We start from the raw sequence: 144,179 nt of genomic DNA, 5'->3' as shown, positions 1-144,179 counted from the left end.
TTTTTAAAGGTATATTCATCAAGTCACCACAGTTTCATTATTACTGCTAAGAGTATTTTCGAGTTATTGTCCGATATACTGGAAAATCCACTCTATTTTATGTGAATTATATCCCAAAACTCGGAAACGTAAAATCTAAAATTTATAAAATTCGAATGGGAAATTACCTCAATAGACATAGTTTCATGAAAATTGGTGAGAGCATTTTTTTAGTTAATGGGCGATATGTTGACGACGGGCAGACGGACGGATAACGGTATACCATAATACGTCCTGTAAACGGGGGTATTAAAACCTTAAAGAACATTTTTTAGAAATACTATACAAATTGAAATAACATTAGTTTGGTATAGATGAATTCTTATATGTAGTTACACTTTGAAGATAAGACCACTGGTTTTTGAGTTTTTACAGTAAAGCATCTATACTATTAAACGAGAAGACCTCATTTTGTGTGTCGCTTCTCTTCCTTCCACAATAAATTAATCATCATGCCTCTGTGTTCTTTAGGTAACATGCATAGTCGCATTTGTCATCCATTCTGACTTTTAGTCATAATAAGACTTCCGATTTTAAACATGCATATGAACAACCAATCGTATGATAGATTACAAAAAATGAAAAATAAATAAGCCAATCAGAGCGTTCTCGATATCATGTTTTTTAGATCGCAAGAACCACAACTATTATACCTCCTTAGAGACAATTATGTTTTCGCGTTTAGGGAAAACGGTAGTATTACATTTTCCCAGCATTAGGTTTGCCTTTTGTGTACCCAAGACAGGTGAAGGAAGTCAACTTAGGAGCCCTGTGATTGGGTGTAAGGGTAGAATATATTTTTTTGTTTTATCTATGAATAACTGCAGTGTGTTAATTTACAATATAAAAAAAAATCAAAACCTATTGAAATATTTTCTAGAGAATTATTCGAAAAGGCTTCCAAAATTTCATAAATTTGGTGCAAAATGACGGTGGGCATGGATAACATAAACAAGCTCCGTTGGAAATTGGTCATGATACTATTTGGCTTCAATTTTTAGAATACAGTAATAAAGTACTAACACCACACATAACTGTTTTATCCAGGTTTTTATTGTAAAAACTGGTAAATTTAGAAAATGTTAGTATTGTCGCCTATGGCAGAATAAATAGTACCATTTTCCCTTTATCCACCTATAAACTACGATTATACTACTATAATATACAGTAGACTTAAATTTCGGGATGTCGGGATATGAATTTCGTTAAAATACGCACCTCGGGATTTTATGTTTTTAAGCCCGGGATTTCGGGATCAGGGCCCCTCAGACCACCCCTCAAATGAGCCTTAGTCATCTATACGAGATTCAAATCCTACCATTGGCATGTTAATAGGGCTCTCAAAAGGAAAAGCAGTGATGGATTGTCCTAGAAGCACATTTTATTAGAATAATAATGGTCTATAAGCAGTTTCACTTATTTCATGTTTGAAGCGATGCAAATTTTTAATTTCATTAACTTTTACCAAAAAATGCATTGTAGCAAAGGGGAAGTATAATTGTGGTATAAGGCCAGAAACAGACAGGAAAAACATAACGGACTTTGGAAAAAGGGAGAGGGCTTTTGGTACCTTATATGAAATTCTCCAGTCATAATATCTTTTACAAAAAAATCACCCTACAACAGTTGACAAGCTGTATATGCCCGCGATTTCGCGGGTGTGTTCTAGTATACATAATTGTAGATCATGTTAATTCTAAGTATGTTTTGCATGTTCTTCGTGATTTTGTCGTAAGTGTAGGTTCTTAATACCTTATGGAATACTGATAGTTTCAAAGGAAAATGTAGATACTAGTATATAGATGATGTTTATTTATTTTTTATTTCATTTTATTCTATGCATGATGCCGTTACAAAGCTGCTGTTTTACCATAGCATAGTAAAATGGTCTAAACTTCAAGGAAAGTATTGTCCGTGTACTAAATGGAAAGTCATATGGAAATCTCTAGGAACGATCATCTTGGAAACGATTAGCAGTTCATTAATTGTAATGGATATTACGTGTTGAAGACCGTACTTTGAACTATAATTGTTTTTCTTTTACAAATTGTGACTTGGATGGAGAGTTGTCTCATTGGCACCCATACCACATCTTCTTATATCTATTAAATAAAAAAATTCTTTTACATATTCTTTATTTAATAGAAAAATCAGGAGATGTGGTATGATTCCAAAATAAAAAGGGCGTATTGCAATTGCGCCAATTAAAATTAACAACAGTCGATGTCACAGTCGTTTTAAGATAGTTACAGTCAGATAGATGTTTAATACATATAAATACTGATCTTTCATTGGTTGAACGACGAATCAGTTGATGCCATCATATGCTTCTAAGCTATAAGAAAACAACCGATTACTGTTTATTAGAATAAACAAGCCAAGATTATATTTCTATTTATCAAAAAGATGGTGGCATACACAATGTTTGTGAATTTTGTTGTCTGAAAAAAATCGCAAATTTAAAAAGTTGAAAAAGCGATTAACATTATATATATAACTTATATGTATTTCGAATAATTGATAGAAATAGGCAAAAGAAATATGTATTATCCTATGATATATATGGTTAATGATGATTGAAATTGGATAAATATTTTACGAGCTTTCCATTTGATATCGACATTTTCATTATGCAAATTTCAGCTATGTTACGTATAAATGATTTCACGTGAATTGATACTGCTTTCATCTCACTTGACAATTTCTGAAGAAGTATTTTTTTTTAAGATTTACTCTCAGATTCAAATGTAGATAGCATGTATTTTTTTTATTTCGAAGATCTGTAAATATAAGAATAATAAAGTGTTTTGAAAATATACACGAAATGAAAGCAAGAGACGATAATATTTTAGAAAGTACATCAGTGCTGCCGCGCTTCATCATTAACTCTTATTTCGTATGAATAAAAAAAAACAAGGAATGAATTCTATACTATTAAACCTCACAAAAAGTTAATAGGAAGACGTAAAAGATGCTTATGTACAAATGTGTTTGCTGTTTAATTTTAGCGCTCTTTTTTAAATAATGGAAACCGTAATTCCTATGGGAACCTATTGTGCCTTTTGCTTGTCGATATTTTTCTTTGTTTTTATGAGACATGCTTCGCACAGGAGCTTCTTATAAAAGATGAAAATGGGTTTTTTTTTCAATTCAAGCTGCAAATGTATACAGATATTTATGTCTTTTCACTGAATAATTCAGGAGCATCTGTGCTCACCCCTATTCATTTGTTGAGGTCCGCGCTGCTTATTCGTCGTTTTTCAACAATGAGTGATTTTAAAATGTTGTAATTCTTAAGTCATTTTTTTTTGTCCAATAGACGTTTTCTTCTCGAATTTAAATTTTCATCTTTTCGTGGTGAAAAGTTCGAAAGGATGTAGATGGCAGATGGAAGGGTACGGTATCTGTATATAAACTATATGAAATAAGTTATATATTGGCATGTTTATCGGTATGTTATATATATTGGCATGTTTATCGGTATGAAAAGCGTAAATGAAATATTTTTAAAATTTTCGAAAATGAAATGCTGGTTGGCGCAAATGCAAAACGCTGAAGACAACTATTCATAAACCAAAGAACAACTCTGTGAACATCTGCAGATCACCGTGCGTACTTTAACAATGTTCATTTCGAAAAGTAAGCTCTAAAAGGTGGCAATAATAGTATTACAAAATATGAAACATTTCAAATTAAAATTGTACAATTCCACTGACGAATAAAGCATTTTAAATTTTTATAGATGATATTAATGGGAATAATGGGTTGTGTGCAGTCCTTGTGATTCATGCAGTGTAAATACTATACCCGACTCCATCTTATCCGGACCCTGTAATGAAGAATGGAGACTTGAACCAGATGATGAAAAAATAACATCTTTTCTTAAGTTAAATTACAGAGCACAGAGTTAGTATCGGTGTGGCCCGTATTTAGGATTGCAATGTAAAACGAACAATATAACATTAAGAAGTATATTCTATTACACAAATGTCAGACGGAAGATGATCATTTTGTCATTAAATTAAATCGTTGTGTGGGTCTACTCGATACACTATACCTTCGTATTCAAACAAGTATTATCTTTTATTTCCTATAAAGAGTCGGGTTTCAAGTGTTAATTGTCGCACGTCAAACTCAATAATGAAATTAAATTTATTGTATGCCTCATTTCAGGTTTTAAATAAAAACAAAATATATTCGATATGTAGATGAATTATGTAATTAATTATTTTTATTTGTATTTTTAGTTTTAGAATTAAAAGGTGTCTTGTAACTTCTCGGACACCTGCGGAATTTGTAGCTCTTTGAAGTCATTGATTCCTTTAAATTCCAATAACATTTTCCTTTTATGAAATATTGTGAAATATATTGAATTAATAAACAAAAACTAGCATTGTTTTTGTTATATTCATAAAATTCATAAAAATTTAAAGATGATTTATCTTAATTTTTCATTTATTTATTTTTTTAGAAATAAAGTATATTAATAGAATAAAATATAATTTATTGTTAAATCAAGGAGAAGGACTTCAAACTTATGGTGGTAGAGTTCTGAGAGTATCCTTTGTTGAAATTTGTTTCTTTGTTGTTTTACTTTCTTTGTAGCTAGTTTCTGCATTTCCTGAAGTGGGATTGAAGCATATTTTATTCAAAAATATTCTATTACGCTATCGACATATCTTTCTGTGTCTTTTGCCTCTCGGAAAAGCGCAATCCTCGATAACAATTGGTTCAAAGTGTGTATACAGTGCAACTACCATGCACGCATGACCTTGTATTTGACTTTGAATATTTCCAAAACAAGAAAGGTATACAAATTTTGAATATATTTCGTTATCGATCCGTCCACAAAAGGGAGAGGAGAGGGATATTAGATTCATTACGCCAAACTTTGATCCTATGTTCATGTTAATAATCGATTATGATATCATTTGAGCAATTTCGTACTAAAACAAATTAATTCTCTTCAATCAAGAGTTCAAAAGCATTGTTTTTCCAGTACTCTATTTGGTCGCGATAACCAGTTCTTTCACTAACACACGAATAGACCGTTATAGTTTCCTTTGAATAATAGGTTTTATTGGAAATTAATTTTACGGTACATTTTAAGAAAGATTATATTAATAAGGTAATCAGATATACTTTTATTGTAAATGCATGCCGAATTGACCCTTCCTGCTAAATTGTTTTAGTATTAGTTGTCTTAATTTTCTTTCAAGTGAGAGACGTATAAGACTATCTTGTATCAACTGTACTCTCAAAATAAAAATAAAAACCAACACTATCTAATGATCTTGCATGCATCTCCCTTTCTACTAAATCTTTGTGGAATTTTACTATTTCAATTATTCCTTATACAGTACATAAATTCTGTAGAATATTAAGAACGTTTTATTTCCCTCTTTTAAAACATACTTGGACATATACTGAAATTAAATAAAAACAAAAGTTAAAACAAAAAAAATTCAAAAAAGTAGTTTAAAAAAATGGGAGAGTCTTATCATATTTCAAAAGATGATAATGATGAAGTTGCCAGTATCGGCAATTAATTAAACTTATACATTCTTCTTCAAATATGTTGGGGCAGAGTGACCAACAGTAAGATGTTTTTCCATTTACGTGCAGTTTATCTACAAATAATGCGAATAATGATATCTTTTAATAAATATTGCCATTAAATACAGACTTTGCTCTATGCAAATATGTTTTAAAATACATTCAGCAGATGCTGAAACATACGCATGTAAATCATAAAATGATTAATCGAAATATATATCATATAAAATAGCTGTACATGAACGAGAATTTGTTCTTCTAAATATGGAATTTTTTTCTCACTTGAAAGATATATATATGAGACCAGAGATATGATTCGCACGGCCAAAATGGGTGAATATTGGATCTTCAATTTCTATGAAAATATACTAGTTAACATCCCAACTTAAACCCGTGCACTCGGAATCTTGGGAAAAAAATAAAGCACCAGATAAACAATAAAACATTGCAGTCTAACATCCTGTCATTTCCATTATGACAAAAAGTAATTGAAAAAAGTCCGGAGATTTTCTGGACAAACTATCTTTTTTTCTGATTGCCAAATTCAACAACATCACTATCAAATAAACTCATCTTCTTATCAATTTGTAAATTTGGGTTGACATCTCTATTGTGTAATGGAATTGGTTGATAGTAGAAACTGTGAATTTGTCGACCTGTCACCACGTGCCGTACGTCTCTTGTGTTTACTAAGGCTGAAGATCCAGGAAATTACTTGACACTACACAGGGCTACGGTCCTAATGAAATGTGTCATTACACAAAATGTCCATTCCAGATTCACGATCTCTTATGACATTTGTATATTAGGATTTACTAATGTTTTTTTTCTTTCCATCTTTACCATGCTATTTTTTTATTGTTAGTGCAGTAAGTTAAATATAAAATTTCAAACTTTTCAGTTAAGAACGTTTAAGCGTATACTGTTCTTAATTTGTTTGGTGCGCTTACTGTTAAAAGATTTTGTCTCTCTTTTTTTTGGTAATAGAGCAGCCCCTGATTTGAAATTCATCGTTAGTGCAGAAAGTTAATTATAGTTTAGGTAGATAAAAGAAAATCTTTTTTGAATTAAGAAAGTTTAAAAGTATACTGTTATTTGTTTGAAGTGTTTACTGATGACAAATTTAGTCTTAGCAAACTACTCTGATTTGAAATTCTTTTAAAAAAAACCCGAAGGATTCATCCCAATAACAAAATCAAGGGGAAATATATCGTACATTTTTGTTTATTCTGTATTGTTAGAAAACCCTTATCAAACCAATTTATGCAGAGGAAATATGATCCAGATAATGCATAAAATTGGAGTTTTTCAAGCTGTTTCTTGTAAATAAATCTTCGTCAAAATACGACGTACAGTTCCCGAGACAACATTAGAATTCTATAAACCTATTAAATTCATAACCTTTTGTAAATGAGACTCTTTCGAAAAGTACACAATATGTTTATTTCCTTAATTTTTATTTTATTAAAGTGATTTCAAAATTTGTTTATTAATGTGAATTTAATTTAGGATTTCAACTTGCTATAAAGTTTTGGAGTTATTAATTAAAATAAAGTCGATGAGGCATAAATCTATCTAAAAATTTGAGTGTCATGTTGTACAAAAAAGCGCTGCATCTTTTGTATAAAGACACAGTGGAATGCATACCCACTGCATTGTATTGCACTATAGGTTCTAATATCTCCCTATTCGACCCTATCATACTGTATTTTTAACTTAACGCTATAAAAAATAAAGAAATGTGAGAATACTTAATAACAAGATTGAGAATAATACAGAAACAAAATACAGCTATAAAACTTTGTTTTTGTACATCTCTTCTTAATAACAGCTTTAAATGATATCCAATTTCTTTCCTCAAAACATTAGGATACCAATCCAACAAAGGAATAAAATAAAACTAAAATACCTGTCAAAAAACATAATTAACTTTTTAGGCAAGACCAACATTGAAGTCGCCTCTTATAATTAAACTTTTGGATAGTTTTTTTATCCCACAGTTAAAGTCCACAGTACTCTACCGACTTTAGGCTGTGATTTAAACACCAGTTTAGATGATCCATATATAAATATATTTTTGAACATTTCGCACCTTTTTATTTAAACATTGTACCATCCTGTTGTTGTCAAATCAAGGTGATGTTTTCTTATCTATTTACGCGTGGATACACATCACTGAATTGCCTACAGATGCGATGCTAGGTTTAATTAAAAATTCTCAAAAGAGTTTCAAATAACTTTCTAAAAATTTATTGATGCGTTGAAATGTTATACTGTTCATTTTAACATTTTGATATATATATATTTTGTCCTTTCTTTAATATCTAAAAATATGCCGCGATAAAGATAAAGTAAATGACATTTAACAAAAAATAATTTTAAATCAAGAGGCGACTTTAAGTGAATCAGTTTATTTATTTCAAAGATTATTCCAGTTAATGTTTTGAGTGGATCTAATTTCATATGTTGTCGTTTCATATTGTAAGAAAACAAACAAAAGAAAGTGTTTGTTTAAGATGCTTTAATTATACGATCATAACATGATCCCAAATGTATTCTGTCAGATAGTGGTAAATAGAAACAGCCAATCAAATTGCGCCTCAAACGACTTGTGGTAATTTAATCGGCCATTGAATGTCAATCACACGCCTCTCAGCCAATCACGAGTAGCATATCTGAGGACATCAATCAACGGAATGAAACTGTGACTTCGAACGTGAATAGGACAATTTTAGTTTAGGTTAATGCATAACTCATAAGAGTCGTTAGAGTAGAGTCGTTTTGCAATTCAGATCAGCGAAACTTATGTGTAAAACTATTACAACAAATTTAATGTGTACCAAAAGAGAATAATAGATATGGCTACTAGTGCAGGACTATATCTGGCCTCAAGCACACCGCCTTCACTTAATTCATCCTCTCTAGGAGACCAAATTCACAATATGCAGTGTGGCATTTCTCAACAAGCTCAATACCATCACAGAAATGATATGGACTTAAAATATCAGGAAATGAAATATATGCCCCCGCAGCACCAAAATGGACACCGGTTAGACTACCATAACCCATGGGGCATTCCGTGCACGGACGCTTGGAACAATTCAGCTATGCCTCAACTTCAGGATATGAGGGACATGCGAGAATCTGTTGTGATGAGGGACATTAAATATGACATTAAACAAAATCAAGGAAATGATGGAAGTCAGCTAGCTACATTACATCATAGGCCTCAGCAGATACATTCTCCACATGCCTGGCATACACAGTTATCTTCACCCCATCTGAACTTGTCAAATGGAGGGGGTGGTCAGATGCAGCATCATGGGTACGGAATGCCAATGAACGGTATGTTGTCTCCCCATGGCATGCACCCGGCTATGAGGGACCCGGAACACGAACTGGACCATCACAATCCTTCGGACGAGGACGCCCCATCGTCGGACGATCTAGAGGCTTTTGCAAAACAGTTCAAACAGAGACGGATAAAGTTAGGATTCACTCAAGCAGACGTTGGCTTAGCTTTAGGGACATTGTACGGTAATGTTTTTTCTCAAACGACAATTTGTAGATTTGAAGCACTTCAATTAAGTTTTAAAAATATGTGTAAACTCAAACCTTTGTTGCAAAAGTGGTTGGAAGAGGCTGACTCAACTACAGGATCAACAACTAGTATGGACAAAATAGCCGCTCAGGGTAGAAAAAGGAAGAAGCGTACTAGCATTGAAGTGACAGTCAAAGGTGCGTTGGAGCAACATTTTGTAAAACAACCAAAGCCTACAGCGCAGGAAATACTTCACTTAGCGGACTCTTTACAGCTAGAAAAAGAAGTTGTGCGCGTTTGGTTTTGTAACCGAAGACAGAAAGAGAAACGAATGACACCCCCGGGTGTAGGAGCTAATGGTGAACTTTTAATGACTGATTCCGATCAGGGAGAAAACTCTAGTGATAGGAGTCCAATGTCACCTCCAGTCAGTCATAATGGACTAAACGGGGTCCACCCTGGTAACCAGAACGGTATGAGTATGTCTTTAGCATCGTCTATAAACGGAATGTCACCCAGTGGTCACTTAGAAATTGGTCAATTATTAAACTCTCACCTTCAACAGCCTCAAGCTCATCACTACAATACACAAAACCATTCGCCGACCCACTGATAAACTTTGTGTGAAAAAGACCTAAGGTTTTATTCGTAACAATGTACCAAGAAAGTGTGTTGCTGTTCAATCGTCCAAAGGAAAGTGTCACCTCCGCTTCATTACACGGTGATGTATACCATATACATTTATTATGCATTTTCTTATATTCATAAGAACGTTATATTAACGGTGTCAAAAAAGAAAGGGGCCAGAAAATACGTTGTCTAATACTCCGAATGATTTGGTATGTGTATATAATAGTAGACTATTTAGGGAGTTTTATTTAATATTATTATGGAAAGTGTCTGATTAGTGCAATTTGTGAATTCTACCAAATACGTGCCTATATATTGATGTCTGTCTATTCCAAAAAAGAATTAAAAAATTATAATGCGATCGTCTTTCTAAATAAACAAGAAGAAAGTTGATCAACTCTTTACAATTCAAATATTTAAAGTTAGCATTTATATTATATATCCCAGAAAGTCAACAAATCAAGTCGGTAATATTAAACAAGATTCTTTAAAATTGTTTAAGTGAGATTTTGAAGACATTTAAACTTCAATTAATTATCCTACGAAAAACTGTATGTACTTAGATCCCTTTTTAAATCATAATTGAATGATTAATTTTTAGAATTTTATTTTCTTATCATTTTGAAATTAACCTACTCTACTCTGTATATTACAGATAATTGAGTTTAAATTTGGAAACACCAAAAGTATACATTTAATCTAATTCAATTTATGAAACAATATTTCAATACACAAAATTACAAATTGTTCATTGTGTGTAATTTGATAATGTTACATTAATTATTTTAAGACTAATTTATTCTTATGATAAGGAGAATTTGTTTGACCTACCAATTACCGTTTGTCGCTTGATATTAATAAGAATATCAAATCCATTGATAACTCTTATCATTCCGTGTGCTGTTATTTTTTATTAGCTGGGTTGTAAATTTATTAAGAAAAATTGAGAGACTTGAGAATATTTTTCATTCCATTTTTGTAACACTATTTATTTACGCTGTTGAACAGTTATTTATAAATGTCCTTACGACATAATGTCACTGGACCCTAATTGATATGTGTGTTTTTGTTATTGTTTTTCTTTGATTTGTAAGAATATATTGTGATTTTCATTAATTTAAAAAATTACATGTCCATGTTCAGGGTTTGAAGTTGCCTGTACATTAATAATAAATATTTTTTAACAAAGTGAAAGAATTGTCTGTATCTATGAATATACCCCTTGACTGCACCTTATATCAATTTCATATCAGATATTTTTTCTGATGTAAATTGCTCCAAATTAAGGTGAATTATGTTTAATCTCGTATCCTCCACACACCCACGAATTCCACACATTTTATAAAATAATTGAACAAAATATTTTCCTATTATTATTGTTGCAATATGAAGGCTTGTGGTCAGATTCTGAAATTAAAAATAAAATCATTTGATAAAAGTTGAAATAATCTTTTTATTCTTGTAACTTTATTTTTAATGAATATAACAAAAATAATGAAAATTGATCTTATAACTTTTATAAATATCTGCTTATTTTTTATATTTTGATAATAATCGGTAATTTCTTGGGACGTTAATGAGAGTTTAATTTGTTTTTTAACGTCACCTGAGTATGAACAATACGGATGAATCTACGGTATAAGGTTTATGTGTTAGGTACTAGTAAGGTTTTCAGAGTTAATGAGGTTTAAACGATATAAAATTGATAAACTATAGACCGATTTAAGATGTCTAAGCCGTGTTTTAACTTGATATTAAACCGTGAAGTCATTTTCGTAGTAACAGCTGGGATGTAATTTTATTGCCAGTATATTTCATTTTCTTCTAATTATTTCACTTTGATATTAATATTAACTGATGTATTTATAATTACATGTAGATTTGCAAACTCATAAAATAAATTACAGGCCGATTATTTTATCTAATTATTTTGGGGACACAATAAAGAAACTAAATTTAATAATATTTTCAAGTATGGTTTCATTTTGAAAGAGACAGTTTTGGATAGCAAAGCCTGTTATTGTTTCTCCCCGTTATGTATTCTTAACCCGTGTTTTAACGGCTTTTTAAATGTGTTGAAACCACAGCCGGTTAAAAAAAAAAATTTCAAATCATCATTTTTTTTCCTTGAATGAAGATTTGTCTTTTTCACATTATCTGTTTGTAAGAATTAACCTATACGATTATGTGATTTGTCAAGGGCAATTCATTACGTCTGATTAATTAGTACAACACACTATCTATTATGTTACAAACTAGATTTATACGTGTGTACATCCATCAACAAAAATATTGTCTTCAGTGTCCTCACCAGCATTGTTTAGGAGGGGTTAGCTTTTTCGGGAGGGGAGGGGGCTCTTTCAAAAAATCCTTTTAAATAATTTAATGATTTCTTTTATAATTTACGGCTTTTGAGCTGCAGTCTTATTTACATGGGAAACTTAATTTTGTTATGACGTTCAAAATTTATTGTAAATTTAGTAAATTTATGACATTTGGGAAAATTGATGAAAGCTATCTCATAAACAAATGAAAACTATATAATTCTTAAGTTAAATAAATTTCTTCCTTGTAAGTTAACTATACTGTATACATCATATCTAAGCAGCTCAGTGTTAAATAATTAGAACACATTTAATAATAGCAGCCAACGTAAAAATGATAATATAAAATAATTAAACTTTCCTAAATAATAAGTATTTGAAAAGTATATTCCGTTGTTTACTACTTTCGTTTCTCTAATTGGGCGTTCACCCTATTTTACTGACATTGACCCTGTGGGGCTCTTGGAGATTTTTAGACGATATTTTATCGTATGTGACAAGTAATTGACTTTTATTTAAGTTTTAGAGCCTTTGGGCTTTTTACTAGGTTCATCTAGGTATATTAAATCCGTTTCAGCTTCATTTTTACATGATAAATGATTCACATATGTGTAAAAAAAAAAAATATGACAAGAGCGTATATATATATTTAATAAGATAGGAAATTTTAAATGAACCGGCGAAAAATAGTATCTCTTTTTTCAGTTCATAAGAAGCCTGATATAAAAGCAACAATAATTTTAGGAAAATATTTCAACTGACATGATTCAGTTTATGCATGTCTCTTTGGCACATTCCCCATTTCCATTCTCAATTTTATGAATACATGCATGAATAAATTAAGACAAACAAAGGTCTTTCACTTGTTTCCCAGTATCAGTGTTTTTTGTTTTTTGTTTACATTCAAGTAATCTTGGAAAAGAAACAATGCGATCCTACGGTATATATACGTACATTATAAGACGTTATGAAATGGGTTTTCTTTTATAAAAGTAGGACGTGTGGTATGACTGCCAATGAGACAACTCTCCACCAGAGACAAAATGACTAAAAAGTTAAAAAAAAATATATATAGGGAATGGTACGGCCTTGTTTTTCCTTGTATCTTTTCTTTTCATTTCCCCAATCTTTCGTTCATTGTTTTCTTTTCGTCTGAAATAGATGTTATAAGTGATTTACCAATGAGATATTCGGACAAAGAGGTAGGGGAGGGACAATATTAAAAAATGAGTTGTGTTATGATTGACAATGAGACAACCATCCAACATAATCCCACGACGTGCATGTATTACATCAAAAAGTCTGGTTGATAAAGCCCGACTTACCACAATGAGGAACGAGGCTGTTGTTTTCCTGTTATTAAAGTATAGCTGCTTTGAAATAGGATTCGAAATTTTTTTTTTTTTTCATGTATGTTATACACTGCGAATTGCAAACAAGTCATAAAAAATCAAATGTAGAGAATAAAACTTTCAACAAGTAACGAATTACCAACAAAAGGAAGGCAATGCAAAACAATATACAAATTCTCCACTTTTCTATACAAATAAATGCAGATGTGTGGTACACGCCCATGAGACAGTAACCCAATGATACAAGCAATCATAAGTCAATCAAAGGGCACTATTTATATTGTTTTTTGATTTTAGGTTAACATTTACACATGTTTCAGAAATGTGAACGGCAATTGTTTTTGGTTCTTGAGAATCCGATGGAAGTTTTGAAGTTTGGTACTTCTTAATTGTTTCTATGATTATAGATGCTTCAATTTGAGAGCTTGGAACATGTAAAAAAGAACACCCATTAGCTAACCCAAATAATTCAGTCCTAACCCAAATAATTCAGTCGTTATATCACACCGATCTACGATTAGTTTACAAGTAGGAGAGCTCTATTACGGTGAGGGACTGAATTATTCAGGTTAAAGATTAGCTTCCATGCTATATGATTGAAAGTGAAGGGATGTGGTGAACTAATTCATGAAACAAAATCCGAACACACAATAAACAAAACAGCGCCTAGTGCTAGTGCTATAATTCTATAAGAAACACACAGTTCGGATAACTTGAAAGTAACAATCTTTAATGAATAGAAAAATTAAAACAATCAAAACAAGAGAAAAAACACAAACATATTTAATCATGCATGCACCGATGACATGTAAAATCACAGCTTATATATCTCGCGACTCATGACGACTGTTGTGTAGATCTGACGTCAGTTTAAAGTTATTTTTACCCTTTTTATCATTGAATGGAGCATTTCCAAGATCGTTTTAAAGGGAACATAATACGCAACCTCTGAAAACTCTGAACATCAAATATCTCCTTGAATATGCGACATAAAAGTACAATCATGCTGGTTGAGAAATTGCCCTTTTCGAGAAGTCAATAAAGATCAGAAAATTAAGAACTGAAGCAAATTATTGGCTTTACAATTGTTTGTGTACGCCAATGATCTTACACAATTGCAAACACACATACAAACCCCACAAAATACAGCAAGACGCAAACTGAAACAAAGGATAGTAGCAAATTTTCAACTTTCGATACTGATAAGAAACTTAAAATTAAGCGATGCTTGAATGGTATGCATTAGTCGATGCCACACAGTTTTGTAAAACTATTTATTTTTGTACTCTCAAATAAAACTTAAAATACAGCAGATGAAAATAATATTCATACATAATAACTATACAAATTTACATGCTGCATTAAACGACTGATATAAGACAGGAAATATGTCAGTAAAGCATATTCTAGATATGTATTTTTTCTAGGAATTTCCAGATCACCAAAACTTAGTGGAATACAAATGAATACATATACAAATAACACTCATTCTTTGAAGGTCATTTTTACAAACTAATACTTGACAAAAGCGCTTAAAAGGGCTAAAATTTTTATTGCTCTTTGCGATCCAGAATTTACAATTTAATTCACAAGTTTTTGGTACATTTTAACGAACGACAAATCATATAACATATACATACATGTAGCTTTAAAATTTTTTTTTTACTTTAGATTCAATAATGAAAGACATGAAATGAATTACTTATGTGTAAATCTTTTTTTGTCGTTTTCTAAAGCAGGCTATTTGAAGCATGTGCTGTTTCTTTGTTTTGTATGTCTATAGTTTGAAGAGTCTATTGTTGGTAGATGGTGTGGTATTGTGGGCTCTTATTTGCTAGTCCTGTTATCCTTTTTACATGTTACTTATATCTGACACTAAACATGGTATCAGGATTCTTCAAAAAGGTAGAAATATGTTAAGGTGTCGAAATTGTCCCGACTCAAGACACAAACATGGTATTTTTATTGACCATAGCAAAAAAGCTGAGAACATTTATTAAGGTCATTTGTCACAGACAAAAGATGGTTTGATGTGAAGTGTTATGTTGTATAGTGACAATTCTGTAATCAAACGTATTGTGTATTGGCAAGTTAGAAGGCATTTCAGGTCATTTATCGTTGTATATATGGGTCGATGTTTTATGAAACAGCCTCAGGTCTTGTGACCAATACTCGCTAGTGATTTTAATGATAAAGCTATCAGATATTTTCTACAGTAAAATGTTACTAAATGTCAAATCTATGTAACTATAAATGCCAAAGTTATTTCGGTCAAAAGAAATTTTCTTTACTATATATAAGAAATTCACTTCATTTCAATCGTAATTTAATCTAAAGAAAAAAAAACTAATTTCAAAACTACATATATTGTGAACATTTACTGTAAGTGCCTATTTCACAAAGTCTTAAAATATGTCACAAACTAGTGTATAAAATCATAAATTCGGGAGCGCAAACAACAACAAAAATAATAATTACTTGTCGTCTTTCATTTTTTATACTTTTTATTGAAAAGAATCTAATTTCATGTTGGACACTGATCTAAATACCACACAATCGTAAGTGACTTCCCTACACCTGTATCAAAGGTAAGATGACGAATTGAAGAAGATTTTAATAGTGTTGACAAATATGAAATAGAGAAGTTCTGACAATAACTACACAGTATCAGATTGTTTGTATGTAGACATACTCCCTTTATCAAGAAATAAAATAAAAATACTCTCAGGTACCCCCACTTAACTTGCTATATATCCGTTTTGTAGAACAATTAAAATGAAAGATCAAAAACTGGGAGAAAGTTTAAGCGATTTATCATCCAATTTGTGAACGGTTTAGTGTTTTATATGGGGAACCAATATAACAGAACTAATAAACTCTTCCACACAAAATTGTGTAATAATTTTAGAAAGGAAAACGGGTGCAAAATTATTGATGTGAGTTTTCCGTATTTCTAGTATTTGTTCATTTAGAAATGGTTTTACCGATGATTGGTTTAAAACAATTAAATCCCGTTTACAACTGCATTTTTTTTACTTTTCTTTTATGCGTTAATTGTCACTTGTTACACACAGTCAAGTAAAATAAATGCTTTAATTATTTTTGCCTGCTTTCAAACCAATTTAAATAAAAGACCAATCAATTTCTAAGAGTGATCTTTCAATAAACGATTTTATTTATTTGTCTACGGTATTCGATTGTAAAATATAAATTTTCATTAAGTAATGAAAAAATTATCAAAAAATTATTATCTAAAAATAAAACAATGTGACCAATCATCGTAATAGAAAAAAGTGAAGATTTCACACCAATCGGAGAAATATATCTATCAGAAATTGACAAGCCATAAAGTTGTTGTTTTATCGCCTTGGTCCTAATCAATAAATAGGTGTTCTTTTCCACTGATGATCACATCGTGAATGATGAGTTCTCCGTTGATTGGAAAAATAAAAAGTTTTTTTTTAGATAATAAAATAAATCTGACTCTTCAGTATGTGTGGAAATTGATGTTACATTATTGTAATTTGGTTTAGATTTAATTTCTTGATCAAACGACATTGAATAATAAAACAGAGAAAACATTCCTAATCTTTCAATTTACAACGAAGCAATAGATTATCGAATATTTAATAAGTTCTTCAATATAGGTTCTGAAGCAAAGGACCGAAAATATACTATTTAATTAAAATTTTTATTTGCAATGTCTTAACTTTTTTAAATGTTGGTATTAATAGTGAAGTCATCCTTGATATAAGGGAAACATTTTACATTATTTCAGCAATTACTATACTTATTCAATACAAGTAATGTTTCTGATCCAGCCCACTCAGTTTTACACGCACATACATTTTTACTATACTCCGCAAATGTAATGTTTACAGTGAAAAGGAGGTTGGCATGTATCACGAATGCATAACGAAACTGAATACGTATTTGTCTTCTATTTATAATTTGTTGCGCTTAAAATGTACATTTTACATATCTACATAAATTTCCAAGACTAGCATTTACTGCAAATTGTAATGATTTTTTATTTATAACTTCAAACTTTTCTCTGTTTTTTTTTTTTTTCATAACCTTTATGTTTTGTTTAAATAATTATTTTCAAATCATTAAAATATCCCGTTGTTAACTCAGTGCAGCTAAAAGGTATGGTTTTATGTACGTCATGAAGCAGCAACCCAACTACACAAGCAACACAACACATATATAAGTCAATACACAAATCGCATTTATTTAAATAAAACGAAACAAAAATGAATCTATCACAGATCAGAAATCTCTACCAAAATCTAAAAGGGACAGAAACAGAAAAAATTATTTAAGACAATTACTGCCTTATCCGAATCAAACAAGTTGTTAAAATTGGGATGGTGAAAACCTGATTTCAAGTTAAAAATTCCTTTTTGATTGATTGATGTGGATTTTGACTACCGTATTAAACGGTTGCCTTATGCAATGTATAACGTTACATTTTCAAGACAACTATAGGAGTTTATGGCAAATCTTTAACATAGTCTGTATTACAAATATCCATAACTTTTTACGACATAATATACAGAAACCATTTGAAATTATTAAAAATATTAAAGGTGACCTAAATGTATGTCTTTGACTATACCCTATACTTCCCTTTTTTCATATAGCCCCTTTTTAATTTTGTTATTTATTAATCCTTGACTACCAAACTTCTGGTTTGAGTGTTAACGGTAAAGGTAAATCCAGAAAACCACTTCAGCCGCACCCAGTTTAATAAGTGTTATTTTCATTCAATATATCAATAATTGAATACTGTCAGACGATTGCCTTTGGTTATGGTTATTTGTGTTGTTGGGTTGCTGTTTCGTCAAGATACTAGTGTACTCCACATCTCCTTTCATTCATATATTGACAGAGGACAGTATATTTTTTAAAGATTGGGTCTTACAGTAATTTGATCTGAAATTATGAATTGTTAATACATACAAACATACACAGATGTTATACAAAGTACACTAGATCAATTAACCACACTGATACGGGCACTTTTTAAATTTTTAATTAACTCTCCCTGATTATGTCACAATTACAAGGGCAATTGACTCAGGTTTAGTTTTTATATATCGAGTACGTATCTACTAGTTTTTATGAAAATTTGAACTTATTCACCAGTAACATATTTTGATGTACTTGAATGATTTTTCCAACATAATTTATCAGGTCTACCTGCGGATACTGTAGCATATGTATTGAATGAACAGATGTAACAATAATGTCCTCCGGTGAAATATTCTGCCTTTTATAGCTTAAAAAACAAAACTGTCGAATTATGATTTATTTTGACGTGATATTAAAACTGTCGGATGTAACTGCTCATTAGTACAAGTCTGTCTATGACCTGTGGTGCTAAGGTCGCCCAGCATTTTGCCTTTGTTCCTCGTGCATATAGTTATTGAATTTTCTGACTGTCAAGTATTCTGAAGAAACCTGAATAATAAAAAAAAAAGAAGATTTGGTATTGTTGCCAATGACCAAAATTACACAAAAATTAACAACTATTGGTCAACGCACAGCCTTCAACAATGAGCAATAAGTATTATTCGTATGCATATACACTCGAATGCTTCAGTGCCACATTCTGGATGAATTTTTATAGCTGACTATGCGGTATGGGCTTTGCTCATTGTTGAAGGCCGTACGGTGACCTATAGTTGTTAATGTCTGTGTCATTTTGGTCTTTTGTGGATAGTTGTCTCATTGGCAATCATACCATATTCTTCAGATCATCTATAGTTGTAATTAAAGTTTACACAGAAGGGAGTGGTCGTTTTAGTTTTAAAAAAAAACAATTTGACATTATTTTTAAGAGCAAGTACTATCAATTTAAATGAATTACGTCATTAAAAGTAAAGGGTATTTTTTCTATCCTGAAATAAGCATAGTGTATGAGCCATGAAATTGCTGACTACAGTGTCCAACAGGAAGGTCCGTACGTCAATATGAGAAGTTTAATCGAGCTGTTTAGGGTCCAGCAAAAAAAAAGATTTAGAGTCAATATTAGTGTTGTGTTTTGTTGTTAAGTGTCCAATAGAAGGACCTGTCATCAGTATTAGTGGTATGTCCTGCTGTCTAGTGGTCAGCAGAAATAGGTCAAGTTCATTTTCTACATAGTTTTACGTAACTGTCTATACCAATTTCAGGAATATGACCGTTGGATTCCATTCGTTTGATGTGTTTTATGTTTTGATTTTCCCATTTGATAAGGGACCATCCGTTTTGAATTTTCCCTATAGTTCGGTATTGTTGTTATTTTACTTTTCATTGTCAAAAAGAAGGACATAGCGTCTGTATAAGTGGTATATCGTGCTGTTTACGGTCCGAATGAAAAAGGTCCTACAGCAATTGTGTAGTGATATCGTCTTCCTGTCTAATGTCCAATAGAAAGGTCACAAAGTCATTTTGAATGAAATATCTTGCTGTCTTATGTCCAACAGAAAAGTAATAGCGCCAATATAGAGAATATAATTTTGTATTTCGTTTTGAAAAAAAAACCCAATAAGAAAGCATGCAATATGCTGAGGGCTCATGTATAGATATCCCTCGACGAAAACACTTTAATGTCATACAATAAACCCTGATCAGACCAACCGTCAATGTACCAGATTTTGAAACATCATAAGCTACCACACAAGGTATTAGTCTATATGCCGACTGGGTTTAGAAAGAGGCAAATTAAATTTCAAGCTTTTTTGGTGGACAAGTAGTCTTAGAATCGAACCCTTGATGTCCATATGTGCTAGGAATGAACAGATACTAACACCAACCATTATCAGCTGTCACTGCAAGACAAGCAACCAAAGATACACTCTTAAACCAACATGGTGGATAGCACGAGTTTATTTATCCTTTTAAACAATATATAAGTTAGGAGGTTAGCATATATAAGTACTTAGTTAAGATAACTGGCGAATGGGTCTCAAAAATATCCTCATTTGTTTATATCGAACATTCAAATTGCCTTGTAAAATAAACGTATTTTTTATCATTTTGTTTACCATATGACAGTTAGATATTTGATGGTTCAGTTGTGATTTCATTTGTTCTTTCATGTATGCTAAGTGTAAATTACATTTGCACTAATAGTATGCAAAAACAAACAAATTTTATCATTATCTTCGTGTCATGTTTATTTTCTCTGCAAATTTGCAACGATAATCATCATTTGTAAAATATGTTAACAAAGATCGGGTCCCGCTACCAGCCTTTTTAAACTTTGGCTTGTTGAAAGCACTCGAAATTAGGAGTAGAAGTACAAACATTTTCATGATTTCAATCAAAATTTGATTTGTTTAGCAAGAAAAATATGCGATTGATATCTGTTATGAAAGCGTATGCCAACAAAATAAGAATCGTGCGCAGGCTATATCACTTTTCGCTTTTTCTTAATTAAGTACATTTTATAAAAGATGATTATACCGATATTGACGATCTTGTCTCAATACTGTCAACTAATTTGACGAAATATCACATTTTGTATCAAATTAAATGATTCCAGGTATCTAAATCCATGCGTGTTTCCGTGCCGTGTTTTAGCAGCGTGAAGTTATCACCGCCAATCACGATATTGTATTTATTCAGTCCGTATCTGTATCGCAATGTGTAATATCGTTTTATGGGAAAACAAATTAATACCAAATTAATGATATAATTAGTAGAACTCAACGCTGTGAAACACTTAAAATAATTAGGAGAAAACAATAAATTTTTGTGATCAGCTGTGCATGAAATTCATCAAAATTGACCCGGTTCCCTCATGGGAGACGAAAAACTTGCTAATACTGAACTTTTTAAAAGTTATTTGCCTTGAGCTGAGAGCGTGAAAATTTGTTTGATGAAAATACAGATTAGAAAAAAGCGAAACGAAATATGAGATGGATCGCTGCACAACACGTCAAGAAGACATTTAACAGGTGATGCAACAGGACTCTGTGAATTGTTTTAATGTTTTCCATAATTGACAGTAAACATTTGATATTTTCATCATTCTTATTACTTTCATCACGTTTATTTATCTTTTTCTTTGTTGGTCGTCTAAAAAGGAATACAATTTGATTTCTACCATGAGGTCATCTTCTTATCAGTTATCAATTTGCTTTTGATTATGATTATCTCTGATTTCTCCAAACCAAGGTTAAAATTAATGTCGAACTTTGTAATAATTGTATAGTTGCAGACCATGCAATCTTTTTAAACAGGTTTTACTATATAATGCGTTTACCAGCTACACAAAAACTCATTAATATAATAGTTACAAATGGAAAAATAATTTTAATCTTAGTTGAAAACATTTCTTTCAAACGTATGTAATAAATGCATAAAAAAATCAGACAGTTGATATCGGAGATAACTTTGAAATTCAATAGAGTTTTATGTTGCAGTTTACACCCTTTAATTGTTCCTCATTTTAACAAGATATACCATTACATAAACCACCTCAAAAGGATTCATATTAAAGTTATTGTTAGGTTGAATGATGAAAATAATTGAAAAACCACCAAGCTGGGGTAACTGTATTAGAATTTAGCACTATCTGTACAATATTATAATACAAGACTATGAATATAAGGTTCCGGATCGTGTTTAATTATCTGAAATGTGGTCATAACATACCAGACTAAGTCCATGCAAGAACAATGAGGATGATTTATCTTGCTCCAACTTGCATCAGGTATAAAAAGGCGTTATGTACGTAACAGATAGAAATGGTGAACTACTTTTCACCTAAGAATTCTACACATTGTCTTTTCTGCATCAATGCATTAAAACTATCAAAAAGTATAAACAGTTTAAAACTAATCGTTTTCAGAGCCTTTTATATCTATGAGTAGAAGGAATAGCATATTCGACGTTCATTTCAATATATGAAGGCATCTTTGTGTTTTTTAACAGAAGACTTGATTTTATTGGAATTTTTATCATATCGTCCCGCCATTAAAATTGAATAATCACAACCTTTCAAGCTCTGTCGCTGAATTTCTGTTTTTCAATCTTAAAAAAAGATTTGTGTGTGTCTTTGGCTTTTCAATTGGTCAATGTGTTGTCCGACTTGTGATTTTTTATTGCCCCTGCGAATCTCACTTTTTTCGTGACACAGAGGTCTATAGTTTCCTTTCAGAACCCTACAATATATAAATACATGTGATGTGTAATTAGTCACCTGTTGAGGGTTTTATTACATACAATTGTCAACTTCTATATTTAAAGGTTTTAATTGCATTCAGGAAGTTTCCAGTTGTTAGCCTGTTATTATCTGGTAAGCCTGAGGCTGGACATTTGACCTTAGTTTTAGGTCAACAGTCGTCTACGATCAGTGGTCAATCTACGGCCACAATGATAATATCACAATACGGCTATTAAGATATTCTTTTGTACATTATTGAAGTTATATTTGAGTTCATGATGATAACGAAACTGAAACTGATTTTATGTTCATGTTTGGAAAAAAATGCATTAGAACGTGGCATGAATGAAATTCAATAAATAGAAAAATAGTTAAAGAGAAGCAGAAACAAATATATGCATGTATAAGACATGAGCAAATGGAAATAAGGGGAATATTATCAATGATACAGAAACGCAACAACAAAAATAACTAATCAAAATATTACAGAGGTCAAGATAGACAGTGTCTGAAATAGCAATATACCAAGTTACAAATCGTGAAGAGTCGAAAACAGAATTAGGACTTAATTTAACACAAACACACTCTATTAACAATAAAGATATGTCATCATCACCATATTTCTGCAAATACAACAAGAGTTGGTTTTGAATATGATTAATAAGACAATCAATATACGAGATCCGAGTATGTGTTGATACCAAACCACTACAATACACTTGAACGCTTAAACTCACGTCTTGTACGTCCAGGTTTTTTTTTTTTGGTATTTAAAATACTGACAGGACATGAACATCCCTTGTATCAATTTGAAGAAAGAAAGATTAACAGAACATAGAAATCTAAGATAGATACATATTCTTTAGTAGAAATTGAAGAGCCTCTATTCCTGAAAGGCTATATTAGATGTGTCATATGTGGTGAAAATCATCAATATATAAAAATGTTAGCATATATGACAAAACTTTCAATTTATACTCCGTTATTTGATAAATTTGTATACACACGTGCATGGGAACATTAAGTCGCGTACTATTGCTTTATGTGATTAGTCTGATATCAACTATATACGACATCAATGATATCACCCTACATGTCATATAAAGTGTTAGTACATAGTTCATTGTAATATACGGTAATGTTTCCAGTCTTTAATTGCAGTATCACACTGCTTTCTGGTCATCAATAACGTTTGCCAGGTATTTCGACCCATGTTCACACAAACAGCTTTCTTTTCATTACACCTTGACTTTAAAAGTCAGGGATGAGATGAAAACTTGGTATGTGCTCGTCAAACAACCACCTGCGGTCGACAAACAGGATTTCATCTTCTTATTGTAAGCAAATCACTTTGACTATTTTGATAATCCAGTGGACCGTGAACAAGATCGTCATTATACGTGTCTCTATCTTTATGTTTGTCAAACTTATAAAATGATTTGTGGAAGACAGTCTTGTTTGCTTTGGATATGTTTGCCAAACGTTAAAGTAATTGTTGTTTAAATTGATATAAGAAATCAAAGCCTTCTTCACCCTGTCTCGGTATAAAGGGCGAGAGATCATTTTGCTATAAGACGAATATGGGTATTGTTGTTAGTATGGTACTTGTCGACGGACTCAAGTATAGTACTGAAATATATATCAGGTTCTCTACTTTTAACACTATACGATGCGCCACCCAGACGATAGTAAAGACAAATTTACACAGGACTTGACACTAAAATAGATCTTTATTCCATCACATGTCCATTTTAGTAACAAAAGTACCATGGAGTTATTTGTGATTTAATTATTGAGAAAACGGATGTTATACCTGGACAAGAAATGTTGCTATTTCAAATAAGAAATATATATAACGTGTTTAATATAATCCATGGTTACTTACTAAATAAACTCATCATAGAAAATAGGATTGCAAATTTATATTTGCGCTAGACGCACTCATCGAATCAAAAATAGGTTAAAAAGTAGGTAAAAAAGTCAAATAAAGAAGAAAGTTGAAGAGCATTGAGGACTAAAAATTCCTAAAAGTTTTGCTAGATACTGCCAAGGTAATCTATTCCTAATTAGGTAGAAAAGCCTTAATATTTTGTATTTTTGTTATGACTTAAGTCTCAAAACTGAGATTTCCATATCGATTTATATGACTGTCGACACATCTTATCCGTGATTATATCATACAACAATAGTTAAAGTTTAAGAAAGGACACTGTGCTTCTATTATTACACACATCATTGTTATAATTGTCTTTATAGCGTTGTCCCTGCAGCTTCGTGCTTCAAATGTAAACATTAAGAAAACCTTTTGACTGCTAGAGATGAATCTATAAGACTATTAATCATCGTCATTCCAAAAAGTTTCAAGTGGGCCAATTGATTGTTTCTTCACCACTTAACTTCTCGGCAGTGCAACTGTTTCGGTTAGGCAGATGGTTAGGTAATTTGCTAGGCAGATAATCGATTTCCGGTTATTGTCTATTGATAGATCGTTTATTGTATCAATTTTTGCCGATCAATCATTATGTCGAGTAAGAGGGATAGATCTTTTCACTTTGAAACGACTCAGTTTGACCCTTTCCGTTTTTTGAATGTGAGTAAATCAATGTGTTTGACCTAATATGATACATTCTTGCATGTATTTTTTAATTTGTTGGTTACGACCCAAGTTAGCATTTGTAAGTGAAAGATGTTTACAGATTCTGATAGAGATACATCTTTAATTTGTTTTAACATGAAGGGCAATGTAAAGCGCTGTTAATATGCTGCTGTAGAATATGAAACCAAATTTTCAAATGTTATGGTGAAGCAGGGTTAAGAATTTTGTTTGGTGTAAAATTACAATGAAGAACAAACTATTTATTAACATCCGACCAAAAAAATCGCAAATATTGAAATACAGTTCTATGACATTAGAAGTCCAGTAAAAGAGATACCAAAGATACCAAAGAGACATTCAAACTCATAAGTTGTGAACCATCAACGCCATGGCTAAAAAACTGGAAATGTCTTTATTTGGCAATATTTCAAGCACAGAAGCATGGACATAGTCAAGGACGATTTTGACTTGAAGGACGCGACACTAGTAGATTACACGGTACTTTGAAACCTATAAATGCATCTAAATTCCGAAGTCAGCATATAAAACATGACTGGTGTTCAACATTATGTTAGATTTAGACAAGGTCAGCAGTAAAATTCGCTATGCCTAAGTAGATTATACGGATATCAAAAGAAGTAACCTTTTTACAACATTGGTTCTCCTTACTTATCTGACAAAATGTTTCAGTGATGATCGGTTGTATCTATGGGATACCTAGGAATGTTATTTTTATTGTGACAAGGAAGTTTATTAATGATCTGAAAATTCACGTTATATTGAAACATTTAAAGATGGATCATAAAATTTGTAAACATATGCGTTTACTATAGAAAGCTTTTTCCTTGAAGGTTTGTTCTTCTTAAACCCTTGGCTTTGCTGTTCTTTTTTTTTTTGCTTATAGATAAGCGGACTACGCAAGACAAAACTATGTAAGTATGCACTCGTGCATTGCTTTTTAGTAGTAATTAAGAAACTGCTACTAGTATTAAAACGTCCTGAGCTAAAGTTGACCTCAGGTGGATTTAGATATTCTTTCATACCGACCGTGCAAGACCCTCATCAGTATTCAAGGTCGTTAAAAGTCACTCTCGTTGTCGTATTCTTGCATATCTTTTTTGATAATATAGCGCCTGACGTATTGTTATAGTATTAAAACATCCTTGACTTACAATGGCTTGGGTTTGAGTATTCCCGACGAAGGTAAATCCCAGAAAGCACTTCGGATGGACCAAATTAACGACAACTGGAAAACTGTCATAAATGATTGTTGTGATATAAACATACAGATATATAACATTGTGACCCCTATAGGCATCGTCTTATTTTCAGCCTTCAATCTACCGAATAACTTTAATCCAAGGCCAAATTTGACCATAGATAGCGAGTTTTACCTTATATTAATTTATAAATACTAGTACTATGTACAAATTGATGCCTTACAATTGAATTGAAAATTGGCAAGAATTAAAATAGGGTGTTAACACTTAAATAAAGAAGATTTATTATGCACATACTAGGAATTAACGTTACCCTTAAAACATACATAATCTTGTAAGCACATGTCATGGGTTACCTTGCTGTAGTGTTTTTCTTCGGTTGCAGTCTTTTCCTTGCTAACTTTGTTTTCTGCTTTAGCCTTACATTTATGTGTTTTTAGTTCAGCAAAATGTATTAATTGTAGTGTAAAGGAGCAAATAACTGACAGGAATAAAATCTATTAAAAAGTAAAATACAATGAAACAATTACAACAAAAACAATTGCTAAATGTCGAGTTCCTGTCTTTGGTCAGGCACAATTAAATGCAGTGGGGTTAGTAAGTTTAATGTATGTATTGTATAAAACTACCTGGAAAAAATATGAATGAGTAGTCAGATTTTTAAACATATTTTAAAAACATTATTTGTTATTAATTTTGAGGATAATTTATTAATTCAAAAGGTCATATATGTTCAATGTGTTCCAGACCATCTATCTTAAGTCATAATGTCAAGTAACTTAATTTTTATACTCTATATAAATCAATGTAATCAAAATCATACGGAAATTCTTGTTTCAAATTTGTGGGTAATTTTACATTGCAGCGTAATAAATCATTCGATAAAAACGCATAAAGACATAAAGCAATAAAGACCAATTTTCATTGATTTTCACATAAAAATTTGAACAAGAAAGTTAAATCCCACCCAAGAATTAAAATCCTTTTATGTTTGATGTTTAAAACACTTAACTATTTAGGATAATCACCAGTCAGTTGCAATTGTCAACATTGGCGATTTACTTAGGGAGACAGTCGGTAATACTTGAGCTGGGTAACCCTCTTCCTACCAAATATATACGGCATGTAATATCCTTTAGAGAAGCATTATATTAAAGCCAGTAGGCAATTAAAATCACAATTAAGTGTTTACAAACCCACTGACTGTACGGTTATAACTGATCAGTTTCTTAAGCAGTAAAATCTCGAGAAAATTAAAGTGATTCTTGTTAGTTAATCTCTTCACCCGACTTGTTTTCAACCTTTTGTCATAGTAAAGCTTCCGAACTATTGCCATCTGAAGCAATTTTCCGCGCAATTCATGTCCAATAAAATAAGATCTACAAATTAAATCATTACAGTACTAACTAGCTACATGAAGACATTGAACAAGTCGTGGGTTTATTTCCCAATAGAGATTACCAAAAGAAAAGCGTCAAGTTAAAACCTTTCGCTTGATTTTTAAGACGATTCTGAGGTACTCGACAATCTCAAAGCTTTCATTGCTACACCGCACAATTGTGACAATTGGTAATATAATTCAATTAATTTACTGAATAAGATCACAGTGTTTCAGGGGTTGTACTTCACATCTGCGTGCTAAATTTTCTAGATTAGATCACTTCATTCCCCACCACGTACCGCCTCGCTAATAATTGTCCTCTATAATGTAGAATTTCGTTCGTAACGGGATCGATAACATTAATTTGTCCATCCTAAAGAACGTGACCGAAGACTTGGTTTCAAAGCGATTTTCACTGATTAAACATCATTTTCGGTGTGCCGTATACAACCATTTTGACTCGAACCAAATGTCTTTTGCATCTAACTACATGGTTGATTACTTTATCAAATGAACAGTAAAACTGGGTGCCTTGACCGGGAAAATTATATGTACCTTACTTAATTATTAATTGATAAATCTCATTTCTATTTTTTAATATTTGATTTATTTGTGTGATAATCATTTACACAAATTGAATTCCAAGAGTACATGAACTGTTAATATTTGGTCATTAAACAAACCCATACAGATTAGCGTAGAATTGTAAATTTGAGGAGTTACTTCTCCACACAAGAAACCAATTTTAGTACTGATTTATTTCTTCTAAAAGGGTTGATTACGTTTAAGTATTGTTGTCCAGATCAGCATCTTTATTTCGATCAATCGATCCCTTTTCTTAAAGGAAAATATTTTGCATGGTCCATGAAACAGCTCTCTGTTTTCTTGGCAACACATTAAATAGTTCAACAAAACAACAACACTTGTTTGGTATCTAAGCATATTTTGAATGCGACAAAATTTAAACCATGTTTTGAAAAATGGTATCTGTCTATTTCCTATGCTGATATCTCCGTTTTTTCCCGTTTTCTGGATGTCCTATTGAATCACTAAAACGTCTCATATCTGTACGTGTTTATAGTCCATTCTGTATGATGAATTCTTATTCGTTTCTTTCATACATAAATGATAATGGATATGTATCTTAATTCGCAAAAGATCAACAACAAGCAACTTTTAACATTCTGATATAAGAACGAAAACCACAGACGTGTTCCGGGATAGTCACTTTGATTTGGTGGGTAATAACACAAGCATTTTCAGTACATAATATCATTCTTGTTAACCCATATTAGAGGTATTACAGATAAAAAGCCTGACAATTATAATGCATCATAATTGCAATTGAACAGCTACAAGTAAAAACATATCAGGCTTATTATTTGGTACACCAGACGCGCGTTTCATCTACACAAGACTCATCAGAGTTGCTCTATTCAAAACAGTTAGGCCTAATCATCCGCAAAGATGACAAGTAATAAAAACCGAAAATTCCGAAAAGGTTGTGCAAAATACGACAAAGGCAATCAGTAGTTCGAATAATGTTATAAACAGTAATTTTTCAGTAAGCGAACATATATATGATACACACACCATGCATGCAAATTGGCTGCAATACCTCTCTAAAGAAATTATGTGAGAAGGAGAGAGGACGCCAGACGATAATTACCTCATATAAACTCCTTGGCCTGACTATAATAAAGTTTTCGCAATATATCGTTTTATTTATTGAAAAGACATGCACACAAACCAACAACACGACGGACTAAAATGACATGTACAACCAACAATAACGTGCAATGTTTGACAAGACTTAACAGACCACTCAATGGTAACATGAAGTGGCTATAGGTTACGACACCTGGTGAGTAAATTTCTACCATACTTATCTCCCTGTCAAATAGTCTAAGTAAGTTAAATCTACTGTCTATGTACAAGTTTGTGAGATGTCAGTGTCTGTACGACTAATGCACCTTCAAGACGCTTTTCAACATCTTAATTAAGTTTTATGTTTTAACTTAAAAAGAAAAGTTAACTTTCACACAGCATGCTATCATTTATGAGTCTTTACATTTTGTATATTGAGACAGTGAGAAAATTGGGTTTTTAGCTATAGGTCGCATCTGTGAATGGGATTGTCCTTTTAAATTACAAACTTAATACAAAATAAAAGAAATTAAACACTGACACAGCGCCTCCTTCCTTTAATAGACTCTTGATAAATAAAACGATGACTCTACCGGTAACAAGGGAGAGGTTTTGAAGTAAATAACAATATTTCTTTTATACGAGATTATAATGCATAAGTAAAAATTTGGGAAGAGATAGAAAAAAGTGCATTATTCAGTTTACAAAAGTAAAATATATCTTGTGATGCGACCATGCAAACAGGCTATATAGATTAGACCGTTGGTTTTCCCGTTTGAATGGTTTTACACTAGTAATTTTGGGGCCCTTTATAGCTTGTTGTTCGGTGTGAGCTAAGGCTCCGTGTTGAAGGCCGTACTTTAACCTATAATGGTTTACTTTTTAAATTGTTATTTGTATGGAGAGTTGTCTCATTGGCACTCACACCACATCTTCCTATATCTATAAAAAGACTTCTACAATCGTCGGATATATATATGTCAACGAATGAAGAAAGAAGTGGCATATAGATCTATAGGTGTATATGTATTGGGTGTTTTTGAGAAGTGTTTCAATCATTGATATAACAGTTTTCTGGTTGCACTAATAAATTGCAACACTGCAATGGTGTCTTACTGAACATGTAACGATATATTTAGATACTTAAAGTTGGCTTGAAAATGCAATTTTGGGGGAATTTTGAGCTTTTCGGTTAAATAACCTAACATGGGCATGGGATTGGTGTAGAAAAGTGTACCATTTGCTATTCAGCATACACATTCTATTGCATTTTGGGGGTATACCAAGAAACGTTAAGGAAAACGTCTAAGCCATTTGTCAATGTTGAGACAGACTTTGCGGTCTACACAGAAATTGTTTTTGCATCTTGAGTGTCCAAAGTACATTATCAATGACATATAACATGGAAAAAGATTTATAAATCGCATTATAACAAATGTTTTCACGACAAAAAGCTGTCTGACAAGCCATCGGTAGGCATATCTACAGCAAGGCTACAGGGAAATAAACCAGAGATGATAAATAGTACAGAGCATCCAGTTAAACAAAGACTATTTGTATAATCATTAGTACATCATCATTATGACAGCATGTAGTATGTCTTCCAAATTCAGACACGAACCTTGAAATTTATATTTTGCGGATCTTTTATGAGATAACCATCATAAAATGCAACTTAACGAATTTGTTGCTGTGCATTTCACAGGTATTTAAAGATAAATTGCAGCTTTTACGAGTTATGGTAAAACTAAGCGCACTTTATTTTACGTAGATTGACTAGATAAATCGCTGCTATCACAGGAGCAAATGGTTCATTCAACTACACGAGGTACTACATCAGATCATGTTCATCTTATAAAATGTACATTTTTTGAAGTAATGTGACTACAATTGCAGTATAAAACAGATTTTTGTCAGACAACGTTTTTATCTCAACTTTCCATCATTGTTTTTATATGTCGCACATCCATATAGGGTTTCATCTACTTCACATTTTATTTCACGCCTAGCGTTAGATGTAACTTTAACGACTTGCCATATTAAATGAAGTTTAAAACATGATTATTTATTTTTATGATTTACAGCGAAACAAAGATTATACTTGAGCGTCTCAGGTATACGTGTACTACTATCATCGTTCAATGTTATACATTGGAAAGTTATTTGTGTGGTTGGTAGACATAGGTGTTCATTTAGATAATCTGCAGCTAAGTAAATAATCATTATAAGCATGTACGTCATTTTTTAGCAGACACTGAATTGGTTAAGATTATATATCAAATTATCAAGCGATAAACCGGATTTTTTTTTAGTTATACGTCCTTGATATGGTCGATGGGCAGTGGTAAAACAAATACCAATAGTCAGTAGCAGAACTGGAAAATTCTACCTCAGGCATAGATTACCTTAGCTGTATTTGGCAAAGCTTTTAGGAATTTTGGTCCTCAATGCTCTTCAACTTCGTACTTTATTTGGCCTTTTTAACTTTTTTGGATTCGAGCGTCACTGATGAGTCTTTTGTAGACGAAACGCGCGTCTGGCATATATATAAAATTTAGTCCTGGTATCTATGATGAGTTTATTCTAAATCACATACAAACAATGTGCAAAATATTATAATCTGATGAAAAATAAACCTAGGATTTGTTTCTAAATGAGACAGAAACCCAACAATACACTAGATCAGTACGGCCATCAGAAGTTAAACACATTATGCCCAACAATAACAGAGTGTTTATAAACAATGGCAAGATCTAACTAAATTCCACAAACACGACTCTACAAGAACACCAAAGCACCTGATTGTCTAAAACAAAGAAATATACAATGACAACCACACTAACTATCAAAATCTTCTACACTTAAGGTGAGAGGTACGTAAATAAACGCCTCTAGCGAAATGGGGAAATCGACAAAACCAACAACCCCTCATCCATAAATCCAAAGATACATACGACGACAATCACAGACAGTTGCAAGTTTCTTGGAATGGAACAAGGTGAACCCCGCCTCCGGGTGCTGAATTTTCTCGCAGCGTTAAAGACCCATCCATAGTCCTCGGCAGTTTTCTCTTTCTTAGTTGGATTGTTGTCTCTTTGACACATTTCCCGTTTCCATCTTCATTCTTTAGAAATATAATCAACTTTACCTGTATTGCTGTTAAACACTTTTACTTTAGTTTACATACATCTATAGCATTGTTCTATAATGTCCTCGCCTACCTCATGATGCTTTGTTGTTGAAGTTTTGTCATACACTTACTGTTTATTTCATACATCTATAGCATTTTGTACTATAATGTCCTCGCCTACCTCATGATGCTTTGCTGTTGAGGTTTTGTCATACACTTACTGTTTATTACATACATCTATATCATGTTATAGTTATTGACCAAGCAAGTCGGTATATTGGATTTAATCTGCACGGGTTGGGTGACCCTTATTAACGCGAACGACGTAGGAGTTTGGGTTAAGGGGTCATGCAAAACATGCAGATTAAATTCAATATACCGATTTGATTGGCCAATAAATGTTTTAACGCATGACGTCATCAATTTACGTGAACGTTTTAGAAATATGCAAACGATATCCCGCAATCCACGGCTCCTAGAAAAATTCTTGTAGAGTAAAGAAAGGGAGAAATACGCCTTTATGTAGTATAAGGTTGGTACGTTTAAAAAAAAATATATATATTTAGGCTCCTTAATTGTTACATTATTTGCGATTTAATATTGTAAATTTTTTCTATCGTTTCTGTTAAATTTATTGTACTTTCAAAACGGTGTTATTGAGTAATTTTAATTGCTTTTCTTTCCTTAATGATATGCTTAGAGAAAGATGAACCGAGGAAGATGTTAGTACATAAATTTAAAATGTTCAGTTAACAGAAACAACGGTTCTCTTCCCAAACTTTACCCCCCTGCCCCGACCACAAATTTAAATTCGATTCCCAAAAGTCCCTATATAGGAATAAATACGCCAAAAAGTAATGAATTTCATTGAGTCTATAACTTATTCAAATCAGATTTCATTACCTGAATATTCTTATATACATGATTTCTTTTTGGCAGAAACTACAAAAAAATCGTAATTATCTGTTCTGACTTTAAAACACTGAATTTAGATTTTCAGTGTACACAAAATAAAATAATATATGTCCCAGTTTAGAAAATAGAAAAGGAAGGAGAAACCTTTCTTTTTTCATCAGGGGCCTCGTTTTCCAAAAAGTGTAAGTAGTTCTTCTACTGTAATTACTAGACCGTCAACACTGAGGGTTTGAAGGCGAACTCCGCCCGTGCGTTTTTTTTTTACTCCAATATTAGTTGATTAGGACTGTCAATTTTCCTATCAAAGGGGCTACCTCTGCCAATAAAAACTGGGCGCCACAAAATAGCCGAAATGTGGCGCTTAAAAGTGATATTAAAATACCAACAATCAATCCATATTTTTTTCTTTTTTTGAAACTACGATGTCTGTACAAAGTGTTTAATTAATCAACCTTTGTGTTTCTTGAAGTCAGAAGGCGGATTCGTTTTTAGTTTGTTTGTTGTTTTGTTTTTGGTTTTTTTTTGGAAAAGGGGGGTGGGGGTATGGCAAATTGTTTGTTCACCATTGAATTAGACAACGTAAATTTTTAGTCTCGCTACAATCGTAAATATTTTTCAATACATGTTACACCCCATTCGGAATCCAGGAAACGCCCCTAAAGGTAAAAAAAGATTTGAACTGTGCCGTATACCTAAAGGAGTTAATGCACACCTTAGCTGTGCATTATTCAGATTATAGCACAGTAAGAACAAAGAGATTTTACCCATGTCATGTGTAAATGTACTATAATGTCCTCGCCTGCCTCATGATAGTAAGTAGTGGCACGTATTAATGAAGTGAACATGCTAGAAGAACAATGGAATAACGTTGTTATTTATACACATCACATAAATCTGCAAAAAGATACAGTTGGAATATATGTCATGCTAGAAATTATAACACATTCTGAAAGGTCTGTTAATCAACGTTATTTTTATATTTTTGACAGTTTGTTATTTTTTGAAGAATTGCAAATGTAAATTGCACATTTCTTTATTTATTAACAAAACTTTACAAACTAATTGTATGTTTTATCAAATGCACAACTCCATAAAAAGAATGTAAGATTATTTATGCTAAAACTGTCAGGTATTCATATTTTGGATTTCCCGATATCAGCATAAAATTTTAGTCTTGCAGTAATTTTTTATCTTAAAAATAATATATTATGTAAGTGATTGTGTTTGACTCGCAGTAAATTTTCATGAAAATAATGTATTACTTAAAATATTGTGTTTGTTTGTAGACACATCTTGTGTAATGATAAAGAATGTAAATATTTCGATAGTATTGTGTGCATTGCATTCGCGAATCCTTTACGATTTTGAAATTAAAAAATGTGTATGACTGCATTTCAATGCCAACAAGAGATATGAAAAGTTCTCATATATTCACTCATTGGGCAGTGCGGGACGTTTATAAAACCTACATTGTGCCGTTTAAGTTTATTATCATAAGACATTTTGCAATTTTAAGTGTTTTGAACGCATTTCAGGACATCCCAACCAAAATATCATATAACAAACACAACGTTTTTTTCTTCGGATCACAATCTACTGTTCTGGTTATGAATGGTCTACCTATTTTTTTTTTATATATAGATTCATTAGATTTAACCAAAGTCTATACAATATGCATTTTGATTATCTAAAGAAACACCCTTCCGGGGCACCTGAGTTTACCTAGGTGAGTTTTTTTTGGTTTTTTTTTTTTGCACAATCTGCAGTTTTCTGTTTACCATTTTTTGTTTACAATGGAATTGTCTCATTTTCTTTGTATAAGGTTTTTGATTTCCACCTTGGTATCAACTCCCCTTTTTAAAATAAAATATAAGAATATATCAAATAGTTATTAAAGGTATGATGCTGTGATTTTGTGTAAAATGGTCTTGCTGATAAAGTCAATGCATGAAAATTTGGTCTCCTCTGTCGCAATTTATTTACTGCTTAATATTTGGTGTTGATGGTATGTTCATACTTTATTTCTCAGTGCATCTTTCTTGGGACAATTGCATGGCGTCAGTGGTGCATGCTATTTACTCTAGATTACGTAGAGTATAATTCAGTACTAGTGTCACCACTTAAGACTTAAGACAAACGCGCGTCTGGCGTATTAAATTATAAGCCTTGTACATTTGATAACTATTAAGACATTTTATGGTTGCCTTCATTAATACGTATTCTACTGGAATAATTACTTCCGATGTGTATATGAGTTTGTATTGCGTGGTGATTCCATATTCGTGTATTTAGCATCATAGGTGGTCAAATGAATGTCGGTTTTAAAATATGTTTTTAAAGATATGCCATTCAATCAAATTTTTAAATTTCTGTAAAGGCGAGGATATTTCACTGTTCTAATTATATTTTCCAGTGATCAAGTTCCATCGACACAATTTAAACATGTCTTTATGGTATACTCTTTTGTAGATGTTCACTTTTGATCATGGTTTTGACAGCAGACGAAGAGCTTCCAAGAGACAGTGCAGTTTCCTTTTTATTAGAATATCTATAATTAAGTAAGACGTCTTTTTTTTATTTTCATAAATGAAGCTATAGGCACAGCAACCCCATTACACAAAATACGAAAAGACAACATACGGTCCTTAACAACAAACGTGCTTGTGTCTACACAATATGTGAAGCTCTAAACCAATTTATTCAGAGCCAAAGAGTTTTAAGTGAATCGAACAGAACCTATCAATGATCTCACATATAAATCGATGTCTCCACATAACAAAACAAAAAGCACAAACATTAACTATATATTTTTAAAAAGACAACACTGACTATGAACAGGCACATGCAAATATTATGCATTGGACAAAACAAGATCGCTAGCAAGGAACACTATAAGGTTGGCTATAATAAATAAACATAACACATTTACAAAAAAGATGTAAATAGAAGGTCGAATCAATCAGGAACCTGAACACAGTACATGCCGTTTTGTATATGCCTAGAGTTATCAGCGGTGTTACCGTTGATGTCGGCGCACTTTGAATTTTAATCCCGCGGAAGAGACAATCTTAATTTGAAAATAAGCTCTAAAATCGCTTGACTGAGTTCAAGACGTAATGTATATATATATTTATTGTGCTGAAATATTTTCCATCTGATGACATTTTATATTGTTGGTATATCATATATATTTTTTTTACATCTTTTATTAGTATCGTTGAACAAATTGTTATACTTTTATATACATATGCATGACATTTGCAACACCTTTTCGGGTGTTCTGTTTAATATTGTACAGTTGTATCATAAGAAGTGACCTAAGCCTGTACAAAGAAAATAGAAATCCTTTGAACCCGTTTAGATTGATTGTCAATAACTTGCTTTAGCGAAGACGGAACAAGGGATATAAAACATCTATAGGGTATGAGCCAATACCCGTTCTTCAGATCCAAAATAATATATGTAAAAGTATGTTTCTATAGACTAGATATTTTACCAAACTATTGGTTTATATAATTGTATGTTCATTTTTTTTAAACGATGCTTTCAAAAAGAGAGCATATTCATAAAGCTTTTTATAAGTGACAGAATACAGATATATATGTTTCTATGCGTGTGGGATAATCTCATTAAATGAAGCATAATTAATGAACAGGGGTAGAATAAAGGAGTTGTAACAGCTTGTACCTGCCGTAGTCGACGCCAAATTTCAATTGTGTATGCACATCGGTACATGACGGGTAACTGTTGAATGTTTGTACTTTTAAAAATGTTTTTTTTCCGTATATTAAGACGCTATAATCTAACTCTGGACGGAAGTTTTAGTGACATGTGGAAGGATACCATACACATGCTTTCTCAAAGACAAGTGTACAAACATATGCATTGTCAAATTAACATTTTACACGTCTAATGTTGTTGTTTAAACAATCTTATTGTAATATATATAATTCCTTTCCATTGACTACCTCTAAATAATATAAGAGACAGCAAACCATTGACACCATATACATGTATGCCACCCAGTTATGGAGATGGTAAAATCAAATAATTGACTATCACGTATAGTTTTATAGCAATGGCTTATACAACATTAAAGTTATTATTTATTTATCTAAAATTTATTTGTTTCTTTTTTTCTTTTTATCTGTTTTTATAGTGGAAGTTTTTTGTGTAAGACTTTGTAAGTCTGTTCTGAATTGTTACACTCTAAACCCCTGACCTTACTGAAGACCGCATGTTGAACTTTAAAAAGATGTCTTTTTGCTTTCTTGTGTTGATGAAATGATGTCCCGTTGATATTTTCTCTTCATTTTTTTCAAATGTTTATTACTGGCAATATTCTTTGTCTGAAAAGCCAAGTTATTAATCTCGCCATGGTGTTTTGTAGTAGATATACCACAACCGGAAAATGAAAGTGCATAAACACGCATTCGTTCTATATGCATTGCACGATTTTATTATGAGAATTAATACTATGGAAGAAAGCTGTTGTAATTTTTCCCACATAAATGCGATTCTATATTATCACCCATACCAGTTACTGGTATACTCCTACTGTTTGAATGACCTCAACGTGGCAAAAACAATCAAAGAAAATCAAAGTAAGACTTGCTTTTCTTTAAGAAAAATGGTAAATAAACGAGGCGAAGAAAATCTTCGATGGGGATCAATGGTCTAAGTGATGATTTTTTATACCCCCTACTGGAGATCGGCCACAGATGTCAGGATCTACACCATTGCATCCACTAAGACATATGTTTGTAAATCTTCTATTTAAATGAATTTTCACGTTTAACACGGTAATTCAAAAAATAGATAAAATCCCCTTTCACGTAATGCATATAATTACCCGTATTAAGGAGGTAGTACATGTAAATTTGATCCCATCTGATACACTTACGACTAAAACCCAGCACTATGACACCTCCGCTTTGTTTCTTCTCACATGCAGCCGTATTGCAAAGCGAGCTGTTGGTTATTGTTTAAATCTTTGACAGCCATTGTGTTGCTAAGATGCTGCGGTGTGGATAAAGGAAAGATCCTTCCTATATCACACATAGATAGAAAGTATAAATAGCGCCTTTTGTTTTTGTATCGGAAATGAGTAGTTGTTAATGATCTTAGAAATCCACAGTGGTATGGATCTAAAGTTCATTTGACTGTACAATTAGGTATAAATGAATTCGCCACCATGAAAAGACGGAACTTGTATTGAGGAAAGTAAAAAAAAAGTTTCATTAAGTCTTAAGGAGGCGTATATATTAACATTATCTTCGGAAAAACTCACCTCGACCCCATTCAATAATTTTGATTTGTTTTTGCTTTGATGTCAATGATTAAGAGTGTGATCGTAGTGTTTTCTATTGGGAAACATAAAGCAGTGAATTAATTTCTTTGAAAATTCATAAAAATAGGGAAAAAAGTAGAACTTAATTACCGAACTCCAATACATATTTGAAAAATGGGGAATTCCATAAAATAACTGATGTAATCAAACGTTGCCAACCAATGAAACGAGTGAAAAACAACTGTCATATTTCTGGCTTGGTACAGGGATTTCCCAAAGAAATGGGTGAACTAAAAAGCAACCACTAATATAAACATTTACTGAACAACTAGTTGTTGACCTTGTAGGTAAATAATTTGATTGAAATGAAGAACAACCATTTGACTATCTTCAATAATTGCCTAAACCAAGTCATTAGAAATTAAAACATGATTTCTGCTATGCACAGAAACATGATTTCTAATCCAAATAAAGTAGTTTATCCTTTCTTTCAATAAATGCAAGCATTCTTCAATACGAAGAATATTTTGCTTGTTTCTATATTTGCTCCTTTTTCTGTAGGTTTTATTAATCCACTTATCCAGGGATGGAAACTTACATAACTCTAAAAAGGAATGAACACTTGAAAACATATTTGAATTTGCTATTCATAACAACTTCATTAAATGTTAACTAATGTAATGACAATGTCAAATAAGTGTATAAAGTTTAAGCAGATTTACTTAGAACAGGTTTCAAGATGTTAAATATTTAAAGTAAGGACTTTAATATGTAATTGGCTGACCTACTGTTACTTACCTTACTCCACACGACTACCAACTGTCTACAAACAGTGCTAGTAACATACATGCATACTGATTACTAACAATGTTAAGCCTCGGTCACACCTTACCGGATAGCTCGAACGGACGCCTAACGGATAACATATTTTCAATCCGTTCATGTCCGTTAGACGTCTGTTCTTATCCGTTAGACGTCCGTCCATATCCGTTGCATGTCCGCTTTAAGCGTACGTTTTATCCGTCGACGTCCGTTCTGGCCGTTGGAAAATTTTGAGCATGTTCAAAACTTTGAACGGACGTCCAACGGATAAAATGTCCGTTGAACGTCCGTTAGGCGTCCGTTTTGTACGGTACTCGTCAGTTTCGTTTCCGTTTTTATCCGTTACGTGTCCGTTATACATCCGTTGGAGGTCTTGAAGATAAATTCACCAACGGACATCTACCGGATGTTTAACGGATAAAACGGATGTTGAACGGATGAGAAACGGACTTCTACCGGACGTATAACGGATAAAACGGATGATGAACGGATCTGAAACGGGTAAATGCCAATTGAAAATTTCGCGTCAGAAATGCCAATTATTGGTATGTCAGATTTCTTAAGGTTCATGAATTCTTATTATTCTTAATCGATCTTAGAGTATAGGCATGTCTTCACAATCAAGCAGTTCTTATTCAGGCCAGACACTGCCCTTTGGCGGAATTTGGAAGAACAAACCAAAACCAGTTACACAGAAACATTTTGAATATTTATGCGATTTACATGTATTATTATTGTCGCCTTTGATTTTTCCGTATATCTTATTTATCCGTTTTATCCGGTACGCTTCCTTTAGGTGTCCGTTTTATGCGTTACTCGTCCGTTGGATGTACGTTCGACATCCGTTCTGTCCGGTATGCGTCCGGTTCTCGTACGTTGCATATCCGGCGTATGTCCGTTATACATCCGTTACATGTCCGTTTTATTCGGTCAGTACATCAACGGACTCCCAACGGATAACAATTTTGTCAACGGACAACCGTTATTTTCATCCGTTAGACGTCCGTTCGTGCTATCCGGTAAGGTATGACCGAGGCTTTATCGACCTATATTGATTACCAACTGTGTACAAACAGTGCTATTAAAATACATGTATACTAATCATTAACAGTCTATAAACAGAGCTATCAACCTACATGTAACTAATTACTAACAGTTTACAAAGTTATCGATCTATACTGATTACCACCAGTCTTCAAACATTGCTATCGACATACATTTATACTTTATACTTATAGTTTTCGACCTATATTGATTACTTATAGTAAACAAACAAAGCCATCACAATTTATTTACATTTATACTGACTACTACATAGTTTACGACCTTTACTGATTACTACATACAGTATACAAAGTTATCGACATATACTGCATACTTACAGTCACCCAACAGGGTATCGACATATACGTATATTACTAAACGTATACAAAGGTATCGACATAAACTGATTACTAACATACATCCAGTATACAAAGGTATCGACATTAACTGATTACTTACTTACTAACAGTATACAAAGTTATCGACATAAACTGATTACTGACTTACTAACAGTATACAAAGGTATCGACATAAACTGATTACTGACTTACTAACAGTATACAAAGGTATCGACATAAACTGATTACTGACTTACTAACAGTATACAAAGGTATCGACATAAACTGATTACTAACTTACTAAACGTATACAAAGGTATCGACATAAACTGATTACTAACTTACTAACAGTATACAAAGTTATCGACATTAACTAATTACTAACTTACTGACAGTATACAAAGGTATCGACATAAACTGGTTACTAACTTACTAACAGTGTACAAAGGTATCGACATAAACTGATTACTGACTTACTAACAGTATACAAAGGTATCGACATAAACTGATTACTGACTTACTAACAGTATACAAAGGTATCGACATAAACTGGTTACTAACTTACTAACAGTATACAAAGTTATCGACATTAACTAATTACTAACTTACTGACAGTATACAAAGGTATCAACATTAACTGGTTACTAACTTACTAACAGTATACAAAGGTATCGACATAAACTGATTACTGACTTACTAACAGTATACAAAGGTATCGACATAAACTGGTTACTAACTTACTAACAGTATACAAAGTTATCGACATTAACTAATTACTAACTTACTGACAGTATACAAAGGTATCAACATTAACTGATTACTGACTTACTAACAGTATACAAAGGTATCGACATAAACTAATTACTTACTTACTAACAGTATACAAAGGTATCGACATAAACTGATTACTAACTTACTAACAGTATACAAAGGTATCGACATAAACTGATTACTGACTTACTAACAGTATACAAAGGTATCGACATAAACTGATTACTGACTTACTAACAGTATACAAAGGTATCGACATAAACTGATTACTGACTTACTAACAGTATACAAAGTTATCGACATTAACTAATTACTTACTTACTGACAGTATACAAAGGTATCAACATTAACTGATTACTTACTTACTGACAGTATACAAAGGTATCGACATAAACTGATTACTAACTTACTTAAAAGTGTACAAAGTTATCGACATAAACTGATTACTAACTTACTGACAGTATACAAAGGTATCAACATTAACTGATTACTAACTTACTGACAGTATACAAAGTTATCGACATAAACTGGTTACTAACTTACTAACAGTATACAAAGTTATCGACATAAACTGATTACTAACTTACTTAAAAGAGTACAAAGTTATCGACATAAACTGATTACTAACTTACTGACAGTATACAAAGTTATCGACATAAACTGGTTACTAACTTACTAACAGTATACAAAGTTATCGACATAAACTGATTACTAACTTACTCAAAAGTGTACAAAGTTATCGACACAATCTGATTACTAACTTACTTAACAGTATACACACTTATCGACATAAACTGGTTACTAACAGTCTACCAACAATCATATCGATAGTTATGTCGACATAAACTGATTACTAACATACATCCAGTATACAAAGGTATCGACATTAACTGATTACTTACTTACTAACAGTATACAAAGTTATCGACATAAACTGATTACTGACTAACTAACAGTATACAAAGGTATCGACATAAACTGATTACTGACTTACTAACAGTATACAAAGGTATCGACATAAACTGATTAATGACTTACTAACAGTATACAAAGGTATCGACATAAACTGATTACTAACTTACTAAACGTATACAAAGGTATCGACATAAACTGATTACTAACTTACTAACAGTATACAAAGTTATCGACATTAACTAATTACTAACTTACTGACAGTATACAAAGGTATCGACATAAACTGGTTACTAACTTACTAACAGTGTACAAAGGTATCGACATAAACTGATTACTGACTTACTAACAGTATACAAAGGTATCGACATAAACTGATTACTGACTTACTAACAGTATACAAAGGTATCGACATAAACTGGTTACTAACTTACTAACAGTATACAAAGTTATCGACATTAACTAATTACTAACTTACTGACAGTATACAAAGGTATCAACATTAACTGGTTACTAACTTACTAACAGTATACAAAGGTATCGACATAAACTGATTACTGACTTACTAACAGTATACAAAGGTATCGACATAAACTGGTTACTAACTTACTAACAGTATACAAAGTTATCGACATTAACTAATTACTAACTTACTGACAGTATACAAAGGTATCAACATTAACTGATTACTGACTTACTAACAGTATACAAAGGTATCGACATAAACTAATTACTTACTTACTAACAGTATACAAAGGTATCGACATAAACTGATTACTAACTTACTAACAGTATACAAAGGTATCGACATAAACTGATTACTGACTTACTAATAGTATACAAAGGTATCGACATAAACTGATTACTGACTTACTAACAGTATACAAAGGTATCGACATAAACTGATTACTGACTTACTAACAGTATACAAAGTTATCGACATTAACTAATTACTTACTTACTGACAGTATACAAAGGTATCAACATTAACTGATTACTTACTTACTGACAGTATACAAAGGTATCGACATAAACTGATTACTAACTTACTTAAAAGTGTACAAAGTTATCGACATAAACTGATTACTAACTTACTGACAGTATACAAAGGTATCAACATTAACTGATTACTAACTTACTGACAGTATACAAAGTTATCGACATAAACTGGTTACTAACTTACTAACAGTATACAAAGTTATCGACATAAACTGATTACTAACTTACTTAAAAGTGTACAAAGTTATCGACATAAACTGATTACTAACTTACTGACAGTATACAAAGTTATCGACATAAACTGGTTACTAACTTACTAACAGTATACAAAGTTATCGACATAAACTGATTACTAACTTACTTAAAAGTGTACAAAGTTATCGACACAATCTGATTACTAACTTACTTAACAGTATACACACTTATCGACATAAACTGGTTACTAACAGTCTACCAACAATCATAACGATAGTTATGTCGACATAAACTGATTACTCATAGTCTATCAAAAGGGGTATCGACCTATACTGAATAATATCGATTATACTGCGTTCAGACGAATAAATGGACGAACTGTAATTGTAAATGCTCATAAGTAAAGTATGGAGAGTTATAATTATATTCATGATCTTTGTAAATAATGCTGTATCTATGAAATGTTTATTTAGAATATCTTGGAAAGTTTCCTTATTTTGTAGTGAATCCTTAACCAAACTTGTAAACACTCCCCTTAAGCTTTCTGTTTTCTTGAAGCATCATATTTTTTTCTTTCCATGTATTGACATTTAACATTTTTCAATTAAGTGTATTATATATCGTATTTGCGGTGTTGTTTTCATCTGTGTCTGAAAATCACTTTCTTTTTTCTTCCAACAATAACCAGACAAATTTGATATGACAATCATTGTGTATTGAATAATACTAAACTTAACATATCTAAGTGTCAGCGTATAAAATGTCGGCTAGTCCAGCAAAAATCGAATGTTCGTTTAGTCTTGTAATCGAAACTGAATATCAAATGAACAGACGTGTTATATTTCTTTACAAACATTATTTAATAAAACTAACTGTAATAGAGATATGTAAATTTTATTTTCCTCCGAATGATATTTAATGTAAATTATTCGGGATCTAATTGCCGGCTAATTCATTCGAGGCTCAGCCTTCGCTTTTAACACAAAGTTAATACTGGTTGTACTGATATGGTTTGCAAATGAGTGTTTTTCTTAGCATATTTACATTGGCATTGTAAATTAAAGTATACACAAGTCACGAAGTGGTTTCCTTTTTCAGACGGCACCTCTTCAGGAAACGGGCATTGATCATTTTCATCCTGTATAAAATATTAATACAATTGCATGACACCGGTTTTTCTCATACTTCATTACAATTGCTAATGCGAAATCTGAATTGCACTGACAAATTTTGCATAATACTGAAAGCTAGCGCCACAAACTATCTTTTTCCAGTAGGCGATCGGCCGTCGACAGTTGAACATTATAAAGATTTTATTTCTCTAAATGGATATTTACATAATTTTACTTTTCATAGTTATACATTTACATAGGACGGAATGTTATTTGTTATTCAGCTCATTACTATGTGGTATCACGTCTCTCAAATGAACAATCAGGATTCACACAACACTTCGGACATGATTTAAATGTTGTGTCCAGTTGGTCAAAGTTTTAAGATGCGTTAACACGGATAAGATGACCCAGTACCTGTCTTCTACCCGTTCTGCTACATTACATCAATTTATCAAGGTAAGTGATCTCACCTTCTCAGTTCTACACCGCAGTCAATAAAACACACGTTTTAAGGTTTTATCATATTCAATAACAGTTTATAATAGTACACACAGTCACGTTACATTTTATTTTTACTATTATAAATATTGTAAATGAAGACAGACTTGCCTAATACTGTGTTTTTCACTCTTTTCGTTTCGGTATATGCGCATGCGTGTAATGTTTTTTGTTTTGGTCTGTAATATCATTAAAATAAAATCGAAGAAGTAAAACATATGCTACCTTGTTTCTCAAACAAGTGCTTGTTTTCAAAATTAATATTTGCATCATGTTAATTTAATTAGTTATCCTCCTCTAAACATAGAATAATCTTCAACTCGTAACAGTTGAAAATGAACTTGTCAGTTGATTTTACTTTTGGCTAATTTATAAATACGTATGAGATTTATAATCTATTCCTAGTCGACGAAAATAAAAGTAGAATGTCTGATCTTCTTCACATTCATTAGAAATAAAATAATTGTATATCATCCCAGTCTATATTAAGACATCAATTATATTATTAAGATGCTAATTTTTTAACCGGGTTACAGCTTACAATACAAGTATTACCAAATATTTTTTTTATGTCGTTACGTGTTTACAGTACCAGCATATTGTAGGCTAGAATATATGAAAATGTGGAACATTCTTTTGAATAATTCGTTAACTAAAGACTAAAACAAGACAAATGAATGTTAACAAAAGTCAAATGACCCCTTTGTATCCTCTTTTTCACAGTCTACGGACATATGGTACCTTCTCAAGGCAGCTTTCTACCCAACCGTTGTGGTTTTCATTTGCATAGGGAACTTTCTATTATTGTCAATATTTGTTTGTTTCCTCCCAAAGTGCTGATGTCATCTGCATCTTAGTCCTTTCTTCACTAATCATTGATTCATTCATTTCTTTAAGGTAGTTCATTTTTTTTCCAATTAAGTAAATTTATGGCTCTATTTAATCCTACACTCTAAATACTTTTATGTTATAATTTGTTATGTTCTGACCCGTCTAAGATTCTTGTACACCAACTTTGATTTGAAAGATTATAGTAACTCAAAGATATAATATATATTAAGTAAAGGTTGTAATTACTGGGAAACCGCGACCTTCAAAATCTTCCTTAGTCATCAGACCACTCACTATAAAGTGACTCGACTAGTATAAATAGTATCAGACAAATATATATATGCGACTAAAGTTTGATTATGAGGAAAATATCGAACAAAAGGGGGGAATCGATGGACATAAAAGGCCAATAAATGCTACAAGGTTTACAGACGGCCATCAATATATCTAGAAAGCAGTAAACTGGCGGGTTTCATTAGTGGAACAGGATCTACTGGCTCATTTGGGGCACCTGCACTCAGCCCTGTTTTGGTGGGGTTGGTGTTGTTTATGCTTTAGTATTCTGTGTAGTGTTTTCTGGTTTGTTGTTTGCCTGTACTTAATTAATTAATTATTTGACAATGATGTTGACAAACTAAATAATATTGCCTCAAACTTTATCTTTCAATACGATGTTATCTCCTCACATGCATCTGTAACCACTCAGGTAGTGTACATGTAGATGTGATGTTACTCTGAAATGGAAACATCACTATTGGGAAAATATAGTTTGAATCTTAATGGTTGAAACAATTGTTGAAATTTCCTTGCATTGGAATTTTAACTACAATTGTTATTTTGTTTTAGAGTGGTGTTAATACAATCTCTTGCCATTATACCTCGGATGTAAAATTAAACCGATCTGCACTGAGAACACAAACATATTTAGAACAGAGGTCTACTGAGTTAACTGTTTTGAACTATTTTCCAGTAATGCGAATGAGGAAATAATTTTGTAGACATTATAAATGACATGTACATTATATGTCACTTCAAAATGAAATTAAACTGTGTTTCTTATGATAAATGTTGTTTAACTTTTAAGGTCACGCTTAAAAGCAAACAGGACGGGCGTTTTGGTAAAGTCGTAGTTTTTTCAATTTCCTTTCCATAAATGTCACTAATTTATTAGTTAATTTTATTTTAGTCTTGTGTGGGAATTAATTAGTTTGTAAAATATGTTTCTAATTGAATTTCAAAACGATGTTGTGTGCAGACAAACACCAGCTTATGGGATAAGCATGATTTTGCTGCTTATGACTTTTTTGCCACTATAGTATAATTTCTAGTTTGTTTTATCCGGTAACACACGATTCAGTTTGTTATCCCATAATCGATGCAATCTCTCATTTAGAAACATAAGAGTCACTAAGATAGCATGATAAACGCTCATCACACAATTATATATAGCTTTTGCTTAATTGATATTGAAAATTAATGCATTAGTTTTATATTTGGGTTTGCTGCGTTTTTCTTTGTTTTTCTTTGTTTTATATTTTTTTATTTTCATTTTTTTTTTTCGTTTTAGAAGTATATCTTTTTTAAGCTGTTAATGGAGACTAATCATATGTTCTTTACATTGATATGGTTCTTTTCGCTCTTTTGTCGTACTTAGTGCTATTCTGTGTCTTTAATTTGCTTTCATGCGATAGGACCGTCTCACTCCTAAGGGTGTTTGTATTTTCCCTTTCTCACAATTGTAAGAATCCTTTCTTTCTAGAAGATTTGTTAGTGCTTTCGTGAAATTATTTGTCATGTCCTTTTTAACGACTTTCCAGTATGAGCTTAAAAACATAACATCGGTTAGGTCTGATGGATATGCGGTGAATTATTTATGTAAAGAAACTCCATAATTTTCTCTTAAAATCTCTTTTTATATAAGCTGCATTTAAGAAAATGCATTCAATAGATACTATTAATTACCTTGTCCAATTTTGCTTATAGATTGGCCGTCGAATTGCATTCTTTTTTAATTTGTTTCTGTTTTAAACATGTATTGCAGGTCCCAAATGAAAACTTCTTTCCTTCCTCTTATTTTGTTAATCATTGTTTCTATAATATTGAAGGAGGTATGGCCGATTTACCCCATGATTTATTTCACATCCGGACCATCTTTAAGAAGGTCTACTAATTTTACTTAAACCAACAGTATCGTAGCTCCATGTGTGTTCTTACAATATCTTGACTCAAATGAAATAGGATTACACAGTTTTAAATCCTGCTTCTAATTGAAATTCTAAACAATATCATGTTTAAAAAAAAAGGCTAATGGGATTAGCTTGGGTTGCTGCTTTTTACCTTTTCTTTTTCCTGGTAGCATACTTAACAGTATTTTATAACTTACTAAGTTCACGTAATATGTTAATTCAAAGTCATTATTTTATTGTATTTGGCAATAGTAACCTCCCTCAGCAGCAAAATGTAGCGCTGAATAATAGTAATATGATTTTATGTAATTATATAAAATTGTTGATATAAACTCTTTTTTTAAGTATGAAATTTCCAGAGGATATGACACCTTTAAGATTTTGACCCTTTGAATTAAACAAATACATGGGGAATTGGCCCTTTTTCTTTGTATTGGATAGTGACTCCTAAAGTCAATATTCTCGTGAAGTTGTGATCAAGTCTGTTCATGATATTTTCATAATGGGTTCTATACCTTTATATTGATTGTTGATTTTATAACCTTCCTTGAATTACATTTTACCTTAACCTGTTGCTCATTGAAGCATAGACTGCATGTGAAACACCTATTTGGTTTAGATAACAGAATTCCAATGTCAAGTTAGTTTATCAATTTCGTGATATGTTTGCTTGTCTGGTCCTGTTTGACTTTTCTATCTATAATCGAAAATGTAAACGAAGAAAATTACCCAAGGTTTAAGGTTACAACGATTATGTAATGCTATTTTTAGAAGGTAGTCACACAAGATAATTCTAAATACTTAATCTCAAATTTAAACAGCCAAGATGTTCTAATGTCTATAATTACCATAGCTGCTGAAGCGTATCGCATCAAATGGGCCGAAACTGATATAACCGATCTTCTTATTACAGACGTGTGATTTACAGCCGGTAATTATAGGTTTTAAAAATACATGGTTAATAACATTTAAGATTATTTTATTACCTTTGAATTTAAAAACTTTAACTAGATAGAAAATCTCTGAAGTGTGCTTTACATGCATCAAACATAAAGCACGCGATTCAATGGTTTACATGCATACAACAACCTGAAACATTGTCTGTGTGATTCATTGTCATTGTTTAAAATGTAAATACCAATTGTTGTCTCTATAATAATAAGATTGATTGATTGTTGGTTGCTTTACGCCGCATTCATATAATAATAAGAAGACGTACTGATATTCTAAATCTTGATCAATGTTTTCTTAACTGGCGGATTTGTGTAGTGTGTGCTTCTTCCAAATATATTTTCATATTTGTTCCAGTCATGAGTGTTTGCTATGATATTGCTGCAATCATGTTCCAAGTTTGGATTTTTTTTGGGGGGAAACCGTAGTAATTATGAAAATGCACTGGTCATATATGAAATAAATGATTGTGTTTGAAGAGAATTTTATTGAATTTTAGTTGTCATCGACACCTTATATGCATATTAATTAAATAAGAAAACAAACAATTTTACCACATCCAAAGATGTTATCAACAACGTATTTAATCATTTAACATTTAAGAAAAATATCTTTTTAACCACATGTAAAGCGGCTCTTGGTAAAACTAAAGCTAGGTTGACATTCATTACAGGGTTTGAAAGAGCATAGAAACGCCAACCACTAACCAACTGTTATATACTATGGGCTTTGTTGAGGCATTTTTATGGACATATTGTATCTCTGTTTGTTTGTGTGTGTTTTTTTAACATGACCAAACCACACATTTACATGATCGTCAATTAAAGTCCTTACTTGTCCTTGCAAAACTAAACCACAACTCATATATGACAGGTATTCACGTGTTGCGGCTGTAAGTCTCCAACTAATGTCAATCATGTTTCGCGGCTGCAAGTCTCGAACTAACAGTTAATCATGTGTTGTGGCTATTAGTCCCCAACTAATGTTTAATAATGTGTTGCTGCTGCAAGTCTTCAACTAACGGTACATCATGTGTTGCGGCTGCAAGTCTTCAACTAACGGCACATCATGTGTTGCGGCTGCAAGTCTTCAACTAACGGTAAATCATTTGTTGCGGCTGCAAGTCTGCAACTAACGGTAAATCATGTGTTGCGGCTGCAAGTCTCTAAGCATAGGTTAATCAAGTGTTGCGGCTGTATGTATCAAACTAACAGTTAATCATGTGTTGCAGCTGTAATTTCACAACTAATGGTTCATCAAGTGTTGCGGCTGCAAGTCTCCAACTAACAGTTAATCATATGTTGCGGCTACAAATCTCCAACTAATGGTTAATCAGGTGTTGCAGTACAACGCATCTCCCGTATATGGTGTAGGCAAAAAAAAGTTAATTTCGAAGATAAATTAAGCCATTTAGTGGGGGCACGAGGGTTACTTACTTGTATTTGAATTCATTTCTAGGGATAGCAACAATATAAAGCTATTGGCCCGAGAACACAGTTATTTCGTAGTGCATTTCTTTTAGACAATAAATTCAAATTAAAAAAATCGCACCTGCTCTTTCTCAAAAAGATTTTTACAGTGTAGTGTACTACCAGTGAGACAAATAATATCAAAATTATAGAAACTTCTACCAGCTCTAACTCAAAATATTGACAATTCTGTGTTAAGGGGGTGTAAAATTCAGTTTGACAGCTTCAGACGTGCTAAAATTTGACCTTTTAGAACTGGACCAATTTACTTCTTAACATAAAGATTCAGCACCCAATTTTTTTTTACATGTAATTACATCCCCCTACTTGATATTTCATGCATTTAATATCAAGAAATAAATTGGGAAAGTGTATCAAATAAGACATGCAAGTTATACACTGTTTACACTAGGGACTATATTCGTAGACAACGAAAACCAAAGGACGATAACTGTGTCCTTGGACCTATTGATATGTCCAAAACTTGTTAAACATAAAATTGAGAAAGGAAATGGTGAATATGTCAAAGCGACAACCACCCGACCATAGAGCAAACAACAGCCGAAGGCAACCAATGGGTCTTCAATGTAGCGAGAATTCCCGCACCCGTAGGTGTCCTTCAGCTGGCCCCTAAAATATGCATAATAGTACAGTGATAATGGACGTCATACTAAACTCCGAATTATACACAAGAAACTAAAATTTAAAATCATACAAGACTAACAAAGGCCAGAGGCTCCTGACTTGGGACAGGCGCAAAATTGCGGCGGGGTTAAACATGTTTATGAGATCTCAACCCTCCCCCTATACCTCTAGCCAATGTAGAAAAGTAAAAGAATAACAATACGCACATTAAAATTCAGTTCAAGAGAAGTCCGAGTCTGATGTCAAAAGATGTAACAAAAGAAAATCCTGCATTGGCATTTGCCTTTCCCAAATCAAGAACCTCGTCAATAGTTGGCTCGTGTCATATTGTCATCTCGTTTTGTTAGTTTCGTTACTTGGAAAGGTTTCTGTTGATGACAGATCTTTGTTTGTTTATTAAGACTTGGCACAACTGTGTACCATGTGTATATTGTATTCACACCTATCTTATGTGCATATGACAAGAAAAAAGTAACATCAAGACATACAAAAAATATGTGAAAGGATATATTTAATCTTTTAAAATAAGTATATGGAATATAACCATGATTATGATGCAAACTATTTCATAATTAAGAATTATAACCTCTTTTAAAAGCATTAATATGAAATACGTTGTCCCTCACAAAGCATTGTTAATCATTTATACTTTAACTTTGACAACGATTGACAAATTATGCAGCAGTAACACATAGAGTGTAACATAGATTTCCATATACAGGTGAACTTGTTGCTGATAAGATGGAGAACATTTATTTTAACAGTTTTTCTTATTTGTCGTAGATTATAGGTCTTATTAGGCTTTATATCTTAGTTTTCTAAATCTCCATCTCAAATCTAGAAAACATAAATAAAGTATAGTTGTGCAAGAAGCTGACACATCAAATCTACGCTTGCCTTCGTCTCGTCGTATTTTTTTGGTATTTGTAAGAGCTTGTTGTTACCCTTCTTCTAATTTGACAATCAGGAAATTCATAGTAAAGAATTAATAAGGAAATTCGTAGCAATGGATGTTTATGTTTATTTATTTTAGGGCAAAATTAATATTACAAAAATCTCCTAATATCGTTTAATAATGTGTAGTCTGCTTTATGTGTTTTCATCAACTTTTATATAGATTTCAAAAGACCTTGAATGTACGTTTTTATTTACGATTCTTATCGCTAATATACTAAACAAAGTTTTAAATCTTTTATCAAACATGCGGCAAAACACCCATTTCACGGTTTTTTCTTTGACTTCGGAGACCATTACGTTAAAAAGATGATTTTCGGATGATATGCTTTTTAGGTCAAGATAGCTATTAAAATAAAAGGTGTTGAGTTGACAATACTCTTTTCGAGACTGTCTTTCTCCAATTTCACGACTGATCAACACGTACAATAGGCCATAAAATAGATTTACCGTACACAATGATGGATTCTGCAGACCATATCACTACAACTTTTAAAAACTATCAAGTCACTGTTTCGGGTGCTCATTTTCGGATGGCTGACTTTATTTTTTGCTTTTTTTAATTTTTTTAAATAATAAAAATTTTAAAACCCGCTGACTGACATTTACTGTGTATGTAGTTTTTATTGATTTTCTCTACTGGAAAGTTAGATAAATATTTAAGAAATTGTATTTCGTCAATCCTATACACCGAAAAGAAATTAGAACCGTTTGACAAGATAATCTGAATAGTTGTAGTGGTTTCGAAGTTCCACGTTTACGAAAAACATTGGTGTTTTGTTATTAATTATCTGAGTGAAAAGCCCCTGCCTTTCAACTATGACTATGTCAAATGCATCAACTCTTTAAAAAGAATAATCGTGTGAATGGGTATTTGTCAGGAAGTTTGCCCGGAGAAAAACACATCATAGTAATAATGATAACCCGTTGCGAGACAATTTATCATGCTGAATAAAATCCTATTCACTTCACTGGCTGCAGTTGAAGTCTCATATAAACTTAGGAACACCAATTATTACGTTAAAATGGTTTTCTTTTCAAATAAGCAAAGAAAACTGTATGTGTCGTGTTGAAAAGTCTAAAGAGTTCAAGTGTATTACTGCAAACATTGATGACGCCCCAATTTGTAGGTGTCGAGGAAGAAAAGTTCTGCGGATATCTTTCTTCTACTTTGTAAAGAGTAGACGTCATTATGTCGACATTTACCAGGACATTCAGCATGAAGTTTCTGGAAGATATAAATGAGTTGTTTCCCGATACAAATCTTGAGCTATTTATGTATATTATTTGTTAACTAGTTCAGCGTATTTTGTTTTTAGTTCATGAATATATGTTATTTAGATATAAGATGATGTGGTATGAGAAATTTGTTTGGAAGTATTGTCTGGAACATTCTATACATTATAATATTACGGTGAACAAGTGGAAAATATATAGGTTACAGTTTTACTGAATATTATTGTTTAACAAAACTATGTATTAACTTAAAGATTACACTTAAACAAACAAGCCAGCTTAATAACATCTAGCGTAACACACAAACATGATAGCAAATGGATAAACATAGCATTTTCAATTTTTCCATTTTGAATTTCCCTTTTCTCAACAATGATAAACCAGGTCAAACGTTTTATATCATTAAGAAGCTATTATCATCATACTATAAGTTTTTCAGTAGCTATTTTAGTAGTAAGTTATGTGTCCGATAGAAAATTAGAAATCGTATACCCCAAATATGTCCTGTTATAACATTGGAATTTTAACAAACTGGCCACTGGACACCAGGTACTGGTACACTCTATCGCCTTCCGGTGTTTGTGCACAATACTGTTTTTTTTCTGTCTTGTTATCCTTTATATGAGCACGTGTGTGTTGCAATTTTGCTCTATATAAATATATGGAAATGTCTTATATATATTTCGGAGTTAAGTCTGACGTCCATTATCACTGAACTAGTACACATTTTAGTTTAGGGGCTAGCTGAAGCACGCCTCCGAGTATGGGATTTTCTCGCTGCATTGAAGACCTATTGGTAGCCTTCGGCTATTTTCTGTTCTTTGGTCGGGTTGTTGTCTCTTTGACACATTCCCCATTTACATTCTCAATTTTATTGTATTGTTGGATGACTTTCAACAGTTGAGATTTGTCACAAATCAGTTCGGTACGCCTCTTGTCATTATTACTTATTAATCTTCATAAACAATAAATGTTTTGCTTATTATCGTTCATTTTCTACCGACTTGTGATGTTTAGAAATTGTTTTGATTGATACTGATTTAATCCATTTTCACATATGTACCTATCATTACAGACATCGTAAGCTAGAGGCTGTTATTAGATTTGTTATTCCCCCGTGTAATCTACCTGCCTTGGAACGTAGCTTTGCTTTGTAGAGCCAATATATACGCAGAATTAGGCTTATATATGGATCTTTGTATCAACAGTGTAGAGTTAGTCACCTTAATTATCCAAAGACAAACTTTTTGATCTTCTAAAAACAGCTAAATTAAACAGCAGAACGTGTAATAACAATAGAATTTCCTCTCTATTTCAAACCTTGCTACTATTCTAATTATGATCAGATTAGAACTAGTGTTGCTCTAATCAATACCAACTACAATTGAAAGTTCCATAAAATGAAATACAAAGAGGGAATTTACATTGAAATTTGCTCTTGTCAAAAGGAATGTATACAAAGGCTGATGACTGAACTAATCCGTCTTATACAGGTATTGTATGCTGATACAAAAATCCGAGAAAAGATTCTATTATCCTGTTGAAAATCGGAGACGGATATGGTCGTTCCTGCGACAGGTTGACATTGGTACTTATCAACATCGTGCAATATCAGCTCTAAAACATAAGACATTATTCTTTTGAAAAAATTGAAACAAATTTCCCAAACGAGTAAACGATTCTCAGGATAATATTACATTGATAATGTTTTATGTCTAAAAACCAAATAAGTTGAATTTTCTAATAATACAACTAGACTTTTAAAATTAAATGTGCATTGACTAGGATTAAGGAACGGTTTTATAATGTGGGAAATCTTAGTGCGGAAAAGTAAAAAAAACGATAATATCATGTCCATGTTTTTTTAGAAGACACTACTAAGTCTTGTGTCTGCTCCATTTGATCTTTAAAACACTAAGCTATGTTTAAACTATCACGAGCTAAAGAAAAACCCGAAATGCATACAACAGTCCACAAAACCAAAGATTGGGTATCACAAACCGACCAAATATCACGGAGGATTTTGGTGTTTCTGAGCAGTAAATACCACATTAAATGAAACAGAAAAAATAGCCTTCAACTGTGAACTCACTGCTAGACGTCACGGTGATCAAATTGCAATATGGTATGGAGTAAGTACTCAATTCGAGTTCTTATCAATTAAATTATAGTATTGAAAATTTTGCCTTTGGTTTCAATGTTCCCAAAAGTTCAATATATTTGGCTTTTTAAAACTTTTGGCCTGATTCTCGAGCACATGTATGGGGATTATTCCAGAGAAAAAAAACGTATTGTGCGCATGGTATAGCAGGGGCGGATGCAGGAATTTTCGAAAGGGGGGGGGGGTGCTAACCCAGGGCATCCAGGGCAAAGGGGGGGTGCAAAACATATGTTCCGATACAAATGCATTGATCGGCAAAAATAAAGGGGGGGGTGCGCACCCCCGGAACCCCCCCTGGATCCGCCACTGGTATAGTTTCCTCCTGGCATTGTTGTTCTGCTATTGAGCACCATGGTTTGTTTGTGTCAATACGTATTGTTTGTCTTAGACCTGTGACTGGAATATCTTACTACCCTTTCATTGTAGACGTTATAGGGTAGTAAAACGAAGATCAGTGTATGGATTGAGCTCTTAATTATTTGGTGATGCAAGTACTGATGGCTACATATGACCTTGAAACAGAAACATTTTCCTTCTAGTTTCGTTTCGCACCCTTAACGACATAAGAATCATAATGTATACACAGTGAAAATACAATTCATTGCGTGATATTTATCAATTCACATTTTTTAAATAAGTTGATTAAAAAAAGTATGTGTAACTGATTGAATATCTTCTCACATTTGAAAAAAAAGTATGTTAATCATGTCTTTGTAGACATTTACTGGAGGCAAAGTTTTCTAATGTACATGTAAATAGTGCATTGGGGGAATAGCATGTGATTTTTTTATAAAGATGTGCTACTCTTTTTATATGATACTTTATTCGAGAATAGGTCAATAACTTCGGCTGAAGAGAAATATGTGATTTTAATACCCGTATGTAACAATTGATTTGGTAGCCCTAATGCTAATTACACAATCCAGTCATAACAAGGTTTATTACATTAGGACGACTTTCGTCCGTAGCTAATGACAATAATATCATTTTAACACCTAACACACAAATATCTAGCTTCAATAACTTGTATTGTATTCTTTAGTTTACCCTAGTTGAAGCAGAACAAGTTAAAAAAAGACTCGCCCGTCATTTACGACTAAGAACACATTAAAAAGTTATAAAATAAAATTGTTTATCGGGGTTAGATATCTCTCAGGCAACCAACTTTATACCATTATGAAGGTATTTAAACTACTCCATTACTACGCATGCGTTCTACAATTGGCAGCTGCCGGGTGGTATGTTATGACGATAAAATCATCACCTCTATAGCTCCCGGCCTAAATAGTAATTTAATGTCAGTCGAGCTGTTTTCTGTGAATTAGTGAAAAACTATACCTTGATGATAGAAAAGGGGTATGAAATTCAAAACGGACTGTATCAAACTTAACAAAATGAGAACAAATTGATCTAAATAGAATTGGTATTAATTGGACTCCTTACACTGTTCCCTGCATGGGAAGCAACTTAATGGATAACTTGAGTTTAATTCAGTGACAGATTTTCGATTAAACAAATTGATAAAGTATAAGGGGTGTTTCTGGCGGCCTGAGATTATTATGATAAGTGTTGAATGTCACCATTAAACAATAGACGTTAACAGAAGAAGAGTTTTAAAGTCAGATCAGGTCATGACGATATTTTTAACTCTAGAAGATAAAAAAAAGTATCAGTTTGTTGGTTTCGCCCTTTTTAAGAAAAAAATTAAGGCTGGTTTGAAACCAGAGAAAGAGAGATAAATAGAGAGAGAGAGAGAGAGTTGGTCCCCTTATTTGTATTAAAATCATGGCCACAACAATGGCATATGCAATACTTGCTAAAATCCACATCTTCTATGTATTTATTCTAAGCTTTCTTAAATTGTCATATTGCGAACTTTTAGAAGGAATTCTATCACTAAATTTGACAGATTATTTACTAATATAGTAAACCTTTTTGTAAATTAAAATGTTGTTCAATACCAAGGTGTTGAACTGGATTTTGCAAATGAAATAAGTTTACAATATGTAATTGTTCAGTGTATCCAACTCTAAAAAAGACTAAGTACCTTGGGGTTTAAAGTCAGCATTTATTGTTGACGTTTATTTAGGCATTCGTGAGACGATGTTGTATGATCACTAAACCGTGAAGTGACCTCTTTTGACATTTGACTTCGATCTTGACCCATTAACTTTCAGTTCTGTGGTCACTAATGTCCAGCTGAGATGGCAGCCATGTTGGATATTTAGCCGCACCATTACCTCCAGTTTGCCTCAGATAACCTTACAACAATAACAAGTGTCGGCGTCCTGGACTTTGATTGTGACCCCAGAACAACTAAAAAACAAATCTGATCCTCTGGAGAATGTCTTGTCCCGAGGCGGTAAGGTCGTGGACAGTTTTATGTATTGCATTTTTTCCTTGTCAGTCAATGTGAAGTGTTGTACTATTTTATTAGACAGTTGCGTATAATTCTGTAAAGGAAAATTGAGATGATGTAAGGAAATTATGACCGCTTAAAATGATTTATTTAAATTAATAAAACAAACAGTGAGTTATAACAGTTCTTTGGTATTAATGTCACATGACAATTAAGAAGTCTGGTGTCGTACACTTTAAAAATGTGTATACTTTCTCATAGATGCATATGTCGTGTACATGAAATGACGTCATTGGCGTCAGTCGCGATGTTTGATGTTACAAGACAAATGAGTCGAAGTTCACATCTAAACCAAGAATTAACTTCTTAATATTTAAAAATGTGTTTTCTACTATTGTTTTACCCATAAGGATTTTTGTGGGTTACCACACGGTTTCACCCGATGTTGAGGGTCTCAAGTTGATCTGTCATTGTAAACCAACCATTCCTTTTGTTTCTAGTGGGCAGTTGTATAATAGCAGAGAGAAGTGCAGCTAGCTATAAAACCAGGTTTAAGCCACAATTTTCTTGGGGAAATGTCTTTATTAAGTAGGGAACATGACAGTTGTTTCCCATTCGTTCCGTTTTTTATTTGATATTGTCAGTTTTTATGGACCTCTTTTTTAATTCGTCCTTGAGTTCGGTATTTTTTAAATTTTTTTTTTTGCAAATCCCACCACATTTTTCTTATTATTATACTGACCAATCGTTTTTCGTATCTAACATAAGCCAGCATTTTGCTACGACCTTATAATCACCATCTAGCCGTCTGTTGCCGATGGCAGTTTCAATTAGTCGCACGAAGGAAACTGCATATGAGTCGACGGCTTGAAAAAAAAAGCAAGACACCAACTTATAGCAAATATTGAAATATTTCCTTTCATTTATTAAAAAAAGCTTACTAGATGTGTTTTTTTTTGTAATTTCCTTGTAATAGTTAACAAATAGGCAACATGATGAGTATCACTAGATAAGTAAGAAATGCTGATACAATGAATCTGGGTTAACCCCGGAGTTAGTACTTTGATTTGTTCAATCTTGGTTTTAAATGCAGTAATGTTTGAAATTTTCATTTGACCATGGTAATGTTTTCATTTCTAATAGTAATGTGTTTGATTGCATCACTGCCATCCCCTTTTTCACTTTTTTAAATTTTACAAATAATGGTAAACCAGCATAGTTTATGCATATAGATCTTTACCTAGCTATTTGATGAGTGAAAATGCAGACGTACACTGCTAACGACAGAAATTGCTTTTAACTTCACTACCTATGTGTAACAATATTCTAGCAGCAATTGCAAAAACAGGTGGTCTCTTTTGAAAGGACCAACTTCATTTCGTCTTGGTTTCTTTTGAAAGTACCGACTGCATTTCGTCTTGGTCTCTTTTGAAAGGACCGAATTCATTTCGTCTATAACACACATACATTGATTCAGAGTTTCTAAAACGAAACGATCTACTTAATTTGTATCTTATCTGTCGGACGGGGTATGCTTTTCCTTTTTTCTTCCTTTCATTCATAGCCTTGTCTCTCATTTGATTTACGTTTTCGGATTGCACATTCTTCAGACTTGTGTAAAAAAAATCACCTGTACATAACAGTTCCCTTTGAGCACTGATTTATCGATCACTTTTCTATATTTTCAATTTGATAACGTTCTTGGATGATTAATTTTATCCCAATTTTTGTATTTCACTTTGAGTCGATATTTGAAACAAACTGAAACCTAAATTCGTGAATATAATTAAATGGAATAATATAAAAACAATGGTTTACGACGTTGTTAATGGGCATTTATCTTGTTACAGGACATTGTGAATTGCACAGAATATTGTGTGTAAACGGGCATTACTACTTTACCAACTAAAATAAAATATTAAAAATTTTATGACATATTTGTTTTCAAGCCCATAATAATTCCATACCTGAACGAATACATTTAAAGAGTACAAATGCGAAATTGGTTAAAAATCAATTAAAAAGACTACTACGTTAATATGTTTCATTCGTGGTATCGTAAATAAGGAAATTTATTCTGTAATGGTGAATGGTAACTACTTTACTTCCAGGATTAAGTTTTGAAGGTTTTATTATTCTCCGTCATTTACATTTTATTTGAAATTTTATGCTTTATTTTTAATGATATTGCATGAAGAAAGAAAAACAACAGTTGAAAGATGTAAAAACGGCTTTAACATTTATCACAACAAATTGCTGCAGAGGGCAGACTATCAAACATCTGGAAAGCTTAATTTCAAAATCACTACCTTTTTTGTCGAGGTTTATTTTGACAGAAATAATGTTAATCTTTCTTAAATTTTGGTAATGAGATTTTAATGAGCAATTTTTGAAATCTTGCCATGATACCGGTAGTGTTTATCAAGACCTTCGTCTGCACATTAAATATTTTCTTTTTCAGTTTCCTGTTTTTAATTCTTTTTTGTTTCTTTTTGTCAAAGCATTCAGATAGAATGACTGCTCATGTGCGATTTTAGTAGATAATGAAAAGGTCACCACAACTTTGATAAACGCACCAAAGCCTTTATCGCTTGCACCTTATTATATCCCCGTTCTTCAAAAATCAACACATAATTTGTTAAAACTGCAAAATGCATGAAGATGGCGAAACCACAAATATTTATGACAAACATTAATTTTTTGTTCGAATGTATGAAGGTCATACATTTTGGTTGCGTACAGTCTGTCCTAGGGCATTATAGATATGAGACGTCGATTACTTGTCACTATAGGTGACAAAATGCTGCACGACTATTTGTCAATTTGTGCGGTTTCTATGGAAGCTGTAAGGTACCATAGGCGGAATTAAAACATGTCAATATATATTAATTTTTGTCGGTAAAATATTTCATATTAGATATTTTTTAGCTTTCTTACTTTTCTCTTTGACTGGCTAGTATGCCAAATTAAGCCAATACAGATATTGCAAGTATATGCCAAATTTATACCAAGCTTTTGATTTCAAATTAATCCATTAAAATGATATACCTTAATAAAACAAAATAATTGATTAAGTTTGACAAAATGTCATGTTTGAAGTCTACACGGACAGTGTTGTTTATCAGTTTTTGTCGGTCGGATTTGCTTGTCCAGACTCATATTTCAGGTATGTATTGAATTTGAAATATTCTATTTTGCGCGTTCTTGATGACGGTAAATCCAGAAAAGCGCTTCGGATGCATGGTATTATAACGTGTTGTTTTTATTTTCTTCAGCACTGGGTCGTTACCTGTGCTGGATGATTATCAGTCCCCGAGGGTATCATTAGCTGAGAAGTCAGTACTTTAATAATAACATGATTTATAACATAACTTTCTAAACTTGTCATTGACTCAATTTCGAACTTGTTAGAAACTACTTTAAGTCTTCGACTGTTTAATGTTCTTTTACATCATTTGTTTTAAAATATTCGGTTTTGAGCGTTCCTGAAGAATAATGTTTATATAGAAAACACTAAGGACACATGACATTATAACCTGTTGTTAGATTAAGGTGATAGTAGTTTACCGATGTTAAATCTAGTTCACAGATTTAGAAAAAACAAATCCAGGTAACAAACAAAAACTTATGAAATCGCACGAAATCTAATAGTGTGTCCTCAGTACACGAATGCCCCACTCGCACTATGATTTTCCATGTTCAGTGGACCGTGAAATTGGGGTAAAAACTCTAATTTGGCATTAAATTAAGAAAGATCATATCATAGGGAACATGTGTACAAAGTTTGAAGTCGATTGGACTTCAACTTCATCAAAAACTACCTTGACCAAAAACTTTAACCTGGAGCAGGACAGACGGACGGACGGACGAACGGACACACAGACCAGAAAACATAATGCCCCTCTACTATCGTAGGTGGGGCATAAAAAACAACACTTGTCTCAAAATTCACAACAGTATCCTGTTACGAAGCTACGGTCACATTGATTGAGCACTAAAGGCGATGCATGTCTAGAGAAAGACAATTTCTCTGACAGAACTTCAAACAACTATCCCCTCTTGGTTTTGGTTGGAACACTAGACAGTTTTCTGATTTGATTTGATAGTTGAACATAATGTACGTTGCAGTTGATTCTAAAAAAAATCAATTTTAGTGGAACGCCTCCTTACATCTATTTTTTTCTATGTATATGGTCTTATATTAAAATAAGGTATTATTAAAACGAAATACTTGCAAAACTCCACTCTTCTTGAATGTGTCATCACTGAATTTGAACTTATATGAGCAATATGACGGATGCAACTTGTGGATCAGTATCTACCTACAACTTTCGGAGCACCTAAGATCACTCCCTGATTTTATGGGGTTCTTTAGTTTTCTTTGTTATGTTTTGTATTCTCTTTGTTGTGTTTTGTATTCTCTTTGTTGTGTTTTGGTCTTTCATTTTATTTTGCAATTGCGTTGTTAGTTTCTCCTCGGAATATGGTATACTCTATTTTGCACATGAGCATTTTAATCAATCCTTGCTCTTTATTTATGCCTTATATACTGTGTTTATATACGGTCCTTAACTTGTTACATAGTTTATGTTTTTTACCTTTGTTAAAATAAAATAAATGACTTGATAAAGATCTATACTAAATAATAAGTACTGTATAAAGCAGACTCGCCAGGTCTGTAGTCCCTGATAAGTCAAGGACAGTTCTGTGTACCCCTCATGTTTAAGGACAAGACGTGAGGGCTAATGCTTCTGTCGAAATAATTACCTATATATTTATCATCATTTCATGGTTTTTGATGGACATTTTTCATACATATTGACACTTTTGTGACAAACTATGATATATGTTTTGGTCATACTTTTGAAACTAGCGATTGCAAATTATTAACTGGACAATAGAAAATGATGGATATCATTTTTCACCTTACATAAACTTTCATCGCTTGCCTTTTTATGATTGTAATCTTATTTTACTAATGCTAACAGGTTGTTTTTTTTACTAATTAATACAAAGGATGTTATCATTACCGAGTCAACATTATTTTTTAAGTTCAATTTTGGAATTTTGGGCCTCCATCTTCTTCGACTTCGTACTTGGTTGAGCTTTTTGAATTTATTTGGTCCAAGCGTGGCTGTTAATGCTCGCACTTCGTAATAACCGATTATGCTGTGCACCTATTTTAATATGACTGCCTATGATGAATCTTGAAGATAAAATTCGCGTCTGTCGTACTATATTACAACTCTGGTTTTTTTTTTTGCAGATGTTTTTGTTTGTACATATCGCAAACATATGTTGTAGACTACATATTTTAATGTATTGCTGTAGATAATCTGATAAATTTCATTATGATCATATTTATCACATACGACTTTAAACATGTAACTTTTATTATAAAAGTAAAATAACAAAAATACCGAACTCCACTTCAAATTCAAAACGGAAAATCTTTCATCAAATGGTTAAATCAAAAGCTCAAACAAAAAACAACAAATGGAAAACAACTGTCATATTTCTGACACGATACAGGCGTTTCCTTATGTAGAAAATGGTGAATTAAAGCTGTTTTTGAAACGCAACAAAGATACCAGGCGTGTTATCAAAAACAAGGTTCATTCCTTGTGAAACTGACTCTGACATATCATTATTTTTATGAGCTACACGATTTTATTATGAAAAGCATAAATTGTGATCAATATGGAACAAGAACTAGTTATCCATTCAGGGTTCATGATGGTCGTTACGTTCACAAAAAATGATAGCAAGATAATTTTCATATTTATTTAGAGGGTGGTAATTTCCTATTTGCCAGCACAATATATTACCTCGACCTTTGTCATAAATAACCAAGGAATTGTACCGTATAAACTATTCGCAATCCAGTCTTTTCTCGTTTATTACAAATTTAGTATCGGGTCGGTTTTGATTCAGAAACGCAATAAGAATAGTATAATTTAGAATGGAAATAGGGAATATGTCAAAGAGACAACAACCCGACCAGAGAGCAGACAATAGCCGAAGGCCACCAATTGGTCATCAACGCAGCGAGAGAATCCTGCAAACGGACGTGGTCCTCAGCTGGACCTTAAATAAAATTGTGTGCTAGTTCAGTAAAATGGACGTCACACTGAACTCCAAAACATATAAATGAACTAAAAGTAGGCCGTACGGTGACCTATCGTTGTTAATGTCTGTGTCATTTTGGTCTCTTGTGGACAGTTGTCTCATTGGCAATCATACGACATCTTCTTTTTTATATGATACTGTTTTCTTATTGAATGTTAAATAAAATAAAATAATGAAAAATGGGTATCAGGAAGATAAAGTAAGTAAATCATTAAAACATCCTACAGACAGCTATACACAAACATTTATTTAAGGACGGTACTTATTTGTGTCTTGTTTCATTATTTTATCGTTATAATTTATTTCCTTTTAGAAACTTAATCATTATAAGGCGTCTTGGTGCAGTATGTTTTAAAGTTTAGAACCCTAATCAGTAAATCTTAATATTAGTATTATGACAGTATCAACATTTTCATCAGTACTATTGAGATTAATAGTGTATTAGATAAATTTAGATAACCAAGGTATTTTGTGATTTTGCTTTGGGGAATGATGATATGAACCAGCATTATTACATAGGTATCATGTAACGTCGGGATATTAAATACTGATATTAAATACTGATATGGTTCAGGCTTCGGGTCTTTTGTCGATTCCAGACACTTATTTCAAGCTTCAGGAAAGGTTACCATACTCTGAAGATCGGCGTGATGTTTTGGTCCAGATCATTGCAAGATATCACATCAGTTTATGATCGGATGTGGAAAATAGTTTCAACATGTTTGCTCCGTGGCCTTTTTACTTTTTGTAGTGCGCAGATGTTAGATATTAAAGTATAACACATGCTAAGAAAGTTTGCGCCACAAACCAAGATACAGGCAATTTTGTATTCTAGTTTTTGCACCTGTATAACAAACATCAACTACAGAATTCAACTTATTTGCAATTAAATATACCCCTTGATAGCTCCTTCCTTTTATCTAAATAGTCTTTATGTTTTGAAAAATCCTATTGTTTGACCTCTAAAGGTGAATATCAGTTATATAGATGAAATGATAAAAAGTCGGATGACTGTGTTGCTCAATTTTTTTCTTTTCTGTGAATGTTTCATAGATATTTTTATCATTTTTTGTCCTTCCTTTGTGTATGAGTTGCCTCATTTGTATCTTTCCCATTTATTCTTTATTACAGGTATATAACTCTCCTCAGTTATAAGTTTCAACAGATCCTGTCTATTTCTTGGATCAGTCTGTTTCACATATACATTAACCAAGATCATCATTTAAGCATTTGCAACGACATACACGTATTATGTATGCAATAAACACTGTATATGGTTGCAAGCATGCTTTGAATGAAATAAACGCTCTTATTCTAAACACGAAAAAAGTCATAAGACGTCAAGAATAAAGCATCGTTTTATCACTTTTGTGTTAAGAACACGTAAAGTGGTAAATTTTGCTCCTTTAATTTAAAGTTTTGAATGTATGCAATCAAAGTACAAATTTCGAACTATTGAAGGTATTTTTTTGGTTTCTGGTGTCGCGCATGAAGAACATCGGAAAACATCTTTCTTGACTTTGTCATTTCGAAAAGATTGATTATAATGTCTTCCTGGATATCGTTCTCCTGAAGTTTGTTTTTCATTTTTTTTTTCAGTTCAAAATGGATGACATTTGTTAATGGGCCTTCCCTAACGTTTCTCATTGTGCAAACATTCGACACTTTGACAGTGATATTGTCCTTTCTTAAAATTAGTTCAACTTTAAAGCGAAGTCTTCAAAATTGGGTTGTGTAAAATAATATCACGTCTTCCCCTGTTAATGGTTTGTTATGGACATTTGTGTGCTCTCAGACATCTTCGATAAATCATATGTAACCTCAGACTGATCCGCCATTGTTTGATAATGGATAATGTCGAGGCAATTGTTAAACACAAAATTAATAACAGGGAACTGATGTTAAAACAAAACAGAGAAGCCACTTTAACGGCATTAAAGCACTTTAATCGCAATGAAATAGCGCTACTGTGAGAAAGATATAAAAATCAATTGATAAAATATTTCATACGAAAAACGTAGTAAGAAACATACTACCCTTGTAAGGAACATGGTTAGAAGAAAAATGAATTGTCAGTATACGGTATTACTCTAGTGTATTCCTGATTTTAGGCTTTAATTCTTAGATATGTTAAACCCCTCGTTAAATATGATCTATTATGTATATATCATTACCAAGCTACTCAAAAGCACACCAACGGCAAGCTGAACATTCAAGGTTCACGGTTTTATTCTTCTATTACCAACAGCTTTTAAGCATGTCTCATAATAGTTATCAAAGGTACCAGGCTTATATTTCGAAACGCCAGACGCGCGTTCCGTCTACATAAAACTCATCAGATCAAAATAGTTAGAAAGCCAAACAAGTACAAATTTGAAGAGCCCTGAAGACTCAAAATTCATAAAAGTTGTACCAAATACGACAAAGGTAATCTATGCCTGGTATCCTTAGTATTTCAAATAATTCATACTTTTGTGCACAGTTAATTTATAAATGTGGCCATATAATTGTTATTCATGTCATTACTGAAGTGCTGACTACTGGGTCTGGTGATACCCAAGGGGACGAAATGTCCGACAGCAGTGGCATCGACCCAGTGGTGTATTAGGCTTATATTTCGATACGGCAGACGCGCGTTTCTTCTTAATAAGCTATCATTTGACATACAATGACGTTTTAAAATATCAATACAATATGAATTACTTGGTATTTATGTATGGTTCCTGGAATAAACTTCACATTATCAATTTGTACAATTCCAAACATGCTTGTGGTATCTATGTTTTAATTTAAATATAATATCAACTAGATTATCAATTCTTTCTGATATGTATAATGTACAAAGAATCAAAATTCGGCAAGAAGCCTTTTCTATACTGGTATTATTAACAAATAACATGTAGAAGTAAAGAAACAGTACCCATTTGCTACTGGGTATCTCCTGTAACAACGGTATGCATGTTTAAAAAAGTTATCTGAACTGGTTATGTACATGTTTGAATGTGTGGCATATAAGTAGTGTTACTTTCCCAGTGTTAATGAAGGTAAAGAACTTAGTTTAAGCGTAACAAAGATACTGCGTTCTAATCAGGCTGAATTCAGATTGAAATGAAATGGTATCCATTTAAGATAATCGAATGATAAATGTCATGCCTATAGATTATCTAAATGACCATTTATAAAACCAGTCAAAACAAACCCTGCTAAAACCATGGTTCTTCTGACGTATATGTGGAATTATAAAAGATTGCAAATTTTAGAATTTCGGGCTTAACCTAATTATACTCAAAATTAAAGGCGCCATCTAATTGTAATTTTTATATAATTTTTATTTCATAGTATTGACACCCATTTATAAAAAGCTTTTATCATTATTATTGCCGAAAACAGCAGAGCACGCATCAGAGCAATAAACATGCATTAAATGTTCTAAATGGAGTCATTAAGCCTATTAACCATGCAGTAAGTTTTGAAGTGCTCTCATCAAAGATTGCGCATATAACCATTTAATTTGCCGTATTTCATGCGTAATTTGACACAATAATCACGTCATATTTAGCGGTTTTAGGCCATAATGTGTCTGTTTCTTGTAATTGGTTCCACAGATTCGCACCTGGCGTTGGTACATCATGTGTGTTATAAATATCCTTATCCTAGAAATGGGTCTATATTATCAACATAGGTTGATTATAAAATTAATATTGCACATAATTCGTCACGGTTTAAATGTATCTATTGTAGTTTCCATTTTTTATTTGTTTAGTCGTTATCTTTCCTGATATATACTCAAATTTCAGTCTCATTTTTAGAGTAGTCACCCACTGGCTTTGAACTTTTATCTCTAACCCAAATCAACTAATAACTCAAAAATCATCATTAATCATAAATAATATAAAAAGATGTAATCTGCAGTGATTATTTATTTTTCGGTAGTGCAAAAAGTATATGTACAAAAACAAAAATATGAGTAGTCATCACTGTTATTTTGTACCAAATTATTTTTATTTTGCTGGCTGATTTGGTTTTGAATTTTTTGAATAATTGTTAGCTGTATAGACAGCTTAAGATCACAGAATGATGCACTAACACACATAGGTTAAAGAGAGGCTGTAGTTTTCAAAACAAACCGACAATATCATCACTTAAAATTAAAAATGTCAAAAGAACAAACAAATGTCTTCTCAACACACCACAGAAAACAAAAGATTGAGCAACAAGTACTCCACCAAAACAATATTAAAAGAAAGATATTGTCGATAACATATCCGTTATTTCAATAATATAATTCGATTTTCTTGTGAAAAGTAACAATATACTAATAAGCAACGAAACACATACTAAAGAGACAGCGTGGCAAAAAGGAAAAGGTAAACTAGTCAACAAATATATAACGCGCTGAAAACGAAAGATTAAGTGATAGGAACCCAACTAAATCAGATGGATTGAATAATAATTCCCAGTATCTTTTTCTGTTAATTCTTTTCGATCATCATTTTCCGAAAACAGACCATTTGCATGTTAACAGTTAAACGAGGATGATTATTATTTGTATATCCCAGCATGACTATATTTTGTTCTGCATTACAATAGAAAAAAGAGTGGAAAGGTGTCAGCGAAATCGCATCATATCACAAACATGCATAAAAAGATGTCAGACTGCCTTCAATAAGGAAAAGTTGTCCATACAATACATACCCATTTAGCTGTAATTTATCAAACGTTTATCAAGTTCTAAAGTTTAAAATTCTAACCGTTTTAACAATGTATGTGAATTGGCTTCGTTGGGCCACATGGTAAATACCGTCACGTGCAACGATAGCATCCTTTTAAAGACAATCTTCTGTAGTTGCTCATAGAATGCGTATTTTTAAACGAACGTTTTTTACCACCTGTGTAAAAGGAACCATATCTTCTATGATCAGTACTTTTAATGCATGTTACTATATAAATTATCTGTTAAAAATAACCTGTCTAACTCTCTCATTGACAATTAAGTAGGTCTTAACTTGTTGATATATATCAATGCAATATTTTTTGTAATGTTTCAACATGACTTTATTGTTTTAAACTAAGCACAAATCCTGAACATATATGAACACATATTTTAATTGTCCTTATTCATTCATCTCGTCAAGTTCGAATATAGATATCATTTGAGAAGATATCAAATAATACACTGATTACTATCTTTTTGATGTTGCATGAAATAATTTATGTAGTGTTGCAACTGATATTGATGTTATATTTGTTATTCTCATCGAATTTTGTCTAATGCTTAGTTCGTTTCTGTGTGTGTTACATTTTAATGTTGTGTCGTCATTCTCCTCTTATATTTAATGCGTTTCCCTCGGTTTTGATTTGTGACCCGGATTTGTCTTTTTCTATCGATTTATGAGTTTTGAACATCGGTATACTACTGTTGCTTTTATTGAGTTGGAATAGAGATATTAGTTGTGTTATTATGAGCTCTCAAATGTGGCTAGCAAATCTTTATGCTGTATCTTGTATTCGCGTTGTTTTGATTTTTGCTAAGATTCAGATTCATGAATTGACAAAAAATATTAATTAAGGTATTTATACTTGTAAGCTTGTAATTTAATGATAATCTTTAATTCAAATCATGTACGATTATTGTCGTACAATTGTACAATTTACACCCATAGTATACTTGTCCGTACCTTTTACACATTTGTTAAAGAGTCCCTGATCTTTTCTTTTTTTTTTTTACTTTTATGTATCGGTTTTCAATTTAACTTTCCGTTTAAGAATTATGATAATGATGTTCGAAAGAAGTCAATTGTAATAACAATTTACATAAATATACAAGTGGAAAATAGTGAAAATAAATGAATAAATTTGAATAATTTTTATGAATGAAGAAAATGACCTAGATCCATGATAGTGAAATAATCAACCTTTTACTAGGAGTATAATGTTAAATTTACAATTCTAATTTTATGAGAAACTAAATAAAAGTGTGGTTAACAATACATAAACAGCAGCTTGCCTACTGGCTGGAGTATTTATGTTTACATTATTGTTATTCATTAATTCTAATAAAATTCAAAATATTTACACTATCACTCATGGCACTCTTTAACTATTTACAGAATTCGAAATGGAATCTAAATATGCAAGAAGTAAAAACACCTACAGCTATATGGACACACAACATATTCAGTGGAAGGTACAGTTTATATTAACTTACTTTTGTTTATATACTTTTGATTTTACGTAACACTATTCACACATTCAATGTAATCTGTTATCTAAACTAACACATACAAATATACACTGCTATTGCATGAAACATGTGGATAAGGATTTGCTTACTCGTCCTGTATGCATCCCCTGTTTATTTTGGTGTTCTTGTTGCTCAATTGTTTGTCTTCCCTTTATTGATTTGTTTGTGTTTATTCGTTTTTCTTGAAGGCATTGGTGTTGTCTGTTATAACATATGATATTGTTTCCCCCAAACCTCTTTGATATATTACTTTGTTTATATACATTGATACACTAAAATTTAATATTAAAATATTATCGTCTGAGTTTAAAGGAATACACCATAGACACCTAAATAATACCCCTTTAGAGTTTGCCTTTTCAATTGTTCCGATGGTTGATATCGTTTGATTTTGTCGAACTTCACATTTCTGAATTTGTCTTGAAGTGATGTGTTGTTATACCTTTTTCATGCCATTCTTTTGCAGTCAATTAAGAATTGAAATGTTCAGTAGCTCTTTGGACAATTCAGTAGGTTATTAAATTTTATTCTTAAAGTTAACTGATTGGCTGAAAATGAAATGATAATTTTAAGTCTATCAAGAACCGTTGAGAACAAAATTGTCGTTCGAGATAAAATTGGTTTACTAGTGAAATAAAAGTGCAAAATTGATATACTGCATTTGTCATGGACTACATAAATTGCGGCTAAAGTTAGTTATCTTTATTACACAAAATAAGGTTCCAGCAAGCACCTGTATACACATCGCCATGCCAATTAAGGCAATAAACAAAGGGCATTAGATGGATACAACCAAACATCCTAATTAACTATACCACACATCTCATTTTATACTCTCATGAATTATTGACAAGATGTGTAAAGAGAGCTGTACCTAGAATGATATTTTATTCTCCAATGGCCGTATGGTTTTACTTTTTGTTCTGTCGTCTGCTGGTTTATATTGGATGGGAGTGATATGGCTTTTTGTATATTTCTCTTAGTTGTTATTGTTTTTGGTTGCATGTTTTTGTTCTGTCGTCTGCTGGTTTATATTGGATGGGTGTGATATGGCTTTTTGTATATTTCTCTTATTTGTTATTGTTTTTGGTTGCATGTTTTGTTATTTCATAATATTTGATTGTTTTTGTCCTTGCTAATAATTTGTGTTTCTGTTGTTGAAGTATTTTTTCTGGAAAGATTGATGAATTTTATTGTTTAGTTTTGAGTTTTGTTTGAAGGATTATATTTACATTATTTATATTATGCCTTTGTTTCAAACTTTTACCAAATTTTTACATGAATGGATTTTATTGACGTTTTGCACTTGTTACTGTCCTGATTTTGATATTTTACAAGTAAACTCTATTTGTTTGTGTACAAATATAAATATGTAAAAAATGCTTTCGATAATGAATCTCATATATGTCAGGTCTTATGGTTGAAAATAAAAAAGAGTGTTTTTCTTCTACTGCGATAACTTAAGGCATTTTCAAATATATTAAAGTATGTTTCTTTGTAAAAGTGGTGAATTTATAATCCACCACAAGAAAGCACAAGTACCGATTTAAATTTGACGCTTGTAATTTATAAGTAATTACCTTTTTCTAATGAAATGCAAGTATCAAGTCAGAATATGACAATCGTCTTCCATTCCTTTGATGTGTTTAAGCTTTTTTATTTTCCGTTTTGAATTTTAATTTGAGATCGTTTTTTTTTAGTTATTGTACATATTTAGATGCAACTTTTCAGTTAACAAATACTTCCCCTGGCCCCGACTAAAATTTATAGGTTTGCTATACTGTTCACGTTATCAGTATTATTACCAAAATGCAGGATTTTTACAAACGTAAATCGCATCACACCAAAATAGACCTGTAAATGAAAAGTTTTGGTATGAAGAATAGTTCTCCTATTTTATTTTTTGACAGATTTAGGATGTTTTGAACATATACTTAAATGTCATTTCGACGAAATTTGCATACAAATCTCACAGAAAAGGACTTGTGGACAACAAAAACAGAATCAAAATATGAGGTTTCATCCCACAATGTACGAAACTTGTTTGGGAATAAAACCTAGATATTGGTATCAAATATATATAAATTCATATTTGAGACGGATAGGTTTCATCCATTGAACGTGTTCTTTCTGCAATCATTTGGTTTAATATTATCATTTAAAACTCACTAAAATCCTATTGATTAGCAATAATAAAGTCATCTATCTTTCTCACATGTTTCAAAACTGCCTCATTTAATTCAATCATTAAATTATCGTTAAACATCACGAGCAGAAGAAAAAAGTTATCGAAATCACTTTAGCCAGTTTACTGGTAAACGGAATAAGGTCAAATGTGAAAAATACTTCACAAAAATAAAATCTCACACCTGCTCAGTTAACAGCGAGGTATGCTGATTTTAACAGCAAAAAGTCAACAAATGTTCAACGTTCTACAAGAAACACACTTTTCGTTGAATTAATCAAATCATATTGTCATCAATCACTTAGTCTGACATTGGTCCTTTATCGTCATTCACTTCATCCGTTTAAGGATTCCGAATGGTGTACTATTCGGAAGCAAGACGTTACCTACAAAAACAAGAAACAAGCCTTATCAAGTTAGTAAATCTTTGTTTGTTTTTCTTTCAACTAAACATTCAATTAATTTTAATTGTGAAGTGACTACGTTTAGAGTCGCTCTGGTAGCCATTTTGTGTAGGCCAATCATTTGAATCTGTGATTTATCTCGGTTTTTAGGTGATTAATTTGCCGTTCTTGATTCCTAATAGCTTTCATTGAATAGCGATATTGAACGATAATTAGAACTGAGCAGTATTGAAATATGATACCATTATACAGAAAAATATCTTTTTCACGTAAAGTAATAAATTATACTAAGAGGGAGACTAGAAATAAAACACCACAGTTTGGATATCGTTAACATTAAAAACCATAACTGATGGCCAGAATTGATAACAATTACCATTAATAGCAGTAAATGACAAGGAAACACATGTAAACTTAATGTAATTTATTTATCATATTTTAACGGGTGGAATAATACATAAACCATCTTGTACACTACTAATGTATGCAAGTTTTGTCTTGTATAATGACTTTCATATACAAAGGGATTTGAAAAATATATGTTTTCTTTGAAAATAAACCTAACTAGTAATAATAAAATTTTCTTTATGTTGTTTACATAGTAAAGTTCACATTGGTTGAGGCTGACATAGAATTTTTGATAAATATGATTCTTGGTTAATGGAAATATGTGTTTGTAACATGTGATGTAAAGAACATAGCTGAAAATAGCTTTATCTTATGAGAACATTATGGTATCAACGATGATTACTTTTATTATTTTGTTGTTCATTGTATTGTTTGTGTCTGCAGTTGTGAAATTTCTGGCTTTAATGAAGACAGACCAGACCAATGCCTTCATTTATAATAACTAACTATAACTACTTGTAATTACATATAACAGCCCATATGTAATAAATGTCTTTGTTTTGATTTTCTTTGGGTAGTATCTGCAGTTGTTCCTTTTCTGGTTGTAATTGGGGATAATTGGGGTCAATGGTAAGTCTTTATTCCAGTTGATATAAAAAAAAGAAGAAGACTTGCTATTACTTTTCCTACTATGAACATCGCTTGTTTTGCTATTCTTTATCCTGGCATCACTTAAGGGTCTTTCTTCCATGTTTTAAAATCTGATACCATTCCGTAAAATCAGAAAGAATATACGGGGTCCACATAAGCGGCAATCTTTGATATTGACTCCGAATGTAAACAAATATTCTTGAATGTGCCATTGATGGTAACCGGGGAGAACGTTTAATAAATACTTACTCGCATCTTGATGATTGAAATATCTTTGTCCTGTTTCTTTTCTATTATCATGTTAATATTTAAGAGTATAACGTGTTTGTTGAAATATGGAGTTAAATGACAAATATATTTAAGGGTCGTGGTGATCTAGCATGTTTCTTTTTAAAGTGTACGTAAATAAATCAAAATATATTTTACCTCAAAACGCAGGGAGTTATTGCCTAGAAATTCATTTTTATTAATCAAAGATCTCTGAATTTTCGAGCTAAATAATGAATGATTGAAAATGAATAACAACATTTTTTTGCAAATTGCAGACCTTACTGAAGGAATATGAACTGCTTTCCTTTCCGGTACTCCCTACTTTGGTTTCTTTGCTCTTTCAAATCTTTCTGGATTGTGTTTGGTGGACTTGTGTTTGTCCATTCAAAGTTGATCCTTCTATCATTTCGTTAACTGTCTTTCTGGAAAAGTTTAGTTATGATTGACTTATGACAAATTCATTCGTTTGATGTGTTTGAGCTTTTGATTATACAATTTGTAAAGGGATTTTCCGTTCAGAATTGTCCTTGGAGTTCGGTAGTTTTGTTAATATATTTTGTTCTCACTCTTTTGATTGATGAGTTTATTACTTACGGTTTAAGATCGAAACATACGCAAGATAATGATAAAAAGTAAAATCACAAAAATACTGAACTCAGAGGAAAATCTAATCGGAAAGTCCATAATCAAATGGCAAAATCAAATGACAAATCACTTCAAAAACATAGACATGTGCATATTTGAGTATGTAATGAATCCTGCTTTTAATGATCGCCAAATTGTATTGTGTTCCGATCTTTAAAAAGTATAATCGGGTGATGAACCTCACATGTTTGTATTTATTCTTGGAGAAATTTTTTCCTTTTTATGATAGTCAAACATTTTCCTATTTGCTATTTTCTATTTTCTATTTTTTAATTTTGATAATTTGTCTATCTAATCTAATCAATCGTCATTAAAAAATCTTTGCAACTAGGACAACATCATAGAAACAAAATTAAACAAGTCTACGAATCACGTTTGTGAAGAACTTATATTGACAAAAATTTATTAGCTTCTTATTGTCAAGAAAGATAATTAGTTCTTTATTTTCTATATACTATTAAATTTGAAACGCCTTTTATACATTTTACAGGTCTTGATATGCATTATTCTATCTAAAAGACAATAAAGGAACTTTTAATACGATTACGGAATAATATCTTACAATTAATAGGTTTTTTTTTAAATTGTCGAACATTTAAAAAAACATTTTTTTTTTTAAATTCAATCTTTCCTCCTTGCGTTTTGTTTAAATATATATATTTATAGCTATTTTTTCTTTTTTAAGTTTAAGTCAATTTAGTTTATATATATATATATATATTTCTTAAAATAAAATAAAATCAATGAGTAATGGTTAAATATATTTATTAGTTTTGTCATGTTTTTGTATGCATTTTTGCTTTACAGTTTTATATATGTATTACATATATAAATTTATTTGGAAATTTGACTATTGTTCAACATTCTTTGAACAGTTGTTTTGGTCGTTCAATGTTTGATATCCCGGCTCTTTCTGCTAAGTTTTTTGTTTGATATTATGATGAAAAAAGGTAGACAAAATGCTTCCCCCCCTTAAAAAAAAGACTGATATAAATATTCAAGAGACACATGTCTTGAAGTATTTTTATTTTATTTTTTGTAAACATGCTGTAGTTGTACCAAACATTTTTGACCTTTCATGTTGCTTATACACTGGCCTTCAAATAAACTGTCTGCAGGGTTGAGTTTTAAATTATCGTTACAATAATTGTGTTTCGTTGAAGTGTTTAGCCTTTGAAATGTGTGTGCCAGCCATTAATATAGATTCTCTACTGGCATCGACAGTTCTTTATATTATGAGATGATAAATTTGTTTTATTGTCATTTCCAAACCTATGCAGAGGCTAAGGTCATTTGCAAATTGACATTCTACTCGCAATGGTTGATGGGAACAATTTATATTTAATTGAAACTCTGTTTTCAACAGGTATCAATTGAATTTCGGTTCAATTTGATACAAAGTATTTAATGTTTTGCTTCCTAAAATGTAACAAATCCCTACTTCGGATGAAATTATGAAAACTACTTTTATATTTTGTAAAACTATTAATATTTTCAAGGTTAAGAAAAAAATGTCTTTACGATTTTTAAATTAATAATAAATAATAATATTTAACTAAATACTTATTTAATGTTACAAACTGTACAATATACTCTTCCATAGTTGTTTGATTTACACTTTTAAGTTGAAAGAATCTAATGACGGGAAACAGATAATCGGACCAATATGAATAAAATTTGAATATACGATCAAAATTAAAGCAGGAAAATCGTTTGAACTATAACAACAATTTTACGAATAATTAATATTTCATTCATGTATAATTTTTGTGATATATGGTAATTTCATTCAAATTAAATAAAGTTGAAGAGTTCTGAAAGTAACAACTTGACTTCGTTTATGACTTTATTACAAAAGAACTAGTATTGTGTTACTGTAAGATTACAATGTATTTATGGGATTTCTTGCTGTTTCAAAGGTAGGAGCTCACTCTGTCATTAACAAATGTAATTAATCTATCAAAATAACCAATGTATTTAATAATTTATTTACCAAAGCTATGTTAACCTTTATGTTAACCATATAAAAGAGGGACGAAAGATACCAGAGGGACAGTCAAATTTTATCAAAAATAACCGATGTATTCAATAATTTATTTACCAAAGTTATGTTAACCTTTCTGTTAACCCTATAATCGTCTCATTCTATTCCGATTCAGACATTATTTATATGTGAGGATTTTTATGCTAGGATTATTGAATATATTGTAGTGATATATATAATTTTTGAATTTCGTTAGTAATATGTTTAAGAAATATGTATTTATATATTTAAGAAACTTGTATTTTATTTATATTCTAAACTGTCGTTATTTGTTTGACGAGTTTGAATATTTTATTTCTACAATAAAATTATGATGGTGCATTATAAGACATAATTTAATTTTTACAATATTCATTTTCTTTTCATCATAAGAACAGAACTTGTTTTGGTTGAAACACTATTTAGTTGCTTAATAATGTAGAATTTTTCAGTTGAGATTTCAGCTCCCTCAGGCAAGGTCGATCTTAAATGCATTTGACGATACTTATATGACCCTTTTGTTCATATTCATCCGCAACTGTTTCGTTTCTTCCGCATCCTTTCAAATATTCAGTTTTAAGGCTTCCTTGTGAAGGTAAAACCATAATGCACATGTAGCTCTTCCAAGGCAGCACATTTTTAATGTGTTCTTTTTTAAATTTCTCTAATATAAGTTATGGATTTTAAATGAAAGTGTGCTTGTATATTGTATTCTTGTAAAGAATATATACAAATAAAACACATAAAAATCAAATGGAACATAGTACCTAATATGCTCTTAAATATTATATTGCCAGACAACTAAAAAGGGTTAAGCATTTATAAAAATTGTCCTCTTTCCTTTTACAACTTAACAAAAATATCCCTTAAATATTCCCTATATACAAGTTTTGATTTTACATTTTAATTAAATATTTACAAAGCCTGCAATTGTACGTTTAACATTGATAGAATTTGTTAAAGTAGTTTACAATTCATGTCTTCTTCCAATTAGATATCATTACAATGTTTGCTTTGCTTGTAACTAATTACAAAGTTGATATCATTTCGTCTAATATAACATCGCAATATAATTTGCAAAATTCAAAGCGAAACAAAATAGTATTCGTACCGTCATGGTATATGCCATCTAATTTTTAACAATCACTCTGTATTTTATAACGAATCGATATGAAAAAAAATACATTTTACATAAAACAAATTACTGTAAATATTCAAATAATATAATTTCGAATAAAAAAGTACTCAATTATTCAATTATGAATTGATTTACACCACGATTTAATGTCAAGAAAATTACCATCATGCGGATTAATTTAAATTTATAATTTTGACAAAGATTTTGAAAAACCCATATGAGACGATAGCTGTGTTGTAGGCAGTTTTCATAGAATAACAGATTATACTTGTTATACATGATGTATTCGTATCATCGTGTGCAGTTATAGAAAATTATATTGTAAATATTATTAAGGGGTGTGTATTAATATTTTCTGTAAATTACCAACAAGAAAAATTGTACTTTGGAATGAATGCAATTTTTTTTCAGTTGCAAAATTTATATATTCCAAATTAATAGGAGTGACAGAACACATTGTAATTTATTTATTTTTGTGTGTCTTATTTTATTTACATCACTTTCATCATTATCAATACAACTATTTTATTATCATTATTGTAGAATATATTTGTTTTTATGTTTACTCATTGGAAATGATATATTAAGCTTTAACAATTTCCCACAAACACCTGAACACTTGTTTACGCACAGGGGCTTGATTCTGTGCTAAGCTCAACATATAATAGAAGCTAATTTTACAATTAATTTCAACTTTTCAAGCAAATGGTTGAATCAATACTTAAGGCACCACACTGAGAAAATGAAACATTCAATTTTATCATTCATGTAATGTATAAGCTACCAAATGGCTCAATTAACAACAAATTACAACTCTTGGTGCCACTGGCATAACGGTTCGAATCATCTAGATGAGGATATTAAATTATAACACATTAAGGCGTAAATTGTAGGTCCTTAGGGAAAAAGGATAGGGGATTTTCACAAGTTATGCCGACTTTGTCTGTCCAGATCTGCAGGATTAAGATACATGGTTGCGTGCCGATTCCTTAGACATTTTCTGGAATATTGATCAAATAATTTCGATTTATTTCTAAAATAAAACAGACAATAGTTATGGGTCAAACTGATTACACGTGGTGATGATTTATGTCAGCTGGTATAAAGTATGACAACAAAAATGAGGGGCGGATATCAGTAATTGTTACTTTCATTGATTTTTTAAAAGAATTGTAAAACTTAGCTCCATGCATGCATACATGGTATCTGGAAAAAGTATAAAAATTGATTAGCATCATATTAATTTATTGATATTGTTTAATTCTATTTCCCGTGTCAATGATATATTTTAATGCACAGTTGTCTAAATTTCTATCGCCTTGCATGATATAATTAATCGATTATGATGCACAACTGTGAATAAAGTGACATTATTGTATATTTATACACATTATCTTTTGTTTTTTGTTTAATTTGAATAACAAAGTATTAACAATGATGCTTGATAATTTTGAATTATATCATTAAAACTGTGATAAAGGGGAGAGAACACGAATTAACAACAATAACTCATATCTTATCTCGTTGAATAACATATGTGGGTAATTTGTTAAATAAATTGTTGGTGGTTATATTCGGTTTAATATTCATATAAAATCTGTCTATATTTTAGGACCTGATAATTTTTAAGCTCAATTTTATATACTTATGAAATAGTTATAACATATAAAAATACAAAATATATTAATATTTATATATTTATATATTGCAATGAAATTTTTTGTTGTTGATAAAAACGCTCCTGCAGTTATTGAAAGAATGAGCAAAAATTTGTCTTTTTATACAAAGGAGAGAAAAATGTCATATGGAGAAAAAATTTGTACTGAATAAATAAAAAAAGCAAGCAAGGTGCAATTTAAATTTATAAACAAAATATCATTTATAATGATAATCCCTAAAGTATAATATTTTTTATGTCCAGAAAACTTATTGATGCATTTTTATGCACAATTTCAATTCTATATGGAATGCAACGCTTCATGCTGCTTTAAGGATTATATTACCGAAGAAATAGTGTCCACATATTTATTTCAAAAATGCATCAGGACAACTCCTTAGTTTGGTTTAGGTTTTCAATACAAAGCATGCACTACAAAATTGATACATATTAACATTTGAATATCTGATATCTCGGTTTTGATTTGTGATCCGGATGTGTTTTTTCTATCGATTTATGATTTTTAAACATCGGTATACTACTGTTACCTTTATTATTTGGAATTATCAAAGATTCCATAACAATTATTTGATGATTTTTTGATTGTCAATGTGTATTCCAATTTTTTAAACAAATTATTTTATTCAAGCTAAATAATTGCAAATATTTTCGGAATCTTATAAATTCTGGATATCTTTTAAATGTACAATTACACTTTTTTGCATCATTGATTGTTTTTAGACATTTACTTCTAATAACTATTTAAGATAACCAGTCATCGCAGTTTTAAAATCTGAAATTTTAATATCATATTTTTAATTCTAGATTTTTATTGGTCAAAAATTCTTATTTGCCATTGTTTATAATGTCTTATTTTTATTATTCAAATGAAAATGTGAGGGTTAAATTTGATTGTTTTAAGCATTTTGATTTTTATACTTACTAAATTAATAGATAAACGAATAAATAAAAAGTTATAAATATAAAATTATCAGTGTGGTTTGTCCACAAAATCAGTGTAAATCTTGAACAGTATAACTTAAAGAGAAAAAATCGTAACACCTAACACTTCATTGTCCCATTAGATGTCATCTGAAACAATATACTTTATATAAAATTTCACCTTCAACAGAGATATTCCTTGCCAATCAACTAATATTCATCATTAGCTTCCGTAAAACTTTCGAACAGAAGCTTCCAAGTTAACCATACATTTGTATAGTATCTTCTTTATGAATAACAACAATCTTTAAAGTTAATCATGACTAGAAACTCGAGCTCCTAAATATAAGTATAATGTAGAAACTGTCCATACACAAGAACTTTAGGAATGTTGCTATATAGAAATGGAAAGTTTTAAATCGGAAAATTTGATTATTTATTTTACCGTAAAATATGATTATGAAGATGATCTATTGGTACGTGTGGTATTCTTTGTTTCAAGTGTGACAAATACAGTCCCCAACATTGATTTTTTCAGTGAAAGGGTAGAATCTTTAGGGAGTAATGTGATTGTAAACCGAAACGCCTGTCTCTTTGAATTTATCTCGAAAAATCTTCTAACATAAGTCTGCTTCATTGGAATATACGAACAGTTGATACCTATATCCAGATATTATTTAATATTTCTTTGGATAAACACGTCAACCCAGCAAAAACAATAAAAAGAAAGGGTTGGTACACAGAATGATCTTTACAATGTGACTTCATCATATACATGATATGGAAATAATTATAATATAAATGTATACATATACATATATTTCACGTGCATGCATTCAGTCATGTTGGTCTTCTCGTAAAATATCATGATACACTAATGAATCTAAAGATATATCGTGGATGTTCTCCAGTTTAATAACTTTTTTATAGAATTATTTCCTTAATGATATATCTCTGTTACATTTCACTGTAAGATATTTAAAATATTTTGTATGTTTTTATCAAATGTTTATATATATATATTTTTTTATGTTGGATATCGTATTCATTCAAAATTCATCCATTCATTCAATACATGCACATGCACATACTGTTGGAGAGCTGTTGTTAACATCTGTTATAAAATACCATATACTGCATAATTAATCTATTTAGAATATTTTTCAGATTTCATAGTTTAAATTATGAAAATATTATTTAATACTTCCCTGTTGAATAAAATATTTAAGCTCATATTAATGATTAAGTCATTGACTCAATTAAAATAGTCAAAACAATTTAGCAAAGCCGACGGTAAATTTTATATCTCATAAATAAATGGTTGATTTGAATGATTTATTTCATATAATTTGATTCTAAAATCTAAATGAGTACAATTACAGTATTGTGTAAAATACATACATTTGTAATTTCACTATAATGACAGTTCTCGTTTAATGTTCCTTCTGATCCAACAAACATCCGAATTCACCGTGAACTGTTACTTTTGTTACAACAGACTTCATTTTGCTTTTTGATCTTTTAGCTCTGTGCCAACTAGAATCAGCTTTCATCGTTATCTTTTTCTGCTCTAACAAATGCATTAGATTTCACCGTGATCTTTTATTTCTTTGAAAACAGCTATCTGATTTAAACCGTGCTATCTTACTTCTGTTAAAATCTGTTTAAACAGACATCAAATGTTACCGTGATCTTTTAGTTTTTAGGCATAAAATTTCACCGTGACATGTTTCTTCTGTTACAACAGGCATCATGTTTTATTGTACTATTTTAGTTCTCTGCCAATAAACATCAAATTTCACTGTTATATGTTCTTTATGTGACAACAGGCATCATATTTCACAGTGATATGTTCCTCTCTGACAACGACAACAGGCATTAGAAATCACAGTGGTATATTCCTCTTCTGACAACAGGCATTAGATTTTACAGTGATATGTTACTCTTCTGACAAAAGGCATTAGATTTCACAGTGATATGTTCCTCCTTTGACAACAGGAATCATATTTCACCGTGATCTGATCCTTTTGTGATAACATGCATCAGATGTCATAGTGATAAATTCTTCCTTTGACAACAGGGATCAGATTTCACAATGATATGTTTCTCCTCAGACAACAAGCATCCTATTTCACAATGATATGTTTCTCTTCTGACAACGACAACAGACACACATTTCACAGTGATATGTTCCTCTTCTGACAACAAGCATTATATTTCACAGTGATATGTTCATCCTCTGACAACAGGCATCATATTTCACAATCAGATTTCAAAGTGATATGTTCCTCCTTTGACAACAGGCATTAGATTTCACAGTGATATGTTTCTCCTCTGACAAAATGCTTAATTCATAATTCGTCGGTATCTGTTCGTATTTTGATAACTGGCACCAGATTTCCTCTTTGGCCTGGTCGTTCTGTTATATGTCCATGCTGTGATTGCAGGCATCATATTTCTCTGAGTGTTTTCCTTCTGTTACAACTGCAACAGATTCCCCCTTTTTCATTTCTCGACATTAATAAAAACAACTTGTTTTTTTTTCTTATAGAGAAATCACACATAAAAAGAGAAAGAAAAAAGAAAAAGAATTTTCAAGGATAATGAACAATATGATTTATATTAAAAACTGTTGTTGATGTGTTTGCAACAAAGGAGGGGAAAGTTTCACTAAGAAAAATACATGTGCATGACAGTTTATGACTCCTAGTACAACTAACATTAAATCGCCCTCCTACTGATATTTTTGAAACAGTGGTACAGATTAAAGACAACCAAGCAAGAATAGTTTTCTTTTTGTTTCTTTTTCTGTTACTGAAATGGTAAAGATTAGTGTTTGCCAGTGTGCTGCTATGATGGGGAATTAATACGAGATGGAAGACATGAATCAAGTTTTTTATCTGGAAGTTATTCGAACCTTATTGACTAATGATTTTGACAAACTGGACACATTTTATACGATTGAGAACCATGCCTGATTATTGTTCAACTAATGGTATTTGACGGCCAATGATATCTTATTTCCCAATGGTCTTATTGATAATTCTAGGAAATCAATCTCATACGGCAAATCGAACTTCACACGCTAACCTGGCTGACCTTTTAGAAGCTGGAACATGTTTTTACCATTCATTACTAGTGTTATGAATGGGGGAAGTAAAGGATTTGGTCGTTTGATTAGGTAGATTGGTAAAAAGGGGGAGAAAATTCGTCAATGTATTTGGACAGCATTACCAGTAGTTAATTTCACAAAAACAAAAATAGATATATATTTCAAATATGTAGACAATATCCAATGTCTAATTATCAAACATAAGCTATCTTTAGCCCTAGCTAAAACCATACGTCACAAAAGACTTAACTATTAAATAGATACAAAATCTAGACTTGGTTATTATGCAAGTTTTTTTGGTTTTTGGAATTAGAAATACATGCTAGACATACACTGCAAAATCAAGGTAATTCACATCGAATTTTCTGCGTTCAGTCCGCATTATTAGCCAACAGACACACCGAGAACTTGAAAAGTTATCGATTCTAACATGAAGATGAATTGCCTATACCGTCTCATACTTAACAAAAATAAATTCACACACACAGTAACAAAAAGAAACAAAAAACGTTTCACTGGTGAAACATCATCTGCTCACTTTCCGTATCACACAGGTGTCAAGACCGTATATTTAGTTTGAAGTAAACCCCTTTAAAAATTATCTGAAATTGCTTAACTTGAAAAAGATATTCAGACCAACTTTCTGACAAAAACTTCCCCAAAAAAATAACGATAAAAATTCCGATTTTTAGTTGTATATTCATCTGGTTTTTTTTGTGTGAAAAATACTGCTTTTCGGTGATTTATTGTATCATTTGTCGTGTGAACACTCACTATGTTCCTGAAACATTTGCCACTGTACGTTTAGCAAACAATCATCTATTAATCATTATCGTACTGAAGGTTTTGGGGGATTTCAATAAAAATTACTTTTTTGTGAGTTTTCATGATTTTAGGCATCACATTTTCTTTATATCGATACTTTGTGATCTTTTTTGTTGTTGTTGTCATATTGTCAGTTGTTTTAGAGCTTGGTTCCAGCCTGATGAGTCTGAAGCTTTTTCTAGCTGATTTTTGCATTTAGTTTTTATCACTGGAGAGAGTTCCTCAATTTTATCAGTATTTTTAAAAATATATTATTTTGTTTAATTTTACTAGGTGTGTTTACCTTTCCTTGAGTACTAATATCTATTTTAAACGAAACATTCTACCTGCTATTTTACTGTAAGCAAGTGATTTTCATAGAACCAACTTTTCCTTTGATAAGTTTGAAACCTTATATTTTTTTTTCATATCAGAAGTGTCTTAACCTAGTGAAAATATATCTTGAATGTTGTTGACTGTTGACACAATCAAATAAACACGTGGTTTTTGGTAAATAACGAAATTATGAATGGACATATGAAGCAAAATATCCCTTCTTGAATTTATGGAGATTTATTCAGTAAGTGGTAAACTATTTTTATGCACAACAGGGGTAAACAATAAAAACGAAAATCCTATCAGATAAACGTTTGTTGTATCGATCTGAATTATCACGGAAGTTATTTAGTATTCAAGGCAAATATGCAACGAGTTAGGGACTTCATGAAAATTCAGATTTAATTTTCTTCCTCGACAATAGGGTAATGTGCATTCTGGTCATTTTTAAATCCGTCGATTATATTCCTTTAAGCTATTTCTGGGGAGTTACGGGCTCATCTTACATTCATATTATTCATGAAGACGGTAATTCATATTGTCCAAAGCCGAAAATTGGAATGGACTCGCGGCGCTCAAAACCTCCTTAATAGATGTCTGCTGAATTTTAACGTCTTATTTTGGTAATCTGATATGCGAATCGTCTCAGAATAAATTCATGAATATTTCTCACCTTATATCAGTATTTGAAAATCAATTGTAGAGACGAGAAGGTCTTTTACTTGTAAGGATATATTTAGGCAAAATGTCCCACAACAGAAAAAGATATTTGGATGCATTCTTTTCGTTTTCTATAACCATTGTGGATATATTATGACATTATAAGGAGGTTTATTTGACGAGCCGTTCCATGTATTCGAAGCTAAATGTTTTAACCATTTTGGAATGTATTATATTTGACACTAGAGTGGAATATTTAGACTTTTAAATAAGATTATGTTTGAAGATGAAGAAACTAGAGCACTTACTTATTTTCCGGCTTCTGATTGGATGTTAACAGGTATCAATACTTTGAAAAATTCTGTAACACGAATGTTTTTAATGAGCGTCAAACAGATTGGAATCTTAATACTTTTAAAAAAAAATTAAGTACCACGTGCAATTAAACATGTTTGAACATTTCTTATTCTTTTTTATGAATTAGTATTGGTAACGTAAGACAGCATGATATACGAAATAAAAAAATGTAAATATTATTTTTCCTTCATTGTTAATATAAGAAAGTACATGCATGATTTATTTCACGTGGTTCATTTGTTTTACATAACATATATTTAAAAAAAAACATTCTATTATTTCCGATTATTACGTATTTTTATTTATTTCAATATTCTAGTTGTAAGTTTGTGTTCATGTGTGTGTGTTTTGTTTGTTTGTAAATAGAAAATTGTGTACTTACAAGAACTCAAATTAAGATAACTTGTCCAAGGTAGATATATATTGTCTCTAGAGGAATTGCAAGCGCATTCTCTAAGAAGTAAAAGATATATTAATCTCAAATAGGGAGCATTTATTGAAATCCGTATATACACAAATAACCATCGCTTACATTTCACATAGATAAAAATCATTAAAGGGAGAGATTGTTGACGAAATAAATATCGCTTAGTCATGTTAGTGAGGTAACAGAAGACAAAAGTGACCCTCTGGTGGACATTTCAAGTTTTCCTTTTGCTTAATTGTTTTATTACGTTTCCGAAAATTGTCGCTTCCTCTGTCAATGAAACCTGGTAAATAAATAATGTGCTAAAATACATATATTGTAAAAATTGATGTATATTTTTTTGTTAACAATATTTGTGTGACCAAGAGTCCAAACTCTTCACGGAAAATATCAGTTTTCTGTCACCAATCATTTGGAAAATGTTCTTCATTTGAATAGACAGTTTACAGATTTTCATGACTCTGTTACAAGTGAAATTAATGTTGAAAATGAAAGAATTGTAAAGAATTTATATAAATTTATTAAAGAGTCTAAGAGGTTTCTAATTGTGTAATATAGCATATTCATGTATTATAAAGTGCAAATACATCCATATTGTGTATAACCATTCACATCATCACACACCATCTCTTCGTAGTTCCAATATTTTTTATAAATATATAATTTATTGTTTGTATGCATGCTTTGTAAATATTCTATTGTTATAAATTGTTATGGGAAAAGACTATATAAGTTTGATTAACTTGTGTCTCATCCCTTTTGCACATTTAAGCAAATAAAATATGTCTTAACTAAGTGCCCCGAAATGACAATGTAAAACAATTTGTAATTTGCTTTTTGTTTATTTAGCATTTTCTTTTACTGATTAGTGTTCTTAGTTCTAATGTTTTGATATCATTCCTGTGAAGTTGGAAAGATAAAGTCGTTGAATATTAAACAGTTGCGTATGCTTTTATATTGTTTGTCATGTGGTATTATCCATGTAAGCTAACAGATACATACCTTTGATTTTTGTCTTTAAAAGGAGTGTTTTATCAATTTCACTTGACTTTTTTAATTATCTTTCCCTAGGTTTGATAATGGAGTTTCTTCTTTTATTCTGCTTTTTCTTTTGTTACATTTAATCACCAACATGTATTATGTTTTAATATGCTGCGCTGTTCTGTATTGCTACTTTTGTATGTTAATAATGTCTGAATTAAAAATATCGACTTTCTCACGTAGAAAATTTTAATACTTTTCCTAAGTTATTATAAAAAGACTTAACTTTCTTTAATATTATGTTCTATTTAGAACAAACTTTACTACTTGACTAAGCAGGACATATTAGTACAAGAACACATTTGATGATGACTATAGGGCAAAATGTAATGAGTTCAATTATAGTGAATAACACAAGGCCTTTTTCTAATGATAGGACTTAATACCGCGTTATCAATTCTATATCAGTTTAATATTTCCGCACAATTTCACGATATGAACAACCAATATCTATAAATTAAGAGTTAACGCGTCGCTGCTCGCCAACTAATTCATTTTGGCTTTAGATAGATATATTTTATAGAGAAATTAACGATAAAACTTGAACTTTGATATGGATAACTAATGACCAGACTAGAGACTATGACCCGAAACGGGCACTAAAAACTGAAAACGGCCATTGTCCTTTGTTATGGTCGACATTTCAATTAATTTACTGTATATGGTCATCTCTCACTAATATCTCTTTCATTTTCAATATTTTTCGCCGTTTAAACGGGTAATAAGGCATGCAATTGAAATTGCTTCAATCAAATAACCATTTGGTACAATGTGTCAATTCATCAAACTAAGATCGACGTTATCAATATCCACCAAAGAACAAAGCCCTTCACACGATTTATCAAAACCTCTACAGAAAACGAATAACGTTCAGAGAGATGACAGCTGAGTTTTCTAATAATCCTTACAAATCTCCGGGACTGTAACAAACAAGACATTACCGGTTGCTGACAGGCTAACACGTTTTCTTCTGTGTACCTCTCATTTAAACCATATGTTTAGTTGGAAACACACATTGTTGTGAAAATTCGACTCAGAAAAGGCGAACAAGAAGAAATGTAACCTTGTTTGGTCCTCAATGCTCCTTATGGCTTCTTACATTTTTGTATTTTTGTATCGAGCGTCAATGATATGTTTTGTAGACTATTGGTATAGTTGCTTTAACGTCTGTATCATATTGTTTCTGTTGGCGAGTTGTCTCATTGACAATCACATATACTAGTACCACATTTCTTATTTTATATAGGAAGAGTTATCCAAGTTGTTTACAATACAAGATGATTTTGATGCATATATAAAATATAGGGTCTCAACGAAAAAGTATAAACTTTCGATTGATTGATTGATTGTTTGTTGTTTAACGTCCAGTGGCAAACAATTCATGCATGTTCATGACGATATAAACTTTTGACAATGCAAAACTATTTAAATGTCTTGAGATTGGTGAAATACTAAAAATAGTACAAATTATCGGATCAATCATTAAAATGTTTAATGTTTTGATCTTATGGTATCCCAGTGATTATTTCCCACAATATTGTTAGAACTTTCCACACAATTAGACATAAATTTAATTTATCTCCGTAGGAATCTATCCCTTGTTCAATATTCTAAACCAATGTAGTAAGAATATCACTGGTTTTCCATATAATAGTTTTAAAAGGTATGCCACCGAGGTATTGCTTTCTGAAGTTGATTAAAACTGTACGTTGTCGTTTGTGTCGTAATTCTGTGACATGCTGTCACATGGGCCTTTATTCGAAGACAGCTGGATCTTTGATATGCATGAACAAATTTTTGTTCGGAATCTTTCTTCTATCCGTCAGCATTTCTTGCCAGTCTTGACAAACAATTCCATGCTCAGTAGGATTAAGCTGTTTTTAATTAATTTCAGGAAGATAACATTTAAAATCCCTTTGCAAAATGACCAACGGTAACCGATTTAGAATGGTGTCACTTTTCTTGATCTTCTTATCTTTGTAGCAGTTATACACTTGCTTAAACTTCTTGTGCCACCGAAATTCACTAAATGATATCAGCGGATTTTCTATTAACGTTTCGTATGTGGTATTTAACTGCAGAAGACATAAGCTTTTTCACACGTTGTTTATCATGCTTAGCGTTAAAAAGTGCCATTTTTGTAATAAAAATACGCATACCTCCCATATATCTGTAAAATTTAATCCTTCATGGTTATTAGAAAATAAATCGTAATATAGGTAAAAATATGGATATAACAGAGCATCGCGGAAAGACATTAGTTTCCTAGTGTTATTTTAATAAACTGTTACTAAACTAGGAGTATACAGATAATTATTATTTATTAAGAGTACACAAGAGATTATGATTCTACAAAAGATGGCTTTCAAATGTGATGTTTACGTAGTCATGTTCGTCATGCAGTATAACTACATGTAGTTCATATGTAGCTTAATATACAGATACATATAAAGCTGAAAAAATCTGACAACTTTATCGGTCATTAGCCTGTATTTTGGGCATACGTATATACAGCCAAAAATTATTGATCAAATCACTATAGAATTGTGAAGAGATTTTATTTGAATTATTTCTAGAAAAAAGTTTTTACCTTTAAGCTATTTATCTGGGGACCCATTTGCTCTACAGTCTTTGAGTGTTCTCTTCTATTTGCTGAAATTTTATGTACGGTATTTGAAATTTGAGGGAGTACATGTATATGATAGTATTGGTTTACTAGATGTCAAATAATTCGTTGATGAATGCTTAGTCTAACATATGTATTGCATATAACATATGTAAACCTATAAGAGTTCATAGTAATTTAAATTTGAAGTAAGCATCGTAAAATGGATGTATGTTTTCATGTCTTTCCTACAGACTGATAATCAAATTTACTTATTGGAAAAAAATAATAATTGATAATGATTATAATCGTACTGGTGTCGAAAATGGCGTTCAAAATTGATTCAAATCTGAAAAAAGTCTGATTTATTTTCCTGTATTGAAACCTTGTACTTATTAACCTTTTGGCAGCGCATGATCATACCATTCGGCACTGTTTATTATTTTGCTGTGTAGAAAATACTCAAAGTGCAGCCGTTGATGTTATGGTGTAGGATGGCATAATTTTAGATAAATTCCAGTAATAATGTTGTCCTTACATAATCTCTTGTTGACCACTGTGTAGAATTCAAATTGTTGGGCATTGGCTATGTTTCGTTTCGTTCAGAAGTCAAAACTCATGGACAAAAATACGAACGTGGCATTCCATATATGTAGAATTAGATCAATGCATGTCAATTCTAGATAACCGTATAACCACTGCATGATGATGTGTGTAACATTGGGTAATAGAGCTTTTGTTTCATTGAACTATATATACCACATATCTCCTTATATGGGTAGTAGTTTTTCATTTAGATTCAAAAAAGCTACATATGAATACATTTATGAGAATATCCTTAGTAAGTTAATTACTAAACATTACAGTATTACTTTTTGTAGTTCAATAATCGAGCTTGAACTGTGTGTACTATTATGTATATGAATCCTAGCTTAGAATTTATAATTAACCCAGTAGCAATCATTTATATTTGCATGTCTTTAAGAAATTGTGAAAAAGATATCAACGAAACTCAACTAGGAAAAGAAGATAACTAATAGCAACAATTAGTTTTGAAATGCAATTAGGCAAGGACGATAGAAAAAAGTTGAAGATCCAAAAGGGGGTATCAAAATTTATAAACCAAAGAGAGAACAACAACATCATGGTCACAAACATAGCAATGGTGAAAAACTTGTATACATATTCAAAAGAAGCAAATAAAAACAATCGTTCACAAATAAAAGTGCACCATGTGGTCATTACCCTTTCCTACAATAACATGCAGTATTCTGACATTGTTTATAAAAATTGATTGGAGCAGATTGAGTAATAAATTGTTTTGTACTAAGAACCATCTGGTATAACGTTAATTTTAAAACTAATTTGAATTATACAGAGAGTTTTGTGAGCAACCTTCTCACACTAAAGCGTTTCCGTTGCAGGTGGCTTCAGAGATATGATTCGGTCTTGAGTAATAAATTGTGCTGCCAGTGATAAATTGTGTATGCTCATGTATTTATATACTTTACTTAATGTGTACCCTTTCAACAAAGTGTACTAGTACAAGAACTTGTGTTTACTGTACTATCAACTACAAACATTTTTGTTGACGTCTAAAGTATGTAATATTTATCAGTATGTTTGTTTGGGTTTTTTTTATGTCCGTTGTAATTGTATGTCTGTGATATATGTTTACAGTTCTGACTGCTGAGTTCCAATTATTGTCACGTAACGGATTAAGTCTGTTTTATTTGCTCACACAGTTTTGTCAATCTAAATATTTCACGATATAACAGAATGTCATAGAAGTTGGAGGTTTGGCTAGCTTTCAAACCAGGCTTTAATCGCCAGTTTCTTAAGAAATTACTTGTAGGAAGTAAGTTATATGACAATTGTTTTCCATTTGTTCCATTGATTGATATAGTCGAGCGTTTGATTCGGTATTTTTGTTGATATTTTTTGTCTGTATTATTGCTGTTTTCCTATCGCAGAGATCCTCTTTATTTAGTCTATGGTGTTTGTTTACATGTCTTAGTTAATTCTAAATATATATCAGGGCATGTTCTTGTTATGGCGATATCACTGAACCACCGTCAGACAACTGCAGTAAAAGGATGAGGGAAAGCAACATATCGTCGATGGTGTTAAGCGAATTTACATGGTCTTGTGTTAAGGGAAGACTGATATCAGCACCAAATACAAGCTGAACAGGGTCTTCTTTCCCCGCTGATTCTGCCAAGCCCGTTCCCTTGGCTGTGGTTTTGCTAGATAGTATATAGGGACAGTGGAAATCTCGTTAAATATCCTTGATACATACTTCATTTGTCTGACCCAGTTAAGGCGGGATCTTGTAACCATGTGACCGTCTTCCTTTTGAACGGCAACTTGTTGATGTTTAATTGTACAACTTTTTGTCATTAGTAGATATCTACATATTGTTGTACTTTTGGCAATCATTGTCTTAGGTTATATATCTAGAAGTACATTAAAACTAACCACAGGTTTTCTTGTTTACAGACCATTTTCAAAATAGTTATGAAATTGTTACATATTTCTTTTCACACGGACAGTCACATTGAAAGATCAATATTAATTGCTTTTTTATTGTTGAGTGAACAAATAATGAAACAATTAATAAGCCAACTAGGTTCGAATCTACTGCGTTTTATGTCCTGGTGTATTATTGCAGACCTTTTAGATCTGGTTTTATCATCTAGTCCTAGCTCGCACGTGTGCTACAGCTATTTTATCTTTTCATCCAGTGTTGAATAGAAATCTTTTAATGTCGCCCATATTGCACGCCTGATAAGAATACTCTATTGACACAGAAGACTAAGGTGAAAGCAAGTGGAAAATTTCTTAAGAAGAAATGTACTCAAGGGGCACTATTTAGGAAACTGTAAATTGGATTAAAATCTTAATATTTGTTTATGGTTGTTTTTTAATAACTTTTCAAATAAATTCTTTCAAATTACTTTGAAATTTGTCCGTGGAGTTATTTCAATGGTTTTCTATTATGTTGAACTGCAAACGTGAAATACAAACGTATAGACAAATACTAAAAGAGGTAATATGAAATATGTATTGATCTGAACTAGCCCTGTCTACATCAAACGCATAAAAAGAAATGGAAAACTAGTGACAATGAATGTCCTTTTTATAGGGTAAAGTTTTTAAAGAAAGGGAGTTTGCACTATTATGCACACCGGTGTTCAAGAAAAGGGTAGCTAGCCCTATTCTGTCCACCGTTCTTTTAAGAAAAGGTAGCTAGCCCTATTCTGTCCACCGTTTTATTAAGAAAATGGTAGCTAGCCCTATTCTTTCCACCGTTCTATTAAGAAAAGGGTAGCTAGCCCTATTCTGTCCACCGTTCTATTAAGAAAAGGGTAGGTAGCCCTATTCTGTTCACCGTTCTATCAAGCAAAGGGTAGCTAGCCCTATTCTGTCCACCGTTTTATTAAGAAAATGGTAGCTAGCCCTATTCTTTCCACCGTTCTATTAAGAAAAGGGTAGCTAGCCCTATTCTGTCCACCGTTCTATTAAGAAAAGGGTAGCTAGCCCTATTCTGTCCACCGTTCTGTTAAGAAAAGGGTAGGTAGCCCTATTCTGTCCACCGTTCTATCAAGCAAAGGGTAGCTAGCCCTATTCTGTCCACCGTTTTATTAAGAAAATGGTAGCTAGCCCTATTCTTTCCACCGTTCTATTAAGAAAAGGGTAGCTAGCCCTATTCTGTCCACCGTTCTATTAAGAAAAGGGTAGCTAGCCCTATTCTGTCCACCGTTCTGTTAAGAAAAGGGTTGCTAGCCCTGTGTTGTCCACCGTTCTATTAAGAAAAGGTTAGCTAGCCCTATTCTGTCCACTGTTCTAATGAGAAAAGGTAATTTAGACTATTGCGTATACCGTTGTTTCAATCTGTATTGCATGTTGCATTGCCGTCACCTGTTTATAATCTGATAGCTTTTGAATCTCTTATTACTTTTGTTCCAAAAAATTACCTTCGTCTTATACTATATACATGTATACTGTAATTAATTTTAGGAGAAGTATCAATGTAACTGCATCATTTTTAATTCTCTGAACTAATGTCAATTACAAGAAAACCAAATCTGAAGAAACTTTGCTCTTTTATAAAAAATATTTATACTCGTGTTTGTACTCCTGGCTTTAACTAATGCACTAATCTCTCTCACTTGTTTTGTACATATTGTAAATATTTATTGTTTGTATTTATTATCTCTGTACCAATGAACGGCAATCAAAGTCATGAAATATTGTACACCATTCTTAAACCACTAGCAACAACACCATGAAAACATTCAAAGACTTGATAGATTGTTTTGGTACACAAGGGACGGCAAATCTCTAACTCATTCATGTTATTAATGTATTAATTTATTGCTCATTAACCTGCGTTGTTAAAACACATTATATTTAATTGAGTACCTTGCCTTCACAGCAGAACATTATATTATATATTCACTATGTTTACCCCAGCGTATTAGAAAAAGAAGTGGCATACTGAACATAATGAGATTAAATACAGTGTGTATGTATAAAATCTTCATATTATGAATAATTTAAAAAACGTGATTCTTGATTTCCAATGCTTAAATAAAAACAAAAGACTGCATGTGTTAAAACCTTTTCCAGCTTCAGTAACCATATTAATTGAATGATATTGAAGAAGCATGGCTGATTTGTATCAAGTATTTATATAAATAATTTGCTAAATATTATGATGAAAAGGCATACTTAATTTTCTCTTTTTGTCCTTATTTTACATAAAAGTCAAAATTTATTATTGAATTATTTTTTTCATTTCTGTATTTTTGTATTATTATACTATCAATGATGTTTATTATCGTTGAGGATTTTTTTGGAGGTATTTATCAGCATTAATAAGCCTTAAAGTGCATACCAAGATAAATTTGAGTTTAATCATTAAATTCCGGCAGAGACAGAGACAGAAAAAAATAAGAATTGTAAAGAATTTTTAACAACTACTTTTACAAATCTTAAATAATGTAATGACATACTGGTGCTCAAAAGTATATCATATTTTTTTCCAGACTAGGGTAAAATTGCATAAGCTCGATTTAATTAAAAATACTGGCCAAATTTTATAGTTCACAGAGTGGCAAACGAATTTTCTCCCATCTATATTTTTTACTCGTTGCGTGCGTATTTTGTGTGAAACTGAAGAAAAAAACGATGAAATTTCCGTCTTTAATTGAAAGTTTCATTGCTATATTGTACAATACCACGCAATTTACTTGTTGTAGTTCAAATGAAAAAAAGATTTTATTGTAAATTCTATTCCTCGAGAGGCTAGAAAATAAATGAAATGAAACTTAAAGGCGGAATACATTACCGCAAGTTTCTTGGCCTAACACCTGTATCGATAATTTAAAAAAATAAGAAGATTACAACAGTTGATTGAGTTTTGACTAGGATCATGCTGGGCCGATAATATCCATACTAACACTAACATGTGTGTAACATTTCTCTATTATATCCATCTTGCAAGGATAAAGTTGTACTTTTATTGACAAGGAACAATGTATGCATTTAACAAGAATATAATGGACCGTGATCGAATCTTTCCATAGTGACTCTAACATATGCTGCAATTGTTTCATTGTGTCATGTTTGTTCAATATTTACTTTGCTTTGTAAAAAGAATATTTATTCATCTTTTGACTTTTGTTTTAAAGCAACATATTTTGTATTTTATTTTGTCTATTGTATAATTTATCATTTTTATTACCGTCTGTACTCAGTTTAAAAGAATTCAGCTTCTTTGCACCAACTATGATCTATACCAGACAGTTTTCATTACGTCATAAGGTGCTTTGAACATTTTATAACCATATATTATTCACACGATGGGAAAATTAAATCAGCTTTCCCACTACATATTTAATTTGTCGAAAATTAAAAACAAAAAGATACTTAGGATCAAACACATTTTAAATATATGTATTTACATTTAGCAATATTTGTTTTTTATCTATAAGATAGTTATGTTACACCTTCGCATTTCTTCTTACATTGCCTGTTGTTATACTCCAAGTTCAGAATATGCAGATATATCCTTACAAACAAGTCCTTTGGACATTCTATTAGACAATGTTAATGTCATTGTAATATCTTTCATTTGTTCTTGAAGCGGAATGATTCTAAGGGCGAAAGACAAATGCCAAATTACAATAAAAAAATCAACAAAATTATGAAAAACATAATTCCCTGACTTGTCTAAGCATGAAAGTCCTTGACGTCAAGATATGAGCGTCACTGATGAACCTTGTGTAGACGAAACGCGCGTCTGGCGTACTAAATTATAATCCTGGTACCTTTGATAACTATTCTTTAAATCAGAGTTTTTCATAAGTTGATGGTTAAACTATTAATGTTTTGGAAATCATACAGATATCTGATGGTTTGAAACATGCACAGTCTTGGAAAGCCTATGAACCTGATTTTCTTTTTACCATACCTTATCTATAAGATATTGCTGTTTAATTTGTATTTATTTATCGAATTTGTGTAATATCATCATCCATGTGGTACATTGTAGTTCTGTTTATGACACCGGAGGTGTGACTGCTATGAAACTGAATAAATGTACAGAATATGGCATGAAAAAAAAAAAACCAAACAATTTATTTTTAAAACGAATGGGGAATAATAATATTCCTTTAAAAACATATTACACAAGATTATACCATAATAGTAATATCGGCCTTTTTTTAGTTAAACATGTGGTTATATGAAAAAACCATTGTCCAAAGTCTAATTTCCTTCAAAGTTTTTACTCGTTGCAATTGCAAGAAACTCTTTCTGTCTATCTATTACTTACGGTTGCAAAGTTAAACCAAATAAAAATAAATTGAAGTGTTTTTACACGTGTATTTAAAGTTGCATTTACAAAAAAAATCATTATCAATATATATTTGACAGGTTTACAATCTTCATGCAATGATTTGTGCATTTGTTTGACGGTTCATTTGAATAATTACATTTAGATTCGATATATACGTCATTAAATCTGAATTTTTAACCATTTGAAATTTTCAGGTATGATGCTTCACTATAAGACAACTTAAACGTGGAATTATGGTGTTTTCCTGGCGATTTGGTATGAATACTGATGAGAAGCGGTCACTTCAACGCGCACCTGTTGACAGAATAGTCATCAATACATGTGTAAGTAATTTATATATTTATAAAAAGGTGTCACCTAATTCATCATTTTTATAAATTATCAATATTTTTTCATGTTTTGTCAGGTTCCTCTAGCATGACTGGACTACAAAACATTTTCATTTTAATGTCAAAATCTGACTTATGTTTTATATCTGTATTTTTATTGATCACTTTAAATTTGATATTTTGTCAAATTAATTACAAAAAAAAACCACCTCAAAAGTCATGATATCTTGGGAAACAAAAGAATAATGCCGATTGTTCAAATCTGTCTTCCGAAACATAATGTCTTTGAACAGTAAATGTTTTGATACACTTATTCAATGAAACTGACGTATCTTGACTTGGTGAGGCTGCAAATATATTGTACCATAAAATGGAGAATGGAAATGGGGAATATATTAACAACAACCAAACCAAAAAGCAGAAAACAGTCGAGGGTCATCAAATGGAACTTCAAAACAGCGAGAATATCCCTCACCCAGAGGCTTGCTTCTTCCAAAATGTGCATCATATGTTCAGATGTACTTGAATATAACATAGATAAGACAGCACCCAATAAAACAAATTTCTGAAAAAAATGCAATCTCAACGTATATGACAAATTAAATTGATAATAATATCTAGCCTAAACAAGTTGTGGATAAAAGTTAACGAAGACAACTATAATATCTGAAATCAACAACAACTGTGCAACAGTAAACAAAGTATGAACAGACAACAGCTGACAAAGTTCCGGACATCACTTATTACTAAACTTCTTTTTTTTCGGTTACTTTATTTGCGTTTTTCTAGCCGATATGTGGCAATTTTTTTCCCGAGATTTTCTTATTTTGCTGATGTATTTATAGAACCAAATCCGAAAGTTCGTAAATAAATCGCAAAAATAGGTTGATTTACGAATGCCAACTGCCGAAACAATTATCTTGAAATATAACAGTAATTTTGTCAATCGAAGTTCACAATTTGATTTTTTTGTATTAAATGTTGCATTGAAAGCATCTCGTATAAAGCTACATCTATAATAAAATTATTTGAATATTGCTGGCATTGTATGGTACAAAAAAGTTAGACCAATTACGCCGTTGTTTTCGTTATAGTTTAGTTACAGGGTTTGAACACATTTTTTTATTTATCATTCATTTTGGTCATTTTTATTATAACAACTTTCTTTTGAAATAAGAAACTATGTTGGAAACTTCTAATGAAAACTACATATCTAGTCCAATTTTTCACATATATCTTCATTCATAGGTCGTTCTAAGCACAAGAGCAGTTCCATTAACCCTCAAATTTTCCAGTAAACGATGCAATTATATAAATGACAACTAAGTGTTAAAATAAATCAATATAAAGCTTTGGATTTGATCTTTTGGTTTAGAGGCAGATAAACTTCTAATTGATTTCGATCAAAATTGACAAGAATTTAGATATAACCCGTTATTTGTCAAAGAATAACAGCTGTTCTAGTTTCATCTGATGACCAACATCGGTCATTATTGTCCGTAATTTTGTTACACTACCCACAAGTCGAATACGCCAAATTAGAGTTCCCAGAGGACGGAATTACGAGAAGCCGTAACTTTATATTAACGGTTCATTAGTGCGTAAATTCTGTTTGTGTAATTGCAGCATTAACACAAAGCAGAAAATTTGCAGTATTCCGAGTGATTTTCACGTCCGGGTCAATCAAATAATAGACGTTTGCACGATCACATAAAAGTCTCTCTTCCAAAAGTCGTTTTCAATGCATGGAATTTTATTATTTTAGGAAAAAACACGTATCTGTAGTGTTTAAAGTAATCAAATATTTAAAATTTGAAAACCAGTCACATTTTACGTATGCATGACAACATTATCAAATCACTTTCAACACTAGTGAAAAGTAAAATCATAAAAATACTGAACTCCGAGGAAAATGACAAAATGAAAAGCTCAAACAACTAAACACATCACTTGGATGACGGTGAGTCGCACAAATAAATACATACCTTTGTTAGTCTTGTATTATTTTAATTTTAGTTTATTGTGTACAATTTGGAAATTAGTATGGCGTTCATTATCACTGAACTAGTATATATTTGTTTAGGGGCCAGTTGAAGGACACCTCCGGGTGCGGGAATTTCTCGCTACATTGAAGACCTGTTGGTGACCTTCTGCTGTTGTTTTTTTTTTTCTATGGTCGGGTTGTTGTCTCTTTGGCACATTCCCCATTTCCATTCTCAATTTTATAGACATATTAGTTACGAAATTCGAAAGATCTTTAGGTCTTTTATTTATAGAAATAAGAAATGTCGCTTCATGTATTTTTGATCCACACGATTTCAATTCTTGAGTTCTGACAATTTTTTTCGTCAATGATACCAGATGCTATACTTTCAGGGAATAACAGCCTTAACGTGCAGGCTTATTCCTTCCTGTGGTATATTAAATAAAAAAAATATCAATGACATTGTAAAATTTACTCCTTCAAACTGAGTTTTAATTAATGCAATAAAATGTTCTAGTTGTCGATTCTTCATGTTTTATATATATAAATCACAAGGAAAAAAATGCATATTAAATTAACGACAAAAGAGACGTTTTCGTTCCATATTATATAATGGAACCTTTTTTTTTATGTGTACACTTCTTTTAACTCGTTCTATGTGTCAATGTCTGTATAAAGTGAAGTTTTATATCTATAGATCTCAATAATGACAAACGTTATATGTAACTGGTAAATTATTGAGTCGGGGATTTCGATCACAAAAACGTGTCAAAACATTTTCTAAATTCTCTTATTGATATAAACATTTGACTTGGAGTTTTGGCTGTGTCTGTAGAAATTGTATCACCAATAGGATATCACATCCTATTTTACAGTGATGTTGTGAAATTGAGTTCGCAAATTCAGAAACGATCATGTAAAATTATTGCTCCATTGAATCAAAATGTTCTTAAAGGTTATAAATATATCAATATAGTCATATCTTAGATTTTGTTTTTATCGATACTTACATTGGTTTTTTTTATTGATAGTTTAATCATAACTTATCGTAGCATTGATATTCATTTATAAATCTTGTCAATTCATATATAATGACATAGAAGAAGATCAGGCCTTTTTTAGACTGACAATCATGTCATTACCCTGAATTTGAGGGACGTGTTTTAATTGGTATTTGAGCCTAGGAAAACAGGGTTCTCTAAAAGTTGAAATTTGGACAAGCTTTCAGTATATATAAGTGCTGACCTTTCAAGCGGCACTTTTTGTCTTTTGCTTTTGGTTAGTTTAACCCGTTTTGAAGTTTTATTAGTGCTGTTGGTTGTTTTTGATTTTCGTTTATTATTTCAGTATAAACTAAGCTGGTAGTTTTCTCTATACTTGAATGCACATTATGTCATGCTGCGAACATTTATAGCTTACTTTATGATATGAGTTTTGCTTGGTGTTGAAGGCCTTATTGGGGTTTGTAGTTTTTGAGAAGCTGTGGGAAAATGTCCAGTTGGTTCTGTTTTAAATTGACAGAAGTACTAGGATCACGTGACCTTTTTGAATTGTCCGCCAATACACTTGCTGTTTGAACATTGATTGTGCGAATAGAGGACTGAATGTTCTGTCTTTGCAAATAAAATTGTGAATTGTTTTCATTCTTTAAGTCGATCGGTCAATGTAAATTGACAACTTTTGCAAATCATATTCTAAAAAAAATGAAACAAGTTTACACTTTAAACGACAATAAACGGAAAATGTTGTCATATATTGTAACAGCATATGTCATGCATATTAGTTAGTTAAAAAAGAATAACATATGGTTCTGACAGCCATCAATATGTAAAGTAATTTGTCAAAATATCTGCTTCATTTATCGATAATTAAAGGATTGTTTCTTAATGGGACTAGGTCATCTGTGCAAAGTAAGTTTGTTGAATGAATAAATGTAGGGTAGATGTGAAGCCAATTTCTATGAAAAGTTATGTTACAACGACGTCTGTGACGGTACTTACTTCTGAGAATATTAAACGACTGTCATACAAGTGAGAGGTTTAGCTAGCTATTAAACTAGGGTTAATCCACCATGTTCTACAGAAGAAAATGTCTGTACCTAGTCAGGAATATGACGTTGTTACCTATTCGTTTTGTGTTTTAGAGCGTTTGATTTTGCCATTTGATGAGGGTCTTTTCGTTTTTGATTTTCCTCGGAGTTTCGGTATTTTTGTGACATTTTCTCAATTTTGAACGTGATGTATATCAAGACTTTTCACATTACTAGACGTAGTTAATGAATACAAATCCAAATATAACCGCATTGGATTGATTTATATATACCTTACTCAAATCATTTAAATCATATTTTTTTTGTAACTTCGACTCTTGCATTACTACATCCACAAGCATTTTGCCTGTCCTCATCTAACCCGTCTCGATCAAGGCCTCTTAATTATATCGTAGTTTGATAAAATAGGAAGTAATTAGGTATATCACCCTGGAATATCAGACAGATATTTTATCTTAAAACGTCATCAAGGATAGAATACTTAGTCACAAAGAGGCAATAGTTCTACGAATTAGTAGATTAAACGTATATTTCCATTGTTATCGTCAAATTATATATAATTTGCCGAACGTTAAACATTTGTTGACATAATAAAATGTCATTGATCCAAAAATTAAGGCCTATAATATAACATGAAATAGATACAACAGTTTCACTTAAAATTCATATTTGTGTTTTACACATTAACAGATATATTCGAAATTTCCCGTACATGTATCATTCGGTAAAAGGGAGAGAATCGCATATTTCTTGGAGAAGTCATATTGCCATTTTTTAAAGTTGCATGTTTAATCATCGTTGTAAAATCAGATTGATGTGTAGTTTTTCCTTATGCAACATAATATTAAACGGAAAATGTACACATAAGAAATATAAAATTGTGTGTAACGATGCCATCATAAAATACGTACTATTAAATAAGATAATTTAATTCAATCTTTTTTCCCATTCTTTTTGCTAAAACCGTAAAGTTAAAGCAGACATTCTATCATGTCAGTATCTGATGAGTCAATATAACTAACTAATAAAAGTGATTTTTCATTTCTTATGACAGAATCCAAATACGGTAAATTAACGAGTCGGGATAATTAGTGTGATCATGCTAGTTAAATTCAGAGGATTTACCGCACAGAAGCACACTGTTCGTTTTCTAAATTGATAAATTATACGTTTCAGAACCAAACCGCATCTAAAACTTATAATTACAACGAAATCTTAATTATTTCCAACACGTGCACAAAATGCAATAAAATTGCCTTTATTGGCTATCAACATGAATTACGGCTATCCAAGGAATTTGAGGATTCTTTAGGAGGCCTGTCTGATTGAAATTTATGTTACAATGAAATTATTGAACAGAGCTCATTTAAACAGTATAAGGGTGTTTTAGGAGATTTGTCAGTATTTGCCTGTAATCTAATTGATGTGTTGTAGTCTATACCATGGTTTTCAGGCCAATTTATGAGAAGATCAGTAAAAGTTTCTGAACAAAATTCCCAGATAAATGTGTACCGTAGCTAACAACATCGAACTACATCAAGACAAGAAACGTTTCTTTTAAATCACTTGTTCCTTCAAATGTCATTGTAAGCCGTACTACAAAAGCTGACTAATTCGTCTTTATTGCTTTAACAACCATAACGGTCTTTAGAGAAAACAAATTTTGCAGGCAAGTCACGAATTCCCCTTGAATAGATTTGCGTTGGGACCTGCAAATAGAATCTAATTTCCCAGTCATTGTTTGTAAATTAAGCGTTCGGCTTTTGATTGGATTGTCTAATACATTGTCGGCTCGGTCCTAATAAAAACGTGTCCCCTGTGATCCCAGAGAAATTGACCGTACAGAAGCCACAATTGTCTCGTTAGCACAAAAATACGACTGTTTTATATTAAAGAAAACTTTAGCACATCTATACTGACAAATATTTTCCATTATCACACTGCCAAGTATAAAAAGATGAATTTATGACTAATGTGATAAATGAATGACTCTAAAGATATATTAATTTCAATGATATCAAACTGGAAATGTAAACAATCTGTACTTTGGCATAAACAGTAATTAATAATCAATTATTTTCTCACTTAAATTTCAAGACCAGTATTTGCTGTAAATAAGTCTATCGTTAATTGCAAAATGGATGCTAATACATTAAAGCTGCTATTTGGGTCAAACATAGAAATCTCCAATGCAATATTCTATACTTATTGTATAATTAATTTCCCAAAAATTGTTTCAATAAATTTTCACGGGGTAAACTCATTAAAGATACCAAGCGTATAACTTATTATGCCGTTCAGACGAGTTTTTTCTTTGATCAGTGGCACTCGACTCAGAACAAGAGCATTAAATACCCAAAACTCAAAATAGTTGATCCAAATCTAACTTATGCCATTTATGCCTGAGTTTAGAAGAACTTTATTGATTTGGAAAATTTAACTTTTAATTTACAGAAAAAACGAGATACCTTTCTGAATGTAATCACTTGGAATGGGTATAATGAAATCTCTCCTATTAATATTCTGAAATGATATATAAAAAAATTAAAACGATATATTAATAAACTGTTAAGAATGGCAATATTATTTGTTAAGCAAACACACATAGTCTTTAGAAATTTTTTGTATAAATTCAAGAAAAATATGATGTAATAACCTGAAGTTCTTTGTAAGAATCACAACTGAACAGAAAGACAGCGAAACAAAGGATATAGGTAACATACATACATAGTCTTCAAAAATTGTTTGTATAAATTAGAAGACAAATATGATGTAACAACCTGAAATTCTTTGTAAGACACACAATAAACAGAAAGACAGCGACACAAAGGATATAGGTAAAAGTTGTTTACTGATGTTCAATAACAAACATTTTATGTGCAATAGCATGAACCACAAAAACAGTGAGACCGGTATAAAGATTAAAATTATTCCTCACACAGAAAAAATGGGATTTTTACTATTGAAACAAAAGAATTTTCATGAGCGGATCAAACTTATTCAACTCATATAAATGTTATATATTATTTGAAGGTTAGACAGACTTAGATAGTATGAAGGCGGAGAGTGACTCAGGGAACATAGTACAAAATTAAGTATGTAATATAATTTTTATTACATTATACTTTTATTTCCATTTCAACAATTTTATTGTATTCATTTATAATGTTTTGTCTGATATTGTGTGCTGTCTTGTTGAAAAGTAATGAAAGCCCTATTAATAATTCTTATTTGGACATATGTTAACAGGTAAATAATCTAATTTTCTAGACATGACATATGAGAGTTCCATATTGTAAAATTGTGATAAGATCTAAAGTCGAAAAAAATCATTCCATAAAGATATGAAACCCGAATCCAACAAAGGTTATAAACAACTTGTACGATGTGATGATGACAATATGAAGCCGCGATAAGATCATGTAACTTTACCCGCGCTTTACAAGACCATTTAACACTTTACTTGTAATTGGAGAAAAAGGGACGCAATCAAGAGTATCTAATATCATATATTTAATAATTACCCATAGTTCTTTTGTCAAGAACTATAACTATCAGTCCATTTCTCAATGATGTACCGATAAAAAGAAGTGAAAAATCCATTTAAATCAAGTTTATAACGCCCATGTAGTTTATATTTGGTATAAATCCTTTCCAATTCTAAGGCTTTCTTTACTGGCATATATGGCTTAGTTTTATTACAAACCCATATTATTGCATGATAATTTTTATTTGACCATTTATCTAAAAATGATCTTTATGTACCTTAATTTACACCATTTTATTTGTATACTAGTACTTTTTGGTTAGTTGCGTGTCACTGATGAGACTTTTGTAGGTGAAAAGCCTGCTACCATTGATGATTTTTTACATAGCCCTTTCCTTTTCTAAAATTAAAGTTGACTGAAAACAGATTGGTTTGTTCAAATTCTCAGACTAAATGTGTTTTCATACTTAAAGAATGTAATAAATGCAAAGTTTTATTTATCAAAAATAAAATTGTCAAATTTCACACAGATTTTTTAATTAATTGCCACATAAATTATAAAACGTGTTTGTCATGTCACAAGTCGTAGGAAGTTGTCTTTACATGTAATGACAATTGCTATAGAGTTCTTTGTTTTGTTTTCTAGTATACGTTTAGATATTACTTCGCTGTCACTTCTGCCTCAAACAAAGATATTGAGGTTTTACAAAGTGTAATAATGACCAAGCCACAGACTGCACTTAATGTGTCATCTTGTCATTCCATCGTGATACAAGTTTAACCTAATTTGACATAATTTCGTAATGGTTCAATCTTTTATGTGTTTGCTCTACTAATCAAGTTTGTCATATTTGCATAGAAAAAAGTAAAATCACAAAAATATTCAACTCAGAGAAAAATCCAAAAAGGCAAGTCCCTAATCAAACACACCAAACGAATAGATAACAACTATTGTATTCCTGACTTGGTACAGTTACTGCTTCTAAAACTACTTTTTAGACATGTCGAAAGCACAAATAGATCATGTTGTTTCGAAAATAAAGCATTCAAATGAGTTTCGGACTAACTTGTCATTTCTGTATAATTATAATTGTTTAGGCCAGTTTGTTCAATTCTTCATTTTTTACCCATTATTTGTTTTCATTTTTACTTTTGAATACTAATATGTTTTTTCATTTTCTAATTATTCATTTTATGTAATATAAACCCGATCCAAGGCATCCTGAGCTTGGTTTTTTTTTGGCAAATTCACGTGGATATACATAGTCTGGAATAATTGACAAGTACAGTAGTAAACTAAAATTAAAAATATGGAATAAATAAACCAGTATATAATCATTAGTCCCAATGTTAAATATTTAACATAATAATTGTATTCAAGAATTAAGGGAATTCATATTTTGACTCAAGAAATCCAAGAACTGGATTGGCTGTTATGTATGCATTATTTTTAATATGATTTTGAGAAGTGGAGGAAAATAACATTTTTACGGCCGACATGCGAAACATCATGAAGCCATAAATGAGAATGTAATTATTTTATTTTTAATATTTTGAACAGGAAATCGTTTGCTCTAGTTTGTTTTATTCCGCTCTATTTAGCGAGATTATAGACAACACATGCAATTTAAAAGTTAGAAACATGGCAAATCAACGAGTTAAAAGACTAATATCCTTTTAAAGACTGTAAATCAGCATTTTTTGAAATCTTAACATAGTATTTGTACTTTTACCTGCAATAATCGGATATGTTACCTAAATCTTAAATTTACTAATGGTCTTTCAATGCTGTAGACATATGTTCTGTAGACCAACTGTGTGGGACTTATTTCTAAAGGATAATACTCAACAAATATTATCATCATATGCTTTAAGCTTTCCTGTGCAAAATTTTCTGCACATATTGGCTGGAAATTGAAGATATTTCATATAAATCTAATATGTCAAATAAATCAGGTTTTAAGAGCGGAATAATGTTAAGTAACCATTGCAAAATTATTCAATAGTTTAGCCTCCTTTCCATTGTTTGACTGATTTACTAGACTACATTTTACATGTAGATGTCTCTTTGTTATTATACACTTTGTCCAAAATCGCAGTGACCTAACATTATTCCGAAATACAAGTACTAAATTTGTCATTTCCCACCATTGGATCTTTTCCTCGGGTAGTACCGGTCAGACATCAATGATATCAATCTAGTTAAAGACGTAACTCAATCGATTATTAACCGTCTGTTATCAAGAACATAGATCAAGTGATGGACGAAACTCCGTCGGGCATTATTTGCCTGGCAAAACTTGAATCTACTAGTTTATGCAATAACTTCCTAGGATATAAACATCCGCAATCAAGGTTATCGGTGAGTGTATTTCGTAACTCCATTAACTGTTAGACATCAATGACATCAATATATTGGTGGACGCTACACTCCCGGACATCAGCCGCCATCCATTGATGACATCGATTAGGTGGCTGACGTTCTACCATTGAAATCAGCGATTCTTTATTAATAAATTTGATCCATTGGTGGACACTACGCACTGTGACATTAACCGTCAATTACAAATGCCATGGATCCAGAGGTGGATGTTACTCCCACAGTCATAAATCTTATCTATCAATCTAGTGGTTGATCTTTATCTCACTGACAATTACTGTCAGCCATCGACACAGTGGTGGACCCTTATCCCTCGGGTATAAACCTTTTACAGCAACCATCAATTGCTGAACGTTATTTGCCTGTATAGCCTACAAGAAATATGTCATTCTGTAAAAAAAATTGTACTCGTAACAAAACACATAGAAAGCTCGACAAGACTCGCTTATCTTTCTGTTTCTAAGCTTGTAAATATAATGTGAACAATTTTCTGACAGCGTTCTCCTTTGGTATTTATTGCCTTTAGTGTTGACATGTATATGTCAAGGCTTTAGTGTTGACATGTATATGTTTGGATTTTAAGCCCTTTTTGATGATATAACTCTTCAACTGCTTTTGTTCTGTTACATCATTGGATTTCAAATATTCAGCTTTTACCGTTCATGATTAAGTGAAATCCAGCAAAAGGCTTGGGGCGCATGCAAGTTATGAGTAGTTTTCTTTTTTCCTTAACCTCCTGTTGTTTTATTCAAGGCCATAATCGTGGAAAGAAAGTCAAATCTGCTCTAAGAAGGTATAAACAAAATATTGTATTTTAGAAAATGTTCGCCAAAATAATAAAATGAGTGATTATTTATGAAAGCAAACAAAGTGTGAAAACTATTTAAGACTCTTTCTACCCATCTCAATTATATGGCCAAGGTTTAAAACACTTTTATTCAGTCCGTGAACAAATTCTTAATGTATCTATTTTGGTCTGAAAAAAAAAGATGAGGGTACGATCACAGATATATGTATTATATTTGATAGTTGAAACTCTCAGTTATAACAATATACAAATATTGAAAGGTATAAATAACCATTAATCTTTGTACGTGTCCATTTTCTTCTGGACATCTTCCGAATCAATTCACTAAGTGAATTATAATTTAGGATATCGCAATTAAAATGACGGACAATCAACTCACAAACAATTTCCTAGGAATTCTGTAGTAAACCTGACAATCATAATTAAATTTCCCTCGTTTCTTCTATGCTTTATGAAGCTGGATAAACTGTTTAATTTGACATCCTAGTAGATCATGCTAGCCGTTTACTGCAATATGAAAAAATCGATTTATTAAAGAGGTTTAGTTTTGTTTCTATAACAGGTTCATAGAACTGCTGTGCGATGTAGGAAATAAGAAATGAGGAAAATTCGAATCGATTTGAAAAAAAAAGTTGGAAGAAAGTGTTCAGTGGCAAACAGGTTGAGAATTTTTTTTCCAACTAGAAAATATAAAATTTCAAAGTTATGAGATTTATGGTCCATACATATTGACAATAACTACTTCTGATCTTCCGACATCAACACGAATAATCAGCTAAGTAACATCACATGAACTCTGACACGACAAATCATCTCATTCGTTTACTCCCATTTTCATTGTCATACAGTTGCCAAAAACATCCAATCTTTCTGTTGTCAGTTTCATTATCACACGGTTGCCAAAACAAATCATCCCTTCTTTTTACTCCCAGCTTCATCGTCATATAATGAAAACAGCTGTCATCCCAGTTTTATTGTCACACAGTAGTCGAAGGACGTCATCCATATGTTTGTATATCCGTTTCATTGTCATACTTTTGAAATTTTTGAGTTCATGCGATTCTCTCAGGTTTTTTTTTATTGTAACCTGACCTTGTCTCTTCCTTGTCGATTCACGATAATTGAACATCGGTAACAGTCGTCTTAATTTTCTCCTTTTCAGATAAAACTATTATACAGCTTAATTTTTTTCGGAGTTCAGAATTCTTTTTGATTTTACTTTTATTTTATAATTCCAAAAATTTAAAAAAAAAATGATTATTTTCTCTCGTATTGAGCCTTATTCGAACACCAATCGATAGATGTATTAAATCGTAGATGAATATATACAGACAATACTTATGCCAAAATCAAACACAAAAAATGATCTCACGAACCTAGAAAACAAAAAATGTCAACTCGTATGCCACTGACGGGTATAAATAGTTTGTAGTTTGTTATCCGAATTTTTTTCTCTCAATTTATTTATGAATTTTGAACAGCGGTATACTACTGTTGCCTTTATATATAGCTTTTTATGAGCAAATCTAATTGAGTTGATTTTTTTTTTTGAAGAATCATTTTGTTTGAAACAGTAGATTTTCCAGACAGAACTGTATTTGAATTTAAGACTTTAAAACGGATATAAAGTCCAACATGGCGAGCTAATACAGTTTATATTTTAGATAAGGTTGACTGCACCAACAAAATAAATACAGGTATTGTCAACAACATTCACAATTGTCATTGTTATCCTATCTTTTTCCAGGTTTTGTTTCGCAAAAGCTTTTTTTTTTTGGATAGCAGTAGCGCTATTTTGAACAACTGAAAACAAGACTTTTATGTAAACAGTAAAGGAATAAATATTAAACATTTCCAATTAACAATCTTCAAATATGAAATGATGGAAAAACGCTTCTAACGTAAACATATCATGATCAATAATAAACAAAAACTATTATTATTTTGAAAAATATCAGGAACAAAATAATAAGAATCTGAGAATTCAAATATAAAGTGTTTTGTAATAGTGTAAGCTACAAACGCATTACGACCACAGAGGACTCATTGACAGTCAAAGCAAAAACATTAAAAGGCCAAAGCAAGTTAGAAGATAACTTGCAATGAGGATAAACATTCAAGAAGGGTCTTATCAAATACAACCAAGGTAATTCATTCCTAGGTAGAAACATATGTGGATTTTAGTTCAGACTGATGGGCGGGCAATGTTGAAATCGATATACTTCTAATTTTGAATTTATCAAAACAATGTAAATGATGCAGTACCTGAAAATTAACTTTCGTAACAAAACTTACTGCATAGTATGATGCATGTGTACATGCACTACGACAACGTGTCATATGAATGACGCCAATTAGTCTTTTAATTTTTAAATTTGATGTTTTAAAAATTAGTTATGACAACTAAAAAACAATTAATATACAGGAATAAACAGGTAGAAGGAAGTAATGTGACAATTGATACTTTCACTTTATCAATATTTCGATTGATGTTAGTAGAGGAAGGTGATCGACAATTTCCATAGTTTTCTAAAGGTCATGGGATTGTTCGAGACAAATTAGACAAAGCTATAAATTATAATGAAAGATATGCTGCACCCATTTGTTCCTTAACCAAAGACGAAAAATAGCAGTAACCTTAAATTTTGATAATTACTACACATACAGGTTAATGTAATAATTCATTTAAGTTCATATTTTCAAACATCACAGATGTAAGCATTATAAATAGTTTGAATAAATAAGCTGTAACTGTATGAATTTGATGGTGATCAGCTTAAAATAATAGCATGAAAACCTACAAATAGGGTAATAAATTAAATTTTCATTTCTTCCAACAAAACTGATTTTAAAAGTGACATATAACTTGTTGACAACATACTATCCTTTCGACAAGGTTATTGCGAAGATGATAGTTTTGCCAGTGCAAAGTCCATTTTAAACATCTATGAAAATAAATGAGAAAAAAAATGGTAATGCATTATAACATTCTATTTCACCCATGGGTATTAGGTAATTTCATCTAGTCTACATGGTTAATTTCACCAGTATCCATTAAAAAAAAAGGAAAGAGTTATTGATTCAAATGTTTGTACCATACATCTTGAGAGAACCATTTCTACAAATCTATATTTTAGTAGAGAAATGATATATTACACATTAATTGCCACATGGGTTTAGGTATAATACTTATTGTTGAAGGCCATTCCGGATTAATTCAACCGAAGTTTGTCTATTTGTTCCTTTATTCGTGTTAATCCGATTTCATATAGAAGCTTTTCAAGAAGAATGAAAACAAGCTAGAATTCTCCTACACTTTCATCTTCCGCTAATTGGACGATGTCCTTGACAGAAAGACTCCAGTTCCTCGTTTTTAAAAACTTTCAATTTCCATATCATCATCTGAGATAATTATCTCCAAGGTGAAACGATATTCCAGGCTTGCATTTCTATGGCGATTTTTTTATGAGGTATTAATGCTTATATGGAGGATATTTTAGCAAGGGTTTAGATAGTAAAAATAAAAGTCATATTTTGAAAGGTTACATTATAATTATTGACACTTTATTAAGCTCATGTGTCCGAAGTTGATGTCTGCATTTACCTTCCATTAGGAACGCTCAAATCAAACCATTGGAAATCCACGGATGTCTATACGTATATAGAAACGATTGATGCATAGTTGATCAACCATTATGTAATGTTATTTAATCACAAAGATTACTACCGAAACGTACCTTTTGTCATAGCCATCTTTGTTATTGATGACGTCGTCGAAAGTATCTTATCTCAAGATTTTTATAAGTCATAAAAATAACATGGCTTGCACAGGAATATATCATAGCAATATTTTTTAACATTGTCATAAAGTGGGAGGTTTCGCTACCCATAAAACCAGGTTCAACACAGCATTGTTTTCTTAAAATGTCCTGTACCAAGTCAGGAATATGGCAGTTGTTATCGAATAATTCGTTTCTTTGTATGTTGGCGTTGGTTTTTGTTGTACTTCAGTGGTAATTTTTTTCCCTTGTATTCCTTTTATAATTGATTTACTTCCCTCGATTTTAGTTTGTAACCCGGATTTGTTTTGTGACTTTTGAACACTGGAATACTACGGTTGCCTATATTTATCCATGTTTCTAAGGTATATGGGATGCTTTTTAGTTTGTAGTTTACAGTGTTGCTGTTGTTGTTGTTTTGTGTGAGGTATTCATGTATGTTCCGTGTTTCATTGTTTTAGTATATTGTGTGTTTTGACAAAATATGTTTTTCAATCTTTTCCAGTTTTACGTGATGGGGAAAAGTTAAATTATTTATAAGTTCTAATGTTTATAAGAGCCATCATTTGACCCCGTGAAGATTCAAACATCTTTGTTTTAAATAAGTGTTAAACTAAATTAATATTTATAAGGACATTTTTTTTAATGATTAAATTTCATAATGCTTCATATGTGTTAATTCAAGACGACCGTACTTTTGAAAACTTTTGAATTCTTGAAATACTAAGGCTTTTCTACCTCAGGAATAGATTACCTTAGCTGTATTTCAAAAAAAGACTTTAGAAATTTTGGTCCTCAATGCTCTTCAACTTCGTACTTTATTTGGCCTTTTTTACTTTTTGGGATTCGAGCGTCACTGATGAGTCTTTTATAGACGAAACGCGTTTCTGGCGTAAATACAAAATGTTATCCTGGTATCTATGATGAGTTTATTTACTTTTACAAATTGCGACTTGGATGGAGAGTTATCTCATTGGCACTCATACCACACCTTTAATATCTATATTAAAAGCTACCTTACCATGCTTTCTTCTCTGAATATACCTTAGGTTGAGATCATTCCTTTAATGTCTGAAGTATCAATGTCTGATGTGAGTTATTAAAAGATTAAAGACAGGAGTAACATGATAGTGTAACTAATGATGGAATACCATTTTACCCTTCCGAAGCACATGAATTCATCACGTTTTTAAGTTGTGATTAATCGTTTAGATTCTGATGTCAACTGTTGTTGTCATTTGCAGTTGCACTGTCTTGTTTATGTTTTACTTATGATTGTGACACGTTTAAATATTATCATGGTTTTTTAATTCTAGTTTTTTTATTGCTTGTTACCGTTTTATCCAATGATTTGCTGATATATTGGGTGTATTTCCCACAACATTAACTAGTGCAAAACGATAACTGTGACCATTGTTGTTTTGTATTACATTAGAAGGAAAACATGATCTAGTTTTATTCTTATTCTATAACTATCATGACAAAATTACTTTCTTTCAACAAATTATGGCATGATAATATCACATAGTAAAAACATCTCTTGACAAGATAATTACAAATTTGGAAGCAATTAATGACTTTTGAACTAAATTTTTTTAAGCAGTTAAGAGCGGAATCGTATGTTTATTCTTTTATATTTCTGTTAGGAACACTAACAAAACAAATTAAGTGGATGTTATTTTTTTCTTGATACTTCTTTTTCAGATCATTGTGGCTAATCAATGTTTGTAAACTCAATTTGTATTGAAGAGCCCTACTGACGTTGATTCTATGTTTCCGGCGGCCATATTAGTAAGTGGGGCGTCGACAAAGATGATTACAGTAATAATTAAGTTTATCGTCACACGAAGGACTCACTTAGAGGTAAATTACACATGATGAGGCGTGAAACTTCATTACTAGATTTGTAATTCACAAATTAATATGTATCTTCAAACAGTTCATTTCATTACACTTGTCCAAGTAAATTTCTTCAAGACACTGTGAAGAAACACAGCACGACTTTGTATCGACAGCAAATTAGTACGCAAAAGGTTAATTTCGATGGGAATCAAAATTGATTGGAAATTTCAAACAGAAATTCTTAAATAAAATCATGAAAGCAGTTGATCCGTGAGCGTATTTTCTCGGATGATAATTGACAGAAAGATCAATAATAACTCTTCAGAACTTTTAATTCAGTATAAATTTGTCAGTGAAAACACAAAATAAGTTAGGGAAGGCAACACTAGTTTACATTTAAGATTCTTATTGTTGACAAAGCCCAGTGTTGCTAAATAAGTAAGACAAATAAACAAAATAAACAAAATGTTAATCAGTATCAGAAAAAAAAGTTTTTAGAATAAAAAAAAGTGATAAAACAAGAAACAACAGTACTTCTGAAATCTAAGAATTGGACATATTTTTTTCGTTACAAGTTTTAAGGAATAAGAAACGCCAATCACGGATCGTGATTTGTTTCGTGCGAGAAAAGTTCAAACTAATTGATAAATAGGTTATCAAAATACAAGATTTTTGAAGATTGTCAAAAACAAAACAATCAGTATACTTTTTGCAATGATATTTTTGGTAATAAATTTGCAAAATATAGAGAATAGCTGCGGCAAATTACCTGCATTAAATTAAAACAACTTCAAAACAAACAATAGATCAGCCCTTAAAGCTTCTATTGATTTTAGTTATCTGTCAAACCTTCAACCACTCCAATCTGTTCAACCTATTGTGCAGAGTTTACCTGCCAGATTAGTGTGTTTTATTCATGCAATATTTGTTACTTGCTTTTTAGAAGAAGAAAAAAACAACACTCTAGTTATAGTATTATTTAGTCTCACATCTCTTTAAAACATGAGGTAATTAAGAGCTTGACAAATTGTAAAGATATGTTTCAAATCTTTAATAATCGTATATTGCCTCCAGATGTGTTTTATCCTCATTTTTGGGTGGCAATCAGTAGGATATTATATTCCATTTATTTTCAGGATATTTTATAACCAATTTCGTGTTTGATTTTTTTTTATGTTAACCCTTTTCCGTTTTATTTAAACTATTTGTAGCGGTTAACCAGATAAGTTATTCAATTCATCACGTGCATACACAATATTTAATTTGATAATATAGTTTATGTTGTAAAAAAGCTGAATATCTGATTGGTTTCGTACCATTTCGTGTGTAAAAATGAAATTTGTAATAATTATGAACACGGATTTTTATTGCTTGCTTACAATGTAATAAACAAAAATACTTTCTGGTCAGTTTCACAAAATGAAATGGATAATTTTTATAAAAAAATTTTATCAATTTTTATCTAACATCTGCGCCCTTTTTTGTATTACAGAAAGAAATCTGATTAGGTGAAGATATTTATTTACCTTCTTCAAATCCAAAATATTTATTTCTTCTGGCTGATTATTTTTACCACAAAAGATGGCAAACAAAATATCAGATGCGCATCAAATTGAATCTCTAACAACACGTGGAATCAGATATGTTTCTAACATGCTTGAAGTCTACGACATGCAATATGTGTGTGGTAAATAGCCAACAGAACAAATACGAAACTTTGAGTAAGGCTTTGGTCATGCTTATATAGGATTACTTGCGCATCAGAAGACGCAAGAGAGTGATTGTAAAAATCATAATATGTTCTTAAGAAAATAAAATCCTTTAGATTATTATCTTTTATTAAAATTGGTTTCATTTAAGAATCGGGGATCGGCATTATAACTCGACATGTAATAAGTACTGATTTTTTAGCTTGTTATTAAAAACAAATATTGCAGTAATTCCACACAGAATACTCGTACTTAATCATGCAAAAAGGGATTATCATTCTTACTACAAGTATAATTATGTCTCATTTTCTGTCTTCAACATTCATCCCTTTTATTCATTCTTGTTAACATATATCCTATGTATAGTGAAAACGAAAATATATTCATTTGTGTGGTAAGAACCGAACATGATAGTAGTAAATGTATAGTAAACGCAAATGAAACAACACCCCACAGATACAAAAAACAACATTAAAAGGCGCTTAAAAGATCGTACAAAAAAGTCGCCTAACGCCGTAATATCGAAGGAATAAATGACAAAATCACAGTCAAGTACAAGTATGGCAATTAGAAACAATACGAAAAACGACGACAAGTCTTGAAAACAACCTTATTTAACCCATGTTGAGATATGTTATCGTATATGTATTGAAAGACGGGTTTTGTTGTGCTACGTTATTAAATTTTTGCATCTACTTAACTTATATATAGGAGAATATTGATGTTAAGGATGATATGTCTGCCTTATGTCTCCTATTTTATTCCTGCAACATTTCTGTGAGATTTTTATTCTAATGTACATTTCTGAATACTTGAATATCATTGTCAATTTAGTATAAAACTGTTAGTTTGTGATAGTCTATCCTCACGTTTTCTGTGACGGCTTCAATGTAGCGTTTTGATAAATATAAGGCATGACATGGCAATTGGTTTGTGGATTGATAAAGACAGATTTGGAAATAACCAATTACTGTGTGTCCCTATCTGTCAGTTCTCTATAATCCTTCTCAGATGACGTCCAGATTTAGTTATTGATTTCCGTACTGACGGTTCTAGTTGGTCTGTTTAGTTTTATCCATCTGAATATAAAGTCTTATATTGGATTAGTCTCTTTCTGTTATTCTCTTTAGAGTCAGTGAAAAAAACAATGTTTATAACATGACCATTTGTGATTATAAAAGTTTTATTTACAATGTAAAAAACGAAAAGTAAGATCTCCAACGAACGTATTGATTTAATATTATGATGCATTCCCTGTTTAGTTGTCTTTTTTACATTTTTTTGTCTTCTGTTATCACTTGAATTAAGAATTTGTGTATATTTTGTCACTTCTTCAGAAGTTTATTGTCATGGAAGATAATATTTTATTTTATCTTTTGCATATACAAATGTTGCGTTTCACAGATTTTTTTTCTCTCCAGTAAATAATAAAAAGAAAACCAACAATACACATTTTAAAAATATTGCTGATGATAAGCAAACAAAAGTTAAACACTCGGTGAACATGTTCAACGCGACTGAAATGTGACTTTTATACAATCTGTATTAGAGTAAGAAGAACTACATATAGTGAATGGCATATTTCCTAGTCCATAGTTATACTGAGCGTCATAATGTAAAGTATGCTTTTGATTCAAGAAATATCTCATTGTCTACGCCATATTATTAATATAAATACGTTAACTAGCCTTCTTCGCATATTGTTTCCATAGAAATAACTGTAAGTTGGAGGATATAGTGTTTACCTTCATAACACAATAACGCACAACTATTACCATACTGGGAATAATATCACAGTAATATATTGAAATGATCATTAGGGGACGATCGTTTAGTTTAGAAAGGAGGGAGTGGGACAGTAATTTGAAGAAAAAAATTATACCACAAAGCACTTACGTAAAAAACTAGTACTTTTTTCAAAGCCGGCTTTTGGCAGAGATATGCTGATCCAATAAATGCTGTAAATTATTGACGCCAAAAAATACTTATTCAAGCAGCCCCATCTCCAAGAATAAATAAAGATTTCTCGCATTGATAAGAAATATATATTTGTGAGGGAAAACAAATCTTCTTCGTCTATCCCACTCACAAGCTGCAAAACTTCAGATGGTCGTCCTTACATGTTGTAACTATATACCATAGTGGTTCTTTTAAGGCCTGCTTTGAGCTTGAATGATTTTTTCCCTCAAGAATTAATAAACACCAATGTTTTCACCATTATACATTACTCAAATGAGTGCAGTATTGTTATCAATGAAATGTGTTCTTGTACATTTGTTTTTTTCCTTTACTTTATAGACTGTATAAAGAACCTTTACACAGAAGATTCCAACAACAGTCTAAAATTACTGGTACCATAATATTCGAGTACACCAGAACCAAATGATGAATGGCAATATAAATATAAACATTACAGAAAAATTACAGGGAAATGTGGCCATCATCTTCAAGTCTGGTAAAAGATTACTTAGTTCATACATACGTTACCAAATACTGTATCAAATGTTTGGAAGACTGATAATGTTTTAGACAAGTTTTGGCAGAAGATCTTTTGGACATCTACAAAAACATGAAGATAATAACCACCTGTTTATTCCATGTCAGAATGATGAATAAAAAAATTGTTATACATAATTTTCTTTTTTAATTGTTGATTTTAAACATGTATAGCTTTAGTCCTGTATCAAGTCAGGGATATAGCAGTTGTTATCAAATACGGTAGTTTATAAATGTTGGAGTTTGTTTTGTTTTCAGTGTGTCTGTTGTTCCTTTGTTTTCTCTTATAATTGATGTGTTCCCTTTGGTTTTAGTTTATAACCCGAATTTGTTTTCTCTCAATCGATTTATAACCTTTGAACAACGGTATACTACTGTTTCCACTGTTTCAAATTTACACTATGGACGACTAAGATTTGAATATTAAATTTCCTGAACTTTAATTCATATGATTTATCTGCTTTGTGATGTCTTTTGAACGGGGAATCAAGAACAAAAGTACCTCATATTGCGATATAAAACAAACATCAACGATTTGTTAACATCGGTCATCATTCTGATCAAAACTATAATTTGTCTACAATCACTTACGGATAATACTAGATAAAGAGAATGCTGCTGCACTTGATTTTTTCTTGCTAAATTTGGATTTTGCCTTGATCTAGTTGTTTATCAATGGAGCTCATGAATCTGTATCTGGAAGAAAAAAAATATGTGTATGTGTGCTTTGTGTTAGAATTGTAATACTTGTAGTACTGTTTAAAAATAATTAATGAAGTTTTCAATGCAATGTATTATGTAATATTGTAGCATGTGTGTGAACATTCGACTTGTAGTTTGAGGAAAATATAAGTCCAGTATGATAACTCTGTTATTAGTTCTATGAGTTTTGGGCTATTGTTCTATAGAACTATAATTAATAAGGTTCTTCAGGAAAATATGCCAAACATTCAAAAGTTCTAATTTGGAAAGCCTAGATTTTTTTCACTACTTGTCCTATTGAATGTGTCTGAAATGTTTACATTTGTTTTCGTCTTGTAGTGATGACTATGGTTAGTTTGTTCATTCGATTCCAAGTTATTTATTACAGTGTGAGAGTTTAATACTCTATTCTTTCTTATTATTGGTCACTGCTTATGTACAATTAACTTTTGCATTAGTTCAGGAATCTAACAAGCTTTAGTGTACTTGTTTGTCTTTTTTAACCGAAGGTTCGCCATTATACTAACTTCTTACAGACACTTGCAGAATAAACAACGTCTTGTATTTCCAAATGACAATGATTCAACTTTTCTTGACAAAGCAAATACTGCTAAAGTTTTATGTGAAACAAATCACATAAACTGCATCATCGGGTCGTGTTAAAATCAGCAGTTTAAGATACCAGAATAAAAAACAAATTCAAAAGATATCTGAGGTCATGTAACAACTGAACAATTTCTCGTTCATCCTTGTTTTTTAAATTAATTTCAATGTTTAATTTTATTTACCGAAAGAGTACAACATCTAATCTATTTAGTGTAACAAAAATCAACTTATTTTAGCAAAAGAGCTTATACAATGTATGTTTCATAAAATCGGAAGGACACTTGGCATTTAATTTTGGATTTACTGAGTCTAAGATAGCATCAATATTGGAAATAATAAATCAGTCTTCCTTACAAAATGGAGCTCGAAATGTGATTTCCTTAAATGTTTAATTTGGTTGTACGACAAAAGAATCCTTCGCTTAGTCTTCATTCTATTTAATCTTTCTCGTGTACTTTTTCTTCATATCACAATCGCTAACGGAGGGGATTACATCCCCAACATGATAAAGTTTCATGCTTTTTCAATAGCTTTATTGATGAATAACAATCTAAAATCTGACGCTTTATAATGCCTTAAACCTGATGGGAGTACTAACCGTTCTAATCACACACTGCACGATGCTACAACGAGATTTATAAGCAATGGATCACGTTTTGCTCTTTCCCATCATAGGCTATGTCATAAATAGTTTGTAGTCTGTAGAATCGACAGATATAATTAGATTTCCTATCACTGATCGCCCTTTATGGCAGTCATGGGAGAAGTCAAATGCCGTATGTACAATGTTATGCAAAATGAAGGCATCAAAACAATAAATTCTAATTAAAATTAAAAGAAATTAAAAGAAGCCATAAATAAACAAATCCTTCGGGAATCTGTTATTCTGGAAACCAACTGTCGTATTGGATTATAATTGAAATAAAGTTATTATTTCAATACTCAAATAAATAAAGTTTAAATTAGACATTTTATAATTTACGCTGTACGTTTTCAGTTATTTTTAAATTAATTACATATTAAACAAAGGGCGTGTTTGAGTTCTCTTTATTTTGATATCATTGGAAAAGAAAGGCAGAGGAAAACTGGTATACATATAAAAACGAGGAAATATCTAAATCGGCAGCAAATTTGTACAGTACGGCCAGAAAGAAAAAAACGTAATGACAAACATATAAACACAATACATGACACAGAGACTTGTAGAATATATTATAATCATCAATTTAAATTGAAATTCAATTTACCAGTTACCGTTTACATCCACTAAAACCACTTTTTAGATACATAAAAAAACATAAATACTTCAGCATGTAAACTCGATCATAGTTAAGTCAGATTGTAGAGCCTCATTCAGAGAAAGAGCCATAAAAATATACCGAACTCCAATGTATGTTCAAAAGAGGGGGATTCCATAAAAACTGACAACATCAAACGTTAGACACTATCAACCAATGAAACGAATGGAAACCAACGTCATATTTCTGACTTTGTACAGACATTTTCGTCACATCCATTACGTTGTGTTACTAAACCTGAAGGTAATAGGTGTGTGTTTTCTCATTCAAGTGGCAAATAACAAAATTCTTATTCTTATACATATAGATATGCATATTGGTACAAAACGAGCAATTACCATACTTGATTTGAACATCTGACAACAATTCAAAAATATAATGCAAGAAATATCCGAAACCCAGGAAACGAGCGTTTAATGATACGATTGAAAATTTCCTTGTACTGAAATCATCTACAAATACAAATATTTAGATGTATGCTTATAAGAAGTAGGAAAAATAATAACTAACAATCGCCATATAATGAATGAAACAAGTTGTAGGGTAAACGTAAATGCGAGAGCAACCCAACAACAAAAAGACATAAAAAAACCCATCAAGACAGGTAGAATATAACACATTAAAATAAATATTTAACATCACAAACACCGGAGAGAAAGCAGTTATAGCTCAATTTGTCATACAACTCCGGTTGACAATTCGTATTAGAAAGAGCGAACGAAACTGAGGCCAAATTGAACATACCTTCAAGTTTTTTTTACGGGAAAACAAACTTAATAGATGTTCATTTATTTCATTTATTTACTGGTGTTCAAATTGTTCGGTGGTTTGACGATATTGAATCATGCTGAGAAAACCGAATTTATGTTCTATACCACGGTTTATTTTAACGATTCTGGTACATATGCTAAAGATTTGGGATTTGCTAGATAATAGGCAAGCAGAAGAAAAAAGTACTGTGATTGCCTTTCTTATTGAATATATCATTCCTAATAATAAGATTGAAATTATAATACATGGCCTCGGCAGGTATCTCAGTTTGCTTGCATAAAGCATCCTACGGAAACAACGGGATACGGTGCTGACATTGAAACTGTATCCACCATAAAGGCATACTTACAGTCTTTTACTGAACGTTTAAGACAATAAAGGGGAATATTTTTTTTTCTTCCAAAAGAGATTTGTTTTCTTATTGGAAAATGCACACATAGTACCAGTAATATACAAATCACAATAGGTGTCTATCTCTTGGCCATGTGTAACTTTTTTTCAGAGCACAGCAGCTATTTCAATTAAACTGAATATGATCATTCATTCGACCATTGTAAGGGAAAAACCCAACGCAGATTTTAGACATCCATGCTTCGTGTGTGAGTATTTCAAACTTATAACTTAAACTAAAAGATAATTCATTGAAAAAAAGTATATTATTATCTAATAAAATATTGCAAAGAAAATAACAAATAATTGTATGTGTTTTTAAATAACAGGAAACACAGGGATAAGAAATTTGTAGGTATATCAATCAAAAACCAAATGAAAACAAACCACACCATAGTCGCAGAGAAAAAGACCAATGACAAGCAACAGCACATTAAAACACTACACATGAAAGTAAAGCATGTGAGCATATTAACTTAACCTATATATGTTCATAAACATAAATAAATAAATATTATATACAGAAGTTCAGACAACATTTAAAAAAACTACCCCATCTTCATATTATAGAATAATAATAAAGCAGCTAACTTGCAAGACATGTTATATAGAATAAATATTTAATAGATCAATATGGAAATTAAGGATGCTCTAATATTCAAAAAATAATATGAAACATTATGACAAATTAACAGTTAAGAATTTCCCCTTGTGACTGTGCTTACTATAGATTTTGATGGCACTTAAGTTACAAAAGTCACATTAGCCATTATTAAGATAGCATACTAATTCTCGAAGGTCATACATAAAATATATGTTTACTGAAAATACAATTATAAGATCAATTAATTATGCTGTACATTAGAAACTGCACAGGTTTGATGATTTTTCTATTATTTATAATTTTAGTGTTACTTTTTTTATACACGGGTTTTTTATTGAAAGGTGTCGTGATGATATAAAAGTCGAAGCTCGTGGGACAATCTTATAAAGAATTTAAATGGCAATTTGGACAAAATTAATATATATGAAATTTTAAACATTTGACGGTGAATATTTGATATAAAATTCTACGAAAGGAAAAGCTTCTCCTGGGGTATTAGATTAGTACCAACATCATCACGATTCAAAATAAAAATACCAAGGGTATCATCTATGCGTAACAATATCATCTTTTTATAGTTGTTTTTCATTGCTTTCTCAAAAATTAAAAAAAAACTTTAAAATGACATGGCAAATCCCATTATAAATCAGGTCGATCCGACCTACTTTACAGAACATTCCTTTTTTGTATATTTTGTTTTGCTTTAACCAGTTCCTGTTCTTTATATGCATGACATATTTGTAACTAGTTGTAAAGAAACATCAGTCAATAATATTTATCAATCCTCCATCAACGTCAGATATATGCATTCTATAACATTATTTTTAGTGCAGTTTTTTATTTTAAGATGTGTAAAAGTATTCCTCACAATTATTTGGGATAAACTATATTTGGCGGTCACCTTGTATTTCAGACTAGAACCACATCATGCATTTTATGAAAATGTTCACGAAACTAATGCACGCATACTTCTATGCCTTTCTAGCTATATAAGTAGTTGTTTACGCATACAATTCTTTCAGCTCAAATTCGTCAAGAAAGGTAGAGTTTAACATAAAGATCATTGCGTCTTTGTGATTATTTAATAAGTTGAAGAGCTCTTACAATATCTTTAAAATTTGAAATCCACTACAGGATTTCAATCACGAAAGAAGATAATGTATATATATTCGCCAAAGTTGTATTTAATAGCCTACTAACCGGATCAAGAAAAGATTTTGTATTAAAAAGCTGTTTAATAATGTTAATGCGGCAGGCGCAAAATTTGACTTCAACTTCCATTTTTTTTTAAGTTAACATATCAAAAGGCTTAAATACAAACCATTCGGACCCCCCCCCCCCCACACACACAACAAAACAAAAAACAAACCAAACAGACATGGTGATACTGATAGTCATTGCATCGCTAAGGTTGTTTTATGACCTTGTTACAAAACCATGAATGTTTTTCTCTTTAATAATCATAAAAAAGCATCTGGGAAATGCTTTATCCTTTCAGACACTAAGTATACAATCAAGAAAATAAATAATGTTTGTGCAAACGAAAACTTATCAATTTAATATATTCTTTATAAATTTTCAATTGTTAATGGTAAAGACAAGTAGACGTTAATGTTCGACTTTTTGTAATTATTTTTTTAAATTGTCTGTTGCAAAATTAAGTAGTAAATAGATTTGATTTTTTTTAACACTTAGTTTTCCATGTCCGTGCAATAAGGACAGGACACATATTTCGAAACAAAATAGGGCTATGAACTTTCTAGACGTGAGCAATGTATTGTTCATTAACCTCTTAGCTATATAGTATAGACCAATAATTTAACATAGTTTCAATTAATTACGATTTTGTCCATTATTACAAAAGGGAAAGCCATGTTTCATCATAAGTTACAAATAAAGACATGTAACATATCGGACAATTAGCCATAACCACGCCAAGACGTCTGCTTTTACTTTTATTTACCGCCATTTCTTAGCACCGGGTTTTGTTCGACTGATCGATTGGTCTTCCCGTTATTAGAAATGATCAAATAAAGGAACAAAAAATGAGAGACCGGAGACATTCCCTCTGTCAAGAGAATTGTTTATTTCTTTTCATTATTCTCATCTAATGCAATTCCCCTGAGGCTGTAGAGAACCGAAACAACAATGCTTCTCACAATGAATGGTAGCACATCTTAAATTATCTTTAACAAGAAATATATCGTTGAAGAGATTGTTTTCCTTTTTAAAAGGATATCCGTATTGATGCTCATGATTGAAAAGGCCTAAAAACGATTGAAATTTTGATTGAATTATTTAATAATATAAAGACGAATGGTATGAACATTTTATTAGCAATATGAAATGAATCTAAAAAAAAATGTAAGAAACTTCTCCCAAGAGTGGTCTTGTGAAGATTAAGATCAAATATCTTTTTATCATGTTTGTGTTTTTATATTCTAGAATAAGCACATTGATTAATATTATTAAATTTGAAAAAATGACACACATTGGAATACAAACTGTTGGTTCGCGTAAACAACAATGATAGAGACAAACTAAAACTTGAACTGAGCTTTAATGTGCGTATGGTTGTATGTTTGTTTTTCTACATTGGCTAGATGTATAGGGGGAGGGTTGAGTTCTAAAAAAAAACATGTTTAACACCGCCGCATCTTTGCGCTTGTCCCAAGTCAGGAGCCTCTGGCCTTTGTTAGTCTTGTAAGATTTTTAGTTTCTTGTGTTTAAGGGCCAGCTGAAGGACTCCTCTCGGTGCGATCGTTTCTCGCTGCATTGAAAACCCATTATTGGCCTTCGGCTGTTGTCTGCTCTATGGTCGGGTTGTTGTCTCTTTGACAAATTCCCTATTTCCATTCTCAATTTTAAAGTTTATCCTTACAAAGTACACATGTCTTTCCTCATGTAAGTCGAAATACAAATGGATTAACAATTTCAAATAACAGCTTTTTGGGGTTCTTACTGCTCTTCAACTTCGTCATTTATTTAACTACCCTTTTCAACTGTTTTGATAAGAGAGTCATCGATGAGTCGATGTAGACCAACCTCAAGCCTGATGTATACAATTTTAATCCAGGTATCAACAAACTTGGTCCAAACAATCATTTCAATTGACCCGAAAACTAACATGAAGATGAATCACACTGAATATCTGTAGATTATGAACCTTACAAAGAACTGTTGTGTTATATTTCTGTCAAGCGACAGTTAACCTACAGCGTTTTATTATTAACACAATGAAATGTGTTGAATCTGTTCCCATTCTTTAATGCAAAATGATTTTAACAAAATTGAAACAAAGCATTCCGTTTCTTTTTAAAACTTTGTACCAATATATGAATAAAATATTTTAAAAACTCAGGGTTTAATTTGCTGGACAATCGCAAAACGTTTATTCTTTTCAAATTTTGGGAAGAAGTTTTAACATAGAATTTGTGATATGCTTGCTTGGCATATGAATTAAAACTGATAGGCATCTGTAGATCATGTGGTCCTTACAAGAAATTATTTATATTTATAAAAAAAAAATGTGTACTGTCTATTTACCAGTATAAGCATCACCATTTACTTCAACTTCCAGAATATATAGGTCTTGATTTGATTTGAAGAAAACTTATTAAGTCAAACAACCATAGGAAAGTATGATTATAGTTAAAGGTGTTGAAATAACAAGACATAATCATATTGTTGCTGGAAAATTAGCGACGACGACATCACAAAGAACTGTTTGAAGATCGCCTCTACTATTTCATTGCAAACACTGTTATCTTCTGTGAAGGAAATGAATAGAAAAGACGTCAAGTAAACGACAAAGAGACAGAAATCCGCCAATGGAACAAACTAAAATGAACCAAGTGTAAAACTATTCAAACCGGGAAACCAACTGTCTTCTTTTCATAAAAAACGAAAAACGAAAAACGAAAAAAGAAAAACACTTTATGAACCTCTTTTATACTATTAAACGAGAAGACCTCATTTTGTGTGTCGCTTCTCTTCTTTCCACAATAAATTAATCAACACGCCTCTGTGTCCTATAGGTACATTACATAGTCGCATTTGTCATCCATTCATATGAATATTCAGAATGAGTTATTTTGGGAGAAAAACGAGAAAAAAGTCATCCGGATATTGTCCCGTCATTGGACGAAATTTTAAGTCAGATTAGACTTCCGGTTTGCGTTTTTCTGTATACTCTGAACATACATATACTACGAATAAAGTGCATTTTAATTCTATCTGCTATCATTTTCAAGTTTACTATCCACGACGGTCACAGAGTTTATTAAATGGAGAGGGTCTGTGTACTATATCAATTGACCACCATGGATCGAATAGTAAACTTAGAATTGAAAGTAAATACACTTTATTTATATAGTAATGAATTTTCATAATATACAGATAAGCGCCAAAATTATTCATGTGAACTTTTGATACCTTTTCTGAAATTTTCCAGTCATTAAATCTTTTACAAAATGCATTGATTACAAAAAAAAAGATGTGGTATGATTACCATGTTGAGACAACTCTCCACAAGAGACCAAAATGACAAAGAAATTAACAACTATAGGTCACCGTACGGTCTTCAACAACGAGCAAAGCCCATACACAGTTTTAAAAGGCCCCGAAAAGTCGATGTAAATCAATTCAAACGAGAAAACTAGCGGCCTTATTTATGTACAAAAAAATGAACGGAAACAAATATGTAACACATAAACAAACGAAAACCACTGCATAACAGGCTCCTTACTTAAATGTTCATAACATACTAAATGAATTTTCATATTGAAAAGTGATAGAAAACAAAAAATTCGGAATTTTGGAAATGAAGGAGGAGGGATAAAAAAAAATCATTTTCCTATCACCAATAATCTATGACTTAATTTTATGATACTTTTGCTGAAATTCTCCAGTCTTTCAATATTTTACAAAATTCTTCCAACAACACTTTTCATACTGTAAACTACGCTCTGAATGCCCGCGATTTCGCGGGTGTGTTCTAGTCAACAATTAAACGACAACAACTGCACATCAGGTTCCTGACTTTGGACAGGTGCAGACAAATGCAGCAGGTTTTAAAAGGTACCAACCTTCTCTTAATTGTAGTATTATGAACATGATATTTTTAATATGGCGGATGCATAACGTATTGAAAAGGAAAGCATATTTTTTCTCAAATGCAACATTGATTAGGGACTTTCGTTTTTGAATTTTTCTCGGGGTTCGGTGATTTTACTTTTTGAAACTATATGTGATTAAAAAAACTTATGCTATCATTTAAAGCATTATGTGATAAAATACCTGAAATTCGGGTTTTAAAATTTACGCCAAAATCTATCGTAACATAGACAAATAGAGCATGATTATGACGACAATTGTTTGATTCAGTGTTATCTCAGTGTGATCAATTACATATATAACATGAAAAAACAAACAATTTTAATTTTTTAGCACTATAGAAGTGTGTTACGTCAGATGTATTGTGAACTGTCGACAATTTGTCATTATTTAAGCATGTATCCGTCATAAAACTATTAAAATTGTATTTAACCTTTTCTGAAAAAATAAGATACGGAAGAAACAATTTTTAAAGTTCGTCACTTCTTTGGGTATGAAGATATTTAAAAGGAATTCTAAAGTTAAGATCGAAAACGGAAACCGAGCAATGCGACGTTGGACATAGTTACTAGTAGTAAGAATTTGTTGACGTGCATATGATTCATATTGAGAAAATCTGAGTTGTTAAGGGGGTAGACCTTGGTTCAGGGAGATAACTCTTTACATCAGTTATGCGTTTGCAACAGTCAAGTTCATCAACATATTTTAAGCATTTACCTGAAACAGATTGAAAATAATCTGTGTAACCTAGAAGCTTAGAATATATTTTTTAAATTGGTTGACACAAACGTACTGATGATTTATAGATTTGTTTCCCTTAACCAAGGTCTTCTGCATTAAATAGAAATAAGAGTAAGTCGCGTTATCTACAACTACCAATGGTGTCTCATTATGCATCTATAAATGTTAGCCGTAATAGTATTATTCATAACGTTTAAGAAGAAAATGCTGGATAAGACGGACACACTCAATCCCTACTGGAACACCATTTTCTTCAATATAGACTTTATCTCTAAAACAAAACTAGTGTTATCGAGTGAAAAACATAAATGTAGCTAGTGTTGTTCGGTGTGAGCTAAGGCTCCGTGTTGAAGGCCGTACTTTAACCTATAATGGTTTACTTTTTAAATTGTTATTTGTATGGAGAGTTGTCTCATTGGCACTCACACCACATCTTCCTATATCTAGCTTATGGTAGTTTCTTTGCATGTCACAATGCTGGACTGGACTGCAAAGAACACATAAGTTTATTCACATTTATTTTAAATTTGCTCATTAAAGTTTTCTCAAAATCATTCATCTTGTATATATGATGAGTTTATTATATGACATTTCACTTCTTGAAGTTATTGTACGGAAGCCAGTTAGTGTCAGGCTTGAGTTTTATATCTAAGTCGTTATAGCGACTTAGCATATTTATATTGTTATAACAACTTAGCTAACTTGTTTAAACCAATTAGCTAACTTGTTAAAACAACTTAGTTAACTCGTTTAAACAACTTAGCTAAGTTGTTTAAACGAGTAAGCTACGTTGTTTAAACAATTTAGCTTAGTTGTTTAAACGAGTTAGCTAAGTCGTTTAAACAACTTAGCTAAAATGTTTAAACGAGATAGCTTAGTTGTTTAAACGACTTAGCTAAGTCGTTATAACGAGTAAGCTAAGTTGTTAAAACGAGTTAAAATAGCTAAGTCGTTATTACAAGTTAGCTAAGTCGTTTTAACGAGTTAGCTAACTTTTGTAAACGAGTTAGCTAAGTTGTTTAAACAAGTAAGTTAAGTCGTTAAAACAAGTTAGCTAAGTTGTTATAACAAGATAACTATGCTAAGTCGTTATAACAAGATAACTTTGCTAAGTCGTTATAACAACTTAGCTAAGTCGTTATAACAAGATAACTTTGCTAAGCTAGCTAAGTCGTTTAAACAAGTTAGCTATGTCGTTTAACGACTTAAAAATAAAACTCTACCCTGACACTAACCGGCTTCCGTATTATTGTGTCCATTCTTTAAAAAAATGATAATAATAAGTTCATGCAATAATTTCAGAATTTACATTACAATAATATAAATACTTCGTTGGTACTTTAATTCAGTAGAAAATATATAAATACATAACTATAGGTGAAATTCTTATCATTGAACCGGTACAAATAAGTCTGTTTTAACAAATAATATCACAACATAAAAACAAAAGGCTAGTCCTCAAATCACGTAGTTCATGAACTTAATTTACATCATCAGATCCGCATTTCGAAAATTATTGTATGGCATACCAAACTAAAATCCCAGTATCTTTGACGAGTTTTTCTCTTTCGTCTTATCAAATTCAAGGGGGGAATCTACGTCATCACGCAGGATGTCGGCGATTGAAATTGGACCACCATCTTGTCGCTTCAAGGTAAGAATTTTACTTATTATGCCAGTTATATGAGGGTTATGATTATACAAAATAGTCCACCAAAGACTATATAAAGTAGGAAAATAAATGAGCCATCGCTCAATATTATTGGTTATCTCAATTTTACAAACACTTCGATACCAGTTTTAGGAATTAGGTCAAACATGCAGGATATCGGCAAAATTTTTCATAACAACATCTTGATTATCACGAACCGCCTACTTTATCAACAAATGAACATGTCCGAATTCTTTATTGTACTCATTATGGTCGAACAACGTCTTATTTTTTTTTTTATTAAAAATGGAAAAAGGATGTCGGTAACACATCGAATATCGAAGGATGTCGGGGACACACTAACATATTAAATCCAAGAAGATTGATATCACCATGTGTTCCACTTAAACCCTTGTTTTAGTTTCTTTCCATCGAATGATAACCATGCTGAAGTATCCTGTAGGGAATTGGCGATATCATGCATAATGCCAGTGAAGATTCAAGGTTCACGTATATTGTTTTTTGTAGAGTTATATGGTTGAAAGTTTCTGAGAATTTTAATATCTGGAACTGCAAAGTTTATATCTGCGTCAGTTGGATTGAAGGAACCTTGCACAGTTTCACCAAACGTAATTTGCGACGTATTTTTTAATCCCATCATGAATCGAACAAATGTGTTGCCAAATAATATCCATCCAAGTTTCCAAAACTATTTTGTACTGTCCATGTAACGCATTTCGCAAGTGTTTGAAGTGCTGAAAAAGTTAACTAATTCAATCCATAAGAGAAACTCAATATTGTCAAGGGGAATTTTTCCGTCTGATACAACCTTGAAGAACTTAACGATGGAATCAGCACAATTGTTTTGATTAAGAACTGTTAGAACTGCAGGAGCAAGTGCTATCAATTCTTGCAGTTTGTCATTTTTTGGGGGATCCTTTATTTCATGTCCCATTTCATGTAACATGTCGTTTTGAAGTTGATCTGCAAACAATCGTATGCATGGCCATGTAGGTCCTCTATCGTGACCTTTGCTCAAGTCTACTGGCGGTTTTGTTGAAATTTCTTCAGTAATTGACATTGGGTGAAACTTAATATTTTTGGCAGGCGTTTTTGTTTTGATGACAAATAAGGATTTGCATGGTTTTGATTTTTTTACGGATGGCGATTTAGTAGGCGATCTGGTCGGCTGGTCAACATCAGGTTTTATTCGCGATCGTTTAAGCCTGCACAAGTTTAAGTTTGATTTGCGTATGGTCATGACCATTAGTTTTATCTGAAAAAATAAGAAATTAGATCTAGTCACATGTTGAATAACATATATATGTTAAAAATAGTATACGATGTGTCCCCGACATCCTTCGATATTCGATGTGTTGCCGACATCCTTTTTCATTTTTTTTTAAATAAGACGTTTTTCAACCATAATGACGGATATTTGTGAGTAACAAGTATTTTCCCGAGTAAAATAAAGAATTCGGACATGATCATTTGTTGATAAAGTAGGCGGTTCTTGATAATTAAGATGTTGTTATGAAAAATTTTGCCGATATCCTGCATGTTTGACCTAATTCCTAAAACTAGTATCGAAGTGTTTGCAAAATTGAGATAACCAATAATATTGAGCGATAGCTCATTTATTTTTCTACTTTATATAGTCTTTGGTGGACTATTTTGTATAATCATAACCCTCATATACACGGCTGGTAATCTACACACGCAGAACATTTGGTTCTGCAATGAAAACCGTGAGAGGATTTTCCGGTTGTGCTTGAATGGAGTAATTGTCACCGCTTCAAAAGGTATGTACATTTCTAAATCGCAATTTTCTTATTCGACTGATCAAAATATTGAAAATCGGAGAATGCTATGCTGTGGTGAATACTTTAACGAAGAAATACATGTATCATTTACTATTGTACGTGCAGTTGAACTCCTACAAAATCAGTTGCCCCACGAGAATTTGCCTAAAAAAGTGACATTTAGATTTTGAAATGGTTCTATTAACAAACCTACAAGTTCAAATTTACTTTTTATTCGGTCAATGGGTATGAATGTCGTTCTGGGCGGCGTGGACGCTGTCCGGTGTTGATAGACATCTTAATAAATCTAAAAACCTCATATTTTCATTTTGTCATGCGTGAGGGGATCGGTTCTCATTGAGGACATCGTGAATGCGTGAGGGGACTTGAAATCATATCGTTATATACAAACTATCAGTCGTTGAAAGTTGCCTTAATATGGTTAGAGTGTTTATGAAAAAAACAAATTTGTGTGCATAAATAAAAATTATGAGATAGAAGTTTGAAATAACAATAAATCACCAAGTTTTCTTTTTATGAAAAAAAGTCTAACCAATAAATTTCAAATATGTGTCCAAATTCGTGGATTTGGGAAATAATCGGTATAGTTTACTACCACAATTTGATATTAATTAATATTGTAATTTTCATTGTTAGTGATACATGTTATATCAGTATTGCAAATCTAGTTCTGAATTCTGTCTATCCTATTTTTGGGATAGTGTTTAAGAAATTCATATGTGACGTCACTTTGTGCGTTTATGGTTTTGGCTAAGGGGTCATCCATAATTGTCAACCATTTTCCAAAGTGTACAAAACATACACTTTTTCAGACCCCCCACCCTCCCTCAGAAAGTGTACATCAACCATTTTTAGATTTCAAGACAAGAATCAATAATTCTTAATAAAAAGAAGATCCTGTCTAATAAAGTTTAGTTTAATATAGAAATTTGCATTGAAAAGAATCTGAAACATAACTGACTGTTTTATTTCATTTGATGAGAAAAAAAACGTACTGTAAAAATGTTGATTTTTTAACCCCCTCCCCCCCAGTGTACCTTTTGTACACTTTGGAAAATGGTTGATAATTATGGATGACCCCTAACTCGGCTGTGAGTTTTTATGTGATGGTTTATGTTGTTTTATGTATCCGTTTTTATTGTGTAGTTAGTCACCACTTCGATTTTATCATTTATATTTATTATATAGTCATTTTATAAAACATCACTGGTTGCAAAATTATGAATTATTCGAAATTAAAAGGATGTTCCTATTCCAGGCAGAAACCCTAGCCGTATTAGGCATAACTTTTGGGAACTTTTGGTCTTCAATGTACTTGTTTTGGCTTTCGAACTTTTTTCATCTGAGCGTCACTGGTAAGCCTTGTGTGCACGAAAGACACGTCTGAAGTATAAGTTTTTTTTAAACCTGGTACCTTTTGTTAGCAATAATTTGAGTGTTTCACTGTCCTATATGTTCTCTCATTTATATGTATTGTAGTCCTGTCATGCAATGTTGTCTTTAAATGATATATTTAGCATTGCCGTAGAAGCGACAGGTTTGGCATGCCACAAAACCGGGTTCATCCCGACATTTATCTTAAAATGTCCTGTGCCAAGTCATGAAAATGGCCATTGTTAATTGTAATTCGTTTCTGTGTGTGTTAAAGTTTAATGTTGTGTTTCTGTTGTGTCGTATTTTTCCTCTTATATTTGATGTGTTTCCCTCAGCTTTAGTTTATAGTCCGAATTTGTTTTTTCTTCATCAGTTTATGAATTTTGACAACGGTTTACTACTGTTGCCTTTATTGGAGACATATTTGCAATTTATTGGTTAGACTGTTTATTCATATACAGAAACTTTGTGATGTATTGCATAAATCAAAATATTCAAACAAATATCAAAATTTGTGTTTTCGCGATCCATTTTTAAAAAAATACGCAATACAAGGGGAGTTAACTCTTTTCGTAAAAAATATATGCTGGGCTGATATGAAAATTTTCAACTTTCATTTGTAGCTTGAAACAAATCGTGGACAAAATTTTTCCTTTTATTGTTCGTAAAACCTATCTTCCCGCAATGTATTTCAAAAATATATCTCATTAATTTTGCTTATGCACACAAATGTGTTTTTTCATGAACAATCTAACCACATTAAGGCAACTTTCAAAGACTCATAGCTTGGATATAATATTATGATTTCACGTCCCCTCACGCATTCACGATGTCCTCAATCAGAACCGATCCCCTCACGCATGACATAATGAAAATATGAAGTTTTAAGATTTATTAAGATGTCTATCAACACCGAACAGCGTACACGCCGCCCAAAACGACATTCATACCCATTGACCAAATAAAAAGTAAATTTGAACTTAAGGGTCTGTAATTAGAACCATCTCAAAATTTAAATGTCACTTTTTTAGGCAAATTCTTGTGCGGCAACTGATTTTGTAGGAGTTCAACAGCACGTACAACAGTAAATGATACATGTATCTCTTTGTTCAAGTATTCACCACAGCATAGCATTCTCCGATTTTCAATATTTTGATCAGTCGAATAAGAAAATTGCGATTTAGAAATGTATATGTCGTGTACATGTTGCGATTTTGTACAGGTTATAACATGTACAAAAATATTGTACATGTTATAACTTGTATGATGCAAAAATACAAGTTATAACATGTACAAAAGTACCTCATACATGTTATAACCTGTACAAAATATTGCTTAAAAATGGTTTTAACTTGTACAAATTTGAAAAACAAAGATAAGTTTTTATTATTGCAACAGATGTTATTAACTTCAATAATATTTTCCTCATTTTTTTATTATTCATTCATGTGGTGTGTTTTGTCCTTTTTTTGATACAGTTAATGTTTAGTGGTTGGTAGTACGAAGCATTCCTAAATAAAGGCAACAGTAGTATACCGCTGTTAATAAGATATATATTTTACGAGTTAGGCCTTGTTTTATGATATTCTTATGACTATCTATTGACATATCTCAGACCTCGTCTCAAAGCTGTTTACTAGGATGATCTTTGCAAAGATATACCTCAGGGTGTCATTGTATCGGTTATGTATAATAACTCCTCTCCTGTAGTCCTAACTTTTTGACCAACTGTAAGAGATGTTCTTATATAGGAATACTGGGTACATAATCAAAAATCTAAAAACGTGTTTAGATTCAGCATATCAAAGAACCCAAATAAATCATTTTTTGTTAAAATCAAACGAAGATAAATTTTGGACCCTTTCGACCTTAATGTAGACCAATTAAAAAGTGGACCAAAATAATAAATCTACAAACACAGTTAGATTTAGCATATCAAACGAACCCGATATATTAAATTTTTGTTGGAATCATACAAAGTTTTATGTTGGACCCCAATTTGGACCAACTTGAAAACTGGATCCATAATCGAAAATCTAAATACATGTTTAGATTCAGCATATCAAAAAACCCTAAAATGCCTAATAAAAAAAATTGAAAATATTATTGAGGTTAATAACATCTGTTGCAATAATAGAAATATATCTTTATTTTGTAAATTTGTACAAGTTAAAACCATTTTTAAGCAATATTTTGTACAGGTTATAACATGTACGAGGTACTTTTGTACACGTTATAACTTGTATTTTTGCATTATACAAGTTATAACATGTACAAAAATTTTGTACATGTTATAACCTGTACAAAATTGCAACTTGTACACGACATATATACCTTTCGAAGCGGTGACAATTGCTCCACTCAAGCACAACCGGAAAATCCTCTCACGGTTTTCATTGCAGAACCAAATGTTCTGCGTGTGTAGATTACCAGCCGTGATATAACTGGCATAATAGTAAAATTCTTACCTTGAAGCGACAAGATGGTGGTCCAATTTCAATCGCCGACACCCTGCGTGATGACGTAGATTCCCCCTTGAAATTTACTATCGTTCATAAAACATTCAGTTCAAAAATAAGCATAGCATGTAAAGTTCATAAAGATTTTCAACACACAACTATTTAAAAAAAGACACATCTTTGATAGACCTGATAGGTGTGAGCATTGCTAACATAGAATACGAATTTTATTAGTCTAAAATCCAAACAATAGGATTGTTACTAAAATACAAAACAAAAACAAAAACAAACAAACAGACATATTAATGACAAAACGATAGACATTAATGACACAGTCCCACTAGACCACGATCGCACCACGCTCACCGCGATCTAAATTAAATTCAGATCGTGGTGAGGTCGCGGTATCATTATGAGCGGCATGAAAATGTAAATTTTCGTTGCTTTCACAATGCTACTACGTCCTCATTACGCTTCTACAACGATCCCGCTACGATTATAACACGTTCTCACCGCGCTTGTTCTGCGATCTTACTACGCTTATCAAAATCTTTCTACGCTCATCACGTTCTCACTACGACAATACCACGAGTTATCCGATTGCAACACGATCTTACCAAGCTTCTACTACGATTAAAGCACGTTCTTAACACGATTCCACTACGTTCAAACCGCGATCTTACTACGCTCTCAACAATAACGTCAACATCGTGTTCCATATCAATACAGTATTATTCCTTCAGTTCTATTTCTGATTAATACGTAGATTTCTCGGAAAAAAAATACAGTCATGCCACCAAAATCTACTAGAACACGTGGGCGTGGTGTTAGGGTTGATGTAGAGGCAGATTGAGCTCTGATAGTAACGAGTCTTGATCAAGTAGAGATGTCGGACCGACCAATCCGACCTAAATTACAACCTATTGTTGGTCCATAAAGCTGAAATGACGATATTTTAGTGAACGAGAGCAGATATGAAACAGATGTGTCAATAGATACATGTATAGGAAGATGTGGTATGAGTGCCAATGAGACAGCTCTCAATCCAAGTAACAATTTTTGAAAGTAACAATTATAGGCCAAGATACGGCCTTTAACACGGAACCTTGGCTTACACCGAACAGCAAGATATAAAAGGCCCCAAAAATTACTAGTGTTAAACCATTCAAACGGGAAAACCAACGGTCTAATCTATATGAAAACAAGAAGCATGGTTGAGCCGTTAGAGAAAAGGACAAGAAGTCCGAATTACATACAGACAAACAAAACCTGGAGAGAACTAATATATTTTATGGGAAAATAACAATGAGAATAATGGTCGTAGTATGAACGTAGTCAGGTCGTAAGAAGAGCGTGATGAGGACGGCAAGGGCGTGCTAGAATCGTAAATATGGTCGTGAACAGCGTGGTATAGTCGTAGTGGAAGCGTAGTTTGGTCGCGGTGAGAACGTGATGGTCGTAGTGAGGTCGTAATTTAACGTCGCAAACGTCGCTACGATGGTACAGCGACCTTTGCGATCTTACTACGATCTTAGTGCGCTCCCACTCGCTTCTTCTACGACCTGATTTCGCCACGACCGCACCACGATTGTTTTGAACATGTTCAAAGTTTGCCAGGCTCATCACGATCTTGAAAACCTCACTACGACCGTGATACGACCTTACTGCGATCTACACGATCCAGCGATCATTAAAATTTTGCATTTTTTCACAGATCGTAGTGCGATCGTGGCCTAGTGGGATTGGGGTATTAACACTACAAACAAGTATCATTGAAAGAAAATAAAATGTACAACGGGAAACAACTCAGAAACTTCAATTGAAAAATCGTTTTTATTTATAATATTAATCATATAAATTGTTTGAGTATTAATCCGAAAACATATACTTTTCATATGCAAATGTAATATTTTTATTATGATATGAGTTCGGAAGGGTTCAAGTGCTTTTTATAAGATACAAATAATTTTTGAGTTTTTGTTTTCAGAGTAATTCTTTATTCCTTTTTTTCCCTTTTCAATAGTATATACTATTTTTAGGTATTTACAACAAACGGCGTGCTATACAAAATAGATTTGTGCTGACTTCTCTCTTTAAACTTGTGGAGGATGACATGTGTTAAAGATGGAACTATTGATAACGGAGACACGGCTGACATTCGGTTAATCGACAAAAAGGATCGTGAAAAAATACCAAACGGTGGTCAAGCATTGCGATCGGATCTTGAGCGACAATATTGAAGGAGGTAGACGCTGAAAAGATAAAAAGTCTAATTTGAACGAATCTGACGACAAATTTCAAGATTCTTTCGATGAGTTTCAGCCGTTAAAAAGTGTAAACGTCAACCCAATAACACAAACTGTGCCGTTATCCGTCAGCTTAAAAGAGGATATATGTGAACTCGAAAAACGGTTAAAAGGCAACAACAAGCCGCAAAAGTCGAAGCATTAATTGCAGAAGTTGCCTTCTCTACAACTAATTTTAAATTTGAGGCACATCCTGGGTTTCTGCTTATGTCATCGGTTAACCATGGTCATTCAATGCGGAATATGTACTAAAGAAATAAATGTCGCAACTATAGTTGAAAAGTCGACCAATTTCTTCCCCTGCCCTTTGATTTCCGAAAGCACTAGCTTTGCTGGATTCTGATGTTTTACTACAGAAAACCACAAATGTCTTGCCTCTAGACAGTAACTGTCAGCTGTATAGTTAAGATACTAATCTATATATATTTAGCTTATGCTTAACTAATTCCTGCATGGTTTAAATATTAGCATATCACCATTCTTTTTAATTCTAATTGATCCAAAGTTTTTAATTTTTACAATGATGGAAGAGAATGATTGCAGATAACATGTGTTTCTAGTAGAGGGGTACAATTGTTGATACGTACTTTTCGAGAATTAATATTAAGTGGTACAAGGTTAATGGACAATCACAACGCATTACCTTCTTTGATGAAGTTATAGATACCAGCAAATTAACATCATCCATACCAAATAAGAACCAGTCCGATTTTAACAATGTTTTAATGACTTTTCAGTGACAACTTATATTGCCAGCCGAATTTCGTGCTGAATCATTGTGGTGGAGATTTTTTTATGCAATTTTTAGCTCACCTGACCTGAAAGGTCAAGTGATCTTTCTCATCACTTGGTGTCCGGCGTCCGTCGTCAATCGTCTGTAAACTTTTACAAAAATATTCTCCTCTGAAACTACTGGGCCAAATTTAACCAAACTTGGCCACTATCATCATTGGGGTACCTAGTTTTATAAATGTGTCCTATGACCCGGCCAATTAACCAAGATGGCCGCCATGGCTTAAAATAGAACATAGGGGGTAAAATGTAGATTTTGGCTTATATCTCTGAAACCAAAGCATTTAGAGCAAATCTGACATGAGATAAAATTGGTTTTGAGATCAAGATCTATCTGCCCAGAAATTTTCAGACAAATCTGACAACCTGCATGTTGTTGGGTTGCTGCTCCCGAATTAGTAATTTTAAGGAAATTTGGCAGTTTTTGGTTATTATCTTGAATATTATTATACATTTGTAGATAGAGATAAACTGTAAACAGCAATAATGTTCAGCAAAGGAAGATCTACAAATAAGTCAAATGATCAAAATTGTCAGTTGACCCGTTAAGGAGTTATTGCCTTTTATAGTCAATTTTTAACATTTTCCATATTTGTTAGTAAATTTTTGTGAATTTTTACAAAATATTTTCCACTGTAATTACTGGGCCAAGTTTATTATAGATAGAGATAATTGTAGCAACAAGAATGTTCAGTAAAGTAAGATCTACAAACACATCACCATCACCAAAACACAATGTTGTCATGAATTTATATGTGTCCATTGTTTAATATGCACATAGACCAAGGTGAGCGACACAGGCTCTTGAGAGCCTCTAGTTTAATGGCGGTGTTAATTTTATAGATACAAAGAAAGTGACTTACTTATATTGGGACGTGCTGGCTGTTGAAATGGAGATTTCTACTATGTGAATTGGGCTATTGACTTTTTGGCCATCAACGACGAACATTACAAGTTATATGGTTCGCTACTGACCCCCTACGGATCCATAGAGGGTTAGTAAAATCCATAGGGGGTGAGGCCGGAGGCCGAGTCCCCTATGAATTTTATTCACACTCTATGGATCCGTAGGGGGTCAGTAGTTAACCGTATAACGAATTTATCGGACGCTGGACCTTTTCTGCGGCGTTTTGTTGAAAAATAAACAATGCAACACAACAACATTAATAGATGACGTCGCCATTAACGCGTCATGAACCCATGAAACTTACTAACCCCATACGGTCTCATAGGGGGTCACCACGTGACGGCATTTAACCAATCACAACGTGATAATTCATCTGTGGTCCGATAAATTAACGTTACACACGGTATTGCGTCGCAAGATGTAACATGAAAAATTGACAGTTTTGACTCCATACACGTTGACGTTTTCTTATCAAAAGCGATTTGCGCTATTTTTCAAAAAATATTGCAGAGTACCTTCTCGGCCGATTTTTATCAAATAGATACCATAAGATGAAGAAATGATTCAAGTTTTATTGTTTATAAGGTCATAAATTTCGAAAGAATCGTCCTTTTTTTTATGAGGTGAAACAAAATGCAAATTTTTCCAATTTTATTTTGGTTAGAATGCATAGAAAACTGTAAACAAAATCTTTGCGCCTATTCTTAATGCCGGAGGAGAAAATGAGAAAATAAGCACTTTAATCATTTCTACATCTTGAAGTATTTATTTCATTAATAGAATTTTACTGAAATAAAAAAAAATGGGAATTTAAAAAAAAAAATAAGGAGGAGCTGGGCTTGAAAAACAATTGTCCTGTCCCAAAGTACCTATGATTTTTGATACCTTTTCTGAAATCTTTTACAAAAATTCATTGATTACAAAAAAAAAGAAGATGTGGTATGACTGCCATCGAGACAACTTTTCATAAGAGACCAAAATGACACAGAAATTAACAACATTATGTCACTTTACGGCCTTCAACAATGAGCAAAGCCCATGTCGCATATTCAGCTATAAAAGGCCCCGAAATGCAATGTAAAACAATTCAAACGAGAAAAACTAACGGTTTTATTTGTGTACAAACAATGAACGGAAAACAAATATGTAACACATAAACAAACGACAACCATGGAATTACAGGCTCCTGACTTGAATGTTCATAATATGGGTCATTTTCAAAAAATGTCGAATTTTCAGTACACCCATGCTAAGATTTTTTTTTTCTAATGGAAATTTCAGTTGTAATGTCTGTAATGGTTTAAATGAAAGCTTGTCGGATTTGTGATTCAGAACATTAATAATAAACACACCTAACATCTATTTTGATAAGATTAAACTGCACTTAAAGCCGATTTTGGGGGTATTTGTGTGCGTACAGTGTCAGAAAAACACAATTCAAATGATTTTTTTTCCGATTTTCTGATCGCCTTGATATTAAGAGACGTTTATTATTACTCTAACGAAAAATCGTAGCTTCTTTATCATTGTATGTAACATATTATCTACAAACTAAATTCAATAAGCGTACGGGAGGTTCATGTCCATCCTGTTACCGCTACTTAAATCAGCCGTTAAATGTTTCTCCCTTTGAATATTGAATCAGTCAGTGTTGATTTCAAAAGTACAAAGTAATCTTTACATTTAAAACGCCTCGTTTCTTGAACGACAGTGTAGAGAAAAGAAATTTCAAGACATTTAGTAAAAAAAAAGAGTGTACTTTTTTTCATGTCTATGCTGTTACCAACAATTTTGATTAATTACACCAACAGTATGCTTGTAAAAACTGCAATAACGTGTTGGAAACCAAATTCACAATAGAAAACCATAATCATTTCACCAAAGGGAGTAGTTATTTTCAAACAGCAACCAAAAAACGAAGAAATTTGTCTATCCTGTTATGTCTTTCCTGTTACTATGGTTGCTATGGTTACAGTAACAGGATAGACAATTGTAGACAAAAACGTCGTTATTTTTTTTATCTTAACATATAGGTGCAAAACGAATGAAATGTTTCATTGTTTGAACTCATCTTACGGTTATAACGTCTTAATCTTCCCAATTAAGCATTTGCAGGTGCTATACTGATATCGGTATTAACAGGATAGACTTTTCTATAGTGCTATATCAGAAACGTACGTTCCTGTTACCAATGAAATAAAGAGAAAAGTAAACTTACGACGGATTTACTTGATGTTGGGTTTATTTAAGGTAGCACAATACAAAGATTTTTTTACTTCCAATCACTAACCTTTGAAATGCTGTAACTTTCTTATGAATGCATTGAAAATAATAAAAGAGGTATATATAGGTAGATAAAAGATTAATCTTTTAAATGAATGCAATATATTTATTATGCAATCATTATGTAATCAATTATTATGTAATTAGTGGCAAAATCTGGGTAAGTTCACTTGAATGAATTTAGCTCTATCATCTCTTTAACTATACAGAAAATTTTAACGGAATCTTAATCAACACATCATGGGCTTCAAAAGGGTGTCTCAGATTGTCCCTATTGTATTCCATTCTCTCATAAATCTCTAATTAGTGTACACATCCTAACCAAATAAAAGAAGATAATGTTTAACTAGGTGTAAAATTTGTTCTATACATTCTATCTGAAATCTGAGACACCCTTTTGTAGATAATGACCATAGGAACAACATATAATAAAATCAACCCTCTAGGGATGCCTATGCAGAAGCTAATTTCATTTGAAAGTGGAAATTTGGTGAAAAATATTTTAGACACAGTTAACATTATAATTGGTTACATAATTGTTGCATAATACTAACATTGCATTTTTTTTAAAGAGTAATATGTTAGCTATCCAAAACTACCACTTTTATAAATTTTCAAGCATTATTAAGAAAGTTACAGCATTTTAAAACTTGGGAGTTGGAGTTATAAAATCTTTGTATTGTGCTACCTTAAAAGGGTGAAAAAATGCAGAACAATATAAATTGCTATCTTAGACTTGCATTACTGGTGGTAATTTTTACAACTTTTGCAAACCAATTTTTAGAGGTATTTTTCAGTACAACCTGGAAAAATGGAAAACAATCTATTATTTTACAGAATGAATATATATAAAAGTTTATTCTCTTGAAAACCATCTGATTGGCTACGTAAAACAAGCTTAACATTTTATCTAAACCTTTTCTTAATACCCCAAAATTTCTTTTGAAAATGGTAACAGGATAGACAAAATATTGTACCACCGATCAAAAAATGTTTCAAGATATTATTGTATAACATCATTAAGATTGAATCTTTTAATATGTTGTTCTTAACGTACTATTTGTTTTGATTTGCTTATGTAAAGGGTTGCTTGAATAAGTAACTTTTAATATTTTTTTCAATTTCAAAATTCGACATTTTTTGAAAATGACCCATACACTAAATATATGTTCATATTGAAATTAATGGAAAACAAAAAAAAAGGGAGTTTTGGAAATTAAAGGAGGGATAAACAAGTTGCTTTCTTTAAAAAAAAAAAAGAAAAGCAATACATGAACCTAAGACCGCTGAATGCCGGGTCACCAAAAGATTGTTGCTGAATTTGTGTTTGCTTTTGAACTGAAATAATTGACTGTGAATATAAGAAGGCCAATTGAAAGTATATATTTACAGCTTCTATTTGAATAGTTATTTTAAAGCTCGAATATTTTATTTATTACTTGGATATGTACATAATTTTTCCGATTATAACCCTTTGGCAAATCCTAATTTCTACTAACCGGATGACTTATGCAAATTGCACAAACCTATCGCAATATAAATTTATGCATTCAGTTTGTTTTATAATCCGGAGTTCTGGATGCATTTATTTTATCTATCATATCTTTATATGTTGTTTCCTACATGAATGCCTTTATATTCTCAACTCGTATTTGAAGCTGTCTTGGCATGCAATTGACTGGGACCTCTTATGAAGAGACTTATTTTGGATTCATAAAACATCTCAAATTTTAAGGATTTCCTGATTTTACATAAACCAATTCAAACATTCTACAGGGAAACTTAGTTTTGCCGAAGAATTTCTTAATTCAGAAGTTTGTGAATACCTGTACACACTTTCAAAATAACCAATGTATATAAAAAGGTAGATGTAGATATAAAAAAAACGCCAGACACGAGTTAAGTCTACAAAAAAAAAACATCTGTGACGCTCGAATGTAAAAAGTTAAAAGGCTAAATACATTACAAAGTTAAGGAATCTATAATAATTCCTTGGGTAGACAATTTTTAGCTTTTCGAAAAGGTCAAAGTTTATAATAGGACAGTGACTCAAAAAAGAAACAAAAGAGAAAAAACTCGAGGTCAGAATACGGTTAGTTATGATGACCATGCTTGAAAGTCACATGTAAAGTCAAAAACATTCATTGACATTTTATCCGGAATTTTTGAGAACGCACACCGATAGTGTGCTTTTGAAATGTGATCTATAATGTGAAAGAATCAAGACGTGTAGGATAGTTGGATACGCAATGAATACAGTTTTCAAAACCGTACCATGATAGTACAAATATGTAGATGCTATAAGGTTAAACTTTTAAAACAAACAAACAAATTTGAATTAAAATTGTATAATAAATTAACGTTCCAGTTAGTATTTTTTTTC

The 144,179-nt window shown here is 31.7% G+C and overlaps 1 protein-coding gene and 1 long non-coding RNA gene across 3 annotated transcripts; both read left to right on the top strand.

Annotated features, from left to right (window-relative positions):
* The first annotated feature begins 7,741 nt into the window (after nucleotides 1–7,741).
* LOC139490819 (POU domain, class 3, transcription factor 4-like) lies at nucleotides 7,742–10,960 on the top strand. Its single transcript, XM_071277858.1, has one exon. The coding sequence runs from the start codon at nucleotides 8,454–8,456 to the stop codon at nucleotides 9,747–9,749; it is 1,296 nt and encodes a 431-aa protein (XP_071133959.1). The 5' UTR covers nucleotides 7,742–8,453; the 3' UTR covers nucleotides 9,750–10,960.
* Nucleotides 10,961–44,744: 33,784 nt separating this feature from the next.
* LOC139490818 (uncharacterized) lies at nucleotides 44,745–118,112 on the top strand. Of its 2 annotated transcripts, XR_011656421.1 has the most exons (7): nucleotides 44,745–45,433; nucleotides 70,507–70,583; nucleotides 83,455–86,155; nucleotides 97,305–97,433; nucleotides 104,507–104,568; nucleotides 113,632–113,790; nucleotides 117,777–118,112. It is a non-coding gene; the product is annotated as an uncharacterized lncRNA (long non-coding RNA). The 2 variants fall into 2 exon arrangements; XR_011656420.1 differs by lacking the exon at nucleotides 83,455–86,155 and having other exon boundaries at nucleotides 44,808–45,433.
* Nucleotides 118,113–144,179: the final 26,067 nt, after the last annotated feature.

The sequence above is a fragment of the Mytilus edulis genome, chromosome 10 (genome assembly GCF_963676685.1).
Source record: "Mytilus edulis chromosome 10, xbMytEdul2.2, whole genome shotgun sequence".
NCBI classification, from domain to species: Eukaryota; Metazoa; Mollusca; class Bivalvia; order Mytilida; family Mytilidae; genus Mytilus; species Mytilus edulis.
Note: the sequence above shows the minus strand (reverse complement) of the source record. Positions and strands in the feature narration are given on the sequence as shown.

What these genes read in the sequence shown, in the direction of transcription:
- LOC139490819 (XM_071277858.1), top strand. Translation starts at nt 8,454, where the DNA reads ATGGCTACTAGTGCAGGACTATATCTGGCCTCAAGCACACCGCCTTCA.